Source organism: Triplophysa dalaica, chromosome 12 (assembly GCF_015846415.1).
Source record: "Triplophysa dalaica isolate WHDGS20190420 chromosome 12, ASM1584641v1, whole genome shotgun sequence".
Lineage (NCBI taxonomy): Eukaryota > Metazoa > Chordata > Actinopteri > Cypriniformes > Nemacheilidae > Triplophysa > Triplophysa dalaica.
Genome location: NC_079553.1, coordinates 20,614,303 through 20,730,847, shown reverse-complemented (window position 1 = coordinate 20,730,847; position 116,545 = coordinate 20,614,303). Strand labels below are relative to the sequence as shown.

Sequence of the window (116,545 nt, the reverse complement as noted above, 5' to 3'; positions counted from 1 at the left end):
TTAGTGAAACAGAAAGGTTGTTCAGATGTTAAAGGTTCTTATTAGGACCAAAAGGTTCTTCAATGGCATCAATGAGTGTAGTCTCATTATAAAATTCTTTCAAGTAATCAAGATATTTTTGCGCATCCCCAGACGTCTTTGGCGCCTTACAAAAGTGCGTCCCGTATGATTTTCGTTTTAAATGATACTATCGTCATAAAATAAACAACACGGCTGCTATTGAAACAACAACAATAGAGCGAAGGCAGCCGGCAAAAACAGTAATTTCCCAAGCAACCTATTGCATAACAGCAAACACAGCTCCGCTCGCTCTGCAATCATACCTCGCAGGGTTATTACTCACGCAGAGAATATCTTTAATCTGATGACGACGATTGCTGTTTTTCATGAGCCGTATAATTAAATTCACAACACATTACTGAGTTGAAACTTGGAATCGAAACCTGCAAACTTGAACTTTGTTGTGATCCACTAGAACCCAGAGGACGGATTAGAAACACCCCAATTTCGTCCTAGTGAGCAAATCCAATCGTCTTTACACAAATCCTTTTGTGTGACTTTCTTCTCTGTTCAAGTTTCAATGAGAACGAAGACGGGAAGCAGTTGGAGAACATTTTCCTGGAGCAGATTGAGGTCTGTGCTCTTCGCATTGCCATCTGTATCGTTCTCTTCACTGCAGTAATTATGAAGGTAATGGTGCTTATCATGCATAAAATATGAATATAATTTACATAAATCGTCCTTGATAAACCAAATATATTAAACCGAAACTGCTCTTCGTGTCGGGATACTTAAATATTTTAGGTATTGGCGCAAGCTGGAGGGAGAGGCGGAGGAGGGTGTTATGAATCTAAAGCTGACATTTTCTCCTGACACAAAATATTACGGGATAACAGACTTTGAGGTCCATCATTCCATACTTGACATTTTGGCAGGGTCGACGCTTTAGATTATAGCACGAGACACCTAACAAGCATGATCAAATCTGATGGCAGCAAAAAATAGAGCTCTATTTGAGGTAGCATTTGTCCCGAATGCAGAAAATGTGTCCATCGCAGACTAATGCGCCACATAATGGACATCCATTACAAACATGCAAAACACAGAGAAATACCCTACGTACTCGCATAGATGTTGTCAACCCACGAACACACAAAAAGACAGAAAAAAACAGTCTGTTTATGTTTACTATCAGGTTATTGAAGCAGTGAACCTGAAAATTGATATTTTTGCTGAATGTCTGAGCTGCTGGTTTATAAATAATGACGGCGAGCAATGCTTCATAAAAGACCGAAAAGTAGTTGATTTACAGTTTTCCTTCACATCTCATGCACATATTGAAAAACACCATCATTGCTTCTCACGTCCGGACGTTCAGAAGAACGAATGCGAGTCGCACAGCCATTGAATAACCGTTTCAATATTCGTTTTTCTCGTCCAAAGCTTCTCACGGCTTCAAAAGACCCGCAAAACAGTCCTGACTGGTGTTTTTATGGAGATTTTTGGCCTAAAAGAAGCCTGACGGACACAGTCGCTGTCAAATTTTATGTATTGAAAAACAGAATGTGTTTCACAAAAGAAAGAAAATCACAAAACAACATGAGGGTGAATAAATGAATGATAGGCTAGCTGTTCCAGAAAGAAAAATCACAGATGAGATTTCTTTAATATCTCAATTATTTCTTTACCAGTGAGGTTAAATGGAGAGGAAATGGAAATTTCACTTGAATTCGATATTTGAAGTTTATTTCCAAAAAGAGTTTTTAAAATTGTTCAAAAATCATGTTTTTTTTATCATGCATTCCAATCAATATCACTCAATCTGCAGTTGGTTTGTTTTGATTTAAGCCATAATAACATAAAAAATACAGCTAACTAACACAAGAAAACACAAGAAAAACACAATAGCATAATAAAAAAAACAGATTTTTGAATGATTTTGATCCAAAAACATATTCAGTTATACAATGCTGGAACATCAATATATTTGGTTGATGGTCTTATTTTTCTTACGTTTGATAGCATCTTGGGGCCTCCATCACTGCATTACTTTCAGAAGAGATGTCAACGGCGTCTCAAACTAAGCTTAGATTTGACAAGTCTGCAATCGAAAGTCGATATTATTGAAGATAATATCTCAATATAAACTCAAACATTTCTAATCAAATTGACCAAAATCCAGAATATTTGACCTCTAAAATCGGCGTTCATTTTACTCCTACATACTCTTCATGCATTTCAACAATTCTACTCTCATTTGTTTTATGAAAGAGTAACATCTGAGCAAAACAATTCTCTTCACGTCATCCAATCATAAGTTTTAGTTTTTGGCGGTATTGTCATTCACATGAGAGATTGTATGCTTTGTGACTGGTTTGGAGAAATGACTGTTTGCTTTATGACAGCTGCTGTTGAATTAGAGCCGTGTTCGGCGGTGCACCCTCAGACTGGAGATTCTGGAGGTTTCTCTCTCTCTTTCTGTCTCGGCTGTCTGTCACGGAGGGATGACTTCTCCATCTGCTCACTAAATCTGTGGGGTAAAAAGGCAGAGTAGAAATTGGCTTCCTTTGATGGCAGTGTGACACACGAAATGGCTTCTTTTGTAAGATTCCCGGGTGTCAGACGCTCTACGATTTTTCCCGGCCCACCCTTGTTTGACTGTTTAACTCATGTGGTGTTCAAGTTAAACCGCTGGGATCAAACCTTGACTATGAAATGTCCTCAGAGTGATGCAACTCTACATAAATAGTCTCGCATTTCTTTGAAACTGGAGAGCAAATACAAAATGAAACTAATTTTGTAAAAAGCTGTTTAATTTAACATACATTTATGTATCCAAAGCGACTTGCATTGCATTATTCTATACATTTATAGAATAATTATATTATATTATTATATTGTTTCACTTCAATTTATACTGTTTCTTTATGAAGTTTAAGATGCTGAATATGAAAATCACATACATTTTTTACATCAACACAAAAAGACGAAAAAACTGTTACTAAAAATGAGTCGTCCGAACTTCAGAAATGTACATTTGATCTGTTTTATTTTTTATAACTAATACTGTCTTCACACACCAAGTTCCAGACTTAGTCACCCATCATCGCTTCATCCCACCTACCCTGTACCTTATGTCTCTGTTTAGCTAATGCATAGAACGCTAAGGTTAACTTGAACGCTGTCATCCCACCTTGACCAATCACAGCAGACTACACCATCTGACCAATCACATGACACTAGGCTAACAGATAGGAGGGGATTAGACAGATGAATCGCAGAACGAATCATTTGAGAGTCAGTCAATAAGTAAGGTAAAACTAATAACCTATTATTATGACATAATAGTGTTTTTATACCTTCTATGTACTTAAACTTGTTGTTGGACACGCCATAAACCAAAGTAGGACCTTAAAAATAATTTGCTACTTACTCTTTAAATTATAGTAGATGTTGTGAAATGGATTGTTCAAACTCTCAATGCTTATCGTGTCTTCTGTCTGACTACCTGTCTGACTGTATTCAACCAAAATAAAGATTCTCCCTCATGTCATGCAAGACCTGTATATGACTTTTTCTTCTGTGCAACACAAAAGAAGATATTCTGAGGAATGTCTCAGTGATTTTGTGCCCATATGATGGAAGTCAATGGGGTCCGATGTTGTTTGTTTACCAACATTCTTCAAAATAGTCATACAAGTTTTGAATGGCATGCAGAAAGTCTGTATTTTTGGGTGAGTTTTCTCTTTCATAAATGTTCTATGCATCTGGACAATTCCAGCGTTATGGACGTGACATAAAAATGCTCAGAGAAGGAATTTGTTAATTTTGATTATATTGAACCATGTGTTTATATTTTTCAGAAACCTTGTTGATAAGAGTATAAACATCAAAAAATGTCTGTCTATGAAAAAAATATATTAAAAAAGGGAAATAAACATGAGTTATGTGACAAAAAAAAGGACACGGTTATTGGGAAACAATAAACTTTGTAGGATTTCTGTAAAATAAAATGCACAATCCTGAAGCAATAATACCCACTGAATGGAGAAGGGATCCTCTTCATAGAGCATAAAATAGTAACTTTATATTAATTTTCATGTGTCAATTTATGAGGAATATGAAGCGTTATGGATGTGACAATCCTGAAAATGCCACTTATCTGACTATGAAAAATCATGCACTATAAAATAACACGAATGCTTTACAAATTTAAAGAAAGATCTAACATGGGTATTTGAACCACCAAATGTTAAAATCTGTGCTGTAACTTAATTTTTTCGTGGTAAGGTTGACATTTTCACATAATTGCCCATATGTGATATGTACATTAAATGTAATTGCATTACAGTAAAACATGAAAGCGACAGTATGTGTCATTTGTCATATTGCCTCGGTGGTTGGGAGCGAAACGCTGCTCAAGGTCGTGCATTATGGGGATTTTTATCACAGCCTCTCACGGCTTATTGTTTTATTTTCCCATCAGAGAAAATCTCCTGCAGCTACGAGTCGTAATTAAGATCCTGGAGAGACTTCATTTCATTTCCAGCTCTAGTCTATTTCTAGCCCGGCTCTTCATCGAGCCAGAGAACATCATCCGGACTGTTCAAAGTCAGAGCGGAGAAACTCATTGAAACAAGCTGTACGGTCACCACATGACACTGTTGCCCCCCAGTGTGAATCTGAATCTCCATGTCAACATTACAGTACTGATCAAGACAAAAAGATTGAAATGGTGCCTTTATGACCTCACCATAATACTGTTTTTTCTTGTTTTTCTAAGCTTTACCATGTTTTATTTGTGTGTGTGTGTTGAAACACCCCCAGTAAAAAAACACGGTTGTATACATAAGTATTTATAGTTAATTGTAGTATACTAAAGAAAATGATAGCAATCACTACATCCTGTTGATGTACACTACAGTCTTTTGTATTAACTATATTGAATTGATAAACTGTGGTAAATATTGCATTGTACTTTAAAGGGGTCATATAGTGAAAAATATTTGTGTGTGTCTTTGGTGTGTTATAAGTTGCGCATGCATGTATTAGACACGTAAAATTGCTCAAATTAAAGTGTCGGAACAAAAGATGTATTCTATCTATGCTCGCCCAGACCTGCCTGAAACACCTCGTGTAACCACACACCCACAAATCTACATCAGTTCGTGGTTGATTTGACTAAGACCGACCTAATGTATACGCAAGTAAGGTGGGCGTATATGTCATAGAATTGCTTTGGAACCTGATGTTTCAAGTAATTGTAAGAGGCGTTACATTTCCGTCAAACGCTTGCAGTATTCCACCAATCACTACGCACCGGTTAACTGGCCAATCATAGCACACCTCGCTTTTTAGAGCCATGAGCTTTGTAAAAATCTCTGCGTTTCAGAGTGGCGGGACAAAGAGGAGCTAGCGCATTTTTAAACCTTAAATCGTGTATACACATTGTATTACATCTAAAACAAATGATAATATCTGTTTTATCTGTGTCAAATGACCCCTACTATGATAGGTTCATTAACACCATAGTATCTTGGAATTTTACTGTAGTAAATACTAACTTATACTAGCATATTTGTTTTCATATGGATTCAACTTTTTGTAGCTTGATGACTTGTTTTTATAGATGGTGGTGATGAGGAGTGCTATGAGCGTAGTAAGTATACATTATTGTAAGTATACATTGTCATGGTACGACCACCTGCATCATTCACTTTTGTTAAATTTGTTTGATTTTCTGCCTCTCTCCAAACAATGATGTTAAAACAACGCATACATCAAGGTTTCTTTCTTCCAGCTTCTCTTTTAGGGTTTGCTATCATCTTCTAAATTGGTTACCATGGGGACAGTCCAGCAGTCCATCTCCATCTGCATTCAGTGCATCCGGTGACCCGTGCAGACGGCTGAGAGACACGTTCACCGTGAAACTGATGTATGGTGCACAGTGACGTGCTGTCATAACAGACAATGAAATCTGTCTGGGAAAATACTCAACCTTATTCATTCCTGAGTTTAGAAACGACACGAGACTTCAGGACCGCCATCTGCAGTTTGAGTGTTGAACAGTTTTGACGTTTTCGGTTAAAATACATAGTTAGACTATTTGTACTATTATATTTCAAATTTTATTTTTTAGTTATTTACTAAAAACAACAAAATAAATGAAACGTTGTACATTGCATGTTTCTCTATGGGAGTGAAGCATGGCCAGATTTTTGACTGAAAGAGTTTTTATTGCGCTGGAGTAGTTTTGAATTATTTACAAAGACATGTGTAGTGTTGGTGTTTTAGTATATTGACCGTATCCTGACATTCATTTATTTTTGTACTTAATGTCATTAATAGTCTTAGGCCCGGTTTCACAGACAAGGCTTAGCTTAAGCCAGGATGTCTTAGTTAAATGAGTATATCAAGTCGCTTTTAATAAAATTCCTTAGATAAACGCATTACTGGAGTTCATCTTTGGACAAAACAATGGCACTGATATACTGTATTTTAAGATATGGTAGGGTCATTTATTTTCAGCTAAGAGAGCTCTAACATTTATTTTAGTCTGGGACTAGTTTTAGGCTAGACTTAGTTTTGCTATTTATGTTTATTTAATTTTAGGTTTACTTTAGTTTGTATTTATCTTCAGTTAATAATTTTGGTTCTTTCATTTCAACTTATTTCATTTTATAACCAAGGCAACGTTTCTAACTTTTGTTCAGTTTGAAGGAACAGTTCACCCATAAAGGAGAATTCTGTCTTTATTTACTTACCCTCATGTTCCAAATCTGTATACATTTCTTTGTTATTATAAACACAAAGATATTTGGAAGAATGCTCTTAAACAAACAGTTATTGGCCACCATTGACTACCATAATAGGAAAAAATGCTTATTTTTGAATATCTTTGAAATGAATATCTTTCTTCTGTTAAACACAGAAATAGATATTTTGAAGAATGTAGGACAGAAAACAGTTCTGGGGCAATTTTGACTACCATTGTAATTTTTCCTTCCATGGTAGTCAATGATGACCTAGAACTGTTTGGTTGCAAGCATTCTGCCAAATATCTTTCTCTGCGTTCATAAGAACAAAGAAGTTCTACTGATTTGTATAACTCGAGGGTGAGTAAATGATGACAGAATTTTCATTTTTTTTGTGAACTGTCCCTTTAAGTTTTCCATATGATATTTAGGCCTATACTTCCATCCATCCATCCATTTTCTACCGCTTATCCGGGGCCGGGTCGCGGGGGCAGCAGTCTAAGCAGGGATGCCCAGACTTCCCTCTCCCTAGACACTTCCTCCAGCTCTTCCGGGGGGACACCGAGGCGTTCCCAGGCCAGCCGGGAGACATAGTCCCTCCAGCGTGTCCTAGGTCTTCCCCGGGTCTTCTCCCGGTGGGACATGCCCGGAACACCTTACCGGGAAGGCGTCCAGGGGGCATCCGGAAAAGATGCCCGAGCCACCTCAGCTGGCCCCTCTCGATGTGGAGGAGCAGCGGATCTACTCTGAGCTCCTCCCGAGTGACCGGGCTTCTCACCCTATCTCTAAGGGATCGCCCGGCCACCCTGCGGAGAAAGCTCATTTCGGCCGCCTGTATCCGGGATCTTGTCCTTTCGGTCATGACCCACAGCTCATGACCATAGGTGAGAGTAGGAACGTAGATTGACCGGTAAATCGAGAGCTTCGCCTTGCGGCTCAGCTCCTTCTTCACCACGACAGACCGGTACAGCGACTGCATTACTGCAGAAGCTGCACCGATCCGTCTGTCAATCTCCCGCTCCATCCTTCCCTCACTCGTGAACAAGACCCCCAGATACTTGAACTCTTACTTCCATTAACAGAAATATTTATAGTATTTTAATAATATAATTTTAACAATAATATCCCGCCAGTACTGTGGCACATGACTTATTGATCAAGGTGCACAGATCAGTGCTTGTTGGGTTTAAAGTACAATCTTTCAGTGTCCATGCAGCTCAGTATATGTAAACACCAAACAAAAATGAACTATGAACCTCAGAAAATCTTATCAGAAGTCTTGTGTTAACATGCAACAGAAGCTGGCAAGTCACAGAGTAGAAAGTGTATAACGGAAAGCAGCTTACATCTACGATTTAAAGAATATAAACTGTTCATGGGTGTGGTCCCTCGACAGAATTTGATGAATAGAAGACTTTGGCGTTAGGAAAAAGAGCCCATTCAAGCTGAGTGGAAGACCTTCGGTGCAGAGAAACTGTGTTCTGTACAGTTGGCAAATAGATCTTATTTCTCTCCGGCCCTGGGAGGTTGGCAGAGGCCGGCGTTAAAGAAAAATGAATGGAGACGGGAATACTGAAAGGAGCTCTTGTTTTAAACAGAAATCTACAGTATAACGTATGAACACTTAAAGTGGCCGGAATTAGCAGCATCAGCCTGAAAGTTGAATATTATTAAGACACATTCTAAGTTTTCTGCTCAAGCATGTAAGCATAGATAGGAGATCCATTGACATTTTTGCACAAGTGATTATTTTAAGACCAATATCTGCTCATAAAATGAACATTACAAAGTTAATGTTGTGTGCTGTGGAAATATTCTGCATAGATTGAAAATCTGCCCTGGGAAAATGAATACTTGATGATTCAATATGGTGCCACGCCGGTGTACCCAAACCCTGTTATGAAACAAAAACGTTACTTAAACGTTATCTTAATTTGTGGCACATATAAAGAGCTTGAGCAACAGAGATCAAAACAGATCTGATTGAAAGAACAAATATTGATTCATGTTTTATGTCAGATTACATTCATATTCTACATGTGAGGAAGATTTCAACGGCAGTCTGGGTGTAATTGGTCCCTGGAGAGGAAACATCCGCTCACGCACTCTCTCTCTCTCTCTCTCTCTCTCTCTCTCGCTCTCTCTCTCTCTCTCTCTCACGACCGACCGACTGTTTTATGAAGTCCCGTCCTGTCCTCTCCTAGCACTCACCTCAGATATGGGACAGCTCAAGCCACAAGTTTTGGTCATATGCTGCTTTTTATTTACATGTTACGCAGCAGAAAAGTTTAAGACCAGAAGTCTGCGGCAGAAGGATGGAGATTACGTGGAGAAAGTAAGACAGACTTTATTAACTTTTCTTTATTTGGAAAAAGGACATCATAACGTTTAGTCAATTGTTAAATTGAATTATCCATGCAACATGGCATGTTTTTATTTAAAACCAAGTTTATGGTACGGTATAATGTACAGGCACCCGGTTGTTCTCCCAAAAACAGGCCCTGACTGTGTGATCAGGTAGCCTATCTTGAATCGCACTGAAGGGGCTTATTTAGCAATAACAGCCGGCTGCTTGTACATTATCCCAATTATTACACGGCTATGTGCCACATGAGAAAAAATCTTTTGTTATTGAAATATTTTATCAGCTAATTTTTACCGAATGCAGACCTTCCGCGAGGCAAAGCCGTTACTTTTGATTTTAAGGTAAGGTCAACATTCAAATATAACGTACAGTTTATTTGGTATAGTCATTTGAAAATATAATATCATATATGTTATTAAAAGACATATTTATAATTCATTTTTAAAAAAGTTCTAAATGATTTGCTGCATCCAATAAGAATCAAGCATTGCAACGTGCTGTGTAATGATTAAAGTGAAAGTACACATTATTGCTCAGTGGTTGCTCTTTCGTGTCTCAAAAGTCTTATTTACTGTTTATGTTAAGTACAGTATCAGCTGTATCTAATATGTTTTTGCTTAAATTATTTAGAAAAAATATAATTACAACTTTTTTATACCCAAAGATTTATTTTGAGATCCTGTTTGCCTATGCATGATGTTAGTCATTGGTGAGATCTCCTCTGTGACTGTAGATGAGATATATGTGAGACATTTGGAAATGTGCATTTGTCTATTTCTCCCAAAATTGCTTAGACTTAAAATGAGAAATAATAGAGTCAATTGTTTAAACACACGAAGAGTATTGTATTTACATTTAAATTAAGTCATTAAGCAGACGCTTTTATCCAAAGCGACTTACAGAGAGTTCAGGGAGCACTAAGTGATATTTCATACAGGAGCAATAATACAATAGATGCTAATGCAAAGTTACTAGATTCAACAAAAGCTAGACCACTACCTGTTGAGAGAAAGAGAGAGGGTTAGTGTTTTTTTTATTTGTCTGTCAAGTATTTGCAGAAGAGATGGGTTTTAAGTCGTTTTTTTAATGTTGTGATAGATGTGGTTGACCGGACTGAGCTAGGAAGAATGTTCCACCAAGAAGGAGCTGTGAATGAGAATGAGCGGGAAAGCGATTTAGTGCCCTTATAAGAAGGCAATAGAAGACACCGCTAGTTTGCTGAACACAGGGTTCTTGATGGGGTGTACGAGTCTTGAAGGGTGTGAGTCTATGCAGGTGTAGATCCAGTGATGGTCCTGTAGGCAAGCATTAGTGACTTGAATCTGATACGGGCTTCAACCGGTAGCCAGTGGAGAGAGATAAAAAGGGGTGTCACATGAGCCCTTTTGGGCTCTTGGAAGACAAGGTGTGCTGCTGCATTCTGAACCAGCTGGAGCGGTTTAATAATCTTTGCCACAAGACCAGCAAGGAGAATATTGCAGTAGTCCAACCTTGAGATTACCAGGGTCTGGAAAAGGAGTTGTAGCTCATGCTGGGGAGATAGGGTCTAACCTTTCTAATATTGAATAAGGCATATCGGCTGGACCGCGTTTTCTTTGCAATGATTTCATTGAAGGACAGCTGTTCATCAAATACTGTATGACTCCGAGGTTCCTGGCTGAAAGGAGTGATTTTGGTATTGCCAAGTTGGATGGTGAGATCGTGTTGCACTGTGGTGTGTGCCGGAAACACGAGTAGTTCTGTCTTGGCAGGGTTCAGCTGGAGGTGATGCTCTTTATCCAAGCGGAGATGTCTTCTAGGCAGGCTGTAATGCGAGCTGCTACAGTGGTAGGTCTGGGTGAAACGAGATGTAGATCTGGGTGTCTGGATATGAGAAGACGTGTGCCCGTATGAGAATGGAGGTGTTATTTTTGGTAGAGGTAAATAATCTGGATTTGGTGAGAATGTGATGAGAATTATTTGAGATCATATTTACATCTGCAATAATATCAACTTTTGTTTGCAGACTTGACAAACATGAGCTCAGTTTAGGACCATGTGACATCTTCTCTGAAACTCTAATGACAGAGACATTTGTGAGATTTCTGACTCCGTTGTGTCAAAGAGAAACATCTGAGTTGAGACTTAAGCAAGATTGTCTGTTTGCTCTCCGTTTAATCTAATTTTTGTCTTAAAATACGCAAAAACTGACAGACAAGATCTTTTTAATGTCTCAGTTATATCTTTATTTCTTTTTGTAACTTTTATTTCTTTCTCATAAGAGAAATCTGAGACTTTAAAGATAATTTAATGTAACTGAGTCTATGAGTAACAATGGAGAAGTAAACGAGTGATCATTTGAAATGTTTCTTTCTCACATGGAGAAGTAGACCTCCAGAGTAGAAGTTGTAAAACTCTGGTTTTATTAGCCACGTTTTGATTTCAACCAGTCTGAAGCAATTCACGAGATGGTCAGATATTTATGAGCGCACAGATATATGAGTGACTGTAAATATAACTTGCTCCTTCAGATATGAGGATCGATTCTGTCTGTTTCACAGATCAATGTCATAACTGTGATCTCCCACAGTTGGTGCAAGTTTGCCGTATCGACTAAACTCTTTATATTGAACAATGTCAGGTTCATTTTTGCAGACGCGAGACAAATTTGAGTCATGGGGTCCACTTAACAAAGCGATGACAGATTGATTCCTTAAAAAGATGTGACCGATTTGTTTAAATTTTTCAAAGTCCACAAAGAGTTCACTGCAGAAAATGAACTAGAATGAAATATTAGATACCAAACAAACACACGTACAGTATTAGCAGTAGTTTTATTCTGAGAATACAGGATAATCTGTTGGCCTTGTTCCATAAAACCTGTTTAGATATTTGCCTTTGTATAAATCTGTCTAAACTTTTAGGCAAAATTTTAAGTATACAATGGAGCGCATTGTGTGGTATCCCACAATGCATTGCGCTCAACTAAACCTTCCATTTTCCGTGTAACTGAATGTACCGTATCAACAGTGTTCTGTACTATATGGCCCTTCTGAAAATGTACTATATATAAAAACCAACAAAAAACATGGTTAAAAAAGGTTAAATTAAGTTTCATAAGGGGTATCAACCATGGTATTCTTATTTTTAGAGCTTTTCTTTTGTCTGACTGCTAACCATTTTTAATAGGATGATAACTGGGTCCCACTTACTTAAACAAACATGCACAGCCGATGAGGTCATCTGAGTGTATCAGTGAGCAGTAGTCAGCGGAGTGTATACTGCACAGTATGCAGTACCCAATGCGCTCATGTTTATTAGTCATCAAAGCCAATTGAATTTACAGCTGTGAGCTGTTAGAAATTCCCCAGCTCATTTCATTTCTTGATAGCTCTGAAGTCTCCTGAGATTCATTGAAAGACGAATTTGATATTTATCGTCTGCATCATTTCAGTCAAAAATCTTGCCAGTGGAACCATCTGCATTCACATTAGTAAGTTTGAATAGTTTAGACACTGAAATCATCTTTATCCTTTATTTCAACACTCTTATTTTTAGGAGGTTGCTTTTTTATACCTCAGGAGATTTGATACCATTCTAAGCACATTTTGAGACATTGTTGAGATCAATATTAAAATGGAAACATTTTTGAGGTTTCAGGCTATGAAATGAGCTCGTACTGAGGCTTAGAAATGAGAAGCATCGGAGATGCAGATGAGACTCAAGCAAAAGTTCATTTGTTCTCCATTTAATCTCAATGAAGTTTAGGAAAAATAATTGAGAAGTAAAGAGATCTTATCTGTGATTTTTCACACATTTTATTTTTATAACTGCATGTCATTGTCCTGCAGAAAAAACAAAAGAAACCATTAAAGATGTTATAACGGTATTAAAGGGATTTGCATTGGTTTTAATGGTTCTACTGGTATGTAATGGATTCTATTGGTGGGATGTTAAATCCTATTGGAAAAATGCCCATAACACACTACAAAAATAATTTTGTAATGGTTTTATTGGAAAAAGATAATAGTTCATACTGGTATTTTAATGGAACCGTTGGAATTTCTGATATGGTTTCTGTTGGGTTTCTATTGTCTTTTTTAGCAGGGTGTAATGTTTATAATGGGAATTACATTGGTTTAAATGGAAACTATAATGGTATCTATGTGAAGGATTCTATTGGTGGGATCTTGTAGATGGGAACCATTAAATCCTATTGGAATAAAGCCAAAAACACTCTAATCAAAAATATTTTGCAATGGTTTTATTGGAAACAGCTAATGGTTCATATGATATTTGAATGGAAACCATAATTTCTGTGATGGTTTCTACTGGGTACCATGCTGAAAAAAACAATGTAAACCATTAAATGTGTTATAGTGGTTGTAATGGTTTTAAAGGGATTTGAACTTGCTTTAATGGAAACTGTAATGGTTCTACTGGTATGTGATGTATTCTATTGGTGGTATGTTAAATCATATTGGAATAATGCCCAAAACACACAACACATTTTTTTAATGGTTTTAATGGAAAAGCTAATGATTCATAATGGTATTTTAATGGAATCAATTATAATTCTGTAATGGTTTCTGTTGGGTTTCTATTGTTTTTTTTTCGGCAGGGTCAATTGGTACCTATAAAACTATAAAACCCTTTCCAAAACACAAAAAGATAATGGTATTTTATATTTTTGGCTATGTTAATTGTGTTTTTAGAAGGGACTTCATTGGGACTATCCCCAAATATGGGTAATGTGGTTTTGGGTGTTTCTGGTCCAGGTGTTATGAGCACTGCCAACACATTTAATAAGTTCGCCTACCATAAAAAAACTGACACTGTGCGAAAATAAATACTTATTGCTCTTAAAACGGTTTTAACATGGTCTCATCACAGTCTTAACATCAGGATGCTTAAACAACTTCATCTCAGGAGAGCCGCTTTATTGAAAGTTACAAGCAACCAGGAATTCTGCCATATTTTTCATTAACTGTACAATGAAACAAATGAAGGCCTCTGTCGCACACAGTCCGGGGAAAATGCCTTTGTTCACGGGTGAGAGATTATTGTTCAGCAAACCAGTCGACGCTTATTATAAATGACTGTATCATCTCACCGTCCCGTCATTATAATGAAAAGTAGAAGCTCAAATTCTTTTGAATTTTCTCACAGTGGGTAGAGAACATGCACATTTCTCATTCAGACCGTTCGGGCAGTCCTAACTAATGAAGCCGCTGTGAATAACCACGGAGGGAAATAGCGCTGTGTGCTCCGCAAGCCTTTGTTTGCAGTACATTCAGGTGTGTCCTGTCAATAAAAAGCATTGAAGCCAAACTCACCGAGGGTTGCGAGCGCAGCCACAGAGCCTCCAGCTTATAAATATGAATACATTTCACTTCCCGGCTCGCCCCTGGCCTGTATCGAGAAGATTTATTGCCTATTTAAGGGCCCTTATTTCCACAGCTCTCTGCTTGTAGGCATGCTGATTAGAAGTGGCATTAGTCTTGCGGAAACTGAGTCAGGTGACAGTGGAGCTTACTTAATGTTAAATCCAGACCTCTCACGCCAGGGATTGTTCGCTCGGATGAGGTTAGGTGCTGCTTTTTATTCCACCCTGGACATTAAGAAGCACTTTCGGATGGAGATGTAAATGCGTGGCGAATCGCTGCCTCGCTTATTCTCTAAATGTCCCATTATGGATGTGGTTCTTCTGTCGCACCTGCCATTTTGGCTCGGTTTTCCACCTGTGGGATGGTGTCATAAATATACCCCCCCCCCGAGAGTGTTTATTCAAATTAATTTTATTCACACTCTCTGCTGTATTAATATGATGTCCTGTCATACAGGATCAAACGTTTCACGCTGACTGTTGCATCATATTTTCAATGCTGTGGATTATTATTGCTCATACTTGGAGGGAAATTTTTTTAAAGACCACACAATCTCACGGCAAAATTTTACGATGTTACAAATAGTCCAACATTTTTCCAAAGTCTGTCCTATAGGGCCAGTGTCCTGCACAGTTTAGCTTTAACCTGATCAAACACCCCTGAATGAGTTTATCAAGGTCTCACTATGCAGACTAGAAACTTCCAGACAGGTGTGTTGAGCCACATGTATACGCAAGTAAGGTGTCAGTGCAATTGCTTCTAATATGTTAAGAGGCGTTACATTTCCGTCACACGCTTGCAGTATTCAACCAATCACTTCGCACCAGTTATCTGGCCAATCAGTACGTCCTTCGCTTTTATAAAAAATCTGCGCTTGCAGAGAGGCGGGGCAAAGAGGAGATACAAACATGAATGGTATGTGGAAAATACAGCATTTTTTTACCTTAAATTGTACACATTGAATTACATCTAAAACAAACCATAACATTTTTTGGCCGTGTCGGTTTAATATGAACCCTTTAAGCATGGAAGTACAAAAAAACATTGGATGATTAAAATAATAAAAAAATAAGATTACTATGTCACATTCATATCAATCGCACATTTTTTGTACGATTTGCTTTGTGATGTAAGGAATAGAGGTGGGGTCAGGTGAGGGGCTTCAGTTGTGCTTTCTAGGAACAGAAGTTCTTTAACGATTCACAACGTACAAATTCATACGAATAAGCCACCTTGAAAAAGTTATGAATTCCTGTGAGATTAATCTTCACGTTTTACAACAATTTGCGTACAGAAATATTTTACCCATGATATAAAACTGTTTTGTATATTTATTGTGAGCATCAGTTTAGTTCTAGAAACATGGGATTGAATGCTTTGTGTATCGTTTTGCAAATATAATTGGTGCATTATTCCAACTAGAAACATGTTGAATGTCATATGAAAAAGACTTTTCTGAAATGACTTTTCACTTTGTCTGACATCTTTCAGCTGTTAATGAGGCATTCATTTTTTTTCAATGTTTTGCAGCTGCCTCGATTCACTGAAACATAAAATTGTCCACTTTTCAAGGTTCAATCAGTTATAGATGGAATCCTGCCTGACACTGAATATGCTATAGAATACGTTAGATTATAGATGCAATATGAGTTTAAGTATTATGTCACAGTTCTCTTTAAAGTTACAAGTTTCAAACCAGTGAGGGCACTACTAAAATAGTATCATATTTTATTAGAGCCATGTTACCCTGGACGACAAAACGTAAAGATCAATTTTTCGAAATTGAGATTTTTACATCATTTGAAAGCTGAGGAAATTAGTTTTCAATTGATGTATGCTTTGTTAGGATAGGACACTTATCTGGCACAACAACTGTTTACAAAGATGGAATAAGAGGGTGCAAAATAATTCTAAATTTTGAGAAAATCGTCTTTGAAGTTGTTAATCTGAGGCACTGTAGCAGGTCATCCACTCACAAAAAGAAAGTTTTTAAATATTAACAGTAGAAACTTTATAAAATATCTTCATGGAACATGATCTTTACTAGATATCCTAATGATTTTTTTGCATAAAATAAAAAACAGCAATTTTGGCCAATACCTTGTATTTTTGCTGATTGCTAAAATGTTCCCGTGCAACTTAAGACTGGTTTTGTTGTCCAGGGTCACAGCCATAAGAAATAAAAAAACAAGATCTCTTTAATATCTAAATTATTTATTTTACACTTTAATAAGCTTAAATGAAGAGCAAATGGGAACATTTGCTTAAAATCTAATATCGGATATTTCAGATAAAGAGTTTCAGAAGAGATCTCAACAATGTCTCAAACTGAGCTCAGATTTGTCAAGTCTGCAATCAAAAGTCTGAAATTTCTCCATTGAGGGACGAATGAAGCGATGTCTAAGCTAAAGGTTGATCTAAAAGTCAATATTATCACTTTTAATACACAAAACATTTTTTAAACTGTATATTAATTGCTATTGTCTTCTTTTAAAAATGATGTAAATATTGTGGATTTAAAGTGTGAGGCTTGTGTGATTTCTGTCATTTAAGTGGTTTGTTAAGATAATGAATCTCAATAATAGTGAGCCTGCAGAGCTCTTTACAGTCAAACTGGACAGATGACTCCATCTCAGTTCAATGAGGCTTAGCCCCATTATGGGCTACTTTTCCATTTTCATTAGAAACTTTGCACAAAACTGGCTCGACTTGTCCAATTTCACAGTTGTAAATACAGCTGCAGCATGGTATTTCCATCAGAGAGCTGATGGTATAGCTCTTTCCATTACAATGTCTTTCTAAAGTAGAATGAGATTTCTAATATCTATTACAGACACTCAAAGCTGCAAAATATGCCGGTTAACAAAATACTCAAATGTTTCTCAGTATTCCAGCTGCCTTCAGGGTCCAGCAGGACCTCCAGGAAGAGACGGAAATCCAGGAGTGAATGGAATTCCAGGCACTCCGGGCGTCCCGGGCCGTGACGGTGTAAAAGGGGAGAAGGGCGAATGTGTGACGGAGAGGTTTGAAGAGCCGTGGAAACCCAACTATAAGCAGTGTGCCTGGAAATCTCTCAACTATGGCATCGACCTGGGCAAAATAACAGTAAGAGGCTGAAAACTGATTCCAACCCCTCTCAGCATATATAATGTTTAAAATAAATAAAATAAAAATCTTGTTATAATTTATTCATCCTCATATTGTCCAAGACCTGAAAAGAACTTTCTTCAGTGCGACACAAAAGAAGATATTTTGAGAAATGTCTCTGTGGTTTTGTGTTCAATGACAGTCAATGGGGCAAAGTGTTATTTGCTTCCCAGTGTTCTTAAGAACATCTTGTGGATGAGGAAACACAGAAAGAATTTTCAGATTTTGGGTTAATTACATTATATGTAGAACACACTATAGATCTTATGGCTTTCTTTATAAAGGAACATAATAGTGAATATGGTGTAAACAAGCATGTCGCATTGTTTTTGTGTATTGTCCTCAGGAGTGCACGTTCACTAAACGGCATGCAGACAGTGCCCTGCGTGTGGTGTTCATCGGCTCTCTTAGACTGAAGTGTAAAAAAGCTTGTTGTCAGCGCTGGTACTTCACTTTTAATGGAGCAGAATGCACATCACCGCTGGCTATAGAGTCCATCATTTACCTGGACCAGGGCAGTCCAGAGTTCAACTCCACCATCAACATCCACCGAACCACATCAGGTGAGATTTTACTTCATTATTATTACTGACAAGTAATTCATAAAAAAGAGTGAACAGTAAACTGGCCTTGTTAAAATGGTATGGCTGTGTAAAATTAAATAAAATACAATTTTTAAGTAATTTTAATATGCATAATTATTTACTGACAAGTAATTAATGAAGGAATACTGAAGAGTATAGTGGCCTAGTTAAAAAGATCTGGCTGTATAAAATGAAATGAACTGAAATCAAATAAATAGGAATTTTAATATGCATAATTATTTACTTTAAGTAATTGATGAAAAATAACTGAACAGTATAGTGTCCTAGTTAAAAGGATCTGGCTGTACATTTAATGAGATTACATTTCCGCTTGTGACTTCGAGCCAACAGCCGTACATTTTTCAATGCCCCCAAACAGATTAGATGAGGTCCCGTTCCATCTGAATGCTTCTTCATCAAGCGCTGAATGTGTACATTACCACTTTGAAAGGTCTAGTTTCAATTGCTGAGCTATTGAACATTTCCAAAAGACTAAATGCTAAATTTGTAGGTGATTCAAAATGCCTTGTTAGACATTGTTGGCATTCAAGTTGGGTGTCTTGTATTCCGAATGACCAAACACGGTATTAAAGAGACCTTCAGAGTATTAGTGATCATAAAATAACAAAGGCACCTTTACTGCTGAATGGGGGCTTTTGTAACACTTAACCCAACTACGATTTAAAACAAGTTAATCTGTATACCTACGTAAAGTTTAAATATCTTTTTAAGTATAATAATATAAATGTACTAGTATTATACTATTGCAGTAATATCTTGGAGCTATATTGGTCCACTTTTTAAGTTTATAAAAGTATACTTTTACGTATAACAAGTGTAATACTACACTGAGTGCACAACTATACAGCTACATTTTTTTTGTACTGCAAATATACTACAAATAAACTTATAGGCATACTTCGAAATGACTAGTTCAAACTTGTGTATGAATGTACACTTCAAAGAACATTCTCAGTAAACTAGTTTAGTAGTTATCATACTGCATGCACTTAAAAAAGTATTTAAGAGGCTTCTCAATCGAAATAGGAAAAAAAATGTCTACAAGAAAAGAAATTGGTTCAAATATAAGTCAAGTAAACTTGAAGTCTAGTGTCATTTTAACTTTATTTCTGTGAAGTTCAAAAGTAGACTGAGAGTTTTTTTATTTAAATTAATAAGTTTACTACACCCTAGAAAAGGTTGGGTTATTTAAATCCAACATTGGGTTAAAAATGGACAAGCCCAAAAGGCTGAGTTATAAATTAACCTAAGGTGGGTTGTTTTAACCCCAAATGCTGCTTTGCTTTAACCCATGTTGGCTGAAATATAAACATGTCTCAGGTTAATTTGACTCAAAAGTGGAGTTTGTGCATTTTTGTCCCACTGCTGGGAGGAAATAGCCCCAAAAACTTTTTTTTACATGTCAACAAAGAGAAAAGTCACCTGTCTTTTGTAGAATGACACAAGTTTTGTTCTTAATTTTAGATCAGCCTGTCATGCAAAGTGCAACCATTAGTCCATTTACAGTGATGTAAAGTAAATAAAGCACATGCCATGAATCTGTTTTATCGCCGCTTGTGCTACAGGGAAGATCTTTTAAAAGCTTTCCCCTCTAAACGCTACAAATTGTTCTGTATGGATTAATTACAGCAGATAAGACCATCTCTGAATTCCTAATTTCCCCTCAGGGTGCATTTAAGCGCATTTGTTTATTTCTGTTCTTCTAATAGTTTTTTGGGGGGTGTTTGTGGTAAGCTGCTCATGATCATCTTACTTTTGTCGGGTTTGTTTCAGTTGAAGGTTTATGTGAAGGTGTGAAGAAAGGCTTGGTGGATGTTGCCGTCTGGGTGGGTGTCTGTGGCGACTATCCCCATGGCGACGCTTCCACCGGATGGAACTCTGTTTCCCGGGTGATCATTGAAGAGCTTCCTCTGAGCATCTGAGACCCTTGTGTTCTTCAGGGAACATCACAACTTCTCTACAACATTATCTCTGTACTGTTTTACTAAATATTTAACTTTATGGCGAGTTTTGAAATGTCGAGGATTTATTGTACCAGTCATCATTCTCTTGAATGAATGAATGTATATATATATATATATATAGTGTCATTTGGACAGCCCTAAAGATGATCCATATATAAAACTCTTGTGATTTATTCACTCTGATGTTGTTTGAAACTTCTCTTTCTTCTGTGGAACACAAAAAGAGATATTTTGAGAAATGTCTCGGTGGTCTCGAATCTACACAGTGAAAGTCAATGTTGTTTGGAAACCAATGCTCTTTAAAATGTATATTTTTTCTGTTCTGCAGTCATACAGGTTTGGAATGAGCTTTGTCTAGCTGTCTACCCACAGGTTTTACAGTTTATTATCCAGTACTGTAGTAAAACACAACTCTCTAACTGGTGCAAAAATAAGTTTTATAGTTTTAGTTTTCCGGTACGGTCTTGTATTATCCATATTAACCACGTTTTAAAATTTTAAACTTCATTTTTATCAGCTTGAGGCTAGACATATACTGTATAACTTTGTACATTTTATCGGGTCATTTTTTAAATGTCAATAACGTTTTTTAAAAGAACAAAGTCGCTGTCTCTGGTACATGTTCCTCAAAGAGCATTACTTATTAACCTATAAGCAAAATGCATTTTCAGGCCGCGTATTTCAGCTCGTTAACAGAAATGTCAGCAGTGAGTCAAATGTCAGATTTAGTGAATCTGTGACCTCGATTTAAGAAATAAAGTTTTACGCTGTTTAGCTTTTGCCATGCCACAGGACACACTTCAGTGCAAAAGTTAAATTAAGATATAAACATGGTACAGGCACTTCTTACAAGCATGTGTACACAGTACAATAGATTTTTTATCCCTGAATCTCGCTGATTAAATACTATTAGGGCTGAACAATACAGATAAGACACATCTTAATATTGTTGGTAATCAATGTCTAGCCTTTATTAACGTTACTTGTTTTGCAACGCATAAAAAAAGAGCCACTGTATTTAGCGTTAGATTTAGTAGTCAAGAACTAAATCGCAGTAAAAATATTCTAAAAAGTTAGAAGTTAAAATTAGAGAGAAAAAATACACAGAAATAAATTACAATATTCACGTATTTTATTAAAACACAGAGACCTCTGTAATCTTCATCTTTTTTAAACCGTGTATTCCTGTACGTTTTTAATTAAATGTCATAAAAATGATTAAAACATACCAACTTTAAAGCTGGATTTGCTACTGAGGTTTCAATCTGAAACGCTTTCTAAACACACTGAAGATCAAGACAAGGTCTAAAAACTCCACAATATAACAAATACATCATGGATATTCAACGTATTGCCCAGCCCTATAAGATAAAATATTAAAACATACATCGTTTTTTCTTTTTTATTAAATAAAACAAATTACCTTTTTCAGTGTAACTTACAGCCACATATAAATGTACAGTATAGAGTCACATTACATCCTTCCATCACTTGTACTGTATTGTGACATCAGTATTCATTTGTGATGTCACCTCTTCTGAAGGGTTTACTTTTAAAGAACCAGTTTCAGGAGTAGTGACTTCTGTTCGACAAGACTCTCTGGCGTCACTACTGTTCCAGGAGATGACCCGCTCGATTTCACTTCTTTCTGTCGACGCAGCCTCCAACAGGACGATCCGTCCCAGCTCCGGTCCCTATGTGCATTTGCGTCCATTCTCACTGATCCAAAAGGTAGCGGGAAACGTTCTCATAGACCACAAAGGTTATGCAGCAGGCTGGTGTGACTCGGATCAGGTTGGGAACCATCCCTTTATAGAACCCTGAGAGGCCCTCGTTTCTGAGGACAATGATAGGCAAGAGACGGATAAATATCATATTGAATCAAATGAATACTAGTCATGCAGTAGTACACTTATAATTGTATGGGACCAGGTTTTCAGAAAAGTTTAAAAGCAGATATACTTTTGCTTTTTTAATATCGATATATTGTGATCAATTCTATTTACAAATGATTAAACCAAATTGCATGTTCATCTCGTATGGACTTTGCTTCAAGCCACCAAGAATTTCTTGCATTTATTACACTTATAACAAATGAGCTAATAAAATATTTAAACTATGAATAAAACATAAGCTATTCAAATATTTAAACTGTTTAAAATGATCTATAATTAAAATTATTTCATAATACATATATTGTCTGTTGTATTCGACAGCATATCATGAATGCCGGTCATGGAACAACACTTTTGTTGAAGGCAGATATTTTCCTTTAAAGCTGTTCCAGCCCAAAAAAGCTGTAAATTTGCTCAGGTGTTTGTTTGAGATTACGGTGCGTGCATGTCTCCTGCTTACCTCCATGTTCTCCCAATAACATCTAATACTCCGTCATATTTATTGTGCTGATCTTGCAGACGGGCCCGGACGACCTGATAGGGGTACGTCGTAGCCACGGCAAATACTTTAGACAAAGCCGCCATAGTAATATATTCTAATGGGTTCTGGGAAGGAGAGAGGGCAACATGTACCTTAAGATATTTCCTGCGAAGCTGAGCTGATAAATGTGACGTTAACAACGTGTCCCAACCAGGTGTGACACCACAAGTAATTCCTCTCTCAACGTTGAACAAAACATGACATATTACAAATACAGCCAATCGTAATCTTTTCACATTTAGCGTATGGGAGAGATGAGATGAGATTTAACCGTAAGTATAAAGTGTCCCACAATGCAATGTGCTTATCCGTTCTGAACACAGTCAAACATTTGGTAAATATAATGAAGAATCAAAGCATGAAGTGATCATACAAACCAGTTTAGCATCTGATTGCATCTTTCTGTATTTGTTGTAATCTCGCTTCAGTTCTTCATATGCCATGAACTGCAGTGCACCATGGGAGGTTCCAAACAAACCCGGGACGAAGCCCTAGGGAGCACAACAGTTAACTCGGCTAGATAACACAAACAAACCCTGCAGCGCAACAAAAACATGATCAAAAAAATCACAAAGCTGCTCATTTCCTTATACAAATGCGCCTCCTACAGGCAAGTTGTGGAAATTCAGGATACACTTTATTATGAAACGTTAAGTATTTCCTGTTCAAGCAAATGATTTAGCCCCAAAACAAAAATAAGACACAAACATGTAAAAAAACACCTACAGATTGCTTAACCCTACCCGATAGAGTCCAGCGATGCCTTCATGGGTGTAGATTTTTACAAGAGCGTCCATCATTCCTTTGTATTGCTTCTGATCTGTGTTATATTGCAGGACGAGGCGAGTTTTGGTCACCCAGATCGGGTTGGTCAGAAAAAGCGTCATGGCCCCTAAAAAAGGTAACACATCAAAACCTGGTTAACCTCTCTCTCTTTCTCCTCCAACGGTTGTTGTGGAAACTTTGAATAGCCTTTATCATGTTGTTGCCTCCCTAAGATGAATCGCTTTTTAGTTTTCGACAGATTGGATAAACGTGTCTGTTAAAAGCTTAAATGGTAACAATCAACAAGCTGTAAATCAAGACACTCAGATAAACAGAATGATTTAATCATTTTAGTGTTCAATTGATCTTTAAATGACACAGATGGGAGTGAAAGATCGGCTGCTGTGACTCATCACATCTTCTGACCAATTCATTTAAAAAAGAGATAATACTGAAAAAAATTTTTTAGAACTAACATTATTGTTTTACATTGTTTCAGGAAAAGAAAACATCACTCTTTTTGTCTGACTAGTCTGTCTGCTTTCTGCCTTGACCTAAAACTTTGTTGTCATAAATTATTTATTAAAGTATTAAAAGCATTCAGTTATTGCAAACCACTGCGATTTTGATAATTCTAATATATCTTGCAGCCCAATTTGAAAGTTTCCTGAAATTTCCAGCCGAGGTGTCTTAATAAAAAGGGCCATTATTTTACTTTTAATGGTATCTGGTGAGTAATTCAGGGGAAATGAATGAGGAAATGTAATTAAATTAGTGCATAAGTCACAAGAGATGTCCAGAGAAACCCATATTCTCATGAACATGAGCCCTTTTACGGCCTGTTTCATGTCACAAAAATCTTTTCATAATATTAATTGGAAACTTGAAGAAGTAGAATGCCTAAAACGATATATATATGTTATAAATATATATATAAAATATAACGTTTGTAAAGCATCTTTTATGCCTAATGATTGTTGTTAAAAATAAAGTAGGGTATTCCAGAATTGCTTTGGGATTAGAGAACATTCGGCACACAGCAGCGTCCTAGTCACATAAATTTGTTATCAGGAATATATGAGATTCTTTTAATGTTTTCCGGACTTAAAAACAACTGATCAATAGTAGAACACTGCCTCATTCATTATTCTGGAGTTAATCTGTCAGGACTGATTAGAAAGATCTGTACCCAAATCCACTCCGTCAGGCGTCTTTGTGATTGATAGCAGAAAATAAATCAGTAGAAGAGTTTACCCTCTCTGCCTTTTATCTGTTTAGTGGAGGTGGTGAGCTTTTGTGATGGAAAAACTCTGAATACATCAGTGTAACAAGCAAGGCGGGACGAGAGCCGTGAGAGAACGATGCGAGGCCGGTACAACATGCATCTGACACTCATTATCACTTGCGTCGTCCCCTCACGGCTCTCGTCCCGCCTTGCTTGTTAAAATCAGTTATTTTACATTTGTTGATTTATTAATTATGTCATTTATTTATTTATTTGTGACAGTTATTAATAATTATTCAAACTTCTTGGGTTTCCTCCACATTCTCTTTACTACATAAGCATTTTAAATCTTAATCTTAAGAACAGGCAACATGTCTGACTTGATTTATGTGCCCACTGTAGTGAGAGATATTCAGTACTGACCTGCTGTAGCGGCCGACATCAGATGTTCTCCCATGCTCAGCTCCGTCTTTCTGCCCTCTTTATTGTATGCTTTTATTGCATTGTAGCTGTATGAAAATAAGATGTCATTATGCAAACATGAACATCATTTTTTTTTATACTACTTGTAAAAATGCATTTAGTTTTGCTTTATTTATAGTTTATAAACCCCAATACCTGATGATCAATGCCAGAAAGATCTGTTTCAAAAGGGTTCAGTTAAAGCAAGAAAATCTGATCTTTTGAACAAATTAGTTCACATGGTCGATTTTTATTAGATTTCAATAAATTGATTTCAATTTCCAGGTTTAAATAATAACCATGAATATTATACACCTCTATACTGTACGGAGTACAAGAAGAAAAATACATACAAGAAAAAATAAAGCCCCCATGAGGCTCCAGCACCCCAGATATTGGGAGTTACGCCTTGGTAAAGTCCTCGCAGACCCTCCTGGTGCCAGACGCTCCTCAGACAGTTTAGAATCCCACTGTATTTAGGTCTCAATTCTAGCCCATCACTTACTGTAACATAGTCAACAATGCAACAGTTGAGCTGAATGCAGCCTGTCCTATATCATAATTTAACGTTTTTTGAAAATGTATTTATGTGGCAGTAATATAGTATATATATATATATATATATATATATATATATATATATATACTCATCATTCTTTACTGCATACAGTAAATATAATTCTTCATTTTTTGCCACATTTTAGAACAACACAAATCTAACAACAGGAATTATGTGGTTACTAAAAAAATCCAAAATAAAAAACAAAGCCCATACAATGTGCAGAATTATTAGCACATTAATGTAAATGCATATTGTACATCATTACCTGCGAACCTGATTTTGACCAGATCCAGGGGATGTAGCACCAGTGTGGACACAACCCCTCCACTGAGTCCAGCCACTAAATTCTCAATTTTCACATGACTGAAGAGTCTCTGCAGGCTGCCGGTGAGAGTCTGGGGTGCAGGAGAGCCCGGGGTGGGACTGGGGTTCATGACTGCTGCTGTCTTACTGCTTGTCAACACACGGGATCACTTACATAAAAAGAAGACAAAACAAGTGTCATGTAATAGTCGCTTTTGATAGAATATATCCTGATGGGTTTTACTATTATGCGGCTGGTAAAAGCTGACTTTTATATAAAAGAATTGCTTGACCTTACCAGTAAATGTCAAATCATGTACAGTGACAGGAACGAAGACTCGGAAACATGCTGCAACTGCATGGAGCTTCACACAACATAAACTGCGCATGCGTGACATTGCACTTTCAAAATAAGAGTGTACGGCGAGTGACGAACAGCAAGGCGAACATAAATACAAACTATGTTGTTGATTTAGTAAAAAATACGTTTAATTTTAATTGAGTCAGTTATATTTTTATGTAAAGTAAATAGCATTCAGTGTTGTAACGACTGCAGTAAAAATGCTTTTTTTTTTTCGTTATTTTAAAGAGGAAGATTAAAACTGTATGTGATAATGTTTCATTTTGTTTATTCTGAAAGTACTTGAAAGAACATAAAATGCTCTTTAAATTAAAAGGCCACTTTAAACATTGATAAGATGTTGTTTTGACCCACATTTTGCGCTACAGGTACTTGTGTATTATTTGTGTAGTAATTGTCCATAGTTTGACTATAGTGTTAAGTGTTCTGAACTTCTAAAATATTGTAATCATCATGTATATTTTTTAGTAATTTTTAGGTTTTCATTTGGTTAACGTTTTTTTTATAACCGCTCAGGTATGTAGAGTACGTTCTCACACCCAGGCGGTCTCGACGGTTTAAATAAAATTGTTTTAAACATTGTTGACGTATACTGACTTAGGGCCCAAGCCATCAACCCTCTTTTATGCCATAAAGTTTTTTTATGATAGCTCGGAGTAATTGAGAATAAAACACCACAATGATTTATCTCTCTTTCTGATCAGCTCGTGTATAGGCGTGCGTGCAAGCTTAATATCGCGAGATTTATTGATTCTCACGGGCTATTCGCCAAAGTTACGGTACGTACATAGCGTAGTTAAAGACTATTCGAGTGACCTTTCCCTCCGTCGGTGGCGTAGTTGAGTTTTGCGGAAGTGGTATCAAGGGGAATGTAGGGCTGGCAACGGACGATCGGTTTTTGAAGCGGCACTTGAACATCAATATTATGGGTAAGTTCCTCCTATTTGTGTTATTTTAATCTAGCAAGCATAGCATTTAATTCTCTTTAACGGTAACGTTTGGTTTCACCCGACGCGTTCAAGTGATTTAAATCGACGCCCTCGCGCTGTTTTAAACGTTACTCCAATTTCGGTTAGTGATAGCGCGCGAGGCATTTCCTGTCAGTGTTTTTTTTTCTCGCGCGACTCATTGAAGATCGAAAAAACGGTTCATCCTCGTTATAAATTCACCAAAATGTACTAAATCAACTTCGTTTTAAACGTCTCCCTTTTTGCTAAATAGCATATGCTTATGTGTTTTTCAAAAATAATAATTTTTAGTACGTAGGCAAGTTTAGCTACTGTAAGTAAGGTTAGCAGCTAGTTACACAGCTGCTGGATTAAACATCGTTTTAATATAAATTTGAAAGTCTGTCGTGTTCAAACTGTTAACGTTACACGATATTAACAGCATTGTGTCCTAAGAAAGTTATTTAAAGCAGTTTGTTTTGATTGGATTCTTTTTATTTTCCCAAATGTCACCCACCCTTGCTGATGTGGGGATGGAGAGAGACAGAAGAGAAGTTTTACTAAAAGCACTAAACTTTTTAAAAGAAGACGAAGAAAACGTGTTATTTCTTCACACGAGTCATGTTGATTCACCCATATAAGACCAGATGTCTCATTTAGAAGCACAGTCTAGTATATTTGGGTCTGCGGTCAGGTTTAAGGCTCACATCCTGTACGTAAGAAAGATCTTTTTAAATAACTGAATGATTCACCTCATCTGACAGCATGTTTCTACTTCTCGTTTTTAGGAGTGTGACATTAACCTGCTTTTATATTTGTGTATACCCATAGTCACATACATTCCATTGGATTCTGCATGTGTGTTCTTGAATATTGAACTAATTAAAGACATGTTGGAAGTGGCAGTAATGATGTGATTTATTCGAATCCAAATAATCACGCAGAGTGAATGATGCTTGTGACATTAAAGCATGCAGCAAAGCAGAGCCCAATGAAATGCCATGTGACCTTTGATGCTGTAAAGCATTTTACCAGCTCATGTCATATTCTGCACCATCAGCTCTTATTTTTCACATTTTGAAAACATCTTTAAACTGTCTATAGTTTTTGAGATTTAGTTTCATATTTGATGTTGCAGTAAATGTCGCAGTTGACTGAACTGATTCCCGTATTTTATACTAATCTTACTGTTACAATGTGCTATGAAATATAAGAATTCTAGGGATTTTTAGGTCCTGTTTTTATGCGTGTTTTGAGAATACTAAATGCCCAGGGAACACTGTACTGATCAAATGTAATACTTGAATGCACTGTTCGCTTTGGATAAAAGTGTTAATGTTATTAAATTTAAGATTTTACGATTACTTGTTGCTTATTTTCGTGCTGGTCTATTTTACAATTCAATCTAAAATGGTACTTCACCCCAAACTGAAAATTCTGTCATCTTTTGCTTATCGTCTTATCATTTCAAACCTGTTTGACTTGCTTTCTTCTGCAAAATACAACAGAAGATATTTTGAAGAATGTTGGTAAGCGAACAACAGCAGTGCCCGCTGACTTGCGTTGGTTTTGTGTCCGTACAATAGAAGTGAATGGGAGTGATGAAAAACTGATGACATAATTTTCCTTTTTGAGGGAACTATCCCTTTAAATAATGTAATGCTGCAGTTCCTAATAAGACCACTATCAATTATTCTTAACTTAAACCAATTTGAACCGCTGTTTGCCAGTTAGTAAATGTTACTTTATATTGCCCTATGTATGTCATTATAACATTCTATTTGAATTGTAATGCATTTCTCTGCTTTTTTTCTCTCCCTGGACATCTGCAAAATTGCTGTTGTTTCCTCCAACTCTTGGATCTTGATAACGTCACTTTCAACCATCCCTCATGGCCTGGATTTAAGCAGCAGTTAGTATTCCAGTAAGTCAGCACAGACCATTTAATGTGCATGTGCACTTCTCCCTTTCAGGAAAACATCAATTTGTTTGTTTAAGAGTAAAGATGTTGTTTGTTTTGTGTGATGGTTGGATCTGTGAGCGTATGCCTGCAAATCTCTCTAATCTGAAGTATTTGTCTGCCTGTTTTCAGCAGCAAAAGAGTCTGGAGGGATATGTGGGATTTGCAAGCCTCCCCAACCAAGTGTACAGAAAGTCTGTAAAACGAGGCTTCGAGTTCACCCTGATGGTTGTGGGTAAGAAAACAACGATTTTATCACTTTAAAACCGTTGGTATTTCGTTGACAAATCCTCCGTTTGCACAGATAGCAAACTTTAGTAAGAGACAAATAATGGATCCAGTCTTCAGTATGCGCTGTCGTTATTATGACCACTTGAGATGCTTCCTGTCTAGTTTTGAACGTTTGCCAGTTGTTAGTCTACATTCTTGACATTTGGTCTAAATGATGTTTGGATAACCACACAGGAAACAGGGGTTGAATAGCTGTGATTTCACATCCTGTTCATCTTGAAAAATGCGAGGACTTTCAAGGCGTAGCGCAAAATTTTATTCTTTAAAACCTAAATCCGTTCACAGAGTTATGCACAATCTGTTCCGTATGAAACCTTCTCATGTGAGCTGTGATGCATTTATACTCATTTAGTTTTGAGGGTTACTAGATAGTGATCATATATAAATAAATTCCTTTTTATGCCAGAAAATGTTATTGCGACTTTCTAGTCTGGCATTTTTACTTAAATGTCCCAATAATAACGTTCTTAAAGTTTTTCTTAAAATGTTTACACTTTTTTTAGCTTGGGCTTTTTACTCTAACTGATTTCTAATACAGATTGGTTGCATTGTGGGGTGGACTTAACCCTGTTGTTGTAGCATTAGTGTTTGGGTATGGAAGATGGCCAAGTTTGTAATGGTGCCAGCCACTCGGCCTGCCAGAAGCAATTTACTCTAGTTAATGTGCTGACCTCACCGCGTGAGACCCTGCAGATGAATTCTGCACTCTTTTAGATCTCACAGATGTCCAATGCTCAGCCTCTCGCTCTAGTTTGGTAGCACTGCTTGAGCTCAGGAACAGATGCATAATGAAGAAGCATTTTGACCTGAAGGCATTTTAACGTTTGGACCAAAAAGTGTTTCGTTGATATTTGTCGAAACATACGGTGGATAGAAGCATTTGAAAGGATTAAAATGGTCAGGAATAGGAATAGTTTGCGGTTAAAGTGATACTTCACCCAAAAATGAAAATTCCCTTCATCATTTTCTCACTTTTGAGTCCAATCTGTGTAGATTTCCTTGTTCTGATGAACACAGAGAAAGAAATTCGGAAGGATGCTTATAACCAAACAAATTCCCCCCCCCATTGACTACCATAGTGGGAGAAAGTACAATGGTTGTAAACCATTGTTTGCTGTCTTACATTCTTCCAAATGTCTTCTTTTATGTTCCACAGAACCTTACTCCACAGTATTTTTTCGTAATACGGGAGTCAATGGGCGGCAAAATCTGTCTGGCATTCTTCCAAATATCTTTCTATGTGTTCATCAGAACAAAAAAAATTTTCAGTTTTGGAACAACGGTGTGTTAATGATTTTGTCAGGTATTCAAACTTTGGACCATAAATTGAGAAATTTTAATACACTGATCACTTTTTCTGTATTGAAAGTTTATGGGGGTGGTGGTTGACATTGACAGCATTAAATAGTTTTCTTGCCTAAACGTCAGGCAGCCAAATATCTGCTGATTATTATTAGGGCTGGGGGACAATTTTATTTAGAACCAAAATTTAAGCTTTTCCAAGACTTCGAAACTGTTTTTATATTTTAGCTACTTTATTATGTTTTAATAGCTCTGTACAATATTGAGACCCCACTTTATCCTCATGTTTCTCTTTGTTTTCTGTCTGGTTTCAGGAGAGTCAGGGTTGGGCAAGTCCACGCTAATAAACTCTTTGGTTCTTACGGATCTGTACTCTGGAGAATATCCTGGACCTTCTCATCGAATCAAGAAAACAGTTCAGGTTTGGTGCATTGTTTTTTCTTCCTAAGAGGCGATTCACAGTCATTTAGCGGAACAATGCTCCCGTCGGCACCGCATCGAGATGAAAATAGTTTAACTTTTAAGAGTGCCGCACGCATTGAGAAAGCAGTGCAGCTCACGTTTTCTGGGTGGTTTTAGACTCGAAATGTGAATCACTCCTTTATATAAATAACTGTTGCTTGTTCCTTTTCAGGATGTTGTAACACCTTTTAGTTTTTTACTTAACAATAAGGTCTGTAAAGCATTTTAGACAACCTTGAGTAAGACTAACACCTCATAGTCTCATGCAGCAGTCTGTTTGGACCAGCATACTTCAGTAATAGTGTAGTGCTGTTTCCTACATGTTTGTACTTGTAGCCTTTAGTGTTACTGTGAACGTTTTTCATATCTTCACATATAACTGTCGTGCAGATCATTCCAGTTCTGTTGCACCCAGAAAGTTTTAAAACCATCTATTCTCCAGTGGATGAAATAAATCTTAGTACAATCTTTAATTTAAGCTGCATTGTGTTTGTTTTCAAAGTTAATGTTTCAAAGTTTTTGCGTAATGAAATTTATGATAGTTTGTCAACTGTGTGTTGGGCAGGTGGAGCAGTCCAAAGTGTTGATGAGGGAGGGAGGCGTGCAGCTTCTTCTCACGATAGTTGACACGCCAGGATTCGGCGACGCTGTGGACAACAGCAACTGGTAAAATCAGTTTAATCATAAACTTTTCTGTGCAGAGTGCCAGAGGTCATATACAACGGTGTCATTTCGTTTGTGAGGTTTCAACGCTCTGGTGTTTGGTTGAATTGAGTGCGTGACCTTAAGCTGATGTGTTTGTTAATTTTGCTTCAGCTGGCAGCCGGTCATCGATCACATCGACAGTAAATTTGAGGATTATCTGAATGCGGAGTCCCGCGTGAACAGACGGCAGATGCCGGACAGTAGAGTGCACTGCTGCCTGTATTTCATCGCACCCTCAGGACATGGGTGAGTGATCTCTCTCTTTAAACCTGCTCTTAACATACACTTCAAATGAGTTTCCTGTTGTCAGATTTACACACTGTACCATGTTTTTAAGCTGCTAAAACACTTAACTTTGGGAAGCTGTGCATTATAGTAATTTACCAAGGATGATGTGTGGAGTTAGGCATTTTGTGTTGTTATCAAAAAAAATGCTTCTAAAAAATAAAAACGCAAAATAAAGAATTATCACTTCCCTGTATATACCTGCGTTGTCAATGCCGAAGTGTTACAGTGTTGTATTTCATCCTCCAGACTGAAACCTTTGGACATTGAGTTCATGAAACGGTTGCACGAGAAGGTCAACATCATCCCCTTGATTGCCAAGGCGGATACCCTCACCCCCGAAGAGTGCCAACAGTTCAAGAAACAGGTCAGTCAGTTCCAGTCTCTCAACTCTATTGTGCTGAGTCCTGTTCGTTTAAAGTCCTGATTAAGTCAAGGCAAGAGGAGACCGCAGGAGTTCAGGGCTCGTGCACCGTGTGTGTCGGAGTGTTTAGCCATCTGTCAGAGTATTATCTCTACAGGAACCAACACAGGAGAGCAGCTTTACTGCCCTGACAGGAAAGATCAACTGAGCACAGATTCAAATATATAAACAAAGGATGCTGTGTTGTTCAATCGAAACAAAATCTTGGCCAGGCCAGTGTCTGATAGAATCACGTCGTGTTTGTGTTGTTTTTGTTAACTTGAAGTTTTTTCACCTTTTCTCCAGATTATGCGAGAAATCCTGGAGCACAAGATCAAAATCTATGAATTTCCGGAGACTGATGATGAGGAGGAGAACAAGATTGTGAAAACAATCAAAGTAAGAAAATATAAGTGGATAAAGCAGCTTTTTTTAATATAATGCGGTGACAAAGATCAGAATTTTTAAGCGTAGACACTGCGTCCAGTATACCAGGTGATTGTATATTGAAGGTCTGCCAGTACGGCTCTGCATGCTGATGCAGCACACATACTCCTTACACTTAGTCACCCATAAGCTTCTAGCTGTCTCTCTCTCTCAAGGATCGGTTGCCCCTCGCTGTGGTCGGAAGCAACACTATCATCGAGGTGAATAGCAAGAGGGTTCGAGGAAGGCAGTACCCATGGGGTGTGGCAGAAGGTAGATGCACTAGAAATGTCATCAGCTGTTATAAGGACATGGTGGATCTCACAAATCTACATTTAAAAAAAGATGTCATTTAATGTGTTAATGTTTGGCAGGTGACCTTAAAATAAACAACTACAAAATGGCTGTAGATTTATAAAAGATTTAATAGTTTATTTAAAAAACAAATTTGAACAGGAAAACCTGCAAATATCAGTATGTTTTAATTTTTTAATTTTTTGTTACTGAAAACGTATAACAATAGTGAAATTCTAAAAGGTTGTGGAAGAGTCACGAGAATTTCTCTTGTGAATTACATTTTTTCAATAGATGGACGTCTCTAAAATAGAAATTGCTCTCAGTGGAGTCTTTTACAAAGTCATTTCCAAAATGCTTTTCTGGGAGAATTGCCCAATAAAAGGAATAGGATCCCTGTTACGAAACAGTGATCTAGTCTAATAAAAAACTTTCAGAAACAAGTTGGAGTGCTGGGGGAGTGTATCAAGCACAGAAATGCTACGTTATACAACCAACTCGTTTTTTAACAAGTTGACCATGTAAAGCAGTGCTGTCAAACTCAATTCCTGGAGGGCCACAGCTCTGCACAGTTTAGCTCCAACCAATTCCAACCCACACTTGTTTAAAGGTTTCCAGTAATCCCAAGACCTTGATTAGATGAATCAGGTGTGTTTGATTTGGGTTGGAGCTAAACTGTGCAGAGCTTGGGCCCTCTAAAGAAGTCAGAATGCATGACATGGCATGTTATCCCCCCTTTAAAATTTGTGTGCCCTCATAACCTTTAATCAAAATCTGAAAATACACTTCTGCCTTCTAGTGACTACATGCATCTAAAATGACATAAATTAGACAGCCTGGGCTGGGCATCTGTTAACTCCTCCCCTTCAACTTTCAGTCTGCTCTCAGTTCCATTTCAAAATGCAATGGCTGATTTATTCATGAAATCAAATCACAGTGAAAAAACAAGCCACGCCCACCATTTTATCTCTTCAAAATTCTGTTTCACTCTAAAATGCGTCAGAATACGAAAGTAAAAAGCATCGCAACTTCAGCCTCATGTTGACTTTAAATGTGACTGTTTCAAAAGGTGTGGAGACCATTGTGAATATAAACTGTGTTAACACCTGATTTTTTTTTTCTCCACAGTTGAAAATGGGGAACACTGTGATTTCACACTCTTAAGGAATATGCTCATCAGGTACAAACATGACACTGGAAGTTGCAGTCGGTTATTAAAAGAGAGTTCATCATAGTGATAGTTCAATGTAAACTGCTTGTTAACAATACATTATACAGTATTGTTACAGTATACAGGACAGATACAGTAACAAATACACCTTAAATCTTCACAAAATGATCGTACTGTGATTTAGTTAAATGAGTCATATATATATATATATATATATATATATATATATATATATATATATATATATATATATATATATATGAGAATATAATTGGCAGTCATTTGTACAGGTACAGGGGATTTATAATTGCTTGTTTTATGACAGGACCCACATGCAGGACCTCAAGGACGTAACAAATAATGTCCATTATGAGAACTACAGAAGCAGGAAGTTAGCGGCTGTTACCTGTAATGGAATCGACAACAACAAAACCAAAGGCCAGCTCACCAAGTAAGTGAATTTATAGTGTTTACAAGCCGATGTTATACCACAAAACGATTAATTTTTATTTGGCCAAAGAACTGTGAATGTCCTGAAATAGTTTAATAATATAAGTGAGAACAGACATGTTTGGAATGATGTAAAACAGCAGATAGTGAATAAGGGGTGCACTTTGGGATGATAATTTATAACAAATATTTAGGCCGATAGATTATAGCCGATTATGAATTACGATTATGACAATTATGAATAAATTTCTCTGGTTAATTCAATTCACACTTCAATTACACTTCAATTAATGTTATTAGCAAAACATTGTTAATGTAGGTACAGTATGTAGACATTTATGAATGTGTAAATTATAAGAACAAAAGCATATTGTTTAAGGCCGATTGCTATTTGTCTTGAGACCTGTAAAACATGTGGCTATTAACACTTTTCTGGGTTGCTCTGAATGAACGTCTATAATTTCTTTATTAAATAAACAAAGAAAAGTTTAAAAATTATAGAATCTTTAACTAGTGTAAAGTAGGCTTTTCAGGGGGAAAAGAGAAACCAATGGTTACCTTGTTTTCTGCTGTCAATGTTTTCATATATAAGCAATTGTCGACTTTTTGACTTTTGTTTCAGTCTCATAAAATGTTTTATTAAATATTAATATTAAGATACTGTATATCGGCCAATATATTGAGTATCGGCTTCCAGTGTTCAATTATTATTGGTTATCGGCCAAAATGTATATATCGTTGCATCCGTGTGTGTTCGTTATGATTATATCATTGTATGTCATTGCATCATTTCCTGTCTAAGAAAAAGTTTAACCAAGCTTAAATTTGTTGCCAGTGTACTTCTATTTTTAAAGTTAACATGTCCACTACCAGTTTACATCTGTAATGATAATAAATATGTGATTCAATAAGACCGAATAATCAGACTGAAAAATTGTGTAAAAAAAAAAGACTAAGAATAGATTTAAGATGGCCAATATTGAATTGAATATTGTTACTGATGTGAGATATATTTGTCTTTGTGACTTTATATGTGAGGAGGTCTACAGTATATATAGACATTCTTAACAGTTTTCTATAGCAGTGCTCTAACCTAATAAAACACAGAATTCTTAACACAAGCACATGTGCACGTACTGAATGCATGAGAACACGCTCACAGGTGCATTTGTGGTCACGCTGCAGTTTTCAAGTTGTCACCAATCATAACCTTCCAACCTAAAATTATTTAGCAGGAAGCCAGATGAAAAAAAGTGTCATTCAGCCTATTCTTTCCTCCTACTTAACACATAAGATTGCTCTTAAGTTGCACTGTTTAGCATGCTAAATGTGTGTGTGTGTTTTTGTCTTTTAGAAATGACACGGTTGATGGCATGTAAGTGGTCATTTACCTTATTCCAAAATCCTATGTTGTACAGATCCTTTCTTCCTCTGGGAGCAGTGCCTTTCATGTCAGTTATTGTTGTTTTGTCCAACTTCTTTTCCACCAGTTTCATGTGTCATTTTTCTGGGGAGCAATAAGACCCCATACAAGGCGTCTAGGCGAACTTCCTTATGTCCCTGATGATCTGGACAAAATCACATCTGCTGTCATTTTTGTTTTAATTTTAAGATTGTCGAATTAAAATTAAGTCACATTTGTCAGATAAAAATTATACCAAGATATCAATGGATAACGTGCAATCAAAAAAAGAAAAGAAGTTTAATTCAGCATACAAATACTAAATATGCAATGAAAATCATGTTCAACTCTGTCTGTAAGAATCAGTCGAATCATAGATTGTAAAAGAGATCCCCACCCTAATTTCTGCCAGACATATGTTGCTTCCTTTCCCGTCACAGCTTTCACGCTCTCTAACTACACAAAACGCTTTTGCCATTAACACAGTCTGTGTTGAGCCGTCTTCAGCATTCTTCGGGTTCATGTTATACCAGGATATTTATTCTTTCCTCTTTGTATCTGCGCTAGCAAGACTGCCTACAGTAAGCCATGAGAGTTTAGCTTTGTTAAGCACAGAGATGTCTGGCCAATGGGATTGGTTAAGGGTGTCACGTTAAGCTCATCTTATTGATGAGGGTTGGGCTATTACATTTCTTTGGCTTGAAGGCTTTGTCGGTTCACCTCTCTGTCTTCTCCTTTCTTTTTAAGACGAATGTGAATGCACGGGAGCATTCATTGAGGGAACAGTGGGAACATGTTGTCATGGTTGTAAATTGTATGTGTCCATATTAGGAGCCCTCTTGCACAGATGGAGGAGGAGAGGAGAGAGCATGTGTCCAAGATGAAGAAGATGGAGATGGAAATGGAGCAGGTCTTCGAGATGAAAGTCAAGGAGAAGATCCAAAAGCTGAAAGATTCAGAAGCAGAGGTACTGGATTTGACACCAAGTTGACATGTGTTTTTTATTTTTGGCTGCATATTCGCATCACATGCTTTAGTGTAAGATTTTAAGATGTTTTACAGATGTTGTTTGGTTTGAGATGATGTTTTCTTGTATTGCTACATCGTCTGTCGTCTGTACATCTTTTAACTTCTGTTACGTTTTGACATGTTTAGTTGCAGCGACGTCACGAGCAGATGAAGAAGAACCTGGAAGCCCAGCATAAGGAGCTGGAAGAGAGACGACGTCAGTTTGAGGAGGAGAGAGCAAACTGGGAGACCCAGCAACGTATACTGGAGCAGCAGAAAATGTACGTCTCACCTAGTGTCTCCTTTTATACATAGTCTAATTAGAAATTTGAATTTTATAATGGTAATTTTCTGGCAAATTTACTGGGTGTTTCATTTCTGTATGAATATCAGTATTTGAACTTATCCGCATTATCCTCCAATAGGACTTTGGAAAAGAATAAGAAGAAAGGGAAGATCTTCTGAAAGCTTTTGTGTGACGAGCCGGTCGTGCTCATTGGCCAATCCCCCTGACCTTATATCTGTGTTGTCCTCGGGCTGACTCGCAACTGTTCTGCTGGAGGCCTTCAAGCTGTTCGTGGAGTTCCACAAAAGAGTTTACCTTCATCGGACTCTGTTTTAGGCAAGCCAACCCCACGCCAATCTAAAATGTCTAAGGAATTTTCAAGTGTTTTTTGATTACTTACCAGCTGATGTCCACAGTTACATACGAAAACCCGTCTAGCTGTATTTTTGTAATAAATTGTTTACTCATCAATTGAACCTCAGTAACAGAGGTGTGCTTTCTGAGAAACCTGTGTGATTTTTAACCCCCTTGACCCATGAAACATGGCCAAACTGTACATCTACACATGCACAAATGACATTTGCAGGAGATGGGCAAAACTGTTTGCTCCTATGGCTTGTGATTTGTTTTTTTTCTCTCATTGCAGAAGTTTTCCCCAAATATGTTATGTCTAGTCAATATCCTTTGACCACCTCCTATAACTTCATTAATGTTATTATTTCATTTATTTTTATATGTTATATATAAAATATATGCATACACCAAGACAGCTAACGTAATATTTTTGTATTTTTATTAGAATACTCGGCAGACTGGTGTCTTAAAATATCTAGAGAGCATCAGAAATATACTTCGAACGGTCGTGTTTATGCAAGAGTGGTATCTTTTGTTCTTTTGTTATGTTCTTCATATCTGTATTTTTAATTTTATTTTTCATTTGTATTGTACAGTCTCTTAATAAACTTGTGATGATACAAGTAGAGGTCATCCAGATTGTTCAAACATGTGTTGAATAGTAGGGGAAATGCATTGAAATACTTACAATTTGAAAGGTCGAAATAAGATTGAATTTAGTATAAGAAATGTGAACCAGACATCTAAAATGTGTTTTTCTACACTGTTGATTGTGTTTATTGCAGAAGTTATTGTTTTAGAACACACAACATATGCTTAACATATTTTAATATTGATGAAATTGATATTTCATTTAAAGACATCAAAAAGAAATTGTCCTTTAGACACTAGGGGGCGCTATTGAGACATTTTAATTGTTAATGAAATGAAGTACATAAAATAAAATAACACAGTGACTCCAAAATTATTAAGATATTTAAGCCATTTAAAACAGATACAATTGATTAGTGCCTTTTACAAACAAATAGTTAAAAAATAGGGTTGATAAGATAATTGATTAAATAACAGGTTGCAAAATCAAGACCAAAAGTATCTGGACGCTAAATGATTATCTTTTTTTTTTTTTCACAACCATGCCTGAAGTTTTGACCTTGAGTTCAATGCAAAGTCACTGTGCTTGATTTCTTCGTAGACGGAACCTAAAAAAAATCAGGATTTTTATACAGTTCGTACTAGATTATCATTATAAAAGGAAATCTTACGTTTTACCAGGATCTGCCACATTCCTTTTTCCCATCAAACCCACAAAGGTCTGGAACTTCTGAAATTTCTGCCCTGCAAGTGATGCATATTAAATATTAGATTTTACAAAATGAAAGGCCCAGGATTTTAATCTACCATGTCAGTTAAGAAATCAGTGATAGTCGTAAATCAAATTTAATTATTCAATCAAATAAGCAAAACAGATTCTGAAGGTCAAAATTGAGCTAACTTACGATTTCGAGATATTTGGGATTTTGCTGCACAAAAAAGCAACGCATTTTAAACCTAATGTCATCAACAGATTTTAGAAATTGATGATAAAATTGATTAAAACATTATTACCTGATTTTTTACCCATTAGACCATTAAAGCTTTGTAGTCGAGGTGTTCGACTGATACGCTTAAGCAGTTCTGACTCAAGCAAATGTACCTTTAGAAAAGACAATCATAAAATAATGCAAACAAGTAATGGTATATATTTTGTTCAACATTTCTGTATTCTCTAGCTAACCACAGCAAATAGTTAGATACTTTATTCATCCCAATGGGAAATTCACAGTTTTCTAGTAGTTGTGTCTTCACAAACATTAAAACAATAAAATAAGAACAAAAATATAATTAAAAACCTTTAAAAATATGCAAGAAATTATTCATTTAAAAGTCCTTATAATGTATTCTCCATTTTAAAATGCATAATCAATGTGTCTTCATGCTGTATACATATAAAACATCAACAGAAAATGAATGTTAAAGAACAACAAATAAATGGAAATTACCTGTTTTGAATACATGTCATTTATCCAATTATCTTCATTGGGATTGAATGTTTGGCACAAACTTCCTGGGAAAGCAGAAAGCAACAGAAGAATACACAGAGAGATTTTCATGATGAGCTGATGTATTGGGAAGTAAACCGGATTTGTGTGCAGGTGTCTGGCAACCGGTGATTATGAATTATTAAAATAAAAACCCTTCAAACTTGGTTATCCCTCTGAGATCAACCCATTAGGGCATCAGTGTCGGCTTTTATGCAAATGACTCTGTATTTGACCTCTAATCAACTCTTGGTTGATATCCTTGTGAATGAGTCTCAATGTAAGAGAGAAATGTGACGTCACAGCTCATTTATTTCATTCTCTTCGTATGCTGTTGTGATTGATTTTTGTAAATCAACTGGGTCCTTATGCTGGAAGATCATGTGCTTGAATCACAAAGTGAATCTTCGGCTTTATTTGTGATACATGATATGACTTTTGACCAAATGTCTTCTTCAACCAGCTTGATCATTTTCAACCAACTTCAATGTAAGTCTCTATATAAACTACATAAAATAAAAACATAAATATAATAAATAAAAAGAGAAACTCTTTCAAGAATTGCATTGTTAATACACAGTATATACGAATAATGTAATATAATATATTATAATAATAATATTTTTTATTGTATTTATTCATAATTATTGCGTTCTCTTCTGTTATTGGCCATTCGAACGTGTCAGTCAAAAACGTCAGGCCACGCCCCCGCGCAATGAGGAACCCCTTAAATGAAAGTGAAACGATTTAGCGAGGAAGTTACTGTCACAATTAACTCAATACTTTACTTTGGGGTTCAGGAACTACGAAATCTCCACATTCAAGTGAAAGTCATGCAGTTGTGCAGGTCCTTGCTGCTTTATTTCCTCGTCTGTGTATGTGCTGCGTCTAATCCGAGAAACGCGAAATCGTCCGATAATCTTATACATTTGGAGCACTTAGATTCACTCCATCAGAACATCAGATTCCAGCTGAAACCCCACGGGGGTCTGGGTGGGTTTGAACCGGGTGATATCGCTCCGGCGTTTAGAGTTCAGACTCTGGACGGAGTGTTTGTTTATCCTCCTCAGAACGAGTCGAGATCAGCTCTCATCGTTCACGCATTCACGAATAAATCCGCTTTTCTCGAGTGTCTGTGGACGTGGAACGAGTCCCTGTCCGATCTGCTGGAGCATCTGCCTCCCAGGGCTCAAGTCCTGTTCCTGTCTCTGGATGAGACCGCAGCACGTGATGCTGTCTGGATGAGAGAGCAGGTGTACAGAGCCACTTTTCACAGGTATACTGTACGCAGACAGTAGCTATGAATAAAACATCATGTTTTCAAGTGTACCGTGGTGTAATATGGGATAGCTAGTAGAATTGTGTAATGACAAAGTATGTTTTTTATAATATTAGTATGTGATTCAAAAAAAGTTGATTGTGTGTCATTTTATGATAGTATGTATAGTAGTATAATATGTTATGTTACACTAATATGATAATTCTGGATAAGCATAGTATTATATATTATTAATATGGGTTTTTGTCAGAGTCTTGTATAGTTGGTTTACTGTAATGCTATAGTAGATAATAATAATAACTTCATTTTTATATAGCGCCTTTAAAGTATCTTCTCAATGCACTTACATAAAAGTAGAAAGCCAAATACATAGAAAAAAGTCAATATAAAATATTAAACCATAAAACCATAAAAAAACGTTTAAAGGTATTTATTAATATTTATGTTTTGCATTCTTTATTACCATAGTATTTTTTATCAAAGTCTGGTATATTGTAATAATATATTATGGTATTTCATTCTAGTATATGAATATGCAATAGGTTGTCATGTACTATGTATGTAATGTAGTATGTTATTTTAGTGTATAGTACGTTGCTTTAGTAAAGCATTCTATACTTTGACGTTATAAGTTTGGTATTCTTTACGTTGCAGTACCATGTTTTGTATTGTATTATTTACTTATTTGTAGTAACTACCTATTAGATATTGTCTTAAACACAACAGCCATGGTTTAACCATGATATTTGTAGTAGAAAACTATGATAATGCAAACAAGACTAAAAAAGTCTATAAACATAGTTACTACACTTTTACCATAATAAAAACCATGGTTAATCTTCAACAGGGTGAATCATTGTATCGCCAGAGTATTTTTTGTGGACAGCACAAACGCTGTGGGTGTGATCTCTAGAAACACACACTGATTTATCATATAAGCCAATTGTGTACATGTAATGTAAATGTAGATTCATATAGACAGACAGACCTCATGAAATAGTTGTGTTATTCGTACAGTATGTATATTAAAGCTGCACTTGTTCTTATTAGGGGTAAAGAGATCTTGTCCAGATTGTATTTCTCTCCTGTACCCGTGTATGCTTTGGGTAACTGGATACCCAGAGTTCTGTACTCGTGGGGTTGCGGCGGCCACAACTGTGGCCTCGCTCAGGTGGTTTTTACCTCTTCGGGTGAGAGTAAACACACTTTCCTGTTATTTTATACTTCAGGTGTCATTTTCCTAAGTATGACTGATGACTTGTGGCAATTTTCAAATTGTAGACTGGAGCATCCCTTTGGTTTCCAAGCGTTTGAATGCAAGATACGACTGGCTGAATGGGCACTGGGGTGCAGATCCGTACATACTGTTGGATGCAGGTGATGGCTGTAAACCGGATGCCTCCATCAAAGGTGCTGTTGCCTGGATATCTGAAGGTGGCTGCTCGTTCTTTACAAAGGTGAGCTGCAATATAGCAAGGCCACAGTGAAAGTGGATTCCTACATGCTTTAAATTCATTTTATTATCCATACTTAAATATTCAAATATACTTTTCTAGACTTTTCAAGTCAAACGCCCTCAAGAGTAATTTTAAGTATACTCTCTTTATTTTGTCTGATCGCAGTAGATTAATAATAAACTATTTTCAGTTATACTAGTTAACTATTTTTTCTTTTTATGTATAAGATTAAAAACATGGCAGAATCCAATGCTACGGGGGTTCTGGTGTACGCCCTGCCTGGGAATCCCATACAGGACATGAACTGCATCGGGGATGAATGTTCCACCTCCCTCAACATCCCTGCATCTATGGTCCATGTAGAACCCAGTGTCGTACAAGCACTACGGTAAGATCTATTATTTTTTTGTGCTAAAAAAGCATAACCTGGGATTAAGATATCGTTCACCCAATAATACAAATACTTTCATCCTTCATTCACCCTTTTGTGATTCTAGACCTGTATATGACTCTTTATACTGTGGAACACAAAAGAAGATATTTTGAGAAATGTCTCAGGGGTTTGTTCTTCATGCAGTAGAAATCAATGAGGGTCAATGTTGTTTGGTTACCAACATTCTTCAAAATAAAGAAATAAATATCTTTCTCAAAAAATATAACTTGAAAGAAAGTCATGTTCAGAATTAACGATTGAAGAATTTTCTTTTTTGTCTGAACTCTAAGGATTGTTTTCATAGATTGGGGAAAAAGGTGAACGTGACAATCCAGATTACACCGTCTCCAAACTTCTTCTTTGCGATCAACCAGCAGGGGGCGCTGTCTGGGATGGGCTGGTTTCTCTACCCGACCTTTAGATTCATTGCCTGGCAGGCTCAGTGGTACAACAAACATTTTCTAAAATATCATTAGATTTATCAACCAGAAGTTTAATGTTGCTTCTGTCCTTCTGAAACCTCATAATATCTCTATATTTCATGTTTTTTATTTCTTGCAATAAATCATTATTATGAGTCGACTGGCTTTTGCTAATTTCTAACCACTAAAAAGTATTAAAAAGTGCTTGTCATCTTTGTTAACGCCGTATTTAATGAATTAAAAAGTACAGTGTTTGTCCATTTCCTGTTAAACAGTGAATTTGGACATTTGAGGTTTTGGAAGGACAGCGACGATGTGTAATAATCACGCTTCTGGAACTTATTAACCGTATTTCTAATGTTCAGTTAATGTTTGTTGATTCTCTAGGTTTGATTTTGATGATGGTTTGCAGGAGCGCCTGAAAAGTCCTGCAAGTGTAGTGTCAGTATTTAACCGCAGTCTGATGCAGGGAGAGATGGGAGCTCAGGCAGCGGTGGATCTTCCTGCAGGTTTGAGCGTCACATCGAACCATTTTTATTTGTAAAACACTTTTAATAAGTCAGTTTCAGTCAGTTATGTCTGTATTCTTTGGTGTGTTTTTGTATTTAGACCTGTTGGATTATGAAGTTCTGGAGTTGGACGCCTCTCTGTCGTGTCCCGGCCGCAGGGACGAGACGTGTGCTCATTGGGATCACACTGTGCAGTTGCATGTGTGCTGCGATCGAACCAGCCCGTACTGTAACCTGGAGCTCGGCCGCTGGATAACAGCCTTCCGCAGGTGCTTCTTCTTCTCAATTACTGCAACACATTTATTTCGTTTTTAATTCACCATCACCGACTAGCCCCTGCATGTAGACCTGCGAGAATGCTGGAATGTTTTTTTTGCTAACAGTTCAGGGAATTTATCTGTATAATCTATAATCTTGTCATTTCAGAGGAACAGGTCATTGGCTGACGGATGTGTCCTCTTTGATTCCTCTGTTAAATAACGGCACCTGCATGCTTACCATGAAGACTGTGCCCTGGGCCATGCCGTGGATGGCCTCTCTCAATCTCCGCTTCAGTCGTAGCAACCGGACAGGTCAGGAAAGCATTTTTTTGTTACTTTTAACCAACATTTAACCAAGTATCCAGTGATTATCTTTTTCATTTTAGCAGAATTGTCCATTGTTATTGTCATTTAAAACGAACAAAGTTTGTATGTACAGCAGTGGCCAAAAGTGATGTCCATCTGTGGCCGATTTATATTCTCTCTTTATTTAAAAATGTATTAAAGATCCAAGTGGCACTGATGTGTTTGGAGTATAAACTGAGGTTCAGCTTTGAAAAAATGGCCAAAACTTATACTCAACACATGTGAATTTTATAAAAACATAGTCCTGTAGAATGACTATTTAAAATATTACCACAAGAGAGCATCAACAAATATTATAATTGGATAAAATTGTAATCAATGTATGCTTTAAGTAAGGAATAACTGACAACAGTTCGTTGAATTCTTAAATAATGCACACCAACATTATTTTCTAAGAAACTCAAATTTTATAATTTTGTCCAAAAAATATCTTAACACGTGTCTACACCGGACGCGACACACAGCTTGTTCTAATGGGATTGTCAAGCCGCATCCAGTGTGGACAAAATTTTTAATCATAATGGTTTTCTATTTGGCAAGGTTATTTTAGGTTATTACATTAAGCTTTGAAAATGCTCATGTTCATTAAAATAAAATAAAATATTGACCTAAAATTATTGGAAACTTAACTCAAGGAAAAATTAAAATGTTGCCTCCAAAATAAAAAGTAAGTTTCAATAAAAGTATAATAATAAACAAAAACTCAAATAAAAATTAATCTAATATAGCATAATTTAAAATAAACCAATAAATCATAGAATGCCAAAAGCATACACCAAAATTGATAAAAGTTTATAATAACTCTGGTTCTAATGCGTTTTATTGTCTTTTGTCGTGCCGCACTGCATTCAGTGAAGACACTGTTTCAAAGTAACCAGGACATTATTTTATATTTTGACATTTGACCATTGTAGAAATGTATTTGGAACAATGAGGTGTCTCCATCATACACATTGACCGAATAGACTCTCTGGGAACCAGTTTTTATCCTTTATATGCACCACAATGACTGAAAATCTCTCTTCTGCAATCATTCCAATTTCTGTAACCATCAGAAAACTTGTGTTAGCTAGTTATGAAGTAGAGCAGTAACTGTATTCTAAATCAATATTTACTTTCAAGTGTTACATTCTGTTTCATGCGTAACTATTTATTATTCCAATGAATGCGTCAACACAAGCCAATTTATGAACCAAACTCCTGTTGTTAATATTGACACGACGTGACTTTATCTTCTTAGGAAATCACTCGGAAAGACTCTACCCCTTCCAGGTCATTCCACTCTTCAGTGGAGGAACGTTTGACAAGGCTTATAACAACAGATACCATGAAATTAAGTTCAGTCTTCCAGCTTCCACTAAGAAGGTAATCAACCTGTAAAAATACAGATACTATAATTCAAAAAAATAATATAACAAATAAATACTAATATTTTAGCATGCAATATTGTAATCATCAAAATAAAATATTGTACATTTACATTTATGCATTTGGCAGACGCTTTTATCCAAAGCGACTTACATTGCATTACCGTATACATCCCCTGGGATCGAACCCACAACCTTGCGTTTTTAACACAATGCTCTTACCACTGAGCTACAGGAAAAAAATATTTATAATAAGAAATTGTTGGTGGTATAAAATGCGGTATTGTAATGTTTTGTTTGTGTTTTTACAAACAGTTACTTAACATTGTGATTAAATGTGTGTTGTAATGGCAGGTGGAGTTATACGCTGTCATCACAGCTCACGGGTACGACGAGAACTTCTGCGGTGAATTCTGTGTGACGTCACACCACTTTCTGATCAACAGATCTGTGAATAACAGCCTCATATTTGACACCGCAGGTTAGTAGGACCTTTCAATTTAAGTGCGATAAGTTGAAAGTCTGTTAGGAGTGAAAGAGATGTTCACGTGTTGGTAGGATCACCTCTGGGTTGTGCCATGCGGGTACCTGAAGGGGCGGTGCCAAATGAGCACGGCACCTGGTTATACGGCCGCGGAGGGTGGTGCGATGGGCTCCAGGTGGATCCGTGGAGGACAGACATCACCTCCCAGGTATCATAACTAACAGTGCACTACGACTGTACCATATTACACACCGCCTCCACTCATAAAGCGTCGACATTCAGATGGGTCTGAAATTTTATTTTGGTCGTTTTGCTCTTAATTAACGACAGTATTTGTTGACAACAAACCCATTGCATGTTCGTAGCCTGTTAACTATCACCCGTTCCGTATACGGGACACCTAATTTTATGTCAATATTGTGCATGTAATTTCTTATCAAATCATGACAAACTATATATCATTGGAAAGGTCTAAGACTAAGACAGATTTCTTAGGTGTTTTCTTAAATAATTTATGTAGGGAAAGTAATTGATTCTTTTTTATAAAGAGCGTTATAAAGATTTCATGTTATCCTTTTGCGAGCCCGTATTTTTTTAACGTATTTTTTAATCAAAGAAAAACATACAATACAATACACTCAATAAACCTAACAACATACCTTTAATTTTTTTTGTGTGTGTTTTTAATTTTTTGTAATAATCAGCTTATTACTTTTTTCAAACGAGACCAACCGTAAGTCTGTATTCCAAATAATTCATGAGTTACCGCCATTTTAGTTCCAACATGCGTTTTCATGTGTAGGCTTAAAAGGGCTCCGGCAGTTAACAGGTTGAGTCATATTACAAAAAAATAATGTTACTGTATCTCATCATCTTATCTTAATTAAAAATTTTGTGTAATAACATCCTTGTTTGAGTGTTTGAACAAGGCCAATTTGATGTAATCGGTTGACTTAGTCTCAAAGATATTTACTCTTCTTGCACTTCCTACTTCCTGATGTTCCCAACCATGTCCAAAATTACAGTGTCTGTCTTTTGTTGTATTCTCTGAATTTCTTGTAACGACTTCATATCCTACAGTACACTATTTTACCCCAAATGCACTATGAAAAGCGCAAAAAAGACATATTGTATGTATATTTCGGTGTTTGTCTGAATTTTGCATTGATACAAAGGTTGCTTTTCCTTAGCTAGTGCACCTTTGAAATACAGCAGTGATTTATGATGATAGAGTTTGTTATAATGCTTCATTTCACTGAAAGACATTTGTTCTCCTCACAGCTGGATATGGGTGAAACCAATTCGGTTCTTTACTTTGGACTCTTTGAGGGACGCAACCCAAATCCAAAGAAAGATCCAGGCTATATTATCATGTACTCCTATCTTGTGTATTATAAATAATCTTACATGCCTCCATGGATGCACGGAAGGAAAACTTGACAAAAACAGTTCTCAATTCTCAGTTGCATCTTTAAAACAGCATTAGCCGCTCATTTTCGTGCTTGTAGAATCATTCATTTTAGTTTTATGGTTGGTTTTATTATTGCCATTTGCTGCTGTTTTTTGCCTAAAAGAGCTCTTTTATTAAGGTAGAATATGACAATGAATCAATTTCTAAATGTTTGGAGCTTTTTATTGTTTTACAGTGTTTTATTACATTTTTAGAGAAATTAATATAATCTCAGTTTTATTTAATAAGTCTTAAGATGCACATAATGTTGAAAATGTTGCAATTGGACATCTTGCCCCGTCTTCTTCAACTGACGTGGAAGGAGATTACAAACCTGAGATCTTCATCCTTTAGAAAATTACTTTTCATTTTCAAGGATGGAGTCATTATTTTGTGAATTGACCCTTTGTGACTGTCATTGTCTGACTAGTTCAATACTTTAAGAAGTCAGACTTTAGATTGTATGTTAAATTTGAATTTATTTATTGTTAAACTTAAACAATGTATTTTTAAACCTTGTTGCCTATAATTAGAGATGGAGACACAAGGATGTGGTGTGAAAGGTTTGTGTGAAACTGTGACGTATATGTGCGTCACAGATAACAATATAGACTATACAATAGTGCAAGTGACTTGAGTTTGCATTAGTTAATAGCTAATGTCTGTAATTAATGCACACTCAAGTCACTTTCACTATTGTATAGTCTATATTGTTATCTGTTCATAACCACCTGTACATTAATGTTCACAGTATATAGCCTTCTGTATATATTGTTCATAGTACATACCGACTGTCATATTTTCATAGTACATGGCCATTGTATAGTATTTTCCTAATATTGTATTCTGTATTTATTCACACTGTATATCCTGCACTTGCTAATTGCACTTCTGGTTAGACTTAAACTACATTTCGTTACACTGTACTTGTATATGTGTAATGACAATAAAATTTAATCTAATCTAATCTAATCTTGTGAATTGACCCTTTGTGACTGTCATTGTCTAACTAGTTCAATACTTTAAGACGTCAGACTTTAGATTGTATGTTAAAATTGAATTTATTTATTGTTATACTTAAATAATGTATTTTTAAAGCTTGTTGCCTATAATTAGAGATGGAGACACGAGGATGTGGTGTGAAAGGTTTGTGTGAAACTGTGACGTATATGTGCGATGTGCAAATAAAATGTTATTTGTCAAGTCATGTACGTAAGGTGTGGGTGGAAAGTAATTACAGGTCACAAAAAGTTTAACTTGGACCGAGAGAGTCCAGTCACTGTCCCTGATTTGAAATCTGAGAGAATGTTATTTTAATATACTGCGAAATAACAAGAAGGTGAACTGAACAGTACTATTTTTTTGGTAATGGTAAGTGATCATGTTACTGCAACAAAATTTGTGATTCGTTTTTTTAGTTGTTCGATTATGTTTGTATTTATTTTGCTGCTTTTTCTTCCTCAGATGTTTCGGCTCACAGTGTTGTATGGATTTTTCCTGGGGTTTGTCTTTGCGCTTCAATTTGTGAGTGTTAGATTTGATTTAAGAACACCTGTACTGAGCAGATTTCCTCATGGCCTTTATTCTCGATTCAAGACCAATGCGTGGGTGAGGAAAGGTACAGGTTCATTATTCAAGTTCATTTCTAGTATTTACACTGTCAATCATAAGTTTGATCACACTCATTTATTATTCTTGAATAATCTTTATTACTTGATGTGTTGCTTTTTTATTGCTTGAATAGAAAATTCATCAAAACTAGCAAGTAGCATAAATTGAAGTATTATGCAGTGACCAACGATTGACTATGAACGATTTCAAACTTGTGTGTTTTAAACAGTGATGTGCTTGTTACATCTTTTTCTTTATCAGTCATTTCGTTTGTAAACAAAAATATATTCTCATCTTTTTTAACAAGATAAATTTAACTGAGAAGCAAAATTTCATTGGATATGAACATTCATTTCAGAGAATTTTACCACAAAATTTAGTGATGAAGTTTATCTTTGACACAAGAATAAAACAATTAGCCAATGCAAGAAGAAAAAAACAACCTTGTTTTAAATAAATGTATTTTGTCTATTGGATATGGCTCACTTTAAGCTTCTTAATTGTTCTTAAATATATTTTTATAATTATTGTTAATATATTTGTACAAATTGTATTATATTATATTACTATATAATATTATGAGTTATACTAGAATATTTATTATTCTAGTTTATATTGTTAGTAATATATTTGTACAAATTACATAATATTATATTTCATTATGTTATAATATATTGTCATTATTACATTATCTTATAATTATACTATATTGTATTGTATTATATTACACTGAACAAAATTTTATATGCAACATTTGTTTTGCCCCCCATTTTTCATGAGCTGAACTCAAAGATGTAAGACATTTTCCTATGTACACAAAAGGCCTAATTCTCTCAAATATTGTTCACAAATCTGTCTTAATCTGTGTAAGTGAGCACTTCTCCTTTGTCGAGATAATTTATCCAACTCACAGGTGTGGCACATCAAGATGCTGATTAGACAGCATGGTTATTGCATAGGCACATCTTTAAGTTCAGCTCATGAAAAATGGTGGCAAAAACAAAAGGGTTGCGTTCATAATTTTGGTCAGTGTATATGTGACCCTGGATCACAAAACCTTAAGTAGCACAGAAATATTTGAGGCAATAGCCAACAAAACATGTTATGGGTCAAAATGATTTATTTTTCTTTCATGCCAAAAATCATTAGGATATTAAGTAAAGATCATGTTCCATTAAGATATTTTGTGAAATTCCTACCGTAAATATATCAAAGCTTAATTTTTGTGAGTAATTATCTTTGCTCAGATTCCAGAGTTTCATATAGTTGTATCTCGCCTATAGTCCGATCATAACAAACCACACATCAATGGAAGGCGTATTTATCAGATGATGTTTAAATCTAAATTTTATATTATATTATGGGTAAGGGTAATATTAGATTACAAATTATTCATATAAATATTCATAATGACATAATTGTACAAAGCTGGATGAATATACTAAGATAGTATTGTTTTTGTGGAACAAATTCTGTGTCTTAATGTTTAACTTTTGCATTTTCCAGATGAGGTAGCAAATACCCTGTTTTCTAAGGTACGGGTGCTGTGTTGGATAATGACAGGGCCTGAAAATCTGTTAAAAAAGACCCAACACGTCAAGGCCACGTGGACCAAACACTGTAACCTGGTGTTATACATGAGCTCCCAGACGTCAGATTTCCCCACCGTGGGGCTCAACGTGAGCGAGGGCAGAGATCAACTGTACTGGAAGACCATCCGTGCTTTCCAGTACATCCACGACCATCATCTTCAACAAGCAGACTGGTTTCTCAAGGCTGACGATGACACGTTTGTGGTCGTGGAAAACCTGAGACGCCTGCTTTCAGAGCATGACACCGAAAGGCCAGTTTATTTCGGTCACAGGTTCCGGCCTTTTGTCAAACAAGGTTATATGAGCGGAGGAGCCGGATATGTGTTGAGTCGAGAAGCTCTCAGGAGATTTGTGCAAGGTTTCGACGCGGGACATTGCAAACATGACACCACGTTGGAGGACGTGGGCTTAGGCAAGTGTATGGAGACCATGGGAGTCGCGGCCACAGATTCGAGAGATCCAAACAAGCGGGAAACGTTTAATCCGTTTACTCCTCTACATCATATCGTTCGCCATGAGAACAGAAAACAATCATGGACGTATAGTTACTACCCCACCATACGGGTGAGTTACCCGGGACCTTTATTATTGAATGTCAAGTTACAAGTGGTTTGGCATTTTACAATAACTGATTTTTTTAAGTAAAACATTGTAAATTGTAATATTATTTTAACGCAGTGTGATGCTGTAACACACTGTTAGCTTTCAACAACAGTCATCAGAGGATTGTAGAATGATCTCTTTACAAAATCCCAAATAAGTCTGTACTTACAGAGTGTGTGTATTTAGTTTTTAAGCTCATTGTCTCTTTTTTTTTACAGGGCCCTGGATGCTGTGCAGACTTTGCAGTATCTTTTCATTATGTGCATCCTACAGATATGTACACGCTGGAGTATTTAACACATCACCTGCGACCGTTTGGATACAAGTACAGACTTGATCTTCAGCAAAATACTACAAATACTACAAGATAGTAGTAAAACTGGACAGATAACGTTTGAGAAACATGGATTGTTTTAATAAAAAACTATTTTTTATTAGTGTAAGGTCCAACTATTTATATAAGATGTGACCCAGTCTGTGAACTCCCAGCTTAAGTCTCTTTTTTTTCGCTCTGAATTAGATTTTGAGACTTTAGCCCATTTTTACAAACTGGGTCGAAAATGAATGAATGTACAACACAAAAGCTTCAAAAACCTCATGGTTGTTATTGTAGCACTGTTTAATAATGTTTCGCAGGTCAATTATTTGTTTCCTTTCTGTTTTTGAACAGGGGGAACCTTATCTGACAGTAACATTCTCAGTTGTCAGAAATAGATAGAAAATAGAACATTTTAAGATACACCCAAAAAGGCCAACAAAAAAATAAGCTCATGATTTGTTGGTTTGAGTCAATGAATAGCAGGTTTTATTTCCCTTATTAAATAATGTTAAATTGAACAATAAAAGGCTGAATATATCTGTGTAAATTTTGAACATATATTTGAACTTTCTGTATAATGGAACAAGCAGAACAATTGAAACCGAATCAAAATGTTAAGCGAATAGTTTCAAGATTTAATTATTTATGTAAGATTTATATAAAATAATGAAACTAGAAGTCCTTAGAGCAGTGTTTACATCTAGAAAAGTGGTCTATAGACCCAACACTGATCTTTAGCAAAGGAAATAATACAGCTAATAAAACGATAAAGTTACTTAACCAAGTGACATTCAAACGTTTAATGAAAATAGATTGGTTTAATTAAAAATACTTCTATTTACAAATAAATTTCCGCAAGAAACCAAATGTGCTCATTGACTTTTAAGAATCATTTTTTTTATAATTTCATAATTCATAATTTTGTGTGTTTCGTAATCAATGCTATTTTTAAGCGATCATGGCGGCAGTATCAGCAGTGACTGACAACTGATGAATTCCCTCTGAAAACATTTTTGTGTGACATGACTGAAAATAGGACATAAACTATACAGTGGACCCCAATAGTGTTTTCATACATTGGATTATTTAAATATAGCAGTACAAAAACCGGTTCACTGTATATTCATAAGATTTTCGTACCCTTATGATTTTTTCCATTTGAGAATTTCAAAACTTGCACTGTAGTTACTTCAGAATGTTAATAGTATATTGATAAATCCTAAAATATTTTTAAATAACAAAGTGAAGACAAATCTTTCACCTTTGGTGTGGGAAGCTTATATTTTCACGCAGGCTTTTCTGCAGGTCTCTGCACTATCGAATTGGTTTTTGTTGCCATGGCAACCTCCGAACCAGAACTGAGCACTTGAATTGGCTTTCCAGTCATAATACCATTTGACAACATGGTCCCGACACGGATCGGGTTCCAGAGGCAGCTGACATCCCTCATCTGAAAAGATTTTGATGTTATAAATAGTAGATAATATGTCTTTTTACATAAGTCTTTGTTTTTTAGGCTTCTGTCACAACAGTTTGTGTGTTTTATGCAACTTTTAAATTTTGAACTTTGGTTGGATGGATATTTACCTGGATTGAAATCCTCTTGGATGAGCAGCGGAGGATTAGTGGTTCTCTGTGACGTCGAGCCCGGCGTGGGATCGATCCTGTAGGTGTTCTGTCCTGGATGATTCAAAGACGTGCGAGGTTTTTCATCATGGATGGATGTTGAGGTATTCTCACATATCTCTGTGAGCAGTTAACTTTTCAATTCTAGACCACAAGAGACAAACATCACTGATCACTTTATTTTTAAAAGGAAATTTGTATACATTTGTAAAATATTTATAATAATAATTGTATAAAAATATTCATAATAATAATTTTATAAAATTTATATCAAAATATATCAAAAAAGTTTTTAAAATAGGTTAAATAAAGTGAATGTTAGTATACTTTTAATCTGTAACACAAATATACTTCAACACATAAAAAGACATATACTTGACTTATACTGAAAAAATTATATGCATTTATTATAATTGCACTCTTTACATACTCGCTATATTTCACTATATACTTTTAATGTACTTAGAGCGTTTTTAAGGTAAACGTCAAGTATAAAGATAAGTACCAAATAAAAACCTGAAAAAATTAAATATAAAAGGTAAACTAAAAAAATGACTTAAAAAGTATCATTATGAAATAAAGTACAGTAAGTTATGTACAAAAGTATACTTGCAGTATAAAAATTAACAAAACTTGTTGTCCACTGAAAGTATACTTTTAATTATTCTTTGACAAACAAAGAAATCCCCTACAAGTATTGCACTAGTACACTTAGAAGTTCACTTGTATATAGTAGTTGCAACATTACAAAAAGCACTTGTACACTAGCTGTGTCCTCAAGTTTACTACTGTTACACTTGAAGTATGCTTAATAATGTCAGAGCTTGTGACCGGGTGACCTGAGTTCGAGTCCCGGCTTATGGTCCTTTCCTCTTCATGATCTTCAAAATCTTCATGGAGCGGGTCACTTTCATTCAACACCCCTATAACATACATGGTGATATTGGCCAAATGAGCCTCTTCGACAACGTCCTCTATCTTCACGGTGTCACGATGATCCGTCTGTCCATCGGTAATAACCACAGCTACTTTCCTCACGCCGGGGCGAGCAACACGAAACATCTCAGTGGCCTTTCTGATGCCGCTTCCCGTGTACGTTCCCTCTCCGATGTACGTCATTTTCGAACGGCGGCCTTGACCTCATCGTGAGTGGAGCGTTCTTGTAAACTTGTGACCACTCGGTTGATGTGGCTATAGAGGATGATGCCTATGTGGGTGAAAGAATGTAAACTTCTTATGTCCCCTTGTCTAAACAATATTCTACGGTTGAAGAGTCTAGTCGACTGAACACACATAGTTTGCAGATCTGGAGACAAAGTTTGACACAGACACAATTGCTTGTTCAATCAGAGTCCAAAGTTTATTGTTAAGGACTAATATTTATAAGCTTGAAACAGGAGGTGTCATATAAAACCACCAGAGTGGAAAATCACCAGACATTCTGTTTAGTTTTTCCTCCTGAACAATCAGATATGATTACATATTTAATATTACAATAACAAAACAATTGTCCATAGGCATCATTAGGAACCTTGATATGGAGAACATCAGATACTTATATCAACATAAGACAGCATAAGACATGATACAACTTTCACCGAGGTTAAACAACAAGAAAGTAAGGCACATCTTATGTGAATAGAAGCTAATATTAAGAGGAATGAATATGAATGAATACAAATGATATATGAACTTTGTATTAAACACAGATGCAATATTTGTAGAGGACAGGACGGAATACAGATTCTCACAGTGGGTAACCTCAGGACTGACCGACGCTCGGTCGACCAACGCGCTCACAAAATCTTGAATGATGTCAAAGTTGACCTCACCCACGCTCTCAAAACTGTCAATCACAAAGACCAGCTCGAGGGGTTCCATGCAGCAAACTTGACCGCAACCTTATGATCGAGAATAAACTCATTGAGACAAATAGTCTGGTTTATCATTAAAGCAGTGCTATAAAGGAACTGAACTGTGACTTACCACAAATAGATTTGATTAAGGTGAATATTTCCTCTCTCTACAAAATACATAATACATTTAAGTATTAAAACTCTGGTAAAAATGTATGGCTTCACTTTGGATGGAAAGTCTACCGAATATGTAAAGGCAGGGCTTTCGGAAAACTCTTAAATGAATCTCTGCTCTTTACCGTGAGACCCGGCTCTCCTTTTCCTCCGGGATTTCCCTGAAGAAGAAAATGGTGAGTGTTGTCAGCCATCTTCTATCTGTCATCATTTATTCAACCTCAAATCGTTTAAAACCTGTATATGACTGTAGAACACACAAGAAGATATTTAGAGGAACGTCATCCAGAAAAAGAAAGAAAGTCATACAGGTTTGGAATACCACATGACAGTGAGTACGTGATGAAAGTAGTGTCAATTTTGGGGGGAACTATTCCTCTAATGCTTAATGTTTAGCTGTCACAATTTGTTTCACAAGTTTAATGTTCTGTTCATGGTCTCAAAAGTTAAAGAGATAGTCCCAATCACCTGTCATTATTGACTTTCTCTTGAGTCATTCCAAACCTGTTTTCATTCTGTTGAACACAAAGAAAGATATTTGGACGAATGTTATAGCAAATGACAGTTCTGGGGCACAATTGACCATATTAGAAAACAAATAGAACTGTTTTTCTGCTTTTCCTTGTGTAGAACAAAACAATTGTACAAATTATTTTTCCTACTAAGGTAGTCAATGGCGCCCCAGAAAAAGGTCATTTGCAAACATTCTTCCAAATTTCTTCTTTTTTCTTTGTGCTTACCCAAACAAAGAAATGTATACAGGTCGGAACAACTTGAGGGTGAGTAAATTATTACAGAATTGTCCTTTTTGGGTGAACAGTCCCTTTAAAAACATGCTACGGATAAAAATAGCACAAATGAGAATTTGTTTACTGTTCAAAACACGTCCATTAAACATAAACTATGTACTAAACATGCAAGGAAGTCTTGCTTTCTAAGACTGTAAAATTGTACCCCAACCATAACTTATGACATAATATTTAAGATGAGTCATGATGTATTGATCTGACACGTCAATATAAAGTACGTCAGGGTGTCTCAGAACATGAATGTTCGAGCGTTTTAAATTTTCTCACCGGTTGTCCTGTAGCTCCAAGTTCTCCCAAACCTCCTCTCTCCCCATTGCGTCCTGGTGCTCCTGGAAACCCTCGATCCCCCTACAAATAACCCAGTATTTTTATTGAGTACTTCATTTTTTTAAAGCTTGCCAGTATAAATGACCATCTACTTTCATTGTGTGGTTTACAACATTTTAATATCTGGGTGAATTATTTTTTCGAGACGGACTATAAGATCATCTTTACCTTTGGCACCTGTAGACCCTCTCCAGGAACCCCTCTTGGTCCCTGTACACCCTGATATCCAAGTTCACCCTGTACAAAACACAATACGGAGTAAAATGCATGTATAATTAATTCATTTGTTCATCAGATTGTAATATCAAACAGCATTTAGGTACAGAGATTTAAGAAATGCTGTCGAAAAATAAGCTCAAGATTGAAGTTACCTTTGATCCTTGTATGCCCTCTCCTGGTAATCCGGGTGGACCAGCAGGTCCAGTCTGACCAACAGAGCCCTGCAGCCCAAAACAAAGCTAGGCTATATATATACAGTATATCTCAAAGCCTGTCAAAAAACATGTGTGCGCGGTTCTTTACCACAAAACTATAATAATTAATAATTATAAATTCTGTTTAAAGAATCTTTCTGATCATTGAAGTGTTTTTGTTGTCTATCTCTCTCTACATATAGTATAAGTGATACCTTCTATCCTGGTAGGCCTCTTCCGGGTGCTCCGTCTTGTCCTCTGGGACCTGGTAAGCCTATTCAATGAGATGTTGTAGCTCAGTGTTTAGAACGGTGGTTCGATTCGTATATGTTGCTTTGGATGAAAAATTAGATGGCAATTTACTTTAGGTCCTGGTTGTCCAATTCCTCTTTCCCCAAGAGCTCCAGGCTCACCAGAGAAGCCCTGCTCTCCCTGACAGAAAACACATCAGAAACAGAACAGAAAACACAAAGTGTTCGGCATCATGGAGTTTGGTTTTGTCTATATGCACCTCATTCGGACTGCTTTAAAGTCATGGTGAGTTTTTGGCTAATAATTTGTGGATAACTCGGTCACATCAGTTTTTACGTTTCTTGTGACACATGCATTTTTGTCACAAGACACAAAAGAACCAGTGAAGTTATTGACATTTATCGTGTGTTTGTTTTGGTTTCAACTTTGCTTGATAAGATTCAAATATTAAATGTTTGCTCTTACAAACATATCTTTCGCTTCAGAAGACATTTATAAACAAATAAATTACTTTCATGATGGAAGCATGTGCTTTTTGGAGCTTCAACATTTTGAGCACCATTTTAACATAAAATGATCTGTTTGTGTTCAATTGAAGAAAGAAAGTCAAATACATCTGAGAGGACATAAAGTTGAGTTAATGGTCATATTTCGGTAGAGAAATATAAGCATTTATAATGGTGAGGCCTCATCAAGCACCAGCTATACACCAATATTGATGCATTATAACTGTTAGAGAAAACAAAATCGTTTTTCTCCTTGAATGCCTCTGCCAGGTAATCCTATTTGTCCAGGAAACCCGGGAAGCCCTGCACTCCCCTAAAATGATAAACACAGTGGTAATGAAAATACACTAAACACAAAATGCCCATTTATTATAAAACTTAACTCTCGCACAACGCAATTTCACCTTTTCACCTTTGACCCCGTAACCTTGGAGCCCACGAGCGACAGTAGGGCTGCCAAAGCCCCGGTCACCCTAAAAAAATGTTTTAATTCGTGCCAGGACAACAGTAAAATGTCTTTATGATTAGAGATACTATTAGAATCATGTGTCTTCATCATCATGCGTCTCACCTTTGGTCCAGGAAGTCCCTCACCTGGACCTTCTGGGTTCCCCTGTGGTACTGGTTGACCTGCAGAACCCTTGAGTGACGGACAGCATCATTATTTCACATATTTGTGATGAATGATGATGTCATACATCTCTGAGGACATTAAAAGAGACTTACAGGTACCTCAGGCTGACCCACAGCAATCGGACCAACCGGACCTGGTCTTCCTGGGTTTCCCTTGTCTCCCTATAGAACCAGACAGACCTCTGAAATAACAAGTTTAATTCAAAATTGTATATATTTTTTAATTTACTTTAATTATTTCTTTAATTGACTTAATCTTCCAAATGTTTATCATAAGGCCATGTCGGAGCAATGTTTCAAATTAAAAGTCTTCAAAGACCAAACAACCTGAGCTATTCTACGTTTACACAGCTTTATATTATTGCTGTAATATTGACAGTGAATGTCATTTAAAAGTCTAAAACTCCTAAAAAACATGTTCTTGAACTACCTTTGGACCAGGAAATCCAATTCCAATGGTCCAGAAGCGCCGAGCTGTCCTCGTTCACCCTAAAAGCAACCTGAAGGTAAGTGATTTATTTGGACATTTTCGATATTCGATTTTTAAGAGTTAATTCAGCAGCTGCACAAAGATTCTGCACGTATAGAAGGACTTTTATTTATACAATTCTACAAATATTGTGCCATTTATCTATATTATATCATTTTAATTCAATTTAACAGCACTTCCTGGGATTGATCATCAGTCTGTGTTAATCAAAACTATACATTGTGAAATGATAAGCCAAACATGTCTTTTGGGGGTACAGCCGAAAACATTTTCATCTTTCATTAGCATGAGTCAAGAGGTGTGGGAGGCATATTTCAATGAATGTTCCCCGTGTGGAATTTACAGAGAATAAGGCAAGCCTTGTATAAACTTGTTCTAAACAAAGGCACTCTTTGTTAAACATTTCAGAGCAACAGATGTGCATTAAAACTGATACGAAAACATCTCCTAAATGTCCATTTTATGGCTCCCAGATAGAAGACATTCTGAGAATGTTAATGTCAGACATAAATATCAGTTGAAGGTCTGATGAGCTTGTTTATTGTTTTATACTGTTGTAGGAGGTCAAGTTATGACGTTCCGTGATTTTTATATTCAAAAACATCTAAATCAATAAGTAATAGGCTATTTTCTACACAGGTTTTGAGGCCAGCTCTGCAAACGTTCGGTTTTAATGGGCGTGCCGCATTGAAGACTTTATAAGTAAACGCCTAATGCTTTGATTGGATAGTAGTTTGTGTAGTTGGAACCTTCTTTGAATTTGGTTCGAGACGTAACGTTAGGTTACACATTAGCACCATTCACAATTTTCGCATGATATATGACCGTACCTGTCAGCATTTGAGACCCGTGATCCCGAACCGGACCAAAGATCACCGCGATCGCGGGAGTCAAATGTTACGAAAGTTTCCACGACAAATAAACTCCCTGTAACGTATGGATATCACCCAGCACCCGATATAATACAAAAACACTTCAAAACAGCCTCCATTTTTCGCAAACGGTGGATAAAACCTTGAAAAATTATTTTATAATAAGATTGCTGCACCGTTCCTATCGGATCCAATACTGAAGGCACAGCACTGCTTTAAAATTTTAGTCATTCCACAATTCTCTGCCTTGTTTACGAAGGAATCCTCAAAGAAATGAACGAACAAACCCTTCAATTTTTTTCTCACATCAGCTGGAACTTCTTTAAAATTAAACTTTAACCCCGCATTACTAATGTCGGAATCAGAAGGAAGGTTATGCATCGACTGTTTTCTTCCACAACCAGCGATGGCACAATACTTAGCTATCTTTAACGGCACGTTTATTTATTGCTTGCTCGCTCTATCTGGTTTGGCGCCACCTGTGTTACTTCAGAATTGTCATGCGTGAACCAGTGGGCGGGGCTAGAGAAGAAGTTGTTGATATTCTTCTGTGAAGGCGGTGTTCAACCTATCAATGTAGTCATAGATAGGTTAATTCCAGATCCTGGCGTTCGCTGGGCCTGGTGTCAATAACAGACGTAATCTCAGTTACAAGGGCGTTTTCAGTTCTAACGCTTACATGATGTTCACGTTAGTATGATTCGCTTTTATATAACAAAAGCTTGGGTTAAAATTGTGATTTTAATTCATGTCTCCTTTAATAACTTTTCACTGACAAATAAATACAGTAGAAGATTTTGGCATACTTTAGATCCTGGATGACCCTCGAGTCCCTGGTCCCCCGGAGGCCCATTCAAACCCTGGTAAAATATATAAAGTATATGTTAAAATGTACAGCCGCAAACAAAAGTTTTTCTGAATTGACTATTTATAGGTATATGTTTAAAGGTACAGTTTGTAAGAATTTTGCAGTGAAATATCCAAAAACCACTAGACCAATGATATATATATTTTTCAGCTGAGTACTTAAAAAATCTCAAATGTTTCCAACTGCTTTTAAATTCTAAACAGTGGACCGGGGCCGTTTAGTCGCATGTCAATGGCATCATATCCGCGTTACCCTTTGTTACCACCTTTACTGACGTAGCAACCGCGTGACCCTTTCGTAGACAAATGCGGAAGTAGTTTGTATCATCGGTCAGTATAGCATTATTGCAAATGATGTGGATACGTTCAAAATAACTTTTACTATGATTTATTTGAACACTTTAAACTATGCAGTGTTATCACACCATCAAATTGGACATTTACTGTAACATCTATGACTAACAAGTAACAATAATGAAATAAAATGATTTCATCAAAAAACATTTATAAAACTTTATTTCCTCTTACGCTAACATGATTTCTCGTTCCAAATTTAGAAAGCTCTCTTATTTCTTCTGCGGTGTTATATTTAATATCTTTCATTTCTTTTATTCATAATTTTAAGCAAAATACTAGTCACAATAAACATTAAAATGCATGATGAATAATTAACATCTATGACACAATGCATACAGTATAGATATTTTATTCCTTATCACCTCTAATCGCACAGTACAATAGCTTTCTCTGTCAAAGAAAAATGTCCTGAAAGCCTGGACTGACTGCTGTTGATGTGTACATTAGAACTGGATAATGAGCTATCTGCACATCACATTCCATAAGTGCAGGGTGGGGAAACAGACCGGTCTCCACTGGTTCTATAAATTCCGTACCACATTTACTATAAAATTCAAGCCATGATAAAATATATACATATTTTTAATTTCATAACAGATGATCAATGTGAAAATGAAAGAAAAATCTGAATCCTTTTCATTTGCTTTAATGACATCACGCTCATGGACTTTATATTTGCACTCAGATCTTTGTTTACATTTTTTATCATATTATCACTATCACAGATTTGACCATCAAATGTCATTCAAAGAGATCAATGTTTGTAACTGCACTCCTCTGAGACCCCGTGGCCCTGGAGGTCCATCAATGCCCTACATGAAATCCAACATAAAACAAATGAATGCTTATACGGCCCATTTCTTAACAAGTAGGAATATAGAGAAGACATACCTGATGTCCTTTTTGGCCTGGTGGTCCACAATTGCCTTGATCCCCCTACAACAGGACTGAGGACATTAGATTGAATTGTGGAATACATAAATGGAACAAGATACATGAAAATGTGGCAAAAAAATGTTCAGATGCCAAATGATACGCACGATCTTATAGACATAACAGAGCAACAAAATGACATGTTTAAATAGTTTTTTGTTGCATCATATCGGGTATGGCATGATGTAATATTTGCAAAGTTAGGGTTGAATCCTGAAAGCTGTTTATTGGTTCCGATGTTTCCCAAGTTAATGCATATTGAGTCTATTCATCTTACTTTATATATATATATATAGTATTTAGCACTTAATTGACAGAAAATATCAACAAATTACAATAACCAACAGAGATGCAAAAAAATTAAACGTATATTTCACCTTATCACCTTTGAAGCCAGATCTTCCCTGTGGATGAGAGACCATTCATTGTTTTTTTTTTAACAGAATAAACACGTCATATTGAATGAGGAATTAATCAAAATGATGAGTCTGACCTCTGCACCATCATTCCCTGGACGACCGTCTGTCCCTGTTTCTCCCTTTAAAACCGAACAATAATGTAAAACCAGTGAACTAGCCACAACTTTATTAAAGATTCCACAAACGGTAGACAATAATGTGATTTATATTTTCATCAACAGTGCCACACATATAGTAATACATATCAGCCTGATCGTAGAGGAATTTGCATGTTTATTGTGAAGTGGCTAATCATATTCATAGAAACTTGTATGATATTAATGCAAGCGTATGATTATGAGAAAAATTACCGGTCCTTCAAAGAAAGATTATGTACCCTTGAGCCTTCTTCACCAGGATCTCCTTCTTTACCCTAAACAAAATACAAAATATTATTCAAATCACTATCATACATTATACAAATGAGCAAAATTTACCACAGTTTCATCTCCGATACTCACAGGACTTCCTGGTGGACCTCGAGCACCTCTTTCACACAAACACACTGTTGGCTGTGGACACTGGCATAAGAAGTGACAACAGGTATAATCAGCACAGCAGTATTTATTCTGTGTTTGTAATAATTGTCATTATATAATGGGTCCTAAAAGTGTTTGGACACTTAAGTCACATTTAAAAATCTAGTTATTTTACATTAGTGGATCCTAACCTGGAGGGGTGTGAATAATTTTATATAAACGTAAATAAAAAAATAAAACAATATATATATTTATTTAAAATATGTTCATCATTTAAAACATTGTGTTCTACAAACTATTTTGTTTGGCCTAAGAGTCCAAACACCTTTTGGGGACACTATATCTCTTTTACATGGTAAAGTCACAAACTTACTTCAGTCTCTACAATTGTTTCCTGGTAATAAATAAAGAGAAAAACGTGTATAAGACGTATGAAAGGGCACTTTCATAATAGTTTTAAATCAAGATAAAACAAATAGTGTTTGACAGTAATCTATTGCAAAATCCCATGTGTGGATTTGGAAACCTCTATGTGCGCGTGTAAGAGAAGACTGTTGTTGTCTGAAGTGTGGTCATCGGACTTTTCATAAGTGGCAGAACCCACATAGAAAACCCATCATACAGAGATTCACCCACTCATGTGTAAATCAGGACAACAGAATGTACTCTTGTTACTGTTTATCCCAAACCCGCATAAATAGAAACAAGGAAAAGTCAAGGCAAACTTTGATGTTGACAAAGCCTTCTCTTGTTTTTTTTTATTCAAGTGTTCTATAAGCATGCTTCTTTTTAACTGTAAATAAAAAAGTGTACCCTTCAGTCTAAATTTTATATATACTTTTCAGAAAAGGGCCTATTTAAAATTACACTAAAGTATACTGACAGAAAAATCGGCTGTGAGGAAGTTTTCTAGGTTTGTAGTTGTGTTTACTCTTTAGATTGAAACGTCTATTTAATACTTGTTTCCACATAGTTTAAATACTGTATTTAAAAATGTAATATGTAATTTAAACAATATATAAATTGTTAACTATAATGTTAAGATCCCTTAAAGAAACTTAGTGTACAGCTCTAAAAACTACAAGTAGTGTACCAAAAATATACTTCAAAGTGTACTTTTACATACTAAAAAATGTGCATAAAGGGAAAATATCATTATGTCTAAATTGAAGTGTAGTTTTAGTACAAACGCACAAAAAACGTTGTAGCAACTATATGTGCAGACTTTGTGCATCCAAGGTTTACTAGATGTTCATATAGAGATGCAACGATATATCAACACAGTCTTATAGGATTTAGTGATATTGTCACAAACTGTAATCTATTCATTCTTCTTCATGGACACGAATTCCCCCCTTTTTCGTATCACCCTGCACGACTTTCAATCTAACGTAATTCTATATTTCATGTCTAAATATATATCAACGCAATCTGATGGGAATTCACATATAGTCTAAAATGTGGCTCATTTGTGTAAATTCCTAATTCCTACAATCTCGTTTGTATGTTTTGCAATGATTTGACTTTGCCCCTGTGACGTAAGGTTTAGGGGCGGGGTTAGGGGAGTTATCCTTTGCGGCTGTGATTTAAGGTTCCCTTTCTGTCGGTCTCTCGACGTTGTGTCGAGAACGACAGATGGGGTTCGCCCTTGAGAACCAATCAACTCTGACTACTATAGAAAAGGCCAATGAAATTTGGCGAATGAAATTTGCATGCCGGGCTCCGCCCCCGGATATCCGGTATAAAAGGAAGCCGGCGTGCAGCATTCATTTACCTTTTGTTCTTCAGAGCCTTCGCTCATGACTACGAACTGAACGAATTCAATGAATTCTTCCTCTTCTTCTTCTACTGCTGGTTCTACGACGTGTAGCAGCGGATCGTCCCTACCTGCAGCGACCTTCCCCTGGGCGTCTCGGCAGTTCCGAGGGTGTGAGTTTTATCTAAAAGTCCTTTTCAGGACTGACTGAGCATTCTCCAGCGCGGCTGTTCTCTTTGGTGCGGAAAGGAATGGATACGATCGCTGCATTAGGTGTGTGGGCGTCCAGCACACTGAAGCAGCGTTCGTTGACACATCTGCCCGCACTGCGGGTAGATTGTCATTCAGAAGTTGCGGTCACGGGTGGCTGTCTTCCTACGGGAACCAGCCACCATTTCGTTTGCTACCAGGGCTGTGACATCTGTGGCTACGGCCCTGATGACCACCCATGTTAGCAGCGTTAGTGATATGGGGAACTCTGCGAACGTAAACCCGCCAGCTAAGTGCTCACGGGCCGATCGCACCCCGATTCGCTTTTCTGAACGTTCCCCAACCGGCGGTGGCATACCGTCCGGATTCTCACGCACACACATCGAGAACGACATGTCCCGCTGTTCTCTTGGGTGCGGCAGGGGACTGACACGATCGCTGCATTAGGTGTGTGGGCGTCCAGCACACTGAAGCAACGTTCGTTGACACATCTGCGCGCACTGCGGGCAGATTGTCATTCAGAAGTTGCGGTCACGGGTGGCTGTCTTCCTACGGGAACCAGCCACCATTTCGTCTGCTACCCGAGCGGTGACATCTGTGGCTACGGCCCCGATGACCACCCACGTTAGCAGCGTTAGTGATATGGGGAACTCTGCGAACGTAAACCCGCCAGCTAAGTGCTCACGGGCCGATCGCACCCCGATACGCTCTTCTGAACGTTCCCCAAACGGCGGTGGCATACCGTCCGGATTCTCACGCACACACATCGGGAACGATGTGTGACGTAGATGAGATGTCGCTCGCAGCATCGGAGGGAGACTGACATCCGACTCTGACGAATCCGAGCTCCACCCCCAGCGGTCGAGTTAGGAGGAAGCAGAAATGTCATTCATGCTAACCCGGGGTTCCGGAGGTGCATGAGGAGCTGTGTAAAACTTGGAGCGCTCCACTCTCGGACCGCTCCAGTGAAAACCAGCTCCACCTCCCTTACTTCCCTCGATGGTGGGGCAGCCAAGGACTGCGTCGAGATCCCCCGAGTGGAACGTCCGCCCGCGGTGCACCTGTGCCGCGGACGGCTACCACCTGGGGGGAATCGGCCACGCCTACGGTCCAAAGCACGTAAGACTTCGGCATCACTGGTGTCGAGGGCTTGCGATGCCGCGGACAAGGCTGCCTCCTCTCTCTTCGCCATGGCCATCCTGCAGGTCCGCCAGGCCAAGGCGTTGAGAGAGCCCCACGAGGGTAAGACCGACCTGGGTATAATGCAGGATCTCCGTGCCGCCGCTGACAGCGCTCTACGGGTGACTAAGGCGGCGGCACGGGCCCTGGGTCGGACGATGTCCACGGTAGTGGTCCAGGAGAGACACCCCCGGCTATACCTTGTGCAGAAGAGTGATACCAAGGAAGTCCGCTTTCTTGATACACTCATCTCGCAGGGTGGGTTGTTGGTAAAGACCGTCGAGGACTGCGCTCAGCAGTTTTTGATGGTGAAGCAGACAGTGGCAATTAACCACATTTTTCTCACCGCGACTCGGCCGCCTGAAGGCCTCCGAGATCCCGCGTGACGTCTGCTTCCCTGCAACCCAGGACCCCTTCGACATCGATTCCGGTTCCTGTGCCCCCACAGGCGGCACCCCGGAAGCAGAGGTCGAGGGGGGAAACCTCCACCCCGTCAGCAAACTTCTCACGAGAAGGGACACTGACGGGAAGACTCCAGGGAGAACAACATCGGGCCCGAACCATCACAGCCACGGCTCTGATCGGTCGGCACGTGACGACTCCTGCCTCGTCACCAAAGCCGGGCCCTTTTCAGGGCCTGGCGCCCACTTACTCACAGAGTTTTTCGGTCTCCCCGGGTGTACTTGCAGCCGATCCCACACTCCACTGGACTGTGCTCGGCGAACCGACCTCACGCCCTGGCGAGGCGTGAGGTCGTACACATACGACAGTTGTCACCACTCTCAAACCGACAGTGCGTGCCATTGTCCCGCCAGGCAGGTAAAAAGGCGGAGCCATCCTTCCCTCCGGGGACCCCCCGCGACAGATGGTTAGCTCCGCCAGCCGACGAACCACCCCCCGTGGAAATGATGAAGCAGACTGCCCCCTTGGTCACCCTGTACAGTCCCTGGGAGCTCAAGAGCTGCCCACACTGTCTCGCTGGCTAATGCGGGTGGTCCGTCTTGGTTACTCGATCCAGTTTCCCAGAGACTTCTGGCAAAACAGGCATCGAGTTCGTCCAAAATCAAGACGTTCAATGGGTCACAACCTGCACTTCATCATTCCCTAGAAAGACGGCGGGTTGCCATAGGTCTGCGTACCCTGAACAAGCACCTTCACGAGTTGCCGTTCAGATGCTCACGCAGAGGCGCATCCTGACATCTATCAGGTGTCAGGATTGGTTTGTGGCAATCGACCTGAAGGACGCTTACTCTAATGTCTCGATCCCCTCGACACTGCCCCGTTCCCATGGTTCGAGTTCGAGGGGTGGGCATATCAGTACAGAGTCCTCCCTTTCGGTCTGTCCCTGAACTATCTCGACGACTGGCAAACACTCGTGAGATCTGTTCTGTACACAGAGGGACCTGGTGCTCCGGCATCTAGATCGATTGGGATTTCAGGTCAACCGAGAAAAGAGCAAACTCTCCCCAGTGCAGAGCATCCTCTTTCTCGGTATGGAACCAAACTCTGTCACCATGACGGCACAGCTGTCCGCAGCACGTGCCCAGTCAGTGTTGGAACTGGAGGCTCCTGGGACACATGGCATCCTCCGCGGGGGTAAGACCCCTCGGGCTGATGCACATGAGACCGCTTCAACACTGGCCACAGAGTCAAGTTCCGAGGACAGCGTGGCACACCGGCAGCAGGCGCATGGTGATGACGCCCTGCTGCCGACGCACCCTAACCCCTTGGTCTTCCATGACCTTCCTCCGGGCGGGGATTCCCCTCGGGCAGGTTACGAGGCACGTCGTGGTGACGACGGACGCCTCGCTGCAGGGGTGGGATGCAGTGTGCAACGGGCACGCAGACGCGGGGCGCTGGACGGGCCCCCGTCTGCGCTGTGCAATTGCCTAGAGTGGTGTACGCTCACGGTAACTAACACAACTTGCCCGACGCCTCCTCCTGTGGAGTTAGCAGGTGATCCGCTCCCTGCGGGCCACACACATCCCAGGCAGACTGAACCAGACAGCCGACACGCTCTCTCGTCAGTATACGCCTTGCGGAGAGTGGCGACTCCACCCCCGGTCCAGCTCATTTTGGGTGTTGTTCGGACAGGCACAGATAGACCTCTTATGACACCACCCATTGTCTGCTTTGGTACTCCCTGACCGAGGCCCCCCTCGGCACGGATGCCCTGGCGCACAGCTGACCACGGGACGGGCGGAAGCACACCTTCCCCCCCCTTGCACAAACACTGTGCAAGGTCAGGGAAGAGGAGCACCAAGTGTATTGGTTACACCACACTTGTCTAACCGCACTTGGCTTCAGAGTTGATGCTCTGAACAGCGACTCCCACTGAACCATTCCCCTGACAGAGGACCTGCTCTCTCAGGGCAAGGACACGTTCTGGCATCCCAGATCAGACCTCTGGAACACCCATGTCTGGTCTCTAGACAGGACGAGAAAATCCTGAGATGGCTACTCCCCCTCTATGGCTGAGACCATCACCCAGGCTAGGGCCCCATCTACTAGGCGGTCACACGCCTCTAGACGGCGCCTCTTCTCGTCCTGGTGTCTCTCTCTCTCAACGAGAAAAGACCCACTGAGGTGCTTGATCAGGATTGTGTTCCCCTTCTCACGAGACTGGAGACTAACATCTCCCCTCCAAACTGAAGTGTATGTAGTCGCTATCGCCACTCATCACGACTCAGTTGATGGAAAGTTTCTAGGGCAACTCGACCTGATCACCAGGTTCCTAACGCGCGAGAGGGCGGAATCCGCCTCATCTCCGCTCCATACCCTCTTGAGAGCCCCTCAGAGGTTCCGATCTTCCTCACCTGAGTAAGACAGCCCTCCTGTTGGTGCTCGCTTCCGTCAAGAGGGTAGGGGACCTCCAAGCATTCTCCGTGTCACCGGATTGCCTTAAATTCGGCCCTGGTATTCTCACGTTATCTTGAGACCCAGGCCCGGATACGTGCCCAAAGTTCCCACTTCTCCCTTCGAGGACCAAGTGGTGGACTTGCAGGCGCTCCCCACTGGGGAGGAAGACCCAACCCCATCCGTGTTGTGTCCTGGACCGCACGCAGAGCTTCAGTAGCTCTGACCAGCTCCTAGTTTGTGTTGGAGGACAGCAGAAGGGGAAGGCTGTCTCCAAGCAGAGTCTGGCGCACTGGGTCGTGAATGCCGTTACGACGGCATTTTGATCTCAGAATCTCCCATGCCCATTGGCAGTGTGGGCTCACTCCACCGGAGTTTAGCCACCTCCTGGGCACTGGCAGAAGCACCTCTCTAGCAGACATCTGTAGAGCTACGGGTTGGGCTACGCCCAAACACCTTCGCAAGGGTTAACAACCTTCGCGTAAACCCGGTGTCAGCCCACGTCCTGCGTGGCGACATGTAGGACTGGCATCCGGGGGGGCGTATGCCTGCGAAAGCACCTTCCCACCCTCCAAGAGGTTGGGTCAGTGTGCTATCTACCCTTTTCTTCTTACCCAAACACATGGCTAAGAAAATTGGTACCTCACCAACCTTCCTTCTTACCCAGACTCTGGTTAAGAACAGGCATTCCATCCATCACTAAGCAAGCACCTCCTGGGGGTTGGCTGGGCAGAGCAGCCTTCCCCCTTAGGCCGGGAAACCTTATGACCTATCACAGATAGTTCTAACCGGACCTGTGCTATCGGACGCAGTAACACCCCCACCGTGGGCTGTTCCGTCTGTTATACCCTCATGACATGGTTCCCACACATGGTAACCCATGAGCTTCCCCAGGTGGACCTCCACCTCGCGGTACTACCCAGTCCGCCCCTTCCATGCGTTCTCCTCCAAGGACGAGACCATATCATATCTCCACCATATTCCTCCCCACGGGTAGGAGGTGGCCTCTGCAGCGCTTCTCTGATTAAGAGTTGCGCTTTTCCCGGTGTAAACCCGAGCCGGACGGCCTCTCGCCTGTAGAGAGCTAAGGCCCCGTCCGGGAAAGGTTACCGGTCAGGGCTGTACCCATCTTTCTCCCAGAAAGCTCTGGAACCCCCCGACCACCACACTGGAAGGTTACAAGTTTCACGAAAGCGTCGAGCTGACACGCCCAGGCTTGTTACCGTCGCTTCGCTGAGATTGTGACGCGATACAGCGTTTGTGGCGTTTTCCATAGATAACCCCATCTGTCGTTCTCGACACAACGTCGAGAGACCGACAGAAAGGGAACGTCTTGGTTACGTATGTAACCTCGGTTCCCTGATGGAGGGAACGAGACGTTGTGTCCCTTATGCCACAAACACGTATCGTATTCTGCTGCAGTCGTGAGAGGATCTCAGGCTCTTCAGAACAAGAGGTAAATGAATGCTGCACGCCGGCTTCCTTTTATACCGGATATCCGGGGGCGGAGCCCGGCATGCAAATTTCATTCGCCAAATTTCATTGGCCTTTTCTATAGTAGTCAGAGTTGATTGGTTCTCAAGGGCGAACCCCATCTGTCGTTCTCGACACAACGTCTCGTTCCCTCCATCAGGGAACCGAGGTTACATACGTAACCAAGACGTTTTGGGGTGAGGTAAGACGTTGGTTAATCACCTCCTTAAATATGTACGACTTCTTTTGATATCAGGTTATAAATATATAAATGTACGTATATTGGCTTCACACACGGTCTGTGTATTGAACGTAGTGCTGAATGACACGAAAAAGGGTGGAAATTTCTGTCCAAGAATACGAATATTTAGATTCCAAATTGCGTGCCAATGCCACAAATTTCCTTGATAGTGGTTTGGATATATCAGCCAATAATCAGTATCGGCCGATAGTTAAAAAACAGCCGATGATCAGGGCCGATGAATCCTGTCAATCAATAAAGGAAAGGAAAATTCAATGCATTTGTGCTGTTTGTCTAGTAATGTTAGAAAACAATTTCAGTTGTTTAGTCATTATATGAATTAATAACATTCAGAAAGTTAAGAAATATAAAATCTAAGTTAATATAACCATCATAGTATCGGTATTGGTATCGGCATATGCAGATACGAATCTTAATAGTTGGCTATCAGTATCGGTGGAGAACTTTAGTATTGGTACAAGTATTATAAACTAAAAAGTTGAGAAATTTGGTCCCAAGTAATAATGAAATAAAAGTTCACTTCCAAGTATACGTCTAGTACACTGATATTCGTATACTACATAAAGTAGCCTACTTATATGTGAACTTTAGTTATACTTACTCAAATTTGAAGTACAGCATATTTGCTTTTGTCACGGTGTGACAAATGGTATATGGAACTTATTCCCGTTGAAGCCGTGTTTCCGCTGGGACACTTTGAGTGTAACACCGGTCCCAGGCCTGTGTGTGCATCTGTTGCCATGACAACCCCAAATGACCGATCGGAAACAGGTGTGGGGAATTTACCTTGGGGGTTTGAGTGAGGTCCTGTCAGCACTTGAGAGAGTATAAAAAAGCAAGAGAAAGAGACTGTTGGTGTGGTTCTCTCCCGTGAGAAGTCGTTTTATCGAGTGGTTGCAGTTATTGGAGTGCGGGTGAATGAAGAGGAGAGTGTGGACTTGATGAGGGACTTGAGGGCAACAGAGGGAAAGTGAAATATCCTGTTTGCATTGGAGAGGAGCTAGGTAGTCGAGAACTGAGTCTCGTAATTGCATGTATTCGACACTGAATTGGATGTGGTTTGGAGTGTGTGGATCACGATCATAAATGTCACCGAGTGGATTGTACTGATTCATTGCCGACCTCCTGTCTCTTTCTCCATCATAAATGGTGATGTGAACTCTGCCTGTGTTTGTGAAGAAAAACATCCCGAAATACCCTTTGTAGCATTGATGAACGCGGCCCCCTCGGACAGAGACCCAAGGGTGAGTGCGGGCTTTAAATTGCACGTCGTGAAGTGAGATTGCAGTGCCTAAGATTGACGTTTCCCCCACCTTATATGCTAGAAGTGGAATTGCTGTGTGTGTGGAAGATGCATTCCCTTTGCCGTGCACTCTCCCTGTGCTACGCTGGTCTACTGTCAATAGTGAGAGTTCTGTGTCATTGCTCTGTTCTAACTGAGTGGATGTTGAGGAATTATCATCTGGACTCTGAATTAACCCCTCTGTTTGAGTGAATAAGAGACGAGATGCCTTGTTGAATTGTTCGTGGTCTGTCTCCGTAGAAGTCCCATTCATCCCGCTGACTTTGAGTCTGCTGTATTCCTGCAACGCAGCCGTATTGTGAGAAGTGCTCACTCCCTTCTATGCACATGAACTGTATACCTTGTGTGAAGCACCCTTTCTGTCTGCTCCAGTAGAGGTCCCGTTCAGCCCATCGACTTTGAGCCTGCTGCAACCTGGGAGCCCACCTGTGTGGGGAGAAGTGACTGTCCCTCTGCTGTGAACGTAAAGCCGGTCCGTTCTGTCTGGAATATCCACTTCATCTAGGCCAGAAGAGGCCTTGCTCAGCCTGTCGACTAGAGTCTAGGGAATTCCCGCAATTCATCTGTATCGTGAGAAGTGTTCGTCCCCTTCCAACTCATGTGAACCGTATGCTTACTTGAAGTATCCCTTCTGTCTGTTTCAGTAGGAGCCCTGTGCAACCGGTTGACTTCGAGTCTACTGTATCCTTATAGTCACCTGTGCTGAGAGAAGTGGCTGTCCTTCTGTTACGAACGGGGTTGGTACACTTTGTCTGGAGTATTCCTCTGTTCCAGTTTCTGTGCCTGTGGAGAGAAGGAGGTTGAAATTATTCGCTTACCCTGTAAAGATTCCCTCGCCACCCCATCATCAGAGTGTGAATCTGCTGTATACGTACCTGACCGACGGCCATCTGCCCCGGATCTCGTACTTGTGAAGGAAGGGAGGTTGGAAATATTTACTTACCAGAGAGACTTACCGGGCCGTTCGCCTGTTTACTGCATCTCCACCTGGGAAAGACCTACCTGACAATTTACCTGTCCACCGCCCCATTCACTACAGGGCCCGCACTGAGGAAGAGAGCGGGAGAGACCCTGGTTGTTGTACTGTTCACCTTCGATTCCTGAGGGCAAGAAGGAAGAAGATTTTAGACTAGGATTTTCAAATTGCTTTTACTTCTAAATAAAACTTGTTGAAATTTTATTCTGTCTCCGATTTCTCCCTCTGATACGCTCCTCGAGGTGGTCCTGGTTCAGGGGTGGGCGTAGTCCGGCTTGACCCATCCCGACCTGTGACACTTTCTTTTTATCGTTTTTTACAGATGAATGAATGATTATGTGGTCAGACAGATGGACAGACCAAAAAAATCTCTCACGAGCTGTTGCACGAGTCTTTCCTCCAGCTGGGGGTCAGTGAGGCTGTGGAGATACTGTTAAGTGGGACTGCTCGCCACAGCTCTGTGTTTGGCACTGTTCATGTTTAATGTCTTGATGTTGTGTCTCTTTGCCTCGGCACTTGCCATCATGATGTCAGGGTTACGTGGATGATCGATGCTGTCGGTCATGAGCAGAGCCACCCTCATGCTTTGATCTTTGACTCAGGAACATGTCTAGGTCCTGAAAGTCTCAAAAGCGTTGGTCGATGTACACTGCACTGCTGTAGTAGACGAGCGCAAAACGAGTTTTGAGGTGCCAGTCAAACACCTGCATCTGAGCAACCCGTTTGCTGAAGGTTCTCACTAATTCTTTCTGACGATCAAACAAATAGACCTTTGCGCTCTCTGAGCTGTCCAGAATATATCATAATAGGATAATAGGATATGTAATGGAAACCAATGTCTGCATTTTTATGTATGTAGAAAGTAAAAATTCTAAAATTTTAAAATTAAATCAAAGATAACAATGTCATGTTAAGCACCATACATGTTAATTCCTTACCATTTTCATATTTGTTGGTGAGGTTGTTTTGCTTTTTTCCAGATGTTCTTTCCGTCTGGCATCTGGCCGCAGGTAGAAGCAGCCAAAGTAACATGCACAGAAAAATCACTTTGGCCATGTGCTCATTCATGTTTGGTGTTAAAGACAGGAAAGAACATTTTCAGGTCTTCTTTATATTGCATATTCTGCGATAAAACACTAGATGTGCAGAAGAGACAGAGAAAATGTCCCTTTATTTGAACACAACGTGAGCAACTACGCACATCATGCTGAACATGAAAGCTAAACACAAGCCACAGACTTTATTAATAAATCAAATTACTTTTCAAATCATGGAGTTATGATTCAGATAATTCATGCGAACAACACAATGACAAGCAAGTTGTTTACAGAGCAAAGCAGAGTGATTTAAATAAGGAACTTTAGGCAATAATATCAAGTAAATTAGTAGACATCTTTTATGATAATTGTTATTTTCCTTTTTACACCCCGAGCACGTCTATTTAAACTGGAATGTTGTTAATCATTTAACTAACAAAATAATAAAATTCAGTAAACTATTAAAAAGTTCTTAATTCTATGAAAATAGAATTAGAACAAAAACATGAAGATGGGCGTACATACCTTGCCTGTTACATAGAAATTTAAAATGTATTCAGGTACAGCTACAAATAACGTAATAAAAAATGTAATTAGTAACGTAATCCAAGTATCACAATATAAAAATAATGTAGTTCGATTGCTTTTGGATTACTGTAGCGTCACATATGTAATTAAAACAGAAAAGAAGTCTTTTCATTTACACACAAAACAAAGCAGCATCACAATTGTCTTAAGGTGGCTTAAAGCCGAATGTAATAAAAGGTTATTAAAGAGGGCTGCAAGATTAAATTGAAGTCCTTATTGTTGTTTATTGACTTTGAAATTGTAATCATGATTATTAATGTCAATTAACACAATAAAGTAACACATTTTGTATCCTGATTAATGATAACTGTAATCCCGCTACATGTAATCTGTAGCTCCCCAACCCTGACTATGTATAGCCGTCTACATTTATGTAATGTTTATTTCGAATTTAATATAACAACTGTGGCTATATCATGTTCATATTTTATTGGTTAAAATATTGGTTAAATACAAACAGATTCTACGCAGTATGAATTCTCAGGGTGTCCAACCTGTGTGCTGTTGTTTTGGAAGAACTGCAAGACACATTTGCAGAATGTTTTAAAACCTTTCTTTACAATAATAGAGCTGTCACATTAGCTTTGATGTAATTGATGGCAAATGTTAGGTGATGTAAATAAGATGAATGAATTTTGTTTTTTTTCAAAGGTTGCATAAAAAGGAACTACATTTAGAATGTAAAACAAAAAGTATTTTATGTTCCACAGATAAAGTTGTATGGCTAAAATATAGAGCAAGACAAATATAACAGATTAACCATTACTTTTTAAAACAGTATTAAATAAAATTGCACATTGTGAACGAGTAATTTATGTAGGTAGATATTTATTTTTCAAAAACTTATAGGATGAGAATTTATATTATTACTTGATTCCACTTTCCATGATAATATGTAATAATAATGTAAAGGACAGTAAAGAGTAGATACTATACAAATTAACAAATGTAATCAAGAAAAAAATTATATTGTCTATTTTCCACCTCTAGTTTTTAAAAACACGATCAACGACTTTTATTTTGTTAGACGAATCCACACGTGGTTGACGATCAACACTGCTTCCGGCTTCACAGTACCTAAACAAACTTCAGCATGTATTCAAGTCAAATGTGAGTATATACAAAACTTATTGCCATTATCTATGTAATTCAATTGCATCTTCATGCATATTTTATTGAGTGTATGTATTAATGTAACTGGCGTTATTGGCATTATTCGCTGATGTTGCCGGTTCGAAAAGTTTATATGGTTAGTTTAGCTAGCTATAGTAACGTTAGCTCACTCACCCTTGTAACAGTCTTAAGACTTAACTAAATCACACTGTTATTTCTGTTTATATAAACATATTATATTATCATTAATCATTATTATATTGTATTATGTTCGTATCTGAGTAATGTTTAAACATGAAAATTATAAATCTTTTTATGGTCATATTTGATATGAAAGATATTTATTTACTGTGGCTTTTTATTCCAACTTACTTCATTTAGACTCTATAATGCATGTAAGATTGCAATTAAAAAAAGATATAATAACAAAGTGTAAATAGATGTTTTGATGAGGGTCAAATGTTATCAATCACCCAAGGTTTGAAAACCTCACATCCTAAATAGCCTTGTCTTCAATGAAGATGGAGTAAAAGAGAAATAGTTAAGTTTCTTGTGATATCGTATTCTACAATGTACTATATCAATAACATGCATTATTTTTCCCAGGTATCTTCACTGAAGCCAGTTTCCTGCCATGTCGAGCGGCTACAAGCCAGATATCCTGTGGTCACCGCATCACGCAGACCGCTACGTGATCTGTGACACTGAACTCAGTCTGTACCGGATTGGACCTGCGGGTAGCTCTGAAACCAAAGCTGGAGCTCTTGCCATATCCGAGGAGACTGCGGCGACGCTGTTGGCCATCAACTCCGATACTCCCTATATGAAATGTGTGGCCTGGTATCCAAAGCATGAACCCGAATGTTTGCTAGCCGTGGGACAGGCCAATGGCCGAGTCGTCTTGACCAGTCTGGGACAGAGTCACAACTCCAAATGTAAAGAGCTGGTGGGTAAAGAGTTTGTGCCCAAGCACGCCCGACAGTGCAACACGCTCGCGTGGAATCCAGTGGACAGTAATTGGCTTGCGGCCGGCTTGGATAAACATCGGGCTGATTTCTCAGTCTTGATATGGGACATAAGTAGTAAGTTCTCCCCCGAGGCTGTACCCACAGAGAAGCTACGTCTGTCCGGAGACACGGATTCTGGGCTGGTGGTGACAAAGCCGTTGTATGAGCTGGGTCAGAACGACGCGTGTCTATCTCTTTGTTGGCTGCCCCGTGATCATCAAAAGTTACTCTTGGCCGGGATGCACAGAAACCTTGCCATCTTCGACCTGCGCAACACCAGCCAGAAGACGTTTGTTAACACCAAAGCCATTCAGGGCGTCACGGTGGACCCACACTTTCAGGATCGCGTGGCATCCTTCTTCGAAGGTCAGGTTGCCATCTGGGACTTGCGAAAGTTCGAGAAGCCGGTTTTCACGTTGACGGATCAACCCAAACCTTTGATCAAAGTGGCATGGTGTCCCACGCGCATGGGCTTGCTGGCCACGCTCACGAGAGACAGCAACATAATCCGTCTGTATGACATGCAGCACACCCCCATGCCCTTCGGCGACGAGGGGGAACCCACCATCATCGAGCGGGGCGTGCAACCCTGCAGCGAGAGCATCATCAGTAGCCTTGCCTGGCACCCGTCGGCGCAGAATCGCATGGTGGTGGTGTCGCCCAACAGGGTTATGAATGACTTCACGGTGTTCGAGCGGATTTCATTGGCCTGGAGCTCCACCACGTCTCTCATGTGGGCTTGTGGTCGGCACCTTTATGAGTGTGCGGAGGATGCTGGGCCTGGAGCGGCCGCTGTTGAAAAAGACATCGCCACTAAGATGAGGGAGCGAGCGCAGTCGCGCTACGGTCAAGACACTGTCCAGGTGTGGAGAAACCACATGCTGGCTGGAGGAGACGACCCTCAGCTGAGGTCAATCTGGTTCACGCTGCACTATATCCTTTACTGCAATTCTGTCTACTGTTTTAATCCAGAAATCAGACCAGTGGACAGAATTTATGATTTTACTTTATTCATAACCGAAGTTCCAGATTGCAGTTTAACTGGTTCATGTTGTCATATGGTTTGGCTATTTAAATTATATTTCCTATTAGTTGTCACTTATGAAACAGTACACCGAAAACATGGAGCAGAAGCAACAGGGCAATAAACAATCTCTCATTTATTCCGGCATCAAAAACATTGTGAAGACCAGCTCTGGTAAGTTATCACACAGCTAGATATTCAATTTCTGATAACTATACAACTGGTGGATTTCCAAAAGAATTCCTAAATTGACTCAGATGGTATTTGTCACTTTTAGGCACCACAGAGACGCGGCGGTGCTGGTCGGGCTCAGACAGACAGACGGATGTACCGCGGTACCACAGCGAGGAGCGCAGTCTGGGCCTACAGTTGTGTGGATGGATCAGTCAGGGGCCAGACATCGATGTGGAGCCCTTCCTGAAGACTCTGGAGCAAGAGGGTGAGTGGGAGAGAGCCGCTGCTGTCGCCCTCTTTAACCTGGACATCCGCCGGGCCATTCAGATTCTCAATAGAGGAGCATCTTCAGAGAAAGGTACGAGCAAGGAGAAGCCAAGTGACAAAAGTGTGACTAGAGGCGTTGCAGTATAGACTGTACTGTAGATGTTGTGTTACTACTAATTATATTGTAAATCATTTGGAACCCGTTTAAAAGTTTGCCTAAGGAGCCACGAGGATAACAAACCTTTTCTCTGACCCCTCTAACCCTATTTAAGTTGTCTATAAGCTCATTAAAAAATAAAACCTCAAATAACATATAAAATTTGCCATTTATGTGAATCTTGTTAATCCGAAGAGTCTAAGGCATCTACTTTCGAGTGTCTGAAATGTCTTTGGTCCACCACCTAGAATCGTTTAGCCAACCAGAATCTTGATAACAGCTAACTGAATTGTCTTTTTGTTTGAGCCCGTGCTGAAAGGGACGACTGCAAAGTGTCTGTCAAAGAGAAAACGGCCTTGATATTTATTATTCAGGTCACCCGTGTGATGGAAATGGCTATGTTATGAGAGACAGTTGCTATTCTCCCTTTCGAATTTCCACAGTTAGTAAAGCACTTTGGTGCGATTGATTTCCCCCGAAACCTTCAGTTGCAGAAGCTGTAGTTTACAGATGATATTTAAAAATGATTTTAGAGACTGATCAATTCGCTTCATAATACGTTAATATGCCGCGGGGATTACGCTTGTTTAGCTTGTATCTGCTTTCTGACCTTTCTTCTTTATGAAAGCTCTTATAACTCGCATCAATCAGGTCCTGCACTTTAGCTCTCTAAATACTCTCTTAACATCTGTCCCGCACTTTATTTTTTCAATCTTGCATGTTTTAAAACCGAAAGCAAAACCCCAGACGTGCAAACACGTTGGTTCCGATGGACAAGCATTCGGTTTGTATGAGGAAAGCTGCACCTCTCAGAAAACTTAAAAAAAAAAAAATATTTTAGATGTTTAATGATGACTTGGAGCATTGGGATCGTGAGACGAGGGATAATAATTATGATAATAAAAGAATAAAACAATCATGATAAAGGAATATAAAACGGATAGAAAAACATTAGCCTGATACTGATGATATTTAACTTTTTTTATATTATGATATTCAACTGTGTTGAATTCAAATGTATTTTTATAGCCCGTTTCAAAATTTCAAAGTGTTGCAAAGCGGCTTTACATAAGTATAGAAAGTCGTAACAAAGAGATGAGTGTATATATAAAGATAAAGAAAGCAGGAAAACAAAATTATGGAGTTAATTCTAACATGGGATTATATACATTTTTGCATATAGTAATTCTATATAGTATAGTTTATAATCTGACTGTTTTATTTATTGTGCAAGCAAAAGTTGTGCATATCAAAGTTTTAATGAGATTTTCCACGACTAATCTTAATAAAATAACGTCTCTAAGATTATAATCAGTTTTATACTCGGAAAGATGAATGAAATGCAGACAAACACATCAAATATATCATGTAAAATGTTTCCTCTTCATCACGAGGTCAGTGAGTTCAGAGTCATTAGAGTGACAGTGAAACAGCAAACACCATCAGCTATCTGTACATACCATCTGAAAACTGTCTCATATTCTTCATAAAATGAGTTGATAGACACAAGCACGGTGCCTACGTTACACAATACCTGTTTGAAAAGAGGTGCCGCTAATACTCGAGAGTAAATACCCCGAGGCCGCGTATGCGTCCAACATATGGGACTGTTTGCGTCGCATTCATAACTGCCTATTCATGGTTGCATTCGAAGCACAATTTGTTTTGGCTAAAAGGCTTTTTGTTTATGGAGTATGATGCCTTTCACAGGCTTTTCTGCGTTGTGTCTTGTTTGTCTGAAGCGAGGGGTTTCCTGTGTGTTTTGGTTAGGTGACCTGAATCTAAACGTGGTGGCCATGGCTCTGTCGGGCTACACGGATGAGAAGAACTCTCTGTGGAGAGAAATGTGCAGCTCTCTGAGACTACAGCTGAAGAAACCCTACCTGTGTATCATGTTTGCCTTCCTCACCAGTGAACCTGGCACTTATGATGGGGTCTTGGTATGTTAAAAATTATATTAACCCAGCTAAGGGTTGTTTATATACGTAGCGTGAACCAGAACGAAACTTGTCATTGTCCTGAATCCTGGATCTTATGATGAGTTGACACTTTTTTTAATAATCAGAATGAGTGATATTTACATAGAGGGTGCTGTATGGTTTTATTTACAGTATGAGGGTCGTGTAGCCGTGAGGGACAGGGTGGCCTTCGCATGCATGTTTCTCAACGACGCTCAGGTAAGAATCGCTCGCCCCTCCGTTTTTTCGACTCTTTCATTGATGTGCAGTAAATAACACGCTGCCATCGTTTCTCTCTTCTGCTCAGTTGCCACGTTACATAGACAAACTGACCAATGAGATGAAGGAGGTTGGTAACCTGGAGGGGATTCTCCTCACAGGACTGACCAAAGATGGAGTGGATCTGATGGAGAGTTATGTGGACCGTACTGGAGACGTGCAGACGGCTAGTTTCTGCATGTTGAAGGTAAAAAAACTGAAAATCACAAAAATGCTAAATAAACCCCGCCAAAATTGTTGTTATATTTCCTTATTGCTTCCCCAGTGTAGTCCATTTCAAATATAGAACGCTTTATTGTTGTCATCAAAAGTAATCAAAGCAAATGCCATCAAAGCATATGCCTACACACTGCAAAATGTTACATGAAAACTAATTTCACAATATTCACACACCGTATCAAACCAGTAAAACTGATGCATGTTCAGTGTTAGATCACTAAAGATAGAGATGAGTAGATAAAATACTGTTCGATGTGATGTTTGTTGTAGGGTTCCTCAGGAGAGGTACTGAAGGACCCTCGAGTACAGTGTTGGATCGAGAATTATCGCAACTTGTTGGACGCCTGGAGGTTTTGGCATAAACGAGCTGAATTTGACATTCATAGAAGCAAACTGGATCCCAGCTCGAAACCACTTGCACAGGTTTCAATCGTGTTGATTTTCAACAAGTTACATTTTGAATTTGGGATGAAATGAAAATCTGATGGCAGTATGCCTTTTGTTTGTGGACATAACTCTGTGTCTTCAGGTGTTTGTGAGCTGTAACTTCTGTGGAAAGTCGATATCATACAGCTGTTCAGCGATGCCACACCAGGGCCGTGGGTTCAGCCAGTACGGGGTCAGTGGTTCACCTACAAAGTCAAAGGTCACCAGTTGCCCGGGATGTCGCAAACCACTTCCGCGCTGTGCCCTCTGTCTCATGAACATGGGCACGCCTGTGTCCAGCTGCCCAGGTATCGTCCATGTGAATTAATTTCATGAGTTTTATTCTGAAACTTTGTCTTCTAGCTGAGGCTTTTTCAGATCGATTCAGCTGAGCAAGAGTGTGAAATATTCTTAATATCAGTCAAATAAAATAAGGATTTCATGTGTTAAATAGCTATGTGAGCTGTATCTGTGTTCACTGTGACCTTCATCTCATCAGGAAAAGCAGACGAGAAAGCTGATCTCACACGAGACAAAAAACTCGCTCAGTTTAATAACTGGTTTACCTGGTGTCACAACTGCCGTCACGGGGGTCACGCGGGTCACATGCTCAGCTGGTTCAGGTACGCATCGCCATATTCATTCACATATTTGATTTTACAATGGCAGCACAAAATATTTCAATACTGCAATGGTTTGCCCATAACGTTGAGCTTTATTATCGTTAGCGTCATTATATTAGTATACCAAATAAATCATTACATTATAACTAAACACAAACCATCTATACAGTTGTGCTTAAAAGTGATGTCTTACTTTGGACAATTGACATCTTCACTTTTATTCATATATTATATTAAAGATGCATTAAAATGTTTGTATACATGCTATAAACTGAAGCTTTGTGTTTATAATAATTTAAGGAGGCTCACAGTAAATTACACACAACACATGTGAAAAGTTAATTAAAGACAATGCCTAGGAGAAGGACTAGAGCATTATTAACACATAAAATTTAAGTATATGTTTGCATTTCTTTGAATTATTTGTATTTTGTGAATGTAGTTTTGTAAAGACAAATTCATGTTTCTGGGTTTCTCAGCTGGGAGACTACAACAAATATATTTTGTTGGTTTCTCATTTGCTAACAACAGCAAAAGAAAAACACGTGCCGTATGTATTCGGAAACAATCGTAAAGCTGTATCTATCTTTTATAAATGTGATCAAACTAAATACTCTTCGAAGATACGAAGTATGCAATACTACTCTATAGGGACTCAAGAGTAATGTGAGATTGGCAGAAACCCTGTGTTCGGGCCGCTATAAATAACCATTTTGTACCATACAGGTCATATTTGGGTTTAGACTAACCTGAAGGGGCATTAAAAGCAAATATTGTATATAAGGAACAGTTCCACTAAAGTAAAAATAATGGACAAGAAAAATTCATAAATTAATAAAACTAACATTGACGAATATTAATTAAAGCTGCAAAAATATATCTGTCAAAATGTAAACTTTTGTGTGTAAATTGCTTTGGATAAAAGCCTCTGCTAAACGAATATATGTTTTTGTTACTTCATGTTAGCTAATGCAATTACTAATGTTAATGAATAACACAATTACAAAAAAGAGTTATCCTTTAACAACCGTAGATAAACAAAGCTTTAGTAAACGTAAAATACCACTGTGGTTCTATACAGGGCTCGAGACACTCCGTCATCTCAGTGTCAGATATATAAATTATTATGTATTTGTCTTGTTTTTCAGAGATCACAGCGAGTGTCCCGTCTCCGCCTGCACCTGTAAATGCATGCAGCTGGACACCACAGGCAACCTGGTGCCTTCTGATAGTGTATAATGTCTTTACTGCCCTGTGGCTCTTTTAAATCTCCCCACTTTACTAGAAGTCTGACATGAACATATGTGTCTTTCTGACACCTATGATGTGAACTCTGGCAGTAATGACAAGAAAAGCTGTTTCGTTGGTAGGATTATGTAACCTATGGTTAACTCATCCCACCCACAGATCGTTTGTGTTTGCAGTGACTTTCAAGCTGCTTGAGAAAGAATGTATGTGAATGTCTGACATGCCGTCCGTGAAATGTGGTTCTGAAGTGAATCCAGAGATTCGCTGTGATAAAAACATTTTAGTATTGCCGTTATAGACAGGGAAAATGCTACAAACTGAGGAGTTTGAATGTATGGGAGCAAAGTTTTGTTCTGTAATTTGTTGCATATTAAAGGGACAGTTCACCCAAAAATGAAAAATCTGTCATCATTTACTCACCTTCGAGTTGTTCCAAATCTGCATCAATTTCGTTGTTCTGATGAACACAGAGAAATATGTTTGGAAGAATGCTTAATACCAAACCGCTCTAGGACCCCATTGACAACCATAGTAGGAAAAATTACTTTGTATATTTTTTTTGTGTTGAACGCAAAGGAAATATTTTGAAGAATGTAGGACAGCAAACAGTTCTGGGGCACTTTTGACTCCCATTGTAATTTCCTACTATGGTAGTCAGTGGGGGACATTCGTCCAAATATCTTTCTCTCCTTTCATCAGATCAAAGAAATGTATACGGATTTGGAACGACTAGAGTAAAGGACATTAGGGTTTTCATTTTTGGGTGAAGCATCCCTTTCAAACACAATGAACCTCAGTGAATGTTTGTTTGATTTCTTTACGGTCAAAGATCTACATTAAGTAGTTTTTTATATAGAGGAACAACCATCGTGACAGAAGCAGAAACCCTTCAGTTAACAGACTGCAAAGCACTAAACTTCATTTGATTCGTTTTAAAATGTGTTTTTAACAGCTTAATACACAAAGTATTTTTTCTGATTTCAGTTGTGTAAAGTTTGTATCTTTAACATTAGTGCCGACCGTTAACTTTTTTGTTTTTATTATTAATCTAGTGGGATTAAAATGCTGTTATGTAGCGCTTACCTTAATTTATTGCACAATCAATGCAACAACATCCTAGTATTTAAATGATTGTGTATTTATTTTTTTGGAATTATAAACTAATGTAATTAAACACATTGTTACTGTATACAACAACAAAGGTGCCCTGACAACTTCTTGCACTATCTACAGTATTATGTAGGCAGACTCTCCTATACAAAAATTGATTTCAGAGCTGGATAGATATGGTGTAAATGAACATATGGTAGAAGTTCACAATAAAGTCTCACACATTAAATTATGATTAAAAGTAAACATTTTTTATACATATTGGTTTATTTTGAATTAACTTATGTTAACAGAATATAACTTTTGATGTTGTGTATTGGTAAATGTTGAAATAAACTTTTGATACGATTAACATAGAAATGTTGTTTATTGTTACTCCATATCAGTTGACTAATGTTAACAAACACAATGGGTTTTAAAAAATAGGCAAACATCTTTTATATCTCAAACTTTGTCTGCTCAGATAAGACCACGAGCACCATGAAAACACAGCTGATCAAATTCTCAAATGCAGTGTGAGCTCTTTCCTCCACACACAACTAAACTCCACCCCAACAGGAACTTCAACTGGCCCATTGGCTCTTCGTTGTAGGAAAGAAGACACGAGCCAATAACGAACAGGCAACATGTCTCGAGCTGAACACTAGACCTGTTTGCACTCATACTGATGAAGTTTTTGTGGAGTAAATGCTGTGTAGCAGCTTAAGAGGAAGTAACGTGTCTAACAGCTTTACGCACGAACGCTTTCAGTTCTTTTAACTCCGTGCGCATTTACGCAGCAGATGCGACAGTAACGTAAGCTGAACCAAAGAACCTCAGCAGCTGAGATGGAGTGACCGTATGAGATCTCCTTCATTCTGCTTTAATAAACATCATTCTTCATCACCATCATATTCATCAGATGCTGTCGATATGAAGCAGCTTCTTAAAGCCACCAGGATGCCAACAGAGTCTCACCTGAAATCAGGAGGGAGAGGTATGGAAAACTAACGATAGCAACTTACCGTGTGTAGTCTTTTGTATAAGGACGTTAACGTTACATTTTAACTACATTCAGCGTGTGCTTAAACTCTCGCATATGTGTCATGCTTAACAAGACATAAACGACACGCATCTGAATCTTTTACTGTTTACTTGATTTCTTTGAGTCACTTCTCAGTTTCTTTTCAAGTAGCTTGAAGATTTGACTACAAACCTAATCTATGAGGGTTTTAGTCACTGAATCAGTTATTATTTGTTTTGTTTTTAAGTGTTTGCATACGTATGCATTCACTTGTTATTGTTGTCCATTCCATTCATGTTTATTGTTCACCTAGTTATTTGCTTTGATCTTTATCAATTTTTAAAAGCAGTTTTCTCTATAACTTACCTGCTGTAAAGTTTTATGTTTATTTTATTACCTCACCTCGTGCTCTCTTTCTTCTCACGCATTAAAATATAAACTCGAAAATTGTATGTAAACGATAAATACACGTGTCGGTCACTTGCCACGTAGCGTTTGGCTTTTAAGTATTTATGAATAAAAATTTTATTTTGCGATCATGTGTATGCTACGTGTGAAATTTCTGCATGTTCTTCGGTTACTTCAACTGCATTTTGCATCAACCACCAGCGCGTGCTGCGCAGAATTCCACATCCCACAATGCAACGCGTTCAAATCGCTTTCTTTCGCGTTAATTGATAAGGACGCCAGAAGTTAAAAATGTGACTCTTTTATTTCCAAACTGTGACATGAGAGCTATTTAACAATGTAGGGATCGTTTTTGGTCTGTAATGCAATTAGTTTCTAATAGGCCTAGTATTTTTAATAATAGTTTTAGTGGTAAGGACACTAGCTAAGCCATTGTCTCATCAACTTTTATTTATTGTTTTAATCTTTTGTGTTGAAGTTCACATCGTTACAAAAGAATTTCAAACAATCTTGACGACGTTTTGACGATAATGTACATTTTGAAGCCCTGTCTTTATATCACTAACCTACTATTCTCTAAACTGTTCTGATGTACATATGAACTCCGAAAGCTTTCTGTCCGTGCACAATATGCACATGGAGTGTCTGATGCTTGTGTGGATTTGCATTTGAAACGCTTCTCTTCCACACAAAGGCCTTGCAGCTGCCTTGCAGCAATCTGCAATTGAATGTAGCCGTCCCCCCAACAAATGCCAGAAAAAAAGGTGTGTACACCGAAAATGTTTTTGAGTTGATGGTTCATTCAGGCCTTGTCAGTTTGTCAGGCTGTAGTGTAACCGACAGGGCTATCTGAGTGACACTTACAATGTGTTGGTTTTTTCAGTCATGTAAAACAATGAGCAAAGGGTACAGACCATACAATGGCATTTCGATGGCTCTTTTGCATACGTTTTGCCGTTTGTGCTTGCACAGGCGTTTGTGTTGCAGATGCATGTGCTGTGGGCAGCGTGCAGGCGGCTTGTTATGATATTCAGCTGTTGCTGCATGTGTGTATATGAATGTGGGTTTGATGAGAAGTTTCATTTTGTTTCATTTCCTGTCACGGAACCCTAATGTAAGAACAGTCATTTAAAGGACACCCGCTGTACCATATACCATCGTTTTTGGTTTGTGTTTTGTATTTGTAAAGTTCTTTCTGTGTAATGTTGTAGTACATGGTATTCTTAACTCCGAATTGTCTTTGTCAATGGGATAGTTCAACCAAAAATAAAACAATTCTGTCATCATTTACTCTCCCTCAGGTTGTTTAAAACCTGTATTAATGTCTTTGTTCTGTTAAACACAAAGAAAGATATTTTGAAGAATGTTAGCCATTTTCAGTTCTGGGACATCATTGACTTCCGAATATCTTTCACTGTGTTCATCAGAACAAAGTAATATGAAATGCATTAGGGTGAGTAAATGATAACAGAATTTTCATTTTTAAGTGAAAAATGTATTTTGGACATTAGTGTGATTTCTTACTGGTTAAATATTACAGTTAGGCTTAAATCACGCATTAACCTTCCTAAAACATTTCAGCCTAGTGGATGTTTAATGAAAGAAAAGTAAAAATGTGCACACATTTCACTTAATTCAATTTATTTCTATTCGGTGCATGCACAACATTTATACATCTCGTATCTTTTTGCTTGAATCAGTTAACACAACCTGTTAACCACATTTCTATTGTCCCGTTGGGAAATCATTTACAGGAATAACATTTGCTTCTGAAAACGTGAAGTCTAGTTTCTGTTCCATTATCACCTCTGTCTGTTTTTGTATGTGAACTGTCCTTTGACAGAGCAGATACAAGCTCATCACTTTCCATTGACACCCACCCAAACCGACTTCCTCTCTATCACTGCAGTGTCGTCATGTCACTGGTTATTACCTACACAATCACTAACATCCACTCTGTCTTCTCAACAGCACGATCGGCCAGTCGACAGCCAATCTCATTGGACGATCTTCCTGAGAAGTACCTGATGGGACAGTGGCCGCGAGAGCCGTACCATCCCCGGCCCTCCTCCATGAGTGATAAAGCCACACAGGTGAGGCGATGTAAAACTGTGTGAATTATTACGTTATATTACACATTGCAAAATAACTTTGACTGACTGGTGTCAGAGAAATGGATCTATGAAGTCAGTTCAAGTTCACACATTCAAAGATGTCATAGAAGAGTAACCATGAGTGTCGTTCATCATCACATGATCTATGAACTAGAAAGACTCATATGTCTGTTATAGTATAACAAATGTCCTTTTATGAAATGTTTTGCTTGAAAAGCATGCATGTTATCTTTCTTAATGTTTTTAAAATAATCGTGTACAGCCACATTTACACATTTTTAAATGTGTTGCTACAGCCCATTTTACTTCTGTATTACCGAGTGAAAGAGGATGTGAGACAAGATGTTGGAATGTTCTTTTATGCATCAGGACACAATTAGTTTATGAAAATTTCAAAAAGAAATTAGAAATAGGGCTTGGTAACACCAGCTAAAGAAAGGTCACGTTGGATGCAACATTAAATCTTTGTAAACCTTTATAAAACTTTGCATTAATGCATGAATTAATATCACACGAGGAGAACAAGAATGTGAACTGAGAAAGTTAAAAGTGTAAGTACATGCTTACTAAGTAAATTAATCCAGATTTGGGAAAATTTAGAGAAATGTTAGAGTGCATATTGAGATCTTCAATAATGTTGATGGTTGATTGGATGCTTGGCAAATCTGAGCTCAGTTTGAGACTTTGTTGACAGCTCTTCTGAAACTAAAAAGACATTTGTGAGATTTCTGAAGAAATATCTGAGATGGGGAGGACTTGAATCAATTGAATGAAATTTAGTGGCATCAAGTGGCGAGGTTGCGAGTTGCACCCAATGGCTCACTCCACCACTCCCTTTCAAAGCACTACAGTGGCTGACACAGGATTAAGATGTTGTCACGTTTTCGCTTCTTAACGTATTTACTAAACGCAGACTGTAGAGCAGTTTGTTTGTTTAGGGCAACTGTAGAAATAACATGGCGGATCCATGTAAGGGGACCCTCGGTGTATGTAGATAGAAATAACTCATTGATTCTAAGGTAATAACAACATAAAGTTTCAATATGTAAAGCCTTTAAACATCTCTGAAAACATAGTCATGTAGATTATATTGCATTTCTGTCAATACACCCTTCAAAAAGCTACACACTGGACTCCCTGATGGGAGAAATAACCAACTTTTATTTTGTGATATACAACCAGGGGTTTTACTTATTAATTTTTGGCTAAAATAGTAATTTGTTTGTGCTGAGGCTTATAGTCACAACAGCATCACAAGGTCTTTGACTGCTCTGCAGTTTGGCTGTGCCGAGACCTCCGGTGCCCCTAAAACAAAACACTCACAAAAGCCCCATGCTTCACGGCGGTCTGCTGCCATACAAAGTTTTTTTTTTCTGGTCTTGTGTGCAGTGAATTCTTCCTGGAGGTGCAGCAGTTTGCACCTGTCGTCCTGTGTGTGTGTGTGTAGGTGTGTGTGTGTTGGTGTGTGTGTACACAGTACCTAAGGGTTGAGAGCCCACATGGCTGTGTATCTCCTCACCACCTGGCGCTCTCCGACCGTTCTTTGTGTGCCTGCGCTGAGCTGCCTGCAGCGACCTCCATACATATGCTAATGTACCAACCGGCTCGCGGAGGCCTCGTCATCCCCGAGCGCAGAGAATGTCAAAATAATCCTGTTCCTCTCGACATCTCTTTCTGTGTCACACCACAGGATGGGGCTCTGCGGCCCTTTGTCGACAGTCGCAGCTTTTGTCATGGTTTAACATTATAAATGAATAAATGATTTGTGTTTTAAGAGTCTCGAAAAGATGTCTTGAAGAGAACATGAATTTAAGATTGACCCTAGTTTATTCTTTTAGAGGGGTCATATGGCATGAATAGGTGTTTTTCTGTGTCTTTGGTGTGTTGTAAGTTGCCCATGCATGTATTACACACGTAAAATTGCAAAAATCAAAGGGTTGCATTCTACCTAAAGCGAATGCTCACCCAGATCTGCCTGAAACGCCTCGTGTAACCTCACAAATCTACATCAGTTCGTGGTAAGATTTGAGGTAGACCGCACAAATGTATATGCAAGTACGGTGGGCATACAATTGCTTTGTTCCAAATATGGTAAGAGGCGTTACATTTCCGTCACTCGCTTGCAGTATTCGACCAATCACTACGCACTGGTTAACTGGCCAATCATTACACACCTAGCTTTTTTCAATACTTCATGATCTAATCGTCGCAACTGTGCATCCAAGAAGGAAGATTGTATTGCTCTGAGGTTTCTTAGCTCATGAAATGAGTTTTTAGTTGTGTAACCTTTTCTAGTTAAATTTCTTAAAGCGGCAGTCTGTAGTATTTGCCTCTTTGTCGCCATCTCAGTTTGTAAATGCTACTGCAGGTGCGGAGGTATTTCTTTATGCGAGTTGTGATTCGGCACTGCTCAACTCCTCGGATGAATCTGACGTTTTGAGTCATGGCCTGTGACAGTGCAGCGGTGAGAGTCTTCACTTTACACCAGTAGCGCATAATAAACACGGATAACATGGCAGATGATATAACAAGAAACAAATAAGAACATCAGTAGACCCAAATAGAGCAAATGGAGGCTGTGTTGAAGTGTTTTGATATTATTTCGGGTGCTGGGCCATTTCCAAACCTGTCGTTTTGGCTGGGAGTGTCCAGTTTTGTTATTTCTCATGGAAACTACCGTAACGCAAACCAGACATGCACGGTCATAAATTATTGTACACCATACAACGATATATACTATATGCCAAGCCTTGTCATCATATCTGGGCTATAATCACAGTCTTCACTTGTCCGTTCTAATTCATGCCACATGAAATACAGGTCCTTTCTAAATCACAGGAGGTCCTCAGATAATACTAATCCCGTGCGAATAGGTCTTAAATTACATTTATCATAAATGAACCTAACAAAGAGAGAAAGAACAGACAATAAAACTGTACTTGTCTGTATTAAAACAACAAGTGCGCTACGGTTTTTGTGTTATCTATTGATATACTTAAATGTTTTACCTGTTCAGAAGAATTAAAGCGATGTCTGCATCCATTTACAATCCTTTACAAACCATTATTACAAGCTTTCCGTGGTGAATCCAGCAAGGGTAATGACGCTGTTTTAATCACCTTTCTTTCGTGTACTTGCTCAATTGGCTTTAGCTCATTTTTACTCAAAAGAATTTACAGCCACTTTAAGAGAAATACAAATGAATAAAAAATAGACAATTGTTCAAATATATAAAGAGTGTGGATGTGTAAAATGAATCTAGACTGTGGAGACGAAATATTCTGGATTCGAGTCAATTTCAGGAGAAATGTTTGAGTTCATATTGAGATCTTCAATAATATTGATTTTGGATTCCAGACTTGTGAAATCTGAGCTCAGTTTGACACTTGGTGGACATCTCTAATGTAGACATGTATGAGATATAAGGTTGAGATTATAAGGTTCCATTTGCTCTTAATTGAATATCATTGATGTCTGGGAGAAATACAATATTTCTTAAAGAGATACTGAGAGATACTATTACACTAAAACATTTCTTCATTTTTTTGGATTCTATCTTTTATTTTTACTTTAATTTAGCTTTGCAAACAGCTTCCATACAATGAAGAAGTTTCTACATTGGACATGTGCTTACTAAAACCGGCTGTAATTCAGTTAGGATGTAACCGAAGAAGGGAGCAGACTGTGTAGACAGCAGGTTTTTGGAGAAGAGCCAAAGTCTCTCCAGATCAAAAAGAGCTTCAGTTAAACCTTACAGCGACCCGCGATAACAATTAACTTCCTTGCACTTCCAGTTTATCTTCTAGCATACCATAAAATCGAAGCGTAATCAAAAACTAGGAAGTTCAAGTTATAACACGACACGACGGGTTCCTTTGAAAAATGAAGAATGTGTGTCAGAAGAAAGACTGAAGTTCACGTTGGGGGTCATGAGGTCCATCTTGTGTGGCTCTTTTTGTAGCTCGAGGTTAATCAAGTGTGTACGCCTACCCTTTCGAAAAATAAGTATATTTATTTAATAAACGAATACCGAATTTTGCATAAGGATATTTAATGTAGCAAGTACTAGTATAGTTGTAAGAGTAATATTTTAATTGTACGTATTTAGTACTTCATTTTGTAGAACTAAATTAACCTACTTTTCAGTTTAGAATAGCAGCCTAAGCTTTGAGATCACAAATATGTTTTTTTGAGCAAGTAAGTAGAAGCAAGTATATATATATATGAGAAGTACACAAAAGTAGCGTTCCTTATTTTTAGTTTAAAGTATAGTACTAGCGCACTTAATAAATGGGTCAAATGAGCAAAAAATACACGCCAAATTTTGCGTTTTTGTTTATTTTGGGGGTAAGACTTAATGTCTTGCATAACTTTCCATTCAAATAAAAATATCATTTTTTATAAATACTTACCATTTTTCTTGTTTCCCAGTAGAAATATTTAAGACTTAGATTTTTCACAAGATATTTTATTGTATTTATGATGTTGAAGGCATGGAGGATAGATGGCTGTGTGGGAAGCAGTGAAAAACATTTTTGGAAATAAATGTAGACTTTCTCTAGATATCGATTTAATCAAACGTGATCAGTATGGAGGATCTGTATCGCAGAAAGCGGAAATTTACAGTTTTGTTCAAGAGCACTAATAGTCTTAAAACTATTTGTGTATTTCACACATATGATGCCAATAATCTGTAAGTCTTTGTCCAGTTCTGTGAATAGACTGTGTGCCTGCCGTCTGAGATTACCTCATGTTTTACTGTTCATTGCCATCAAAACAGCGACTTTTGGTTGCCAAACCCTGATCAATGCTTAATGACACAATGGGTGCGTTTGTCTATATGATCTTACCCCCGTCTGATGTTTATTGTAGACGCCTGGCTTCTGGAGTGATGATGGAGAGATGAACATACACAAGCGTTCAGCATCATGGGACAGCGCTGACCATCTTATGGAGGTACTTTTACACATAAAAACACCTGCATATACACATACCGACTTGATATATACTTGATATATTTAACCTTTATGAAATAATGGCTGATTACGTTAACTATTTGTGGACATAAAATTGACATGATGCTGGATAAGAATCACATTTATTTACCTTATGTGCATTTACAAAGCCATCTTTTCAAAAAGCTCAAGTAGATGAAATCTTTATGTTAGATGAAGTCACCATTTATACATTTATGTGGATGTTATTTTCTGTTCGAACTTAGTGTAAACAAGCTACAGGCTTTTTTTTTAGTATGAAGGAACGAACCGTCAACTTTGATGTTGCTGTAGCGCTTTTCTCTATCAACTGAGCTACAGGAACATAGATTATGAGTACACACGAGTAGTGTAGTGGTATCTGGTGAAGTTCAATTTTTGTGCTCCGTCTTCCTTCCTTCTGTTTCTGATGGTTAATGTGATTTGCAGATCACTAAACTCCGCCAGCAGCTTCAGCTCAGTTTGAAGGGAAGCCGCAGTGTGAAGGAAAAAGAAGACGTAACATCCACACAGCCGACACAAACACAGGTGTGTATTGTGTGTGTTCTTTTTCTCTTACGTTACTTCCCTATGATCTGTTTTTAAGTGAAAGCATATTTATTTGTGTTTTTTCAGCCAAAGCATCTCTCAGCATCTTCATCTAATCCGGTCTTTTCACGGCCTCTCATATGTAGAATGCCCAGCAATAGTGACTGTATTAACCAAGAGTTAGAAAATGTGTTCGTCTGCGAAAATTGGGGGAGGAAGGAGGAGAAGGTACACACACACACACTCATTCAATAGCCCTAGAGTTTTTATACTGTACAAACTAGTGATTGACAGATATTGAGTTTTTATAACTGATACAGAGACCAATAATTTGCATGATAATGTGCCCGGTAGCCGATATGCAGAACCAATATTACTGTTATACGGTTTTAATATATATAGCAGCAGCAACACTGGTATTAACAATAGGCAAAATAAATGTAGAAAGTCTAATTAACGTAAAAGGGAGGAGAGTCGAATCAATTTTGCAGAAATTTTACCATTCATTTTAAATAAGAGTTTTGGTGCTGTTTCATAGGTTGAAAAAGACTGAATAATTCGCTGGATAATACTGGAATAAACATTGTCAGAAGAGTAACAAACAAAACTGCGAATGCATTTATTTATTGGATTTCTCAACTATATGTTATGTCAGAATTGTTAATATTTTTTTGTCAGCCTAGATTATGAAATGCCTGCTTGCACAATGGGGCCATCAGTTAAAAGTTTCTTGAACACAAAATTTAGTCAATCAGACGTTCATATAAAGGCAAGTAGGCAACACAAATAAGCAAGTCATCTCTCTGCCTGTGTCGTCAGTAATCCGGTGTGTTTAAGGAGTGTGATGGAGTTGAACAGATGGCGTCTTTTAATTGAAAAAGCATAGAAAATCTTGTTCTGTCTTACAAATGTCAAGTAAACTTGTGTCATATATCTTTATTTGGACTTATGTCCTAATGAATACCGTTTAACGCGTCTCATTTGTCCAAAAATGTCTGTAATGTTAAATAAAGTTGATTAATTATAGCAAAGCAAGGAAGTTGCAAATAACTTGCTGTGTTGTACGAAGACACTGTGCTGCAAATGGCGGTTCTGTGCGCAATTCTCAAAACGGCCACAAGACGGGAGCGCTCATCGGTGAATCCGATATTAGAAAACCGATACCCGATCATGGAAAAATGCTTAAATAGGGGGGGGAAATATCGGTAAAATAAAATATCGGTCGATCTCTAGTATGTACCCTATATTCTATGCCCTTACCCTAAAACTAATTCTAACCACCATAGGAAACTTTCTGCGTCTTTAATAAAGATCACAATGACATCGGCATGTAGGCTACTCATTAAATAATAATACAATTATTTTTGAAGATATGTAAGTTTATGTATATATGCTTTTTTATTTATTGTATGTCTTCAATCAAATTTTATTTCTGTACACATTTCACATAGTTCCAAAAGGGTAAAACAATACATTGTATTGCTTTTTATTCATAATGTGTACAATAGCGATATTAACTGTGAAACAGTGATATAAAGCAAGTGTGTAATTAGTTTTTTACATGATATACATCGCCTAATATGTTAGATTGTTTCCATTTTCATCCAAATGTTCTTTCGTACCTCAATGCTTTATGATAAGACTTTGTAACAAGAAATATCTTTATGTATCTTCAAACAGCTAATCTTCTCAGATTTATGATTTTAGTAACTCCACAGATTGTCTAAAAATGTCATTCTCCATATGTTCTTCTGGTTCAGGCGTTGGAGGTACGAGATGGTGGGCGTGCACCTGTTCCACCTCTGCATCACAGTGACGTTAACCCTCACGACACAGAGGCGCAGGTCTCCTGCAGTCCGTGCGGCTATTCTTCTCCATCTCTGGACATAGAGAAAGGTACAAGTAAAGCACATACAAAATGTCACGCCATATTAATTTAATTATAATTTTTGCGCTTAAGAGACATTTTGCTTTTCAGATTACACAAGAGATTCACCTTTCCCACAACTCGCCTGCTCACCCAAACCCAACCACAGTTACACGTTTAAACGTGAGCCTCCCGAAGGCTGCGAGAAAGTCAAAGTATTTGAAGATATTGTGTAAGTACTTTCAGGTCCCTCTTGTAATGCGTATGGTCTCATGAACATGTTTTCAGACATTTTTTGAAATCTGAAAATTTGGGCTGAATTGTGGTCTCCACAGCTGAAAGTTCAGATTTAAAAAAGTAAAGAAAGTAAAGAAAGCAACAATTTTTTTTTCTACGTTGCCATAAAAACACATTTAAAATACCATAGTTTTACCAGTAATGGATGCAATTTTTTTCTGTGTCTTTCCATGAAATTTGGTCTAATAGGATTTTTTTTCTCTTAGTACTTGTAGGACACAAGGCTTTCCCATCTTCTCCTGTCCAGATAGAAACAAGGTGAACTTCTCTCCAAGCGGTTCAGCGTTCTGTCCCGTCAAGATACTGTGTTCATCATTTTTCCCAGCAGAACGCACCGCTCGGCCCGGTTCTCTGGATCATCAGAACGCAGGACAAACGTCCACCTTATTCACGGAGGCCACGGCACAAAACGGCTTCCATCCAGTGCCTTCTGAACACTGCAGTATTAGAAAGTGCCTGCTGCTTAGTTAGCCTATCAAATCTGATAAACTTGTACATGTAAGCTATCTGAAACAACCCAGAGAAGAGACTTGCTAGGGCGCGTTTGAAAAGGGTTGTACAAAAATCTCTTGTGTACTTTTTTAGCCGTTTCACACTGCACAAATCTTTACCTAACCGCACAGCGTCATTTAACTAACCTGGTTATGAAAATTAGATTTATGTACTGTAAAAGGATTAGCTGACAAATACTGCTATCAATAGATCTTAAAGGCAAATAGCCAAAAATCTCACATGCCTCAAACCCATAACTCGGGTTAAACCTCCAGAAGGGCTGGGTGACAGTGCCAAACCTTTTCAGCCTTATGATGATATCCAATACATTTCTTGATATTTATTTGAACTTGCTCTGACCTGCTGAAAGCTATTTTTTCCTTTTTTTAATAAATCAGATGAACGTCATTTCAACCAAACAGTCGTTATTAATTAGTAAAGGCAAATACTTTGTGAATGTTAAGTATTTCACTCAGCCTTAACTTCAAATCCTATGTACTCAACTGTGATGATAGCTCTGTGGGTTTTAAGTGATATTGTTCTTTAACCATCAATGGTTCACTATACTGCTGGATCCTCACATTAAAGTGACCTTAAATGCATAATATTTGCATATATTTACATGTGCTTCCTGTGTTTTTATTACAAACTATCCCCACTTTGATTGACTTTTATTAAAACTGTATACTTAAATACTGTAATAAATAAAGGCAACTTCGAATTTAAGTTTTTACATTCATTGCATTATCAATGAACTTAAAAACTTGTTGCCCAAATTAAATAAAAAAAAAAACGGTTGCATTTTTGTATAATTTTATAAGTTCCGTGAAATACAACTGAATGTTTGGAGTCAGTTAAATATAAGTTAAGTTCAAATTACTTCTAAAGGCAATTTGATTCAACTTAAAATTTAAGTTGAAATGGGTAAAATTTTCTACATTGTAGTAAGCAGTGTATATTTGTAGACACGGGTGTAGTCATGCTCTAATATATTAGATTCTCTTTTATTTCTAATTCTTTTCATGCCATTAAGTTACAGCATAATAATGCATAAAACATAGGAATTAAATAATGATTTAAAACAGTACAACATATAACTCCATAAATATTATCCAAAACAGCATTGATAAGATGGCTGTTTGGTCCCATTGTACCTACTGTATTAGGTGTTCTGTGAATTAATGTTGTTTTAATACTAAACGTTACCATTTTATTAAATAATGTTTATATGCAGGTTCAGAATAATTTTAGATTCCACAAATTTGACAAATGAATCTTACCATAACTAGTAGTACATGGGACCCATATTCTCAGGCAAAATTTGGCAAATATGTAACACAAATAAGTGCATAATTCACTTTGACCAACCAGTAACCAACATTTGAAATTGTGTTCCTAACAATACAGTATTCCAAAAGAAAAGAATGCATTGCATTTTTTGCAGTTGTTTCCCCAGAAATGTTTAAACTTTTTAACGCAGACCTACAATAGGCTCCTAGTAAGGGATGATATGTGATTTCAACTTACTTAAAAAAAAAAACTATTAAAGAGTCATAAATCATATTTGATGCTGTTAAGATAAAATAGGGAAATCCCATGATGCAATGCAAATGACAATGGCGTTGAGTCTTCCCACACTCCTAAACACAATTATTTGTGTATTTAAATCTTTTGCAATAAACTTCAAGTACATTCAAATATATTGCATTTTACGACTTTTTATGTTATATTTGTGAGTTCAATTCCCAAGAGAAGCACAAACTCATAAAAATGTATAGATTCAATTTACTGCTAATTGTTTTGGATAAAAGCCTCTGCCCATTGCAATCATGCAAATTGCAAAATGTTATATTCAATAACAGTTTTATATTGTAGCGTCATCTATGATTTATGTTATTTGCAATGACTCATGGGATAAAATGATTCATCTCTTGGTTTGCAACTCTCATATTCCTTATGAGCAGTAACTTTCAGAATCAAGACCACAGAAAAGAGTCTGGTTACCGTTGAGCCCTTTGACTTCTCAATAGCTGCATTTCCAATTTCTTGAATGTGTTAACTTTTCTAAGATAGATGAATTAATGAAATTAACCTCTGTCATATTTAAGGCATTTGAAGAACGGCATTAGTTTAAGTTGATGGCACTAAACTAAGATATAATGTTAAGTTTTACGTTTATAAATAACATTTGCAAAAACTATTCACCACATCTTTCATTCATTGCTAACCAAGGCTAAATATTTTAAATAAATAATGATAAAAATATGGATACTTGAAATAGTACAGTATAAAAATCAACATATCATATAGTTAATACACAAAAGGTTATGGTAACATGCCTCAATAATACTAGCAATGGAAAGAAACATCAAATCAAGGCAGAGCAAATATTGTTGAAGTACTTTGGCAGCAATTTTGTTTTTCATGAAATAGTTAAGGTTCTTCTATAATATAAAAGAGTTGTGTCTCATACAAGTTTACACATGTTTAGTGTTGTATATATGTGACCCTGGACCACAAAACCTTGTGGATCAATTTGAATATCATTTCGGATAAATAGGCTTTCCATTGATCTATGGTTTGTTAGAATATGACAAGATTTGAAGATCTGGAGAATATCGTTCTTTAAAGTTGTCCATCTGAGCAGGCCGTTGCTAAGAAGAAACAAGTTTGCTATAATGCTCTATATTGGCTTACCGCTGTAGTGTTATGTAGAGCAGATGAATCTGAAATTCTAAGCTTTACATAGATACCAAACTTGAGTGGGTAATTCCCAAAGAGCGAGCAGCGAGTGAAGTCTGTAGGCGTATTTCCGGCCATTTTTGTTTGCGATTTTGCTGCATCCAATCACAAAAATAAAATTTTGATATATTTACGATAGGAAACTTACTTAATATCTTCATGGAACAGGAACTTAACTTAATATTGTATTGATTTTTGTCATAAAAGACAAATCGACCATTTTGACCCATAATATGTATTGTTGGCTATTGCTATAAATGTTCCTGTGCTACTTTTGACTGGTTTTGTGGTCCATATGACACAAACATCTGTAACTGATTACGCATTAAGCAGCTCCCGTTCCTCGTCTGTTCGGCCAATCGCATCTGGGTTCGACAGCGGATCCAGATCGGCAAACAGGTTGAACCAAGCGGAGAGATCTTTTGAGCTTTGATCTGTAATTGTGATAACAGGCATATTCATATCCATATTTCAAACAAGCAAAACAAACATTTCTGTACATTTCTTTGACAGATACATGGCAATAATAAAAAAATGTAGAAGGTTGTAAATGTTTAATCAAACTTTGTTAATGATTCTCTACTCAATTTTGCAATCATAAGTCACAGCATTTTTTTATAATGAATGAAAATGATCAGGAGCTCATTTATTGGTAAGTACCTCTTGCTGTAGGTCTGGAAGAAATCTGGCCAGCTGTGTTTTCGGATGTATTCTGCGGAACGGCTGTTGGCAAACCTACATTACAAAACATTGAGATATTTTAATATGGATAACCATGGGGTTCGACTGACCAGAGTAATCTGTGTTTAACACTTTATACTGATAGTCTGGTTTGTGTAAATCAGACTAATGCAGACGTTTAGCTCACCTGAGACAGTGGACTGTAGATCATTCATGTCTTGATCGAGTAGTTTAGAAGGCAGAAAGAACGCTGACTCCTCCTCCGGCTGGACCTCTGCTCTGTTATTACTGGCCGTCTCATTTTCACCAAACACCTCCTGCCACTCCTGTGAGAAACTCCCCTCCTCCAGAGAACTGCTGCCCAGAATCTCATTCAGAAGACTCAACATATCCTTCTCCTGACCCGAAGTGAAACTCTCATCCTCTCCTGTACATACATTAAACACAATATTTGACAGTTTAGTTAATGTGTATTTCCAGTGCATAAACAAGATTCAAAATTGTAATTTGTCACATACACAGTTTAACTGTATACATACAACCTATTGTGAAATGTCATTCTGCTAATCTCTGTAGACATTGCAAAGAAAACGTGAAAAAAAATGCATTCAAAAGAACTAAAGCTAAAATATATAATAAATAAAACATTAAACATCTAAAACAGAATTATCCAAAAGTGGATTCAAATATTCAAATTAAATACAAAAATATAACATTTGTTAAATTAAACGGAAAGAATTATGTAATTAAATTTGAAAAATTTTAATAAAATTAGGGCTGTCAAACAATTAATCGAGTCCAGAATTAAAGTTTTTGTGGACATAATATGTCTGTGTACTGTGCATATTAATTTTGTATTTATAAAAACAAACACCATACACATAAACGCATATATTAAAAAATATATAAAAATGTATCTATAATTTAAAATGTTGGTCAAAAAAAATTTGTAAATACTTCCTAAATATGTATATTTGTTTATAAATACAAAATTAATAAGCACAGTACACAGACATATATTATTTAAAGATTTAACTTTTATTCTGAATGTGAATGATCGTTTGACAGCCCTAAAATATTTATTAAATACTAACAATATTATATGTTGTATTATAAACTGTGGGCGATCCAAGAGACCACAGCTTCACTTTTCAGGAAGTGTGAGGCACACCCCTGTTGTATCTATGTTCACTTAAGCGTTTAGTTTTACAAAGATGTTTATAGGACATTTACCTGTTTGTGAATATGTCCGGCTGTGATTTTCTTCTTCGATTGAAATGAGCCTAAAATACACAAGACAGAAATAATCGAGTAGAGTTTTGATTGACAGGACTGAATAAAATGAGAAGAGAACATCTCTTACATCTCATCTGTACTCTGTCTCGTCTCCTCATCTTCTGCCTTCGGCTTCGTTTTCTTCTTCAGCTTTTTCTTTGTGCCCTGAACTGAGCCCTGAAGCATCAGAAAACAGATTAGCTGATTTGTTGAAATTAAAGGACAAGGGTCTAATTTTTTTACAACTTTAGGCAAGTAACAAATATGTAAATATGTTTGTTTAAGCTGATTAATATCATAATATTATCTCAATAAGCAAGCAAGTAAAAACAAACATTCAATGCATATTTTTGGACGAGTCAGTAGTACACATGTACACTCACCTAAAGAATTATTAGGAACAGCATACTAATACTGTTTATTACCCCCTTTCGCCTTCAGAACTGCCTTAATTCTACGTGGCATTGATTCAACAAGGTGCTGAAAGCATTCTTTAGAAATGTTGGCCCATATTGATAGGATAGCATCTTGGAGTTGATGGAGATTTGTGGGATGCACGAAGCTCCCGTTCCAACACATCCCAAAGATGCTCTATTGGGTTGAGATCTGGTGACTGTGGGGGCCATTTTAGTACAGTGAACTCATTGTCATGTTCAAGAAACCCATTTGAAATGATTCAAGCTTTGTGACATGGTGCATTATCCTGCTGGAAGTAGCCATCAGAGGATGGGTACATGGTGGTCATAAAGGGATGGACATGGTCAGAAACAATGCTCAGGTAGGCCGTGGCATTTAAACGATGCCCAATTGGCACTAAGGGGCATAAAGTGTGCCAAGAAAACATCCCCCACACCATTACACCACCACCATAATTGCATTAATGAGAAATTGAACAGGTGTTCCTAATAATCCTTTAGGTGAGTGTATACAGTTATTGCTCTAATTGGTCTGCCTGTCTGTGCATCTGTCTGCCTTTATAGCCTTTAAACTTTAATGCCTTAAAAACATTTTTTAAACTTTCACTCAGGACAAAACAACACAGTTCGTCTCAATTACCGTTTCATGTCTAGTTTCATTTAAAGCCTCTCACCCCGAGTGTTGAAATGTCATGACAGCCTTTGAAGCTCTCGTGAATGGCAGCCATAGTGTGAGATGTCTTCTCCCAAAAATGTAACAATGTGGTCTGTAATACAGGCAAGAGAACACAGATGTTTATCCTAAATTGTGAGAGAGAAATGATCATTTATGCTAATGTTCATGATCCAATCAGAAAACTCATTCATGGCTTATGTGTTCTACTTATATAAAACATTTCCCATGTCTATAGCAAACGTATATATATATATATATATATAATTGCATATATACAATACATTTCAAAGGTTAAGGGATCATGTTTGTCATGATCTAAAAAATCTTTGGATTCGAAAGCATATGTATGAAAGATTGAGGATAAAACATATGATTGTAAATATAAACTTTTTTTTTTTTTTTTTTTTTGACTGATGAACAATGAATATGAAACAAATTAGATGTGTGCTCTTAAAAAAACTGTTTGTTAAAAGCTGGGTGAGAGCACAAAACGCTGCGTGATAAAAATGTCTGCAAATTCCAGACAAAGATATTATTTTCATAAATGTTATTCTTAGCCATTACATAATTCCCACAGTTACATTTTTGTCATTCCACAATTGAATTGAGTTTACTTTCATTCTAAAATGTGGATCAAAATATTAATTTAAGTGCGTAAGTGAACTTTCTTGATGTTATTATAGATACTGTACTAAGGTAAAGAGGATGCAATGCAGATCCGAAGTACACTATGACATATAAATGCCAAACCACTGCATGTACCTGATAGGTTGTCAGGACGTGCGAGAGCAGATTGCAACGACTGGCTCCGAGCAGCTCGACCTTCTGACACACATCATTCTTCAGTTTGTCAAAACTTGTCTTGGTGAGACGCACCTGAGTTTGAACCTTACGAGTATGAAAAGACTGTAAGAAACTGCTTATCAAAACTAACAAGCAAAAATTATTTTCCAATAGACAGATACATTTACAAATTACAAAAACTTTTTTAGAACAGTGAATTGATCAGAATGTGGCCATACAGTCCGATGTATTGAGAATATATCGTGTTTCTGGTTAAGGAAGGCAATAATGCCCCTGCTGGTAGATGTTGTTACTACACCCTTTACCCATTAAAGGGATAGTTCAACCATAATGAAAAAAAAAGATCCACTTAATGTCATTCCTTATCTGTTTGGCTTTCTTTCTTCTTCAGAACGCAATAGAAGATATTATGAAGAACGCTGGTGACCAAACAACATTGGCCCTCGACTTCCATTGAATGAACCAAAAACCATTGAGACATTTCTCAACATATCTTCTTTTGTGTTCCACAGATAAAAGTCATATACAGGTTTTGAACTTCATGAGGGTTAATTAAGTTGTTTTATATTTTCATGTAAACTATCCCTTTAAGATACACACAACTCAACTCAGCTCAGCTGGTTTTCAGAGTTAAGCTTCAAGCCTGATCAAACACACCTGAACAAGCACATAAAACTCTTCAGGATTATTTGACAATGACAGGCAGGTGTGTCAGATATGGACTGGAAAGCAGCTTTTCCATTTTTCACCCCATTGTGGTTGACATCATGTAACGCTCATTGTGAGACTAACTGTACCTTACGAAATTTTTCCATCTGCTTGTGTGTGTCAGGGTCCAGTTCCTGAGAGACGTCCTTCATCCAGAGCAGAGCTCCTCTGTACTCTGTCCGTGACTGCTCCATGCGGTTCACCGTCAGCCACGTGTCTGAGATCGCTCGGTAACGGAAGGTTTCCACCTCCTGGTACAGACGACTCAACGGACCCCGTAATGCCTGTCTGGAAAGCAAATGTTTGTCAAAGGAAAAATTGAGTGTCATCTTCAGTAGAAGTTTATTTAGTTCATACAAATTAGGTAAAACAATGTATTTTGGGGTGCTGTTTGGCAATTTTTTTATTTAAAATAATTTTTTTAAACTTGTTTTTAAAAAATTGCTAGTATTAGTCTACAAATTAGAAAATAACTATGCATAAATGGTCAAAATGAAGTAATCCTTTTTAATAATAGTAATTTCTAAAAAAGAACATTAAAGGTCCAGTGTATGCAATTTAGAAGCATCTAGCTGTGAAGTTGCGAATTGCAACCAACGGCTAACTCCACCCCTCCACCCTTCCTTTCAAGGCCCCACGATGGCTGATACAGGACTACGTTGTCGTCACGTTTTTGCTTTTTGTCTAAATAGTAGTGGTGGGCCGTTAACGGCGTTAAGTGAGACTATTATCGCGCGTTAAAAAAAATGTCGCCGTTAATCTATTCTCAAAATTGGGTTGGGAGCTGGGTCTATACTACGCAAGCTATGATGACTTTCACCTTGATATTTTAGCGCGGATGTATACCAGCTTAACTGCACTGTACGGGGCGAGAACGAGATTTTTCAACTCGCGTGATTCGCGTCATTCGCGGAAGCAGAAGCCGCCTCATCATCTCATAACCAGGGCTTCATTCGCGCGATTCGCGCAGCAAGTAGGTCTATTGGCTCTTTGCATTAACATATAAATCACTCGCGCTTGACACGCCATTCGCGTTTGGTCTGAACACAACATAACGTTACTGTGAAATTACCGCATCAAACGTGACGTGCTAACATGGATGCAGCTATGAAGCCGCCGGGTTTGCTTCAGGGAATATTAATTTTTTAAAGAAGCTTCCCAATAGAAACATCGACAAGACTAAGGTTGTTTGCACCTTGTGCAATACGGAATCGGTTTAAAAAAAACACTTTCTCTCAACAGGTACTGGTCTAGCTTTAGTTGAAACCAGTAACTTTGTATTGAGATCTAATGTATTATGGCTCCTGTATGACATATCGCTTGTTGCTCCCTCACTCTTTGTAAGTCGCTTTGGATAAAAGCGTCTGCTAAATGACTAAATGTAAATGTACTGTAGGAGCTCTTCCAGTCTCAAGTACCACCTAAACGCAAATCATCCCTTAGCTAATGCGGAAGTAAACACAAGTTCATCTTATTGAACATAATTTAATTTTCATCCCCAATTATCATAGTAGAACAGCTTTCTCAAGCAGTTTGTGATGCATTTTGGAAACAGGAGATGAGCCCCTGGTCTAATGCGCCACCTGGCTTGAGACACCCGTTCTCAAAGACTTACTTTTAGTCATTATTTGGGTAGCACACATATTCTGAATGCCTTCGGCAGAATTCAAATGAGCCATTTTAATCTAGATTAAAAAAATTAATCTATGCCCACCACTACTAAATAGATAACATATTTGCAAAACGCGCTCTGTAGAGTAGTTTGTCCCTTTAGGGCTACTGTAGAAATAACATGGCGGATTCCATGTAAGGGGACCCGCGGTGTATGTATATAGAAATAGCTCATTCTAATCTAATAAAAACATAACGCTTCATTATGTAAGGTCTTTCTACACCTCTGAAGACAACGTTATGTATATTATATTGCATTTCTGTCAATAGATCCTCCAAAAATTACACAATTTTACATTTCCTTTTTTGTATTAGATGCCAAATTTAATAGAGATTATCCCTGTGTCTAAGGGAGCTGATTGAGACACAGGGTTTGATTTGAATGGGAACCAATTTTTTATTCTGAATTGTGCACAACACTGATATATAGAAGAATATTCCATTCTGAAGCAAATGACATTTGTTTGTGTTTCTGGAGATCATACAGAAGGTTGGATGTACAGAACTGACCTTTGCTGTGAAGAGAAGCAGAGAGCTTTTCCAGTAGCCTGCATGATCTTTCCAGCTCGACTTTTGTCCTCAGAGCCTTGTGAGCGCAGGAACCGACCCAGTTCATTCTCCTCCTGTGATAAAACTAGACAAAATCCAAACCTTTACTTAACAACAGGCATTTTCTTTTGAAACGGTCAAGCCGTCTGTAAAGTCAACCACATGAATATTCATAAAAGAATCTCAGGTGTACTTACATGTAATCCTTCTTTGATATTGTTCAATCACCTTCAGGAGCTCCATGCACGTTCGTTGCACCGAATGAAACAGCTGATTGGATGATTTTAGACAAGATATATCTCATGAGCAGATGTAAAATGATTTTGTAGTTTTATCTCTACTTTAAGATAATATTAGGAGACACTAGTGAGACTAGGGCTTTTTAGTAGCTAGACATTCTCACTTTACCGAACAAGATGAGTATTTTGATATTTATTTCTTACATTTAGATAAATATTATAAATGCATACGCAAAGGTTTATTATTAAACACGTAGTATAAATTGACTTGAGGAACAAATTTTTTTCCCATGAAGTCCCAGTTTGCTCAATTTAATATCATTGCTAGATAAGGATCAATTTATATTAAACATATTTTATTTTTCTAAAGGATAAACTGAACATTTCCACCTCAAGTTTAGCATCCAGATCCGCGTCTGATGCAACAACATGTTCATCCTCCTTCTTTCCAGTGACTTTGATTAAAGTTTGCTTGGTTTTCCAGTATTTCTGCTGGAACTTGTTCACCACAGATGATTCTTGACTTGACAGAAATTGATCAAAATGAGACATACCACTGCAAAAACACAACAAAGCAATTATAAATGCCCGTTTCATTTGAACATAAACATGACTCTGCCTCTGCATCAGTATACTCACTGGTTCCCTTTGTCCATGTTTTCTGTTCTCTGAAACAAAATTAGAATATAAAAAATTACAGATAGATAGATAGATATTATTTTTTCTCATTAGTTTAGAGAAGATAATTGTCCATTATTAGACATGTATGATTACTGTAATAATGCAAAGAATAATTAACATAACACACAGGCCTGGTCATTATCTTTTCAACTATCAGTTGTCATAAGAGGATTCAGCAGCTTTACAAACAAGGATGTGCTTAGAGATGATAGCTCCTATGCGCATTCCTCACTGGGAAGAGATGCTCTTATTATCAAACATGTTTTTTACAATATCTGATCAAATATCAAATTCACGCTGCATGTAATTCCAACATCCGCATTTCATTCTGTGCCGCACCAAAACAAATACGTTTTCTCTCTCCTTTTAATATATTCTATCACACAATGCAGTTTCGCAAGGTGTTTTTATAACGATACTATACATTTGTATGTTTGACTCACCTCGGAGATCTGAACTGCCGGCTGCAGCTGTTCAATACATCCTGTGATAAAAAAATAAAACCATTTACTGTATCACTGCGTGTTCTCAGCTGCGCATACTCACGCAGGGGAGGTGACGTCATCGAGCGCAGTGCTAACCGACGCTAAGGCAAAACAATCGAGTAGAATAGCAATTCGCATGAAACGGCGTGCAAACGTCTATTGGTTTAATAATAATTGAGGTGTTTTAGCTGATCATTTTTATTGTTTATTCATCTCCTAATATCCGTTTAATATTCGGTACATTATTACATTTGCACAGATAGTTGATAGATCCGTGAGGAGGCGTATTGTCAGGTGTTACTTGTTACTTTTCTCAACGCTGGCCAGAGTGGACCAGTAATAGCCGTTTGCGATTATTGCCGGTGAATTAAAAAATACTTTTGGGGGTTGATTTTGGTTTCCATCTCAGGGACTAGACAGTACAAATGAATACAATTAAACAATCTACACTTTACTGTATTAATATATGCAAAAACAACTAAATTTGTGTGAATATGCAAGCTATGCGATTTTTTGGTGTCATCTATCGCCCCCTCGAGGCCCAAAATTAACCCCAGAACATTATGAATCACTACACATTACACTTCAGGATGACGTTTTTTTTCATAATGTGTTATATATATGTACTAGATTAAGATTAAAACATGACAAAGATTAAAAACAACACAACAGTTTTAAAATGTTCAGAGGAAAGCTTTTCAGAAACAGTAAATCAATCAATTTTGTGTTTTTTAATGACACTTATACTTTGCTTTTATGCTAGTTTTAAATAAAAAAACACTGATTTTAGTTACTTTTAATTAAAAAACAGTATTCAAGCTATGCATTTTATACAAACAAAATGCTCAGTTGCGTATGGATAGTAAGAGAAACTAAGGTTTGTGTGTCAGTTTATGACGTTTACTCCTATAATGTCTTTGAACTGAACTTTCTGACATATAGGATTTGAGAAACATTAACACAAACGTGCATTCTATATTTATTTTCTTTATGCGATAAGTAATTGCCTAACAGCAGTGGCAAGCTCCTTCAATACATTTATGGGCATTTTCATTAATTTACCAGAAAGTATGACAAAATGCTGACACATGATGAAGACAACGCAAAACCAATTACAGGATCCTATTAAGTTTTGTTCTGTCTGTCAGGAGAAATGACACATATTCACCAGCGCCTGCCACAAATGAGAATTCTTATGAAGTGTGCATGGAAACAAGCTGCAAATGGTACAAAGACTGATCATCACAATTAAAAAAGTTTGAAAATCATAAAATCACAATACAATAGGTCTACTTAAATTGTTCTTCCAAAACACCCTTATTACAAAGGAAGAATGGTCATGGAGGCAGCAACAAATCACATAACACAAGAGTTGATATATAATAGTATCATATAATCTAAAATGAAGTATATATCCTTACACTCTCATGAATGAAGTTCATTTGTGTAGCACTCGTGGTTTACAAATCCGTCTTCTGGTTTGTTGCAGACAAATTGCATCACAAAACACTAACATGAATTGAAACACAATGTAAGACACAAACGTGGATCTCATGACATGAAGACCGGTAAACGAAGACAACATTCTCCAGTTCAGCATGAAAACATGCCAAGTAACATTTTTGTTTCATGACGAGATGAAGCTCATCCAGTTGGGAAGTATGGAGATTCACTGTGGTAGTTGTAGTCCGGACAGACTTTCTGCACCAGTTTGTAGTCCAGGCTGTAGAAGTAAATATAGACGCAGATGACTTTAAACGGTTTGGAGCAGAGCCATGACACGTGACTGTGTGTCTGGTCCTGATCGCAGCTCTGCGATGGGTCGAACCAGCATCGCGTGCTCCTTTGACTTTTCTCCATCCTCTCATGTTCCACTTTACAGTTAAACATTCTGGATTCCACCGAGCGCAGAACAGATTGTTGCGTGGTTAGATTGAATTCCACCTCTTTGGTTGGAGGAACCAGTCCAACAGAGACGTTTCCTCCGCCGGTCGTGTTGTATTGGAAGTAAACACTGAACGTCCCGTTCCCGTGATCCACGATCTTCCCTTTGATGAGCAGATTCAGACTCGCCGTCTTCACGGTGCACTGGAAATCTCCCCAGCCAAACATTTTCTTAGCTTTTACGCTTTTCATGGTATGACGACTTCTGGTCTGCTTTGCAGGGGTCCAGACGTCCGGCTCGGGACATTGACGTAGGTTATCGGACGGGGTGGAAGCAGAACTGAGGACTTCTGAGTCAACACACAGATGCTTGCTTGTAGATTTTTGCCCAATAGTCACATAACTATTCTCTGTGGCATATCCAGCCTGGAAGAAACAAAACAAACCAAGAAATGAACTTTCAACATAAAGTTACAAAACTCAGAACAATATGACAATAACTGAGGACACTATTGTGAAACGTTCCCTCCTTGAACCCAAGCAAAATGATCTGAAAGCAAATCTGTCTTACATGACAGCTATTTAAGAAGCCATTCCTTTGATCAATAATCCAAATATTACATTTTGTTACAGTATATCACTCATCAAAGAGCCGTTCACATCCAACACTGGAGGTCAGCACAAGGTCAGTCCTGAAACAGGTACGAATGGAAAATCAAAGCATGTCGGAGGGGTGCCTGCAATGAATAATAGAATTCGGGTCATCAATATCGAGATCAAAAAGGCCTACAGGTGTAAGGGTAAGATGACTTACGCTGGGGTAAAGAAACTGTCAAGGCGACGTTATAACGGCTTTCTGGTACTTTGTACACGTTTGAGGTTCTACTGCTAAAGGAGTGGTTCAGCCAAAGACAGACAGGCAGAATAATAACATAAAAACGACCGATTTGCATCCCCCCGCAGCGACGAGCTAATGAGATAATTTACGACGGCATAAAAAACCTCTCTCGTTCTCCTCATTTACATTTCAGAATTAAATTTTATGATACACAATACAGGAGGACACGCGGCTTTGCTGTCAGAAAGCTGTGAAACATAATTAACTTCATCTAGCGGCTGACAGGTTTCCAAAACAGCTCTGGGCAGGATTACGGCTATCTGAAGGCAGATGTACAGGAACCTGGTGTAATGGATCGGTCTCAACACTTCTACATTATCATCACACTCCAGCTATGAATAAAATCAAGGTGTTCGAGGTCATATTCCAAAAGTGTCTTAAATAAAAGCATTAATATGATGCTGTAAACTGGTCATAATGGAATTTCACATCAAACAAAGAGCTGTTTTAATGAATCTTTTTAGAAAGACGAATGGAAATGAATGAGTAATTTTTTTCATCAAGTAATGGATTTGTAAATGAGGAGTTTAAAATCTCTTGAATCATAAATGTAAATACGGCTAGAAAAGCGTTCACCGAATCACAACTTGACAAAAGTCTGTGAATAAGTTCACATGGGAGACATGTTGGAAAGGTATATTTTAAATGGAGATGCACCGATATATCGGCCAATAATCTTTATCGGTTGTTAAAAGCAAATTTTCACACTGTCGGTTATCGGCAGATAGTTTAAAAACATGCGTTGATCAGGGCCGATATATCCTGTCAATCAAATGGGGACAGAAAAATGCATTGTATTTGTGCTCTGCATATAGAGAATGTTAAGAAACATCACAAGTTTGATGTTCACTATTAACATTCATTATATAAATTAATAACATTCAGAAATATTAATTTAACCTTAAAAATTTATATCGGCAGATATCACTCTGAATATAAGGCTATTAATATTGGAGGAGAAGTTTCTAATTCCATACGGTATATGTTTTTAAAAGACTGTAAATTGTGATGTTACATTATGCATTGAAATTAAACAGAATTGCTTTTTTAAAGCCCATTGCTTATACTGTAAATAAATGTGTGGTTAGGAAACTTTACAAAAGCCCTTCAGGTGATAAAAAATATATACTGCACACTATATATATATGATCCGTAGTTATTATAGTTTTGATTTCAGCATTATTTAGTTGTATTAAATTAGCCTTCATTTTTAGATTATTAGTTTTTATGTTAATTTTAGTTAGGGTTTTATCAGTTTTGGTTTTTGCTTTTGTCGTTTTTAATTTATTTGTTTATGTTGCTATACAAGATGACTTATTTTTTATTTAGTTATTTTTTATTATTATAATTTTAGTTCTTTAAACTTGTTTTAGTTTATTTTACATTAATTTTTTACTGTATTTAGGTCAATATCTTTTACATTAAAAAAAATACATTTTATGACCAAATCAACTTATATATGCTGTATGTTTTTATAAAGAGCTATCATTTTTAAGGTAAAGGATCTGTACTTTTTCGTTTTCTACAGTGCAGTCAGTCAAAAGAGGAATGAAAGTCAAGCACAAAGATGAAATCCCGACACACTGTAACTGAGCAGAAACATTCCCAGAGTGTGAGAGAGAATCTCCCTTTGAAACTCACTTCAACCTCAAGTTGAAAAAGAATCGATGATTTCACGAAGAACATCAGTAAATACAACGAGTAAGTCGTGATTTACTATTAATTCTATGAATTAAAGGTGATAACATTAACAGCATATCTGTATACAACAATCAGATAAATACTGTCAATTTTCCAGCTGAAAAACAGAAACACCCAAAATCGAAACTTATGAAATCAACTCAATAGCTCTTTCACAGAATTCGTATATTGGATCTTTATCTCCAGGGGCCAGACACTTACAGTCACAATTTTATATTTATATAAAAAACCAATAATCCTTTTGAGGCTTGAGCACCCTTGCCTCATATTTTAATTAGAGACAAATCGATCCTCAGTCTGAGGTGTGAGCTAAACCTCATACAGCCTGAAGATTGGGAGGGGAAATGGATAAGAAGAGGCAGACCTGGAGAGAAAGAGAGACAGACATCAACACCCAACACAACATCTGATTCTGCAATAGTGGAATGTTGCATTATTGAAGCTGTCCAGTGAGAAGTCCTGGTTTTCGATGCTAAATAGGACATTTGGCTTCAGAATGAGTACAGCAGAACACCAAAACCTCAAGGCTTATTGATCATTAATGGATCTGAAACAAAAGGGCAAATCCTGACTTATTATTTTATTCTCCGTCCTAGTGTTTTTAAGGCACAAAATAGTATAATGCCCTTTTTATTACACAAAAAGCTCAACTCCCACATTGCATATAATATTTACTATAGTAAACTAGAGTAAATTGTAGTATAATGTTGAATATTAAACCACTAACGTATAACAAGTATTCTGTTTTAATTGATAAACTGTAGTATCTGGGAATTTTACAAGTTTACTATAGTAAATAATGTACATTAAATTATTGTTATGGTCCATTTTAAAATTGAAAGTAATTTAAAGTATTGCTGCACCAGACCTGAATTAACCAATTTATATTATGCAAACATTAACACTACTGTATGTGCTTCAGAGAAGTCTCAAACGATCAGAATTTGGTCTCGAAACTGACATTTCATAATTATTTATAGCAGTTTTTATTCCATTTATTTCTGGATCCAAACGACGATTATAAATTCCCATAAGAATCCAGTCAACGTTCCTTTGGGAATCTGTCGCTGTCCGCGGTGCTGAAACCTCAAACATATCACGCTCAACTTCAGAATGCGTCCCGCGACACAGACATGTGTGTTAACATCAACCAGTCATAAAAATGCACAATACAAATATACTTACCCCATAAATGGAGACGAGCATCGTAAGAAATGTCCAACTCCGTGAAATCCTCATCATCCAGCAGTTTTGTTACTCTAACTTTTCTAACACAAATCTCACTGCCTTTCCGTTGAAATCTCACTTGTTTTCGATTAAAAACTTCATTGGGGAGGAGGATTTGTTCTTGGAGGATGGCTCATGTCTGAAGAGCTTTTCTGCCACATGGTCATCGAGTCTCATCTAACACTGAAAGATGCTCACGGGCGGGAGGACGACTTTAGAGTGAGCCGATCCAGCTCTACCATAACACTTTATAATAACTTTCATTAATAGTGTCGTTCCCACTGCGCGCTACATTTTCATCTCCCAGTCATCGATGTCTTAATATTCCGGATAAAATATCACATCTGTGTCTTCATATCACTTGAATCCACTACATTCTGTGCTTATCAAAAAATATAAAAAAAGGAAATCAATTTATGGTGATATTTTCATGTAAACCAACTAATCTTGATCTCGTGTAACGGGTGACTTTAGCTCTATATGTATAAATGTTTAGCCATTGCTTAAAAATAGATGAAGGTTAGATGCATGATTCTAACCAGAGCATAAAAGTCTGACATTCCCCTTTAATAATGAAACTTCCTTAATTTACAAAAAGGCATGTTCATTTTTTTTCAAGTTCAAAAGTCATGAATAGGCATTTTGGTTAAATAATGTAATTTTTTTCTATTTGTCAAAGGTCATTTACCATCTTGACTTACTAACAAAAACAAAGGAAAGACAAAGCTGTGAAACATTTCCACTGTTTTTGACCAGGAAGACAACCGTGTTTAAACAAAAAAACATTATGAACTATTAGCTTTTTACCATTAGAACTATTTGGAAATTTATTTTTTTAGTTCGTTTTGTTCATTATTCCAATGGGATTTAAAGGTGTTTATTGGCTTCTATCTGCCAGACAACATTGTGGAATCCATCACCTGAATGAAACGCAATACAATTACCATTATAACCATTAAAACCATTACATTTCTGTGATGGTTTCAATTGATTGGGGTTCTATTGTTTTAGATGATAAATAATAATGTATATACCACCTACTGTATATACCAGAAGAGCAAACTAAAAAAGAAAAACTTAATACATCATAATACACCAGTATTTATTATCTGAAGGTCATCAAAACATAAACAAGCTGTACAAAAGACCTTAAAACTTGACCTCTGACCATATTCAAACAAAAAACAGTGATATCAATTTGCAATAGATATATACACTAAACAATTCTGTGCACTATATAAAAAACATATATGAATAAATGTATCATGTTTTACCAACAAAACTTTATCATTTCATCAGCTGCTAGCAGGATGGCCAGATATGAACTGAATAAATGAGGCTATAATGACAAATCTTTTATATTACTGGAGCATCTTAATCGACGTTGTCAGTGGGATTCATAAAACATCTCGAGAATACAGAAAAAATGAACATTGCTTTTATCAGTAAAATGTCTTATTTAATGTAAATTCGATAAATTCCATTTTCTAATGTTGAATACACCATTTTTTATTTTACATTTATTTTCTAGCTTTTAAGGGAATAAACAGCATTGTATAATACATTTAAAATACTTTGGATATACAAATTGAATACTGTTTAATAATCCTCTGAGAAATAATGTCAAGTCCACGTACAGGAATGATTCACGTACGTTTCATCCTTGTGTAATATATACATCAGGTCAGACAAAGTGCTACAAATGTACAGTGGCCCTTAAACATATTTCCATAATTCAGTTATCAATTTTATTGTATTAGATACACCAAGTGCCCTTTCTTCGACAGATAGATTTCACAAACACACATTTTAAGAAAAACATTTCAAACAGAATCGTTTTTTTGTAAATCATGAAACAAAAGAACAAAAAAGTTTAGTTTATTTGCTTAGATATTTTGTTTAGATATCGAATTTAATTCGACTTGTTATTTAAGCTTCTAAATACATTTTAGGGGAACTGTATTTTGCATGACCGTTGTCAGGTGAGGATTTGCCAACCGTAAGTCACAATACTCAGACACCTTTCATATTTCTTGATCAATAATAAGGCAGAAACTTGTCTTGACACAGTATATATCCCCCCACCAAACATTACAATACCGTCACGCATTAACCACACATCAACCAATTATATTTAGAAATGCATAAATGGAAAACTTTAAACAACAACATAAAATATATTTAACGTCTGTTTAGCATCAGACGCATACAATGCACAAATGAGTAAAAACAGAACGTGTCCCATTCTGAGATTTATTGTACACTTACTCATTGTCGTGGTTCAGTTACTGTACAAGTGTTTTTTCTTGAAGAATCGCTGCTTAAGACATTGTTCAATGGCAATTGTCAACTGTGCTGCACTAACATAGTGCGAAATAACCCTGGTATCAGAGCCGAGCTTCCAGGAAAACTGGATTAGTCTTGAAGCGTCCACCTTCCATAGAAAGGCTGCATTCCAAACGTTTTGTGAGCAAATGTAAGTGATATTTAAGAATTCGTTCACGTGTTGTAAGTTTTGGCATTGTTTATTCCTTCTCCAAAAAGTCCTAAATACAGAAAAACCTCTCAGCTGGGAAGCACAAGTCGGAAGAAATTTGTGCCAATAAGATCTTAAAGAGACATCTGACCATTCGTAGCAGACTGACCGAAGTTGCATAATCAACGAATACGTGTTATGAATTAAGCATGAAGCAAAGGCGCGATCTCACAGCGTGTGGCGATTGTAAAGGCTCTTCCAGAATGACAATGTGAAGCAGAAACAAGCAGAAGGCGTTTTTTATTAACTTCTGTGACCCATAAATGTTTTCTCTTGTACGCAATGAGCATCAGCTTGATCCAGTTCTGATCTGAAGGACTGAGTGTATCTCACAAAACCTGAACAGGTTGATTTTATGAATTAAGTTATTGTTTATGATAATTGAATTAAACATTATGATAGTAGGTTTTACTATGATCTAGTTGAAATTACATGATAACATCGACAATAGGAATTTTGGTAGGAAATTTGTGTAATAAATTTACGATGTAATTTATCTCAATAGGCTATAACAGGCATTTATGTGTTTTTCTTTCCGAGTTGAAATGTTTATTTTGTGAGATTCACCCGTCTGCAGAAGGTGGATAATGTTTTTGAGGTGTTAGTTCTTCAGGGTGAGCTACATGTCCGCATCGCCGTCATATGCCAGGGTCAGAGGTTTCAGTCTGTTATTGTTTTGTCTTCGCTGAGGTTTCTTTGGCTTTTTGCTGAAAGCAAAAATATATATTTCAGATGTTGACATTTTAGAAGGGACCTGATGGACACACTGCACTTAAATATGAAGTGTACTCCTGAGGGTGAAATTCATTTATGTACATTGAGCATTTATACTATTGCTAATGCATAACTTACATAAAGGTATGAATATAAGAGTCCGATTAATAATGTATGGAAAATGATTCTTACATACAGTATTGATGATATGTCTTTTGGAAGAATTTCAATAACATAATTACTGTATTTAAATTACCAAATGATATTGGAATATATTCTATATTATTCAAAACAAAGCATTTATTCCTGTATTTTGTTCTGTACTTTCTCTACATTACTATTATTCCTACTACTATGCTATATTTG

The 116,545-nt window shown here is 37.7% G+C and overlaps 10 protein-coding genes and 1 long non-coding RNA gene across 15 annotated transcripts; 6 read left to right on the top strand and 5 right to left on the bottom strand.

Annotated features, from left to right (window-relative positions):
* Positions 1-8,951: 8,951 nt before the first annotated feature.
* cthrc1b (collagen triple helix repeat containing 1b) lies at positions 8,952-20,267 on the top strand. The gene is made up of 4 exons (XM_056763068.1): positions 8,952-9,090; positions 17,373-17,591; positions 17,980-18,196; positions 20,012-20,267. Exons 1-4 carry the CDS (start codon positions 8,974-8,976, stop codon positions 20,158-20,160), a joined length of 702 nt encoding a protein of 233 aa, XP_056619046.1. The 5' UTR covers positions 8,952-8,973; the 3' UTR covers positions 20,161-20,267.
* A 1,323-nt stretch (positions 20,268-21,590) lies between these two features.
* Positions 21,591-26,389, bottom strand: slc25a32b (solute carrier family 25 member 32b). The gene is made up of 8 exons (XM_056761751.1): positions 26,254-26,389; positions 25,918-26,125; positions 25,444-25,594; positions 25,052-25,137; positions 23,382-23,530; positions 23,016-23,129; positions 22,558-22,703; positions 21,591-22,039 (listed from the first exon to the last, which is right to left on the bottom strand). The coding sequence occupies exons 2-8, from the start codon at positions 26,084-26,086 to the stop codon at positions 21,919-21,921; spliced, it is 936 nt and encodes a 311-aa protein (XP_056617729.1). The 5' UTR covers positions 26,087-26,125; positions 26,254-26,389; the 3' UTR covers positions 21,591-21,918.
* Positions 26,390-27,102: 713 nt separating this feature from the next.
* On the top strand, positions 27,103-38,695 carry septin7b (septin 7b). 5 transcript variants are annotated; one of them, XM_056761747.1, is made up of 15 exons: positions 27,103-27,245; positions 29,174-29,187; positions 29,356-29,458; positions 31,131-31,237; positions 31,844-31,944; positions 32,095-32,229; positions 32,518-32,635; positions 32,978-33,070; positions 33,274-33,370; positions 34,520-34,571; positions 34,888-35,013; positions 36,367-36,387; positions 37,246-37,381; positions 37,570-37,703; positions 37,848-38,695. In XM_056761747.1, the coding sequence occupies exons 1-15, from the start codon at positions 27,242-27,244 to the stop codon at positions 37,885-37,887; spliced, it is 1,281 nt and encodes a 426-aa protein (XP_056617725.1). In that variant the 5' UTR covers positions 27,103-27,241; the 3' UTR covers positions 37,888-38,695. The 5 variants fall into 5 exon arrangements, with proteins under 5 accessions (XP_056617725.1, XP_056617724.1, XP_056617728.1 ...); XM_056761746.1 differs by having other exon boundaries at positions 27,117-27,245; positions 29,171-29,187; XM_056761749.1 differs by having other exon boundaries at positions 27,119-27,245; positions 29,359-29,458.
* A 133-nt stretch (positions 38,696-38,828) lies between these two features.
* Positions 38,829-41,038, bottom strand: LOC130432410 (uncharacterized). The gene is made up of 3 exons (XR_008908465.1): positions 40,929-41,038; positions 40,102-40,166; positions 38,829-39,755 (listed from the first exon to the last, which is right to left on the bottom strand). It is a non-coding gene; the product is annotated as an uncharacterized LOC130432410 (long non-coding RNA).
* si:dkey-256h2.1 (uncharacterized protein LOC337520 homolog) lies at positions 40,891-49,134 on the top strand. The gene is made up of 12 exons (XM_056761745.1): positions 40,891-41,416; positions 42,470-42,609; positions 42,701-42,876; positions 43,104-43,264; positions 43,614-43,754; positions 44,119-44,240; positions 44,341-44,509; positions 44,667-44,812; positions 46,107-46,231; positions 46,588-46,714; positions 46,792-46,925; positions 47,999-49,134. Exons 1-12 carry the CDS (start codon positions 40,974-40,976, stop codon positions 48,116-48,118), a joined length of 2,004 nt encoding a protein of 667 aa, XP_056617723.1. The 5' UTR covers positions 40,891-40,973; the 3' UTR covers positions 48,119-49,134.
* A 2,161-nt stretch (positions 49,135-51,295) lies between these two features.
* Positions 51,296-52,344, top strand: c1galt1b (core 1 synthase, glycoprotein-N-acetylgalactosamine 3-beta-galactosyltransferase 1b). Its single transcript, XM_056763165.1, has 2 exons — positions 51,296-51,934; positions 52,192-52,344. Exons 1-2 carry the CDS (start codon positions 51,335-51,337, stop codon positions 52,342-52,344), a joined length of 753 nt encoding a protein of 250 aa, XP_056619143.1. The 5' UTR covers positions 51,296-51,334.
* Positions 52,345-53,569: 1,225 nt separating this feature from the next.
* col28a1b (collagen, type XXVIII, alpha 1b) lies at positions 53,570-74,427 on the bottom strand. Its single transcript, XM_056763164.1, is given in 27 exon segments — positions 53,570-53,742; positions 53,880-53,972; positions 54,758-55,039; positions 55,042-55,137; positions 55,679-55,819; positions 55,905-55,941; positions 56,074-56,109; positions 57,025-57,105; positions 57,253-57,321; positions 57,456-57,542; positions 57,861-57,929; positions 58,215-58,228; positions 58,493-58,568; positions 58,660-58,728; positions 58,827-58,895; positions 58,988-59,050; positions 59,319-59,347; positions 59,350-59,377; positions 61,057-61,115; positions 62,247-62,286; positions 62,366-62,410; positions 62,785-62,811; positions 63,203-63,238; positions 63,327-63,386; positions 73,736-73,952; positions 73,954-74,161; positions 74,280-74,427. Coding segments are annotated over 27 exon segments (2,352 nt in total).
* Positions 74,428-76,029: 1,602 nt separating this feature from the next.
* Positions 76,030-84,935, top strand: mios (missing oocyte, meiosis regulator, homolog (Drosophila)). The gene is made up of 11 exons (XM_056763308.1): positions 76,030-76,094; positions 76,704-78,037; positions 78,204-78,302; positions 78,406-78,660; positions 80,497-80,666; positions 80,838-80,903; positions 80,992-81,150; positions 81,453-81,605; positions 81,712-81,916; positions 82,108-82,231; positions 83,380-84,935. The coding sequence occupies exons 2-11, from the start codon at positions 76,732-76,734 to the stop codon at positions 83,468-83,470; spliced, it is 2,628 nt and encodes an 875-aa protein (XP_056619286.1). The 5' UTR covers positions 76,030-76,094; positions 76,704-76,731; the 3' UTR covers positions 83,471-84,935.
* Positions 84,936-85,218: 283 nt separating this feature from the next.
* Positions 85,219-96,913, top strand: LOC130433257 (glucocorticoid-induced transcript 1 protein). The gene is made up of 8 exons (XM_056763041.1): positions 85,219-85,565; positions 87,972-88,093; positions 92,987-93,070; positions 93,538-93,636; positions 93,724-93,864; positions 95,397-95,532; positions 95,615-95,735; positions 96,007-96,913. The coding sequence occupies exons 1-8, from the start codon at positions 85,430-85,432 to the stop codon at positions 96,269-96,271; spliced, it is 1,104 nt and encodes a 367-aa protein (XP_056619019.1). The 5' UTR covers positions 85,219-85,429; the 3' UTR covers positions 96,272-96,913.
* Positions 95,386-107,289, bottom strand: ica1 (islet cell autoantigen 1). Its single transcript, XM_056763039.1, has 14 exons — positions 107,178-107,289; positions 106,693-106,721; positions 106,444-106,609; positions 106,012-106,084; positions 105,776-105,899; positions 103,684-103,882; positions 102,845-102,970; positions 102,081-102,173; positions 101,079-101,167; positions 100,949-100,998; positions 99,903-100,142; positions 99,695-99,769; positions 99,357-99,468; positions 95,386-95,516 (listed from the first exon to the last, which is right to left on the bottom strand). The coding sequence occupies exons 2-14, from the start codon at positions 106,707-106,709 to the stop codon at positions 95,501-95,503; spliced, it is 1,380 nt and encodes a 459-aa protein (XP_056619017.1). The 5' UTR covers positions 106,710-106,721; positions 107,178-107,289; the 3' UTR covers positions 95,386-95,500.
* A 1,275-nt stretch (positions 107,290-108,564) lies between these two features.
* On the bottom strand, positions 108,565-112,908 carry LOC130433339 (neurexophilin-1). The gene is made up of 2 exons (XM_056763163.1): positions 112,888-112,908; positions 108,565-109,529 (listed from the first exon to the last, which is right to left on the bottom strand). Exons 1-2 carry the CDS (start codon positions 112,906-112,908, stop codon positions 108,864-108,866), a joined length of 687 nt encoding a protein of 228 aa, XP_056619141.1. The 3' UTR covers positions 108,565-108,863.
* Positions 112,909-116,545: the final 3,637 nt, after the last annotated feature.

Coding starts and splice junctions, on each gene's coding strand:
- ica1 (XM_056763039.1), bottom strand. Junction 106,085..106,443: donor ATCTGGATGCTAAACTTGAG/GTGGAAATGTTC, acceptor TCATCCAATCAG/CTGTTTCATTCGGTGCAACG. Junction 99,469..99,694: donor TTCCAGACCTACAGCAAGAG/GTACTTACCAAT, acceptor TCACAATTACAG/ATCAAAGCTCAAAAGATCTC.
- c1galt1b (XM_056763165.1), top strand. CDS start 51,335: ATGACAGGGCCTGAAAATCTGTTAAAAAAGACCCAACACGTCAAGGCC. Junction 51,935..52,191: donor GTTACTACCCCACCATACGG/GTGAGTTACCCG, acceptor TTTTTTTTACAG/GGCCCTGGATGCTGTGCAGA.
- cthrc1b (XM_056763068.1), top strand. CDS start 8,974: ATGGGACAGCTCAAGCCACAAGTTTTGGTCATATGCTGCTTTTTATTT. Junction 9,091..17,372: donor ATGGAGATTACGTGGAGAAA/GTAAGACAGACT, acceptor AATGTTTCTCAG/TATTCCAGCTGCCTTCAGGG. Junction 18,197..20,011: donor CATCCACCGAACCACATCAG/GTGAGATTTTAC, acceptor GGTTTGTTTCAG/TTGAAGGTTTATGTGAAGGT.
- LOC130433339 (XM_056763163.1), bottom strand. CDS start 112,908: ATGCTCGTCTCCATTTATGGG. Junction 109,530..112,887: donor TGCTCGTCTCCATTTATGGG/GTAAGTATATTT, acceptor TGTTTCTTCCAG/GCTGGATATGCCACAGAGAA.
- septin7b (XM_056761746.1), top strand. Junction 31,945..32,094: donor GCTGTGGACAACAGCAACTG/GTAAAATCAGTT, acceptor ATTTTGCTTCAG/CTGGCAGCCGGTCATCGATC. Junction 37,704..37,847: donor ATACTGGAGCAGCAGAAAAT/GTACGTCTCACC, acceptor ATCCTCCAATAG/GACTTTGGAAAAGAATAAGA.
- slc25a32b (XM_056761751.1), bottom strand. CDS start 26,086: ATGAACCCCAGTCCCACCCCGGGCTCTCCTGCACCCCAGACTCTCACC. Junction 23,531..25,051: donor GATGTCGGCCGCTACAGCAG/GTCAGTACTGAA, acceptor TACCTTTTTTAG/GGGCCATGACGCTTTTTCTG. Junction 23,130..23,381: donor GCATCGCTGGACTCTATCGG/GTAGGGTTAAGC, acceptor TGTGCTCCCTAG/GGCTTCGTCCCGGGTTTGTT.
- LOC130433257 (XM_056763041.1), top strand. CDS start 85,430: ATGAGATCTCCTTCATTCTGCTTTAATAAACATCATTCTTCATCACCA. Junction 88,094..92,986: donor TGAGTGATAAAGCCACACAG/GTGAGGCGATGT, acceptor TGTTTATTGTAG/ACGCCTGGCTTCTGGAGTGA. Junction 93,637..93,723: donor CACAGCCGACACAAACACAG/GTGTGTATTGTG, acceptor GTGTTTTTTCAG/CCAAAGCATCTCTCAGCATC.
- mios (XM_056763308.1), top strand. CDS start 76,732: ATGTCGAGCGGCTACAAGCCAGATATCCTGTGGTCACCGCATCACGCA. Junction 78,303..78,405: donor CATTGTGAAGACCAGCTCTG/GTAAGTTATCAC, acceptor TGTCACTTTTAG/GCACCACAGAGACGCGGCGG. Junction 81,917..82,107: donor GCCTGTGTCCAGCTGCCCAG/GTATCGTCCATG, acceptor TCATCTCATCAG/GAAAAGCAGACGAGAAAGCT.
- si:dkey-256h2.1 (XM_056761745.1), top strand. CDS start 40,974: ATGCAGTTGTGCAGGTCCTTGCTGCTTTATTTCCTCGTCTGTGTATGT. Junction 44,241..44,340: donor AGCGGTGGATCTTCCTGCAG/GTTTGAGCGTCA, acceptor TTTTGTATTTAG/ACCTGTTGGATTATGAAGTT. Junction 46,715..46,791: donor CCTCATATTTGACACCGCAG/GTTAGTAGGACC, acceptor ACGTGTTGGTAG/GATCACCTCTGGGTTGTGCC.